This window comes from Lissotriton vulgaris, chromosome 10 (assembly GCF_964263255.1).
Source record: "Lissotriton vulgaris chromosome 10, aLisVul1.2, whole genome shotgun sequence".
Classification (NCBI taxonomy): Eukaryota; Metazoa; Chordata; class Amphibia; order Caudata; family Salamandridae; genus Lissotriton; species Lissotriton vulgaris.
The window spans coordinates 791,332,496-791,476,674 of NC_141698.1; the positions used below are offsets into that span (position 1 = coordinate 791,332,496).

At 42.3% G+C, this 144,179-nt stretch overlaps 1 long non-coding RNA gene across 1 annotated transcript; it reads left to right on the forward strand.

Moving 5' to 3' along the window:
* Positions 1–56,791: 56,791 nt before the first annotated feature.
* LOC147688805 (uncharacterized) lies at positions 56,792–57,627 on the forward strand. The gene is made up of 3 exons (XR_015300561.1): positions 56,792–56,866; positions 56,953–57,016; positions 57,123–57,627. It is a non-coding gene; the product is annotated as an uncharacterized LOC147688805 (long non-coding RNA).
* Positions 57,628–144,179: the final 86,552 nt, after the last annotated feature.

Sequence of the window (144,179 nt, forward strand, 5' to 3'; positions counted from 1 at the left end):
TATTTTTTGGGATCAGGGTCAGTTTTCAGTTTGTGGGTAAAGGGGTATTTTTGGGGCTCTGGGTCAATTTTCAGTTCTTGGGTAAAGGGGTATTTTTGGGGTTGAGGGTCAGTTTTCAGTTTCTGAGTAAAGGGGTATTTGTAGGGTTCAGGGTCAGTTTTAAGTTTGTGGATAAAGGGGTATTTGTAGGGTTCTGGGTCAGTTTTGGGCTTTGGGGTGAAGGGGTATTTTTAGTGTTTAGGGACAGTTTTGGGTATTTTGGAGTGCTGGTGTATAGTGTAACATAAAACACTTATACATTAAAGCTATTACAGGAAAATACAAAATAATATAACTTTACATTATTAAGTTTTACTTTTATCTAAAAAATATATGTATTAGCATGTTTCCAGACAGTAGCTAGAGAGGAGTTGGAATTCTAATTATTAATTGGTTAGTGTCCAGCACCATCACTGATATTACCTACACTGGAGTTGGATTAATAAATAAACATTGGTCAGTCTCCACCACATTTTATGATATTAGCTTGAGTGGAGTAGGAATAGTAAATAATTTTTAGCTAGTGTCCTGCAGCTTCTATGATATTAGCTTGACTGGAGTAGCAATTGGACATATTAAATTGGTCAGTGTGCAGCACATTTGCATACATTTGTTCATTACTGTCTTTTAATATTAAAAAACAATGCAACATGGATGTTTTCAAAAAACTTTATTAAACAATTTTTTAAATTTTTATTGTGTACTACAATACAATCACAAACAAATATAACATCACATTATTTTGACTTTTAGTATTCACAGAATAACATATTTACATTTATATACATGTTGTCAATAATAAAAATAAAATTGTTTACAACATTATTTCAGTAAATTTAACATATTCCCATCAGTCACTTACAGTTACAAGTATTTATATCGAAATACATAAAACAATGATTTGTTATACATTTCTTACATTAATATTTAATAATGTTAATATTAAATATTAATATCATTAAATATATATAAAACATTTTTTATTTTAACAAGTAACATGACTATTATTACATTTGTTAGAAGAAATTGAAATACAAAATAAAATATTTGTTGGTATATATTTCAGAAAATGTTGTTTTTAAATTAAACATAGAAATCTATTCGGTTGTAAACTTTATAATTGTATAGGGAAACAATATGTTTAATTATAATATCTGGTATTGCCAAAATATTAGTTAAGCTATTATATACTTTTGTTATAGTTAGAAATTATTATAAAACATTTTGTAATAATTAATAAAAATAATAACTATTTTATTAATTATTATTATTATTATTATTATTAATTAATAAACATAAACATTCCTTTATTATTTCCAAAAATATATACATTCACAGATAAAATAAATACTTTTCTTCTGGCCATTGTTTATATAGTAAATGGTTCAAATTGTTATATTAATAACAATAAATAAGTTATATTATTTATTATTATTAATTATTACCATAAGCATTTATAATGTTTACTTAAAAATAAACACAAACTTATTCATATAAATGTACACAATAACCAAATATTTACATCTTTTATTCAAAGTCTTACATATTTATTTAATATTATTAATATATAATAATTATTATATATTAATTTATATTAAATATATTTATTTTTCTTAAATAAGGAAAATTGTAATGAGCATAGTGTATTAATTTGTTAAATTATACATGTGTATGTATTATATTTTTTAAATATTACATTGCATTGTCTATTATACTTTTACACAAATGGGTTAAGGGGACTACTTTTTTACTGCGTAAGGTTATTGCGCTCCATTCTGGACTGGAGAAGCTCGCGGTTGGGAGTTGCTTCGCGTGGAGAGAGGTAAGGTTATTTTTACCTACAAATTATAAGTAAGTGGTCATGTTTGAGGGTATAATCGAACTTTGTAGTGTTTTTTGGTGTATGTATTAATTGTTTAAGTTGCGTTTGGGTGAAAAAAGTCTCCGTTATAGATGTGTCGTGCTTTTTTTGCTTCAAGTGTTATTTTAAGTGTTCGGAAATGTCTTCTTACATGGTTAATGTTAATTGTTAGTATATTTACAAATGTGAAGGGGGTATTTGTGGGTGGGTTTCGTTATGTATGTTATTTTACAGGTTCCGGTTCCTCGCATGAAAACTACATGGAAGGAAGCGTGTTTTTTTATGGAGAAACAAATGTTTGACTTATTATGCTTATATTTTGACATTTGTCTCCTATTTTTCGTGTTTGCCAGGAGCGGTTTTAACACTTTTTCAACCTTTTTCGGGTTTTTTGAGGGTTTCGAATCGGATTGATACATTGATATGCGTGACCGTTTTTTAAAAGTTGTGTGTATATCACTTTAAATACTAAAGTGTCCACACTACTGTTTTCGGGATTTCCTGGAGCGTTTTTTTTAAGTTTTACACTTTATTTTCGGGTTTTTGAGGGTTTCCCATATTGGAATAGTAAGATATTGGATTGGATTGTATGGATTGCTTTTTGCTTGATTGCGTCTCTCATCTCCAAAAATTGTAAGTATTTAATTTACAATTTTCATTGGGTGGGAAATGTCAAATTTTAATGTTATGTGTATGTGTGATTAAATTATAAACATTGCATATTTGTTACGAAATATTTTTCATAATTTTAATAAGTTTGTCAAACAAATATGTATTATTTATAATTGATTATATATGTTTATGACATGTAAATTTTACTATTATTGTAAGAAGACTTTCGTATATTTAGTTGACATTTTTATAGTAGACTTTTAGCTATTATTGCCAGGTATTCTAATCCTCTAGTTGTAGGGTATAGTGTGACTTGACTTTGAAGTAGTCGGAACATTTGTTTTGTTTGTTTAGTGAGTTTTGGACCTATTTGTGACACTGATTGTTCCATTCTTAGTTCCTGATAGCTTTGTTCTTTTTTCAAAGCTTCTCGAAGGTTATGGAATGTGGGTTTGCCTCTGTTTGTAGTTGCTTGGAAAGCATTATGCCACCCTTCTACACTGTTGTTTGTTTTAGCCTCTTGGTTTAAAGTACTAAGATAGACATTCCACCAAGGGATTTGGAATTTGGGCTGGCGTCGATGTCCAGATCTGTGCAACCTTCCCACCCAAGTGTCTTCAAAATAGTCCAGTAATGGGGTTAGTTTATCCTCATTCCTCTTGTAATATGTGCTGTCAATTAATAAATTGTAATGTTCTGCTACATCTGTAACAGGGACGTAGGCCAGGGCTATTAACTTTTTAACTTGATAGGCAAAGGTGCTATCTGTAGAGTATAGTATACTTAAAGTAGATTTTTGGAGATGCCTCCATATGCTCTGATTAAAATTATAGTAGCAACCCTGGATTGCTGTGTGGGGAAATGTTCTCAAAATGCTATTAATCATAGCTAATTCGAAATCAATAATTATTTTTTCAGGAAAATAATTATTGATTTCCGTTTTGAGAACATTTAATATTTCTGTGTAAGTGGTTTGCTGTTTGTTGGGTAGCAAACAGTAAATGAAAGGTATGTTAGAATTATGGTATAAACCGTGGATGGAATACAGTTGATAAAAAGGTTTTGGGCATGGTTTAAATGTTCCATCCATCATCCATTGGGGACACTGTTGGATTTTTCGTAAATTACTTGCAGTTGCAAACATAATTATTCTGTTTGTACTGCTTTCATTATCAAAAAGAATAACTTTATCTTTATTGTGTGTGATGGCCATTTCTGGTGAAATAATAATTTCCTCAAAAGTTGTTGGGTTGGGTTGGGTTGTGCTAGTGAGTCGTTTAGTGCGTGCAATTGTGCGTTTCAGGGAGTCAATAGAGGGTAGTTGACCTGAAGCATGGGCTGGGACTTTTACCAGTTCTTCTTTAAGGATTTGTGTTGTTGGTTTATCACTTTGTGTGCTAGCACTTTTAATACTTTCTAAAGCATCTCTAATTTCAATTTCTGTGACATTTGGGGGATGATTGTGTTCCCTAGAAAATAGCACATTAGTTTCCTCAGTAGTGGCCCTCCCATAACATTTGTTGGAGTAATATTTGGTACACTTCCAAAAAACTTTTCTACCACTTTGTCTTTCCTGATTATACACATAACCCATGTAGCATAATAGTAATTTATTTTTCTGAGACATGACAAATTCTGCACCTTCAGTCATTTTGATTTACTTGTTCTAGGAAAGAGTAGAAAGAAACAAAATCAGAACACATTTTTTTCCTTTTGTGGTGCTAACATCATTATTGATGTATTTATACTTACAGTTAATCAAAGTAGTAGTCACAGAGGCAGAAATGTCTTTTGAAGGATTTTCTTGTTTGTATGTCTTTATTTGCTGTTGGTATGAAAATATAGAAAAGCAACGTTAATGTTTACACATAACAAACGTATTTCCTACTAAAAAGCAGTTGTCATTTTTGCTTACTTGTACATTTGATGTAAACATTACATATACTTACTTGTTTAAATAGTAGAGTTGTAGTAATTGCTGGAGTACATCAAGTTAGTACAGGTCTGATCTGTAGAGTAGATAGAAGAAATAAATGCAAAATATTATAATTTTTATATTGAACCATTTGGAAATGGAAAATATTTAAAAGTATACTAACTTCTAAATAAGTCGTTTTCTTTGTTGTAGGTAGAATAGCTGTATGATGTATTCAGAATATCTGTAGAGGAAATATAAAATAGATAACATGTTGTTAAGAACATAGTGTGTGTTATTTTCGGCAGTTTTTGCGAAATGACAAGTATACTTACATTTTTTACAAGGGTATTCTTGTATATTGGTATAGTTTGTGTTGGATGTTTTCATAGGATATGTAGAATAGATGTATGATGTTTTCAGAATATCTGTAGAGGCAATTCAAAATATATAACATGGTGTTAAGAATATAGTTAGCGTTTTTTGTGCCCAGTTTTAGACAAATTACAATTATACTTACATTTTTCAGAAGGGTACTCTTGTCTTTTGGTATAGTTGATGTTGGATCTTTCAAATGATCTATAGGGAAGATGTAAAAAGCAAGATATGTTGCTTCGAAATGTGCAATAATAAAATTGGCTGTTTCATAACAAACACATCTATACTTACATGTGTAATTAGTGTAGTTTTATCCTTTTTGGTGTAGAAATAGGACAATCTCAGTATATCTGTAAATATAATGTTTTTAAAAATTAAATACTCTTGTAAATTAGTGTTTAAAAACAGCAGTTGGTGTATAACAGAGCATTATTATATACTTACTATCTGATTTTGCACGTGAAGAAATATGACCATGTAATAGGAATTGTGTTGGAGTAGTTTCTATCTGAAATGTAGGAAGAGATGAAAATAAAATAAGTGTAAGAGTTAGGAGATGTAAGGAAAATAGTGCACTTCTAATTTAGATTTCTAAAAAATGCAGTGTTACTTACTTGATTAATTAGCTAGTGAGCTGGATCTTTAAAGATGTTAATTCTGCAAAAAAATCTTCAGAGTGTTGGCATCTACTTTCCAGAGAGGTAGCAGCAACAAATGGTAGAATGCATGTATCCCTTTTATAGTATATGTGTTATGTGTGCTTTGATTTGATTGGTTGTAGGATGTAAGGAAGCATTGTATAGGCTAGTTTGAATTTTTTTAAGTTAATTGGAGTGTTTGTTGATGTGAGAATGGTGGTATGTGGTGATTCCCGCATTAAAGCAGGTTCGTTTTTAAATGAAATATATTTTTATGTGAAAATAAGTAATGAAAATGTTTGTTAAATGCAAAGAATATGTAGAAAGTGATAAAATGCATGTAATAGTATGTATAGCAAATGTTGATTAATAGTAATTTTATGTAAGTAACAGGTATTATATGTGAAATGTATTTTGTATAGAGAAATGACTTTTATTGATGATTAAGATGGTATTTTAGAAATGAAAGTGTACAAACATGACCTCGATATTTTTTTTTTTACGATATTTTAGTAGTCTATATTTTTGTAGTCGATATTTTTGTAGTGTTAGGGCTAATTTCATGTCCAACGATATATTTGTAGTCGATATTTATTGAAGCGATATTTATGTATTCGATATAGTTAGTACTCAATATTTTTTACTCGATATTTTTGTAATTTGTGTAATAAGTATAGAAAGTCGATATTTTTGTCGTCGATAATTTTTCAACGATATTTTGGTAAGTCGATAATGTGACCGTCGATAATATTTCAGTGATCCTATTTCACTATCAGGACTTGTCACACACACCAGTACATGTCCTACCTTCAAAATAAACTGCACCTTGCCCATGAGGGCACCATAGGTCTACCATAGGAGTGCTGTGCATGTAGGAAAAGGGAGGGTTAGAGCCTGGGTAATGAGAGCACTTGCCAGGTCTGCATGGCAGATTAATACTGTGCGTGCAAACACTACAGTGGTAGGTCTGAGACACATTTACAGGGCTACTTTTGTGGGTGGCATGACTGGTGCTGCAAGCCCACTAGTAGCATTTGATTTACAGGCTCTAGCACACACACTGCCCTTTACTAGGGACTTAGCAGTAAATCAGATATGCCAATCATGGATAACAAATCATATTCAAAGTTTACACAAAGAGCATAGCACTTTAGCACTGATCTGCAGTGGTAAAGTGCCCAGAATCTTATAACCAACAAAAACAGGGTCAGAAAAATATGAGACAAAAGGTAAAGAGTTTGGGGATAAACCTGTCTCTACCTCCTCGCTCATTCTCCCAGCAGTTGATAACCTTGTGATCAACCTGGGCACGAAAGAAGGCGCTGTCACGCTTGTGGTGCTATACCGCCCCCCTTATCCTATGCCTCTCTTTCCCTCTTCTTTTGTTGAACAAATAGCCAATCTTACCACTTCTTCCCCCCGTGTGGCCATTTTTGGGGACTTTAACTATTGGTACCAACATAAGGATGCTGGTCCTCAGGCCATTGAGCTTTTCGAGGCCCTATCGTCCCTTACCCTAAAACAACACATAGACGTGCCCACACACACTGGAGGTCACATTCTCGATCACATCTGGACCCATGGGGTCATGCTTTCCCACCCGGTGATCACTCCCTGCATTTGGTCCGACCATTTTCTGGTCGACGCCACCCTTACCATCACTGGCCACATCAGAGCCCCTCCCTCAGAGGGCGGCATGGCACGAAAATGGAGGGCTGTAGACACTCAGGTTTTTCTTGACCTCCTCTCGAAATCCCGCCCTTCCTTTACGTCTGACCTTAGTACTGACAAGCTAGCCCATGACATCTCTCATTGGCTTGTCTCGGCCAGCGATATCTCAGCCCCCCTCACTAAATTCCCTCGGTCCCGGCACAATCACTCTCATAAGTGGTACAACTCCGATCTTAAACAGCAACACCTTGAACTTCGCCAATTGGAGCGCAGGTGGAGAAGGGATTATTGCACCTCAAGCAGGGAGACTTACTTGGTCGCGCGCAACAAGTATAAGAAAGCCATCATCGCGGCCAAATCTGCATATATTGCTGAAAGAATTCTCTCTGCACCCATCCAATCCAAAGAAATCTTTAAAGTAATTGGGGAACTTACCACCGACACCAGGACTCTTCCCACCCAGGCCCCTACCCAGGAATCCTGCAATGCCCTTAGCTCCTTCTTTGTGGATAAAATTGTTATGATTAAGGACTCCATTACCGCCTCCTTTCCTGACGCTGTTACTACTCCGGTTCCCCATAACCCTTCCTCACTTTTGCACTTCCCTACTCTTGACTCAGCCACCTTAGCAAAACTAGTCACCCGGGTCAAGTCTGGTTCCCCGGATGACTGTTGCCCCCCGTCTATACTGCGAGACATCTGCCTCTCCCTTCCCGAATGCATTCTTCCTCTGCTGAACTCGTCTCTCTCCTCGGGCACGGTGCCTGGCTCTTTTAAGGAGGCCGTTTTAGTCCCTCTCTTGAAGAAGCCGGGGGCTGACCCATCGGTCCCAGCCAATTACCGACCCATCTCCCTCCTTCCCTACCTTTCCAAAATCCTGGAAGCCCATGTTACGGCTAGCCTCTCACAGTTTGTCGAAAATTCGAACTTCCTGGAGTCCAACCAGGCCGGATTCCGACCCGGCCACTCTACGGAGGCAGTCATCTTGGCCGTGCTCGACACTCTGAGAGGCAATGCCGACAAGGGCATCCCCCAGGCCCTGGTCTTGTTAGATCTGTCGGCCGCGTTCGACACGGTGGATCATGACATTCTTATCCGCCGTGTCGAACAAGCCGGCCTCCAGGGCCCGGCGTTGGCCTGGATTCACTCCTTTCTATCTGGCAGGTCCCAGACGGTCAGTCTGGGTACCTTTCGTGGACCCAAAGTATCCTCCACTTGTGGTGTCCCCCAGGGTTCTTCTCTGTCTCCCCTCCTTTTCAATCTCTATCTTCGCCCCCTTCTTCTTTCTCTGAGGCAGTGGGACGTCACCGTCTTTAACTACGCTGACGACATACAACTCATCTTTCCTCTTTCCACCCCTTCTGCTGTCTCCAATTTCCACTCTGTCATGTCTCATATTCTCCTCTGGATGAGCCAAAATCAGCTTAAGCTGAACCCTGGAAAGACGGAGCTCCTTCTTCCTGGCAGGAGCTCCACCTACTGGGGTCCCCACTTCTGGCCCACTGGACTCGGCCCTCCCCCTGTCCCTGTGACATCCGTGAAGAGCTTGGGTGTCATTATTGACTCCGAACTCTCCCTTAAGGCCCAGGTGGGGGCAGTGGTCTCCTCCTGCATGTACCAGCTCCGCAGGATCAGGAAGGTTGCTTACCTTCTGTCCCCCGCAGTCCTACTCCAAGTCACTCTGGCCTTAGTCCTTTCCCGCTTGGACTTCTCGAATTCTCTATACCATGGCCTGCCTAAAACCTTGCTCTACAGGCTGCAGGTCGTTCAGAACCAAGCGGCGCGACTTGTATTTAGGACTCCCAAATGGCAGTCGGCCAAGCCTCTTCTTGCCAAATTGCACTGGCTCCCAATCAATCTCAGGGCAGCCTTTAAGATCGGCTGCCTAGTGTTCAAGTCCCTCACTGGCCCCTCCCCTAGTTTTCTGAAATCTCTTATCACTCCGTACTGCCCCCCTCGCACTCTCAGATCCTCTCACCTTCACCTCCTGGTCATCCCATCCTTCAAACTTGCGAGGATTGGAGGTCGAAGTTTCTCATATCTTGCCCCCACATTTTGGAACTCTCTTCCTCTTCCCCTCAAATCCGTTAAATCACTTATCCTCTTCCGTAAGTCTCTTAAAACCTGGCTTTTCCCTCAATCTGGATAAACTCTAATCTGACATTTTCAGAATCCCAATCAGCGCCAGGAAACCTACGGTGATAGTGCGCTCTAAAAGAACCTCCTAACATAACATAACATAACATAACCTGCAAAAAGGGCTGGGTCTAACAATGCGTCTTCTAAACGAATCTGAAAGACAGCCATAAAAAATTCTGAACAAACACGATGAGGACGGAATGTTGCACAATGACAAAACATTCACCCCCAGTCACAGATCTGGGTTTAATCCATTGTTATCTTGCTCACCAAGCCACCCCAGTTCAGACATGGCTATATGCAAATCAGTCTTGAGCCTGTGCCTCATGGGAACTGGTCCCAGGATGCTTGTTTCCGGTCCAGGGAAGACATGGTTTGGCAGTTCGGGCTGGACTGTTCCCATGAGGCACAGGGTCAGACTGATTTGCATGTGGCCATGTCTGAACTGGGGTGGTGGAGTGAGCTAAAGAATGGTGATGGGTTAAACCCAGATCAGTTGACTGGGGGTGAGTGTTTGATTTGCTCAAGCGCTCCATCAATCATTCCCTTTTGTATCGCTTTGTTCGCCCTAAGTTGGCGGGGTATGCTCAGACGTGAGTCCCTTGCTCACTTTGCCACTGGATTCAAGATAGCCTGGCTGATGAGGGTTATGAACTCGAAACCGGTCCCAGGATGCTTGTTTCCGGTCCAGGGAAGACATGTTTGCCAGTTCGTGCTGGATTGTTCCCATGAGGCACAGGGTCAGACTGATTGCATATGGCCATGTCTGAACTGGAGTGGCGGAGTGAGCTAAAGAATGGTGATGGATTAAACCCAGATCAGTTGACTGGGGTGAATGTTTGATTTGCTCAAGGGCTCCGTCCATCATCCCCTTTTGTATCACTTTGTTCGCCCTAAGTTGGCAGGGTATGCTCAGATGTGAGTCCCTTGCTCACTTTGCCACTGGATTCAAGATAGCCTGGCTGATGAGGGTTATGAACCCGAAACCGGTCCCAGGATGCTTGTTTCCGGTCCAGGGAAGACATGGCTTGGCAGTTCGGACTTGACTGTTCCCCTGAGGCACAGGGTCAGACTGATTTGCATATGACCATGTCTGAACAAGCATCCTGGGACCAGTTTCAGGGTCATAACCCTCATCAGCCAGGCTATCTTGAATCCAGTGAGCTAAAGAATGGTGATGGATTAAACCCAGATCAGTTGACTGGGGGTGAGTGTTTGGTTTGCTCAAGAGCTCCGTCCATCATCCCCTTTCGTATCAATAATTCTGAGGTGTATGGCTACTTCATTATTAAATTTGCTAAACTTGCAGTGTTTGAGAAGCACATCAAGCCTCTCAACAAACTCATCCATAATTTCACTAGCTTCCTTTTTCACTTGATTTAAAATGTACCTTTCATAGTCAACATTTGTCATTGGATTGAACTTGGTTCCTAATGCATCTTTGATCTGACGGTACAATATTGCATCAGTCTGCACTATTTTCTTCTGCACTTCTTGCACTTAGTCACTGGCAAAGTTATTTAAATGTTTAATTATTTTCTTGTCATCTACTTCTTATAGGGCATCTGTGAAGTCATCGAACTTCTCAATCCATGCAGTCTACCTGGCGACAATTTTCTGCTTTTTGACGGTGTTGAATGACATTGGTGGTTTCAGAAACACAGCTGCATCATCCTTTGCACTCTTTTCCACTGCAGTTAAGAGCATTTCCTCGTCAGACAGCTTTTGCTGTGCACCTGAATCTGCACCTTCGGTAAGCACTGGACTTGTGCTTGAACTTGGGTCGCCATGCCCGCTCAGAGTTCATATGGCACTTCCTTCCTCCTTGACGGTGATTGAGTTTTCTGTTTCTCGCACCTGGTTGTCTTTGATGTCGCCTTCCTTCTTGATAATGAGTGATGGTTCTGTCTCACTTGATCATGGTTGCGTTTAGGTTGAGTTTAGCTTTTTGCATCGCACCTGGTTATGACTGCCTTTAACTTTGTATTGATGATGGCTCTGTGTTATGATTTGGTGAACTATATCTTCTTTTGGCCTTCCTAGTGGAATTCTGGTGGGGTATTCAAATGTACTCCTCTGCAAATCCTTCAACTTCTTCGAGGGCTGAGTATGGGGTGGAGCACGGCTGTGATAACACACACACCAACTTTTAACTACTTCTCATTAATTTGGGCGCATGTGGCATGGACAAGCAGTTTGCTGTAGCATTGCAGACTCTCAGGAAAAGTAGTCTAATTTCTTCGGGGCACAGATCCCATCCTCTTTGCCAGTTGTAGCGTCCTCCCAAACCCTAGTGGCATGCAAAATGAATATGCCACACACATAGCTCTGTAGTAGATATCTTTATTTCAAAGCATATGATCACACACTACCCACTCATTATGCCATAACCATTAATAAATACACATTAACAAATTCCTGCAAGTTACGTAATTCCCTGTTAAGTCTGCCCATAACCACAAGGGTCCTAGTGCGCATAGTCTCACAACACTACAGTTTTTGTATTTTAAACTGCGCTAAGCGCAAAATTTCTCGATTTCTCATGGAAGGGCTTCAGTGCGCTCTAGACAGCAGAATTTCAACAAAAGCACTTTTATAACCAGATAGCAGGAACTCAATAGTGCACAGATCTCACACACAGGCATCACTTAAACAAGTAATGACTGAGGATCCTGTCTGCTCACTTGCACTATGTGTTGTTACATGTGGACCTGCTAAGGTGTTTGTGCGATGTACAGGAGACATGTGCCTTGCCACAGGCATATACTGATCTCACAAACAGTGCATTGCTGTATGTAATAATGACTCTTCATGCAGGGCCTATAATGCAGGAATTCAACTGAGGGGCTGGTGTGTGTCAGAACATCCTGAACGCTTCGGTGGAGTGGCTTTTTAACCGGAAGTCCGGTTCAACAGACCAGGTTTAGGAGTTATTATCCTGCCAGTCATCAGGTTAAATGGCAGATTTGGCAGCATCACTCAGGGTGGATCACATCATATTGTGACAACAGATTTTATCAGCTTTTATTGTGACAACAGATGTTATCGGCTTCCAAATGTATTAATACATAGACATGGGTACAACAGCTTTCTTTATGTGATAGGATTTTTTGCCATGTGTTATATTTTTTTCTACGCATGGGGAAGATTAACTGATTTGCTCAGAATCAGAGGGGTGTTGTGCCAAAACATAACAACCATTGGCAATGCCAATCGGTCTTGCCTTTAAGAATATTGGCTCTGATATTTCCTTTTGTTCATGCAGTAAAGCAGTGATTCTTAAACCTTTGCCTTCTGTGAACCCCATGTAATCATTACTGGAACCAGGAGCATTATTGGAATCTGGGGACCCCACTGAGTCAATACTGGAGGACTGGGACCCCAACCAAAGCCTTTTGATGATTTGAATTGCAAAACAATAGACACAAAATAAAAAAGAAACAAGCATTCATCTAAAACATGCATAAATTATGAACTATTTAATTTAATTTAATTCACAATCAAATATATAAAAATCTAAATTTTGATTTTGATGGGAAGGTTAGAGCATTTTGAAATTAATTCCATCGAAGCCACTCATAATCCATACTATTGTCCACGAATCAATCTGAGTATACTATCATACATTTTTGTCTCCAATTTCAAATTCCTTCACAGTTGCAGAACGTTTTAAAATTTTCATTTTGACACTTTTTATTTTTTTATTTTTGTACCCCGAGGGGTCCCTGGACCCGAGAGTTAAGAACGATTGCTGTAAAGCATGAGCATAGCCGACTTTGGCAATGAGTTTTAGCCATGCTTAATAGCAGTGTGGCCGCGGTGCAGGGCTGCTAAAAATAATAATATCTATCTAGCGCTAATGCACTTTATAATATAATACTAATGCACTAACACTAATGCACTTGATAATATAATATCTATCCAGCTTTATCAGTGCATTGGCCCTGGCCAAATCATAGTCCTCTTTTTAAATTAGTTTAAGCCACACTGCAAACCATATGCGCTGCTGTACAACATGGCGACAAACATCACCAAAGCCAATAGCTCTCAGAGGCGATACCTATTGGCTTTGACAATGCTTGTTGATATTAGTGAGATGACCAATGGCAAGCTACGAAAGCAATCCCATGTCATTTCTAAACTGCTCTAAAAGTGTTCAGTTTTTCCGAAGATTGAAAACAGAAACACAGTCTACCCTGACATCTAGTGGCTAGAGCACACAATTGCAAGCTCGCTTTACACAGTCTCATGATAAAATAGGCGAAGCGATACAGTTGTTCAAAACATGCAAGTAAGGTCTTCCGCATACGAGCAAACGTGGTTGTGCCATTACAGAATGCACTTTAACACTATGAATTAAAATTCCGAACTTTCACTGGCTTTTTTGTATATAGTTTAATATATTTTTTTTAAATATTCTTGTATGGCTTTAATTGAGAAATGTAACACACCTGCATATTGCAATAATGCGGAATCAGCATAGAACCGTGGGTATGAATGCTGGCCTTCTTAAAAGCAATTCCATGAGTGAATTTATAAAAGTCATAACACAGTGGATTTTTTTTGGGTTTGTGTAGCACTGCAGCATTAGCAATAAGTAGAAGAGACAATCTTATTGTATGTATGTTGCCTCAGTCCTAAATATCATTTAAATGTCCCAGCAGCCTGAAAAACATTCAAGTTGTTTTGAATTTGCTGCTAATCTCTCATAAGCAAAGGGCCTATTCTGGCAAGGAGGACAGATGCTTTGGTATTCTGCAAGTGTTCAGCATGTTTATATGTATGTTTGTATTTACTTATTTAATAGGTATTTACATGTCAAGTCAAGTCAAGTCAGAGAATTTATATAGCGCACTACATACCCAGAGGGTCTCAAGGCGCTTAGAAAGGGGAGGCGGATTACTTGTCAAATATCCACGTTTTAAGTTGCTTTCTGAATGCTAGGTGGTTCTGGGTAAGGCGAAGGTAAGCGGGGAGTGAGTTCCATGTTTTAGCAGCCAGGTATGAGAAGGATCTGCCTCCCATGGTGGTCTTGTTGATGCGAGGTACAGTGGCGAGGGCTTGGCTGGAAGAACGTAGTTGGCGGGAGGGGGTGTAGAAGGACAGTCGAGAGTTGAGGCATTCTGGTCCGATGTCGTAGAGTGATTTGTGTGCGTGGGTTAGCAGTCGGAAGGTGATCCTCTTATTGACGGGTAGCCAGTGGAGGTCTTTAAGGTGACCAGAGATGTGTTTGTTGCGTGGGATGTCTAATATGATCCTGGCTGAGGCGTTTTGGATTCGTTGGAGTTTCTTCTGGAGTTTAGCGGTAGTGCCTGCGTAGAGGGTGTTTCCGTAGTCCAGTCGGCTCGTGACCAGAGCATGGGTGACTGTTTTCCTTGTTTCGGTGGGGATCCAGCGAAATGTTTTTCTGAGCATGCGAAGAATGTTGAAGCAGGAAGAGGATACGGCGCTGACTTGTCTGTTCATTGAGAGTGAAGAATCCAGGATGACGCCTAGGTTTCGTGCGTGGTCTGTCGGGATGGGTGCTTTTCCAAGGGCTTCCGGCCACCAGGAGTCGTCCCATGCAGAGGGGGATGTGCCTAAGATGAGGACTTCTGTTTTGTCTGAGTTCAGTTTCAGACGGCTTTGTTTCATCCATTCGGCAACTTCTTTCATTCCTTCGTGTAGGTTAGTTTTGGCGGTGCTGGGGTCATTGGTGAGAGAAAGGATTAGTTGAGTGTCATCCGCGTAAGAGATGATGTTGAGGTTGTGTTGGCGGGCAATGGCCGCGAGGGGGCTCATGTATACGTTGAAGAGGGTGGGGCTGAGTGAGGAACCTTGTGGTACGCCACAGATGACTTCAGTGGCCTCGGACTTGAATGGTGGGAGGCGGACTCTCTGGGTTCTTCCGGTGAGGAACGAGGTGATCCATTCAAGTGCTTTTCCTTGGATTCTGATGTTATTGAGGCGTTGTAAAAGGGTGCTGTGGCAGACTGTGTCGAATGCTGCAGAGAGGTCGAGGAGGATGAGGGCGACTGTGTCTCCATTGTCCAGTAGAGTTCGAATGTCGTCTGTTGCTGTGATGAGGGCGGTCTCAGTGCTGTGTTTTGCTCGGAAACCAGATTGTGAGGAGTCGAGGGATTTGTTGGCTTCGAGGAAGGCGGCGAGCTGGTTGTTGACAGCTTTCTCGATGACTTTGGCCGGGAATGGAAGGAGCGAGATGGGGCGGTAATTTTTGAGTTCGGTGGGGTCCGCTGTGGGTTTTTTCAGAAGGGCGGTGAGTTCAGCGTGTTTCCAGTCTTCCGGGAAGGTGGCGGAGTTGAAGGAGCAGTTGATGACGTCTCGGAGGTGCGGTGCTATGACGGAGTCGGCTTTGTTGAAGATGTGGTGAGGACAGGGGTCTGTGGGGGATCCTGAGTGGATGGAATTCATCAGGCGGATTGTGTCCTCAGTGGAGATTGGGTTCCAGTCGTTAAGGGTGTTCATGGGGGGAGAATGTTCAGCAAATGGTAGGGTGGGTTGGTTTCCGGGTTGGTTGTCGAAGCTGTTGTGGATGTCTGCAATCTTGTTGTGGAAGAATGAGGCTAGGGAGTCGCAGAGGGCTTGAGAGGGGGTTATGTCGTTGGAGTTGGCCGAGGGATTGGAAAATTCCTTGACGATGTTGAAAAGTTCCTTGCTGTTGTGGGCGTTGTTGTCAAGTCGATCCTTGAATGCTGTTTTCTTGGCCTTACGGATTAGTTGGTGGTGAGTGCGGGTGGCGTTTTTGAAGGCGTCCTTGGTGCTAATGTTTGGGTCTTTTTTCCAGGCCTTTTCAAGGGAGCGGCAGAGTTTCTTGGACTTCTTAAGATCATCGTTGAACCATGAGGCCTTTTTGCTGCCAGGTTTGCTTTGACGTTTTTTCAGTGGTGCTAAGGTGTCGGCGGTGTTGGATAACCATAGGGTGAGGTTGGCGGCGGCTTCGTTTGCGTTAGAAGAGTGGGCTGGGGTGTTTAGAAGGAGCGATGCGGAGATCTGGTCCATGGTGATTTTGTTCCAGTTTCTTTGCAGAGTTGGTTGGAGGTGGTTGGTGGGTTTTGGTTTGTTGTAGGTGAAGTGAACGCAGCTGTGGTCAGTCCAGAGGAGATCCGTAGTGTGGCTGAAGGAGACATGATTGCTGGAGGTGAAGATGGGGTCGAGTGTGTGACCTGCGATGTGGGTGGAAACAGTAGTATGTGTAGATGTAGCAAGCATGCAATCAGACACTTTAAAACTTAAGCCAGAAATAATAAACATGCAATTGGTCGATTCGGCATTTTTAGACGAGGTCAGCAATATCTGTATCTTTGGAGAAGGTATTTTAATACTTTTTTGAAGATGCGAAATGATGGAGTATGGTGGATCTGAATGAGTAGTGCATTCCAGAAGTTCGGTGGGTTCCCAGAGAAGAATTTGCTGAGTTGACTTATTCTTTAAAGGGTGTACTTAACGGCATTGCCATGTTTTGCTTCTGAGACCCCAATGGGCACCGAGATTTTGAGTTCTGCAAGATATTTTGATGAGAAGGGATGGAATGCTTTAAAGGTCATCTTCACAGTCTTGTATGTGACTCTACATTCCAAGAGGAGCCAATTTAGAGAAGTAACACGCTGGGTGCCCTGGTCCAGTCTTTTAGAACCGGGTAGAAGGATAACTGATAAACGTGATAGGGACTTCAAGGATGCAAAACACATATTAGGCATGAACGTCATTTAGGGGTCTCCCAGGATCGCTGCTACGACCCCTGACGTCCCTTATGACCCATAGCATCAGCAGTGGCAAAATCAGTGGCAGGAACAACTGTGTGACAGAATATTGACGGACAGAAAATCGACCTACAAAAATATCGACACAGAAATATAGAAGTCAAAAATATTGAAGACCAATCTACATAAAGGTAAGTACAAAAATATCGAAAAAAATATATAGTTGTCAAAAATATCGAAGTTAAAAATTTCGTTTTTTAAAATGTTTTAATAATAATGTATAATTAAGTAAATATTACATATAAATAAAAGAAATATAGTTAAAATATTAAAATATATTTAAAAAATAATAACAAATACATATAGGGGTTGATTCGTATTCTGGAAACAAATCTACGATGATTCGTATTCGTATCCGTTTCCATATGAATCGTACAAATCCGTCCGAATCGCGTAGTACGATCCGTAGGAAAAGAATACGTACGAATATGTGCAAACTGTACAAAAAGCAAGTGAAAATCCATACGATATAGGATCCTCACGGTGAACCGTACGAATCGTAAACATGCTGTACGACCCGACAAGTACGATCCGGACCAGGAAACAAGAACGCGATTCGTACGGAAAACGTCATATGAGCAATTCGTAGGGAGAAGCACACATTCACATACGCACCGTACCCCTGCAAACATGGGGGTACACACCATACCGCTATGCTCTGTACCTCTACGCACCGTATCCCGATGCATCGTACACCCATACAACATACCCCGATGCTCCGTACCGCTACGCACCGTACCCCAATGCACCGCACCCCTGCAATCATGGGGTGCACTTGCGTACCCGGGGGGTCCGTTTCACACGTGGTTCGAGTCGAAATATGCTTTTACGGATGTTTTAAACTCCCGTAGAAAAAGAGTCGTACGGAGTGTTGTCGTAACTAATCGTACTTGCTGGTTCGTGAATAGCTGCTTTGATCCATACGGACGTCGCGTACTGCGTGTTCCGAATGCGATTTGTACATATTTTTACGTCGCATGGTCTTTTGTACTTCATCGTACGGAGATCTGCTTTGGGTTCGGATCGTACTTCATCGTACGTACGGGGACGTTGAAGGTGTACGATTCGTACGGAAAAATGCTCCGTACAGCGATTCATAGGGGATTTTACCGAATCGGAATCGACCCCATAATGTTAAAATAAATTAAACATATCCATATAAATTAATATATATACGTACTCCACATAGTGCAACAGTAAGGAAAGTGTTGGATCGTGTAGGGGTGAAAAGTACTATTCCCACTCCAAAGAGTGCAACAGTAGGAAAAGTGTTGGATAGCGTAGGGGTAAAAATTACTATTCCCACTCCAGTTGGTGCAACGGTACGGAAAGAGCTGGATAGTGTAGGGGTAAAAATTACTATTCCCACTCCAGAGAGTGCAACATTAGGGAAAGCCCTGGATAGTGTAGGGGTAAAAATGACAATTCCCACTCCAGTGAGTGCAACAGTAGGGAAAGCGTTGGATAGCGTAGGGGTAAAAATTAGTATTCCCACTCCAGTAAGTGCAACAGTAAGGAAAGCGCTGGATAGCGGAGGGGTAAAAATTACTATTCCCACTTCAGGGAGTGCAACAGTAGGGCAAGCATTGGATAGTTTAGGGGTAAAAATTCTATACCCACTCAAGAGAGTGAACAGTAGGGAAAGCGTTGGATCGCGTAGGCGTAAATATTACTAATCCCACTCCAGTGAGTGCAACAGTAGGGAAAGCGTTGGATAGAGTAAAGGTACAAATTAGTATTCCCGCTCCAGTGAGTGCAACAGTAGGGAAAGCGTTGGAGAACATAGAAGTTAAAAAAAAATACTTATACATGAAATACATTTTGCAATTAAATAATGATTTATTAATACATTTAGGGAAAAAAATACTTTAATATTATTAAATACTTTCCACCCTATTCCCCAATAAACACACAACACACTCCACACAATGAAATTAATTTTCAATTAATCAATTGATAAGAATTAATTTGCTATTCATAATTAAATAATTTCTAATTAAAATTAAAAAACGAATTAATAAATAATTAACAACATAATTAATTTTCAATACCAATAATTAATATTTAATAACAATGAATAGCAAATTACTAATGAATTACCAAACAAAAATATCAATACCAATAAATAATATTTAATAAAAATGAATAACTAATTACTAATTAATTAACAAAACAATTAATTATCAATACTCAATTTTTCTTAATTAATTACTTAATTACAAATAACTTACTTCCCACCCTAGTCCCCTATGAACCCAAAGCCTACTCCAATGATAAATGAATACACATGAAATATTTATCAATTATTAATACCTAATTACAAATTAATAATTAACTAACAATAAATTAATTATTAATAACACAAATTAATAATTCCTTAATGAAAATTAAATAACTTCACACCCTGTTCCCCTATAAACCCACAACCTACTACGGTATTAAAAGCGCAAAATTTACTTTAAAAGAATTACTAATTTCTAAACATGTATACCTATGTATTTAAAAAAACAGTACAATACTTAACACAAATTAAAGAACACATACATATTAAATACATACTAAAATACATAACACTCATATAAATATCGATATTATTAACATCGACTATTTAACTATCGATATCACTAGCATCGATATTTACAACATCGATATTTCTTACTTTAACGTTGATATTCTGGTTGTAGATATTCTTGGTTTCGATATTTTGTCCCTACGATATTTAAAACTCGATATAACTGTGCTTCAATATTTAAAAAACAATATTTTGACTGTCCACCGGTAGGAACAGAAGAAGCTTGTCCTTATGGACGTCGGTGGGGGCTTCACTCATCTCTTTTTCTCAATTTTTAATTAAACTAATAGTGAATAATATTACATTAATTGCTGTTAGTTTAATAAAAAATGGAATACAAATAGCTGGAATATGACTTTCTGGGGCAGCTGAGGGAAGTAATAAAAATGCTTTTAAATGTATGTTGTTTGTGTTTGCAGTTTCGAGTGTGTTTATGTAGAGAGAGTGTTTGTATGTGTGAATGTGTGTGCATGTGTAGACAGTGTGTGTGTATGTGTGAATGAGTGTGCATGTATACGTATAATATGTGAGTGTGTGTGAAAGTGAAGGTCAAGGGGCATGTCAAGTCACTTCTGCTACCTCTGGCATTTTGCTGAGTTGACATCCATGGTTTTAGAAATAGCTGATACCGGTGCATTTCCTTATTTGATATTTGAAATACTTACTAATTGGTTCAGGAGCAGCTAAGGGTACCGACGGACAGCTGTATTTATTGGGGGTGCCGCTCGAGAGAGGTTTGCACAGCAGAATCCTGTTACCTGCTACTGGAGTAGCTCACAGAGGTCTCTACTTGCCCTTGGATTATTGAGAAGGGTTGTGACACTTCTTCGTGGCCGCAGAGGAGGTGAGAGGCGCCGCGAGTGGGACTGCGAGGACCAGCATTCCTGAATACATCCGCAGCTGGTTCCTCTTCCCGCCTGAGCCGCGCCCCCTCCCAGTGCCACGCCTCCTTGTCAACTAACAGTGGGCCTGCTAACGCGCATCACGGAACGCGCGCGGGGCGGAGTTCGGGGCGAAGACCGGGCAAAGAGCGGGCCGTTTGAGGCCCTTCAAGAGCGTTAGAGACCGGACGGGGCCACCCCTTTTATATCTTGACTGTTCCACCTATTTTGATCACTTGGCCTCTTCTTTCATTTTCAAGACATACTGCTCAATATGAGTAAAATGGAGACGAGGAGCAAAGCTAATCTAGCAGTCGCTGGTCCTACGACAACTACTCCTACCCAAGGTAAAATAGATACCTACTTTGTTAAGGCGGGATCTCTGCTAATCGATGACATCACCCTCCTAGAAAGACGCATTTCGCAAGAAATAGAGTGGGTCCGGAGGTCTTCGATGGGAATTATAGCGATGGCAAAAACTCCAGAGGACAGGCGGAATATAGACAACTCCCAGCTTGGAGCCTGTGGAGGGGCTCACCCGCCTACTAGCATAGATCTCTCAGAGGAAACCTTAAGTGACCTTGAAGACATGAGTCTTCTCTCATTGCCGTTGACACAAATCACACAACCTGCAAACATATCAATCATGGGAGAAGACACGGTAGTAGCTATACAAACCCCCATTCCACTGAGGGAAGAAGCGCCGCTTACAACTAACACCCCAAATCTCACAGGGCCACCAAACACAGATCGGGGTCTAAGGGAGGGCGCAATCCAAAAAAGAAAAATAGGGAAACAGAGCAGCAAGGAAAGGAAGGCTAAAAAACCAAAGACAGGGGCAACACACAATGCACCCAGCACCGGCAATACTACACAGGATAGACCGCCAACTGCGACATCAGATGGCCCTCCCTTAGAACCAGCCAGTAACATTACCAATGATTTGCCAGTCCCTCCATCAGAACACAATACTGAGTCAGCTGAAGAGGATATAACATTAGCAGACATAGGAAACCTCCTTAAGTCAATTCTGAGTCCCCTAGAAGCCCGCCTGATAAAAATGGAAGCGAGATTAATTAAAATCGAGAAAACTGCATCACAGTTCATGGATTCTTGTAAATCTGGGGTTCTCTGTCCTACAGCTCCTAATATTGATCCGAAACCCAAAAATAATATTGACCCTCCGAAATCTGCTAAAAGCAACGAGGCCGTAATAACATCAACCGGCACCAAAAACTCCAAACCACTCAGCCACCAACCACCGAGCGCAAGAGCCAAACCATCTATGCCACCGACCCCAGCAGGATACCCTAATAAGCAACCTCTTAGTACACAACAAACATCTTCAGTCACTGATACCACGCACTCTCACTTACAACATAAAAGTCCACCTAATTCTTCATTAACTACAAACCAAAATTCACAGGACTTCAATAACGTAGCGCAAAAAACAGTTACGGTTAATCTCCCACCAGAGGTGGCCCCATATACTGCCATTCTAGCTGGGGTACCCGAACTAAAATCGGCTACATTCGAGACAAGGGCATCTCTTAAAAACAAAGTAATTAACTGGCTATCTACACATAGACCACTTCCTAGATGCATGAACAGTGAAATCCGCATGGTAAGAAGAGTCTTGTGGGTAGGAAAGAGACCTAAAACAATTAGTGGTGACTGTATACTGGTGAGCTTTAAAGAACCAGGAACAGTCTCATACATTTGAGGCTCCTTTCTAGAGGACGAGGGAAATAGCATCCACCCACTCCCTCTTTCGTTCTTCTACCCAGTAAACACCCATATAACCAATAACCAGAGACGAGGGTACCATCAGAACTCACAGGGAAACTGGGGGGGGTAATCAGGGAGGGAGGAGAATCCCCTACAATCAAACGCGAACACCTCTTGACTACCCGCCAACCCATGATGATCTCCAAGGGTGGGAGACTGTAAACAGAAGAGGAATGGGCATGGGTGGATTTGAAAGAGAAGTACCTTGGCCCCCGAGATACTATCAGCCAACGCCTCTACCACTTTTCAACCGATATGACTGCCTCGAAACGGTAGACTGACAATTGGTCCCTGAAGAAAAGGTATATGGGCGATTATCATGGCAGGATGAAGGCACTCATAAACCCCCAACTCCACCCATGGGGAGGTGAACTCTCCCGCTAGAAATTTAGGTCCTTTCCATCAGAGAGAAGAAAGGGGAACCAACTTGGAGGTCCACTTAGGAGCCAAGAGCATACACAGAGGCTAGCCCGACCAGTCCATACATCACAAATGCCCAACCAAACCACGTTGCGGACTGGGCACCATGAATCTCAACCACTAAAATTGCTTTCATGGAATTTGGCAGGCCTGGCCAATAAAATAGACTCGGTCTCTTGGGGCAAACTAATAAATTCAAAAAGCATCTGCCTCTTTCAAGAGACTTGGGCAAGGGAGGAGACTATGCATAGGGGCTTTCAGACATTCTCAATACAAGCTAGCTGGGGAAGGAGAGGCCGACCGTCTGGCGGTTTGGCAATTTGGGTGGCTTCTGATTCAGGCTGCTCAGCTTCACGATATACTGTGGAGTCGGAGGACATACTGGCTGTTCTACTCGAATGGCCGGCACTTTACAAATTACTTGTAATAAATATTTACTCCAGGCCAGTCCCAATAGCTGCCTCCTCCAAAACCATCGAGGCATTGTCCTGACTCCTAGAAACCATCTCAGAGGGTATACCATACCTAATAGGGGGGGACTTTAATTCACATTTCGAACCGTTACCTGGATTACTTGATGGACCCTCCCTAGAGGAGGATTCAAGTTGGCAGGTACCCCCAACAGAGCCCCCCCCCCCTAGAGCATGGACACCGCTGGCCGTTCAAATAAACACAGTTAATCTCACCTATGGTTTGAGAGCTTGTAACAGCCGCACTAGTTTTGATATTCCGAGCAAATGTACGTTCAATAGGGCTGGGAGGGAATCAAGACTAGATTATTTCCTGGTACAGTTGCATGCGTGGAAAAGGGTTCTGGACTTCAGAGTAATGCCTAGACAGGATAGCGATGATAATGTTTTAGAACTAGACTTTGCCATTCCATGTTTGGAGGAGAGTGCGCCAAGCGAGCAAAATCTTAGAGAGGGACATCTCCTGGAAAACAACATGAAGAGGATTAAATGGGAAAATCTTGCCTCCAGCGAAGATAAGATAGCCTCCCTATACGCTGGAATCATTCCAACCTTAGAGGAGGTCTTCAATTTATGGAACCTAGGCTCCACAAAGGAAATTAGTGAGGATCTTGCACAGGCACATGAACATCTAATCAGGAAGCTTGAAGCTGACCTCTTCAGCACCAGAGCACCTAGATCCCAGGGACCGAATAAATGCACTTGGTTCAATAGAGCTTGCCGAGATGCAAAACGTGACCTCCTATCTAGCATAAAAGCAGGAGGCCCGAGGGAAGAGATCTCCTCCCGAAGGAAGGCCTATAAAACACATATAGCTAATGCTAAGATAGAGTGGGATGTACAGCACTGGGAGAATCTATCGGAGTCTTTAGCAATAAGAGACTCCCGTAGATTCTGGAGAATAATTAATCATGGATATGGGGATCTTCCTACCGCAATTGAACCCAACATTGCTGCAAATGTCTGGCAGAAACATTTCCAGCAGCTATACTCCCTAGAGAATAAGGGGACAGAAGTAGCACTGCCAATCATTCCTGTTGGACAGACCTCTGATCCCTTTACCATAAAAGATATTAGGAATGCAATAGCAGGGCTCTCCTCTGGGAAGGCACCGGGCCTGGACGGGGTGCCGGGCGACCTATTTAAACACGAACCTGGAATCTGGGCACCCTACCTTATGGTTTTATTCAATGCAGTGCTGGGGGGAATGAAAATACCAGATACTTGGCTGGGAGCGGAGGTGGTCCCGATATTCAAAAAGGGGTCGCCTCTGCTCCCAGCCAACTATCGCCCAATCAGCCTCATTGATGTATCCCAAAAGTTGTTTGGCAGACTAGTTCTCAATAGGCTGTTAAGCTGGATGGAGGAGACCGATATCTTAAGCCCTCTCCAGGCGGGTTTTAGAAAAGGAGTTTCAACAGTCGACCAAATACTAAGATTGAAAATTATATATTGGAAGACGGTGCTTTTAGAAGGTGGGACATTGTATGCGGTCTTTGTGGACCTCTGCGCCGCCTTCAATTTAGTTCCCAGGGCTAAATTGTGGGCGGTGCTGGCTGATCTGGGCATCCCGGGAGACATTCTCCACATCTTAATCAGGCTGCACACTGACAACTACGCCCGAGTGAGATTTGGGAAGGGAGGCAGATTGACAGACAGATTTCCCGTTTACAGAGGGGTAAGGCAGGGCTGCGTATTGGCGCTGACCCTGTTTTGCTTATTTGTAAACGGGGTGATAGAGCACTTGAATAGGATCCCTAATATTGATGCCCCCCAACTGAACAGCAGCAGGGTGCCAGCGATTATGTTCGTGGATGACACCCTGCTGCTCTCAAAAACGCCAATGGGGCTCCAGAGGGTTCTGAATGGGTTTCTGGGGTTCTGCAATGAAAGGGGCCTAGAAATAAACCCCTCCAAGACTAAATTTATGATCCTCAATCCCAGACCCAAAAGCTGCCCAAATCCCCGCCTAGGATCCACAATCCTAGAGAGAGTATATGTAATAGAATATCTCGGCATAACCCTCAACCAGAACCTGACTTGGTTGCCACACAAAATAAAAGCAGCCACAAAACTAGTCCAGAGGGCAGGTGCCATTACAAGAATTGCTAAAAAATCACCACTCCGTCCACTGGCACCCGCCATCCACATTTACAAAGCCCAAGCCCGTGGGGGCATAATCTATGGGGGTGAGTTATGGGGACACATGCCGCTACACACTGTACAGGTTGCAGAAAATAATTTCATAAGACAACTAGCCGCACTCCCCCCGAGTACTCCTCTACTCCCCCTAAGAATGGACCTGGCATTACGACCAATCACTGAGGAATTGGGCCTTAAACCCCTGACTTATTGGAGGCGCTTATGGAGCAGTCAGGAGCTGGTACACTACAGAAATGAACTGCAGGAACTCCTTAGATCAACCCACGCCAATAAAATCCCGTGGATAAAGTACATTAGGGACATGTGCACGTTCCTCGGAGTCCCAGAGTTATGGTCCAACCCGGAAGCAGTGGCCGTAAGGCTTCCCAGAAAGGAACTCTCAAATTTATTTTATAGCGCTATGCTTCCAAAAACTATCAATTCTATACGGGATGGATCCCTAACGGACACATTTATTAAGACAAAAGACTCCTATAGTCCCGAATATGTATTAGACGCTATGTCGCCTGTGTTTGCACGGAAGATCTTCATGCAATGGAGATACGGTTCTCTCCCCCTGAGGTCCCTTACTAAATCCTGGGAAGGTAATCTGGACTTAGGGGTGTGTCCTGCATGCAACTATAAATTGGAAAGGGATCTTCATGTGGTCCTGTTCTGCAGAGCATACAGCAGAATCAGGAGATATTGGTTGATCCCTCATTTGAGGAATCTGGGCTTCCGAACTTATGCTCCGGCCTACAGAGTCCTCAAAACAGACTTATCGGCTCCAACAGTGTTCGTAATGGCAAAATTCCTGACGGCAATGTGGAGATTACGTGCAATAATTATCAGGGACACTAAAGCTGCATGAATATCTGCTTCTCTCTTTTAAAACCAAATTGTATTTTCCAGTAATCAGATTGTAATCATGTCTCTGGGGAACTTTTTAAAACTTACAACATATTTTTATAATGTTTTAATGACGAAAATTATTTGTACATCTTTTATGATTTTTTATGATCGAAATAAAGATTATTTGAATTGAATTGAAGTGGACAGCAAGTTTTAAATCAATATTTGCCAACTTGTTTATGTGTGGCTTTTGTTTCAGCCTGAAGTCTAATATGAAGCCTTGAGATTAAACTGTTGTAACTGGTTTAGGAAACAATCCTACAGATTGTACATTATTTCCCTATGCATTTGGAAGCTCAGTATCTTGTTTACGTGATAGAAGTTGGAATTCAGTTTTTTTAGGGTATTGAATTTCATCAATGGGTATGGTATAAGTTATATATCTATATATCTAGCTATATATCTACACATCTATATCTATATTGTTCCTTTTTCGCTATTATTTTTTTCATTAACATGATTGCGAAGACCGTTTTTGAAATTATCGAGTCTGCCTAATTTAGGCACACTGGCGCAGAATTGTTACTTACTTTTTTTCGCATTGATTTTTCCATTAACCCTATTACGAATGTCCCCCATAAAACCACAGGTATCCCGTAGAATAATGGGACCAGCTATTGTTTATTGTTTCTGCCGTGGTATTATTGCCTTGATGGTTGTAATTGAAGTGACACAAAACCTATGACTGGCGCCGTGTTCTACATTTAGGTGGCTTAGTATACGAAAGCTGCCTTTATGAGGGGGAACAATAACGTTTATTAAATGTGTTTTTACAGCTTAGAGACGCTGTTGGAAGTAAGCGAATGTTCACCGATTACCATATGTTAAAAACGCTGCGGAAACACTAGTAAATTACGGCTATATTTTTTTCTGTATATTCAGGATTTAATATGTGTCAACAAGTGATGAAACTACGAACGAAATACACTAATGAAATTGTTTTGGATGTGCTGGCATAGGTCTGTCTTCACTGTTTACTGTTTACTGTTCATCAGTCACATGTTTGTTTATTTAAATAGCACCATTGACATATTGCCCGTACTCGTGAGCAAGGAAACGTGGTTTTCGAAACGCGTAGAGGGTTTGCCATCTGAATAAACTTTTGTGAAAGCAGTTGTGGTGCCGTGGACCGTTGTTTTTGTGCATTGAAACAGGATCCGAACGGAGTTTGTGGATTATTGGGCGTCGCTGACCCTCCACGGCCCGCCGTCAAAAATATATATATCCAAGAAGTGACTCAAACTGATAGATTCACCAAAGAACAAAAATATATTTCCACTACAACGTTTTAGCTTCTGCCTTCCTCAGGTAGTAAAAGATGGTTTGCTCAGTGGCTACACAGATGACACAGCTGAATTTTCATAAAACATCATGAGTGAAGATTCCATTTGGAATGTGGAATCAATGCAGTCTTGAGAGCTCTAGAGATATGTAGTAATCAGGTTGTGTTGTCAGTAATGTTCAGTCCACCTGGATGCAGTGATTTTAAACGGTACATCCAGAAGGTTTCCCTGGAGTCCAGTAGTTCTTCCTTTGAAACATGTTCCACAGGGAAAATCTTTCAATCTGATAGTGAATGATACACAAGGTTAAAATGATTGGCTACAGGCTGGTCAATTTTTTTATTAATTATTGCTGATTTGCGGTTCCTCAATCGTGTATGGAGGTCATTCTCTGTTTGGCCTGTATATTGTTTTTTACAGCTTTGTCGTTGGCACTGAATCACATAAAAAATGCATGGTGAGTGACATGTAAGATGCTGCCTTATTGCATAGGTCCTTCTCGTAACAGAACTAGTTACTAATGATGTTTGTAAAAGATATTCACACATGATGCACCTTTTAGAGTCACAGCAATGAACCCCTGCATTTGTTACAGCTTGCTTGAATACGGCTCTCACAATCAGAGATCGTAAATTTGGAGCTCTGCGGTAAGCAAAGACTGGCGGTTTTGGAAAATCCTTTTGCAATTTTTCACAAGTGGACAGTAAGGGAAATGTTTTTTGCATTATATTTCTGTAGTTGGGAGCTGATGGATGTTAGTCAACTACAAATGGAGTTCTGTCACTTTTGTTCCTGCAGTTGGTATTCCAAATAAGTGCTTCTCTGGGTAACTGCAAAGACTAGTCAATTTGTTGCTGTATGATATGCAGAGAATAGCCTTGCCTTTTAAATAATGTAGCAAGCCCCTGTAGATGGCCTTTACAGGTTTCCTCATTGCTGCAGATGCTTGTTATTCTGAGTGCTTGGCTGCAGATGATGCTCAGTTTAGTGTGGTGTGGGTGACATTAATTCCAGTTTAGATACAAATGAGCATCTGTAGGCTATTGGTACAGATCAGTTGTAATTTTGCGTTCATGAAAGGTGAGTAGCAAATCCTGAAAAGGGAGATGATGCCTCTGTTTAGTATTGCTGCTGGTAAATTTGATGGTAGGATGGATATTGTTGATATAAGCTGTAAATTGTTCCAATGCTTTACTTCCTGCGTTCCATATTATAAATATGTCATCAATGTATCGTAGCCATACCAGTGGTTTGATGCTAGAGGTAGCAAGTATACAGCTCTCTAGTTTGCCCATGAAGATATTTCCATAGGATGGAGCCATCCGAGTGCCCATGGAAGTCCCTTGTATCTGTAGATAGTGTTTACCATTGAATGTAAAATTGTTGGATTTAAGGATAACTCTTGCAAAGTTGGTAAGCACATTTGTTGATGGCTTTTTCACAGTTCTTTTATTAAGAGCTTCAGATATTGCCATAAGCCCATCCTCATGTGGTATATTGGTGTATAATGATGTGACATCAAATGTAGCCAGAAGAGTATCATCATCAAATGTGTAGGTTTGGTTTAATTTTTCAATAATCTGAAGGAAGTGACTGGTATCTTTAACAAGTGATAGAAGTTCCTGTACAATGGGCTGGAGGTGCAGGTCAACAAATAAAGATAGTCTCTCAGTGGCTGTGTCATTGCCAGAGATGATGGGATGGCCAGCATTGTTCATTTTGTGAATTTTCGGAAGCATATAAAATCTCGAAGGTCTTGGTTTGGGATGAAAAAGTATATCTGCTGTTTTTTCATCAATGAGGTTTAAGCTCCTGTACCTTACAACCATGTTCATCATTTCTTTATTCAAGTCTTCTGTGTGATCAGTTCCTAAAGGTTTGTAAGTGTTGGTATCCATTAGTTGTCTCATTCCGTCCTCAATCTAATGACTTACTATCATGGCAACCACTGCACCACCTTTGTCTGCCGATTTTAAAATGACATGCATTCTCTGTTGAAGGAGGTGGAGAGCTTTTCTTTCTTCTCGGGTAATGTGATCAAAAATCCTTTTAGATGTTGATTCCTTGATGAGTTTGTTGATGGATAAAATGTATGTATCAAGAACAGGATTTCTACCACATTGAGGAGTCCATGATTTGGGATGGTGGAACTTCTTAAATGGATCTGGAAGGTAGCTGCCCAATCCACAGAAACAAAGAGGTACTTAGTTCCCACACTCCCAAAAGATAGTACCCAAAATGAAGATTGAATAACTTTCACATGAGGTAACTCTCTCAAGGAGATGTGGAGAATAAAGTCTGGAAGGCGACCACTTCACTATTCCCCCAGCAGGTTCACCAGGTTGGTTTCAAAATGAAATGCAGGAAATGTAGGAGCCTACAGAAAAAATAAAAATGTCAGTCAAAAACCTCCTATTCCTCCTCTAGGGTATATATTAAGACACTTAGGGGCCCATTCCGATTCGGGAAAAAAAGCGTCCGTCCGAATCGTATCCGGAGCCCTCTCCGTACGAATCGTACACGTCGGTCCAAATCGCGTAGTACGATCCGTATCTCATCAATTCATCCGAATCGGCGCGAACCGTACAAATTGCAAGGGTGAAACTGTACGACACGGACCCTCACAGTGAACCGTACGATTCGTAAACATGCTGTACGACCCGACGAGTACGATCCGGACCGGGGTATGAGGACGCGATTCGTATGGACCACGTCAGGTAAGGGCGATTTGTACGGACAACCACACAATCACATGCATACCCCTGTGATCATGGGTGTATGCACCGTACCCCATGATCGCAGGGTGTAGGCACCGTACACCCTGCGATCATGGGGTATGGTGCGTTCACCCCATAATCGCAGGGGTACGCACCGTACCCCTGCAGACATGGGGTGTACGCACCGTACCCGGGGGGGGGGCGCTCTGTACCTGTTTTGAGGCAAACACTGCTTCTCTGGGCGTTTTAGGCTCCCATAAAAAAAGCATTGTACGGTGCGTACCCGACACGAATCGTACTCGCTGGGTCGGGGAAACCTGCCTCGAACCGTACGGATGTTGCGTACAGCGGGTTCCGAGGGAGAATCGTGCTGAGATTAGAGTCGTATGGTCTTTGTATGATTCGTACGGAGTCCTGATCCTGGTACGAATTGTACTTCATCGTACATACGGGGACGTTGCAGGGTACGATTCGTATGGGAAAAACGCTCCGTACGGCTATTCGGAGTGGTTTTTCCCGAATCGGCCCCTTAGTGTGTGCTCTGCACAAACGAAAACATCCACTTACCAGCTGTATTTCTCCATGGAGGTTTTACCAGAAAAAGATTACTTGTAATATATAGGCAGATAAATGCTTCTTTAGCCACAGGGTGAAGTAATCACAAGTTTGTTCAAAAGAAAATTTTTGAGACAAAACAAAAGAGGACTTGAAGCCCAGTTTGAGCCTTCCTTAAATGAGTAAAGCAAAAGTATTGAGCTTCTTTCAATTCAGCATAGTATTGAAGCCAAAATAAAAAGCAAATGGAGAACACAAATTCAAGAATGTGAGGTTAAGAGAATTAGAACCTCAAAGGAAAATTCTAAGGCTTCTTCAAAATAGAAGATTAAGTTTGTGACTCGCGTTTCATTCAACACATCGGCCACGAATACATCTTTAAAAGGTACTTCGATGGAGAGAAGGGTATCCGACTCTCTTCTTGCAACAAAATAACTGTTAGTTAATTGCTGGGAAAGAATACAGCTGTGAGTTAGTTTCACATAGGAACGCGGTCCCGAGTCAGTAACAGACAAAGAACACGCCGCAAGTCAGTTTTACTAATAAATGCGGCTACGAGTAAGTTTCAATTCCACGCGTGGCCGTGTGTCAATTACAGCTTCCAGTACGGTCGTGAGTCAATTTCAATTTCCAAAGTGGTCGTGAATCAAATTTCAAAAAACAATATAATATTCTCTGAGCTCGGTAAAAAAGAAACAAGCAAGGTTTCTTCAGGAGGCAGGAAGAAATACACAAACAAAAAGGGGGACGTGGTGAAGGTCGGGAACCGTAAGCCATGCGACAGCTCAGACAAGGCAGAGGGGGAGTTTAGAAAGGCTTCTCCCGTTCATAGCAGCAGTGGGCAAGGGAATCTCTGTAAAGAGCCTTTCGTTTGTACAGAGCAGGCACTTTGGGCACCTCACGTCTGTTCCAATCCATGTGACAGGAGGCCGGAGCTCTAACAGTTCTCCCACCCAAAGGTCTATTCATGCGACTGGGTTTTGAAGGGTGTAGGGCATGGAACCTATGTACTAGAATAGGCACATGGACATGGTATGCAGGTTTCCAAGATCTATCTTCAGGACAGTAACCCTCCCCATCTCTTAGATACTGTAGCTTACCTCTGTATCTATGGGGAATAAAGTATTCGTTTAACTGCGTATTCCTTTTCTCCTTCTAGCCAGGACTGGAGGAGGTGGTACTTTGGGCTCAGGGTAGGTATTATACATCTTGAGCAAGGAAGTATGGAACAAAGGGTGAATACGTATCTCTACTGGCAAGTCTAGTTTTAGGGTGACAGGAAAGATTTCCATGATTACTGACTAGGGACCTATGTATTGGGGTGGTAACTTTTTTGGACCCTCTAGTCTCAAGTAGTTTGTGGACATCCAAACCTTGTCTCCTACGTTATAAATAGGAGCAGGATGATGATGTTTATCTGCTTGTTGTTTCATGGTCTCTTTAGCCAGGTGTAAATCCTGTTTAGCTTTTTCCCATATGTCTAAGAGGACTGCATGATGCGTTTTAATTACAGGAATCTCCACTAAGGGGGATGGCAAGGGGAAAGGGAGAAATCTTGGATGATGTGTATGGGAGAAGTAAAAGGGAGAGAGTCCGGTGGAGGAATTTGTAGTATTATTGTATGCAAACTCTGCCAAGGGAAGATCCTGCACCCAGTCAGTTGTGATGGTTGAAAGTAGGCAACATAAGTATTGTTCTAGGGTCTGGTTGGTTGTTTCAATTTGGCCGTCTGTCTGGGGATGATATGCTGTGGACAGTCTAGGATCTATAACAAGAGTTGTGCACATTCCCTGCCAGAAACGAGACACAAATTGTGCTCGTCTGTCCATTATAATGACTGAGGGAAGCCCATGTAATCGGACTATCTGTTCTAGGAATACATGTACCAAATATTTAGACAAGGGACCTTTTTTAAAGGTATATAGTGTGCCATCTTTGTGAACATATCTACAACCACATAAATAGTATTTTAACCTTGTACATGTGGTAGACCAGTAATAAAGTCTATGCTAATGGAGCACCAGGGTATTGAGGGAATTGAGGTGGGTTGTAGGAGTCCTGTAGGGGCAGAGTGAGAGGATTTTTGTCTCGCACAAATAGAACAGGATTTAACATAAGTCAGGATCAGACCAGAACCACCGCTGACAGGTCAGTAACGTCTTCTTTCCTCTTGGATGTCCTGCTAAGGAAGCATTGTGGCACCATTGGATTATCTGATGTTGCAGCTCAACAGTGGGTATGAACAGTTTGTTCTCATGGTAATACAGGCCCTCAGATACACGATTCTCGGGGTTCTTTAACCAATCGGATGTAGATAGGAGGAACAAGCAGTTAACAACTGGTCTAGAAACAAAGAAGTATTCTTATCTCTCTGGTCTCCTACTCCTATGATCTTGTGACTGGGTATGATAGGAGTTTTTCAAAACACGGGGACTGATTCAGTTAAGGAACCTAGAGGCTAAAATCTAATAAATATTGAAATTGAATATTGCCTCTATGACCATAAATTCACACAAAAAATTCTAACATAGGTCAAGGCTCTTTCCTACATTGCTGTTCAGCTAATGAACTAGATTTCTCGTTTCCACTGAATTTCGTGAGTCAACAAGCAAATCAAGACATAAACAATTCATAGAATAGTCAATATTCAGTTTAAGCATTTCATTGATGAAAGTTTACTTCAAAATTACTTCATATTTCTTTGTTTTTATATCTGGGTTGGAATACATATGATTTCCCTTCTAACAATACTTTACAAATTCATACATGATTGTAGTACAATAAATATTCTATATTCATTGCACTACAATCATGTATGAATCATGTATGAAAAACGTAACACTTATTCTCGAACAATGTAATAAAACCTACGGGTCCTACTGCATTGGGATATTGAGCTCCACTTATCCTCGATATTAAATCAATACACGGTCCAGAGAGGGTAAAGGTCAGAGAGCGCCTTTGTATAGTTTATGTTAGTTTACACCACAGTCTTTTGGCTAAACTAAAGAGTTTGTGATCTCTTCTTCAATTGCATATGGCGATGCTCTTGGCCTTGTGAAGTGAAGGGGTAAGTGAAAGGTGTGCAGATGTGTTTCGACCTTCGTGTGGGGACAGGAGGATTCACAGAAGGTCTTCCTCAGGGCTGGGATTTTTTTCTGTGTAGGACACTATGGGTTAAAGGATGTGAAGAGAAAATTAAACTATCATTCTAACTTTATTGTGAAAATAAATTAAACTGTTTTTCCAACAGCCATACATTAGGATTGTACCTACTGTCATTTAGGGCATGATATTTCCAAATGGACTCAGCATTTTTTGTTTTCGGGCAGGTACAGATATCGCTTCTATGTGCACTTGCTCCCTGTGGGCATATAAAGGGGGGTAATGTCAGGTTTCTATCCTAAACATGTTAAGAGAAGTGTAAAGCACGCTTTGGCTGCTGTTCACCATGCATTTGCAGTGCTCATTCAAATGGAGGTTAGACCAAAGGGATAGCACTAACATGTTTAGAATAAAGCTATCAGTTTACGTGCCAGGACGCAAAATTATCGTGAATTGTTAGGCATGCACCATACTCTGACAAGGCTTTGCAGTGCTAAAGTTTCGGTATTTACTGCATATTTTAGTTCTGGATTAGAGTGAAGCATGTGTTTTTAGGGGGACGGTTGTGAGGCATATAATTCAATAACAGTGTTGGCCATGTGTCTCTAAATCTTCAGCGCGCACCTCAGCGAAGCGGAACAGGTCGGTGCCTTGATACAGAAACCTCATGCAGCCCAAAATCCTGTGTCTCAAGGCTTGGGATAAAAGTCCTTTACCTTTAGCAGGCACTTAGAACCCGATCTCCAGATCTGAATTCTCGCGCTACACGCTTGTATCCAACTTCTTCGGTGTTCACATCTCAGCATCCAACTTCCGTATTGATCACATGACAAACAAATAGAAAATGATCGATGGTATCGTTGTAATCTGAGCAAAAGACACATTTGTCGCTGCCATCAGGATTCCATCTAATGGTTAACCATCGTAGAGGTAATGAGCCTATTCTGAACTGGTGATACAGTTTACGATCTAATGGTTTTGTAATAAGGTCCCAATACTCTTCCAGGTGGGGGTCATCCTTTATATCAAGGAAGGTAGCTGTCAAAGAACTGGCAAGCTAAGACGAAAACATCATGGTGTTGATCATATCCCAGTACACAATAATAAAGTTATTTTTGGAGGGGAACACTGCTGTTTCAGGATTAGCCCAAAGCTCCCCCATCCCCATGGTTGTCAATAATAATTTAATTTCAGCCAGCCAGGAGATCTTATGAGAACCACCCAACCTTTTAACTTCCAACAGTGCTTGAGCATATAAGGAAAGTTCTGGTGTGGTCCACAGACGTCGCCAAAATGCCAGAGGTCTGAACCGAGCCACATCCTCTACTGCCTTGAAGCCAAGATCCAGAAGCAGGGGAATACGCGGCGAGGATTGGGGTAAACCCACAGCCGACCTCAAAAATGTATTCTGTGCAACAGTGATAGGGGATAAGTTGCTAAAACCCCACAGTTCGGCACCATACAGAATTGCAGGCAGAATCTTAGAGCCATAGATTTTGATAAGAGGGGCAATTGGTTTGGTAAGGGACTGCCTATGCTCTTTGATCAATGCACCTCCTAATTGAGTGTGTTTTAAGGCTAGCAAATCAATTTGGGGCTTCCAACTCAGTTTGTCACTGTAAGTGACACCCAAGTACGTAAATACCGATGTCTGCTCCAAAGGGTCACCACCCATATAGACCCTTGCTCTAACCGGCCTGGACCTATGGAGCACCATAAACTTGGTTTTACCCACATTAATCTCCAGCTCATGTTCGAGGCAAAACACCTCAAAATGAGACAGTGCTAGTTGTAATCCCTGTCTCTTCTTGTATATAAGCAGGGTGTCACTTCTTTACACTCATCAAACCTATCAGTTACCTCCCCAAGTTTGCCCCAGCGAACCTGAGCATAAGTATGCTCATGGTGTTTAACTAGTATTGCTACCAGCTCCTTGGGCATTTCCTGCCCCAAGAGTACTTCCCATAATTTAGCCCTTGGGACAAGATCAAATGCAGATCTTAGATCCACAAAGGCCGCAAAAAGCATGCCTCCCTAAAAATACCCGGAAGCTTGTTTCCTTTCCAGTAAAAGAATTGGCTTGGTAGTTTGGTCTGCCCTGTTCCCATGATGCACTGGGCCAGGGACAGACTAATTTGCATGCAGCCAGGTTCTGAGCTGGGATGGTGCAGTGAGCTAAAAAACGGTGATGGATCAAGCCCTGATCTTTGGACTGGGTAGGAGTGGTCTGCTTAATTCAGATACTCTGTCCATCACCACCCCCTTTTCTGAATCGTGTTGTCCACCATAAGCGTGGAAGGGTATGCTCAGACATGAGTCCCTTGCTCACTGCACCATCAGGATTCAAGCAAGCCGGGCCGAAGACGGCTGTAATGCCAGAAACCGGTCCCCGGAAGCTTGTTTCCTTTCCAGTAAAAGAATTGGCTTGGTAGTTTGGTCTGCCCTGTTCCCATGATGCACTGGGCCAGGGACAGACTAATTTGCATGTAGCCAGGTTCTGAGCTGGGATGGTGCAGTGAGCTAAAAAACGGTGATGGATCAAGCCCTGATCTTTGGACTGGGTAGGAGTGGTCTGCTTAATTCAGATACTCTGTCCATCACCACCCCCTTTTCTGAATCGTTTTGTCCACCATAAGCGTGGAAGGGTATGCTCAGACATGAGTCCCTTGCTCACTGCACCATCAGGATTCAAGCAAGCCGGGCCGAAGACGGCTGTAATGCCAGAAACCGGTCCCCGGAAGCTTGTTTCCTTTCCAGTAAAAGAATTGGCTTGGTAGTTTGGTCTGCCCTGTTCCCATGATGCACTGGGCCAGGGACAGACTAATTTGCATGTAGCCAGGTTCTGAGCTGGGATGGTGCAGTGAGCTAAAAAACGGCGATGGATCAAGCCCTGATCTTTGGACTGGGTAGGAGTGGTCTGCTTAATTCAGATACTCTGTCCATCACCACCCCCTTTTCTGAATCTTTCCAATACAAAAGCATGAATCGAAAGGCCTGATCCAGGGTCCCTATATGAGACCGAAACCCAGCCTGAAGGGGTGTTAAAATATCTGCTTCGGTCATCCAACACTGTATTCTTCCAAGTACTAGGCGTGCAATTTTTTTCTGAAACGCATCTACTAGGCTAATCGGCCGATAAATGGCCGGAGCGGAGCAATCGGCTTTCTTGTAAATCGGAAGGATCTCCGCTCCGTACCAGAAATCTGGAACCGATGCGCCACTAGCTAGGGCATTAGCTAATACAGTAATATAGGGGACCCATACAGCAGGCTTGTGCTTAAATAAGTCTGCCGGGAAACAATGAGGCCCGGGGTCTTTGCCACTTGGGATCGTTGTCAACACAGACTCGACCTCACTTTGTGCAAAAACCAACGGAGCATCATAGCTAGGGAGCAGGACATCCCTGGCGCTCCCATCCAAGATCTTAAATATTTTTTTAAAATAGCTTACCGATTGCTGGCGATCAACATGATTAACAGGTTTCTATAAGTGCAGGCAATTCCCCCATTTACGTAGGTGCCAAAATTGGGTCATATTACGACCATCACAAGCCTGAAGCAGCTCCCTCCAATGATCTTCGTCCCACAGTTTCTTGGCATCAAACTGCTCAGCTTTATAGCTTGCCCTACAACATTTAATGGTATCAGGAGATCTAGATTTAATAGCTGCCACTAGGGGTTGTTGGGTCTCCCTACAGTTGTTGTTAAACCATGAACTCGACCTCAACACTTTGTCTTTATTACTTGTAAGGCATTTAATAAAATACTTTTTGAGGCCCAAAAAAATCTCATTATGGATACCCAGCATTTTATCGTTGAGATCCTCTTGCGTTGCACATCCGTTAAATTTCACCATGGAACCCAAGACCATATTCCGAATATCACACTGAATCCTTTCATTAGTGACTATCTTGGGCCACCTCACCCTTCTTTGATCATTCTGAATAATCACCCTTTCCTGGACTATTGTACCTTCACTTGGGGGGAGACCACTAAAACTACTATCATTAATTGACAGGATCAGGGGGTTATGGTCACTTTCTGGCCTATTCACTACCACCATATCGGAAATAACCGGCCACATCTCCACATTGACTATAATGTAGTCAATACGGTTACCAAATCTGCCGTTGTTAAACGTTAATTCTCCCTGCTTATCGGAGTGTGTCCTACCATTGAGTTCCCTCATGCTCTTCTCCAGGCACAACCCCTTCACTTGCAGGGCTGCCATGGACCATTTCCTTATGGGCTTTAGATCCAACTGTGGAATACCCCATGCTGCATCCTCAGCCTCTGTGAGCTTACCATCATCCAAATCCAGGGGCTCAAAACAGGTGTTAAGATCTGATGGCTAGCTTCCTCCTCCCCGTTAAGTTGGCCTTCCAGGATAGAGACTGTTTGCGAGCTCCTACCTCCCGGGAGACCCCTTGCATAGATGTTAAATATAAGCACATTAAGGCCTTTCTGGGATAGGACCCTTATAGCCAAAATATCAGGGCAATTGATTGGGACCACATCCACCCTTAGCCCTTCACATTGGCGAACCCAGATAGTCAGGCCACCAACTGGTCTTCCCCTTGGGCCCTTAACTGCTGGCTTAAAAAAATTTACATATCCCAGGTGAAAAATGCCTTCCACTGCCCAAATATCCGTTTTCTCTATAAAAGATGCCCAGTCTGATAGGGGTAACTTGGATTCCAACCCTGCAATGTTCCATGAAGATAAGGTTGTAAGGGAGCTTATAGGATAGAGGCCTACAACCGGGCTAGCCCCATGGTCAACCGGGATCACTGGGGGATCCATGTTCTCACAAGTAGAACCTACTGTACCACTGGTGGAAGCCTGGTGCGAACTGCTGCCACCACCCAACTCGTTCCCTCCCAACACATTTCCAGCAGGCCGAAAATAAGACACATTAACACTCAGTCAGTCATTGTCCTCCAATGTGGACAATGGCTCAAAACGATTAATAAACTGGATGGGGTAGTCAAACACGCTCGGTGCCCTATGGGGACCCTTGTCTCCTTAAATCTCGGGGTCCTGCCAGGCTTATAGAAAAAGCCTAAGGGAAGAATCCTTATCTCTTCATCAAAGGGGGGGTGGTAAACAGCCAGCTCTAAGATATGTTGGGCAAAAGCCGGTGTCCTAAAGTTTAAAACTGCACAATCACCCAACATGGTCTTAAGTGAATCACCATTCTAAATTCATTATACAGCTCCTTACTATTGCTCCCTAGATAATGCAGTGCTTTATTTTTTGAGGTTAGACCAATGTTCGCGAGAACCTTCTGGAAGAGGGGGTACATTAGCTAAAATAATGGTGTACGGGGTACACTCTGGTGGGAGATGGAGGATAGGTAGCAGGTCCGCACTACCTTCTAACCCCTCATTAACCCTCTTCAGATTACCCTCTACCTCTTTCAGCTGCGGTGAATGGTCCCTGCTATCATTGGTTGGATGCGTTCTAACTGGCTTAGCCATATCTACGGCCTTAGGGACCCTAACAGTACCTGCTTGTGCAGAGGGGGTGTCAGCTGAGTGCACATTAACATCCACCACTGCATGGTTGCATGAGACACCCCTACGAACCTGCGGACTAGATGTAGTAAGGGAACATGGCTTACTGCTAGATACACATTTCTCACTTCGAATGAGCCTCTCATCAACCATATCAAGCCTTCTAAAAAGTGGTTCTATGAGGGCCGCTAGGTGATCCTTAAGTATTAGACACAGATTATCTAGATTAGGCTGGACATTATTATTCACAAAAGATTTCCCCGAGGTGGCACTAGCGTCTGAGTTCCCAAAGACATAAACCCCTTTAGTACCAGTTGCGGCCACAGCAACAGCTTCCTTATTGTTGCCACGACCATTCCTTTTTTTACAGGGCATTGCAGACTCTGCGCCCTTTAGAGTTTTCCGCCCCCTGGTTGTAACCATGGCCGGACTCTGAGTGCTACTCTGGAGCTGTGATGTTTCAGAAGTCTGGGACTTAGACTGCTCCCCCTGTGAGTCGTGGGTAATACAATCACCTGAGTGATTCACATCAGTGCTTGTATAGAGGACAGGTGGCTGGGCGCAAGGTAATGAGCCACCTCTGTTGTAAGCTGGCACCAGTGACAGCCTGCGTTCCGTAGCCTGGATCTCATGGATCATCACTGATTCAGCACGTTTAGAAAAGCATAAAGGGTGCCCACCACCCTATCCCCAGCCTTCCTTTTACTCATTGCCACAACTAGTGAGTAAAATTACCCTCAGGGATCAAAAATATAGACCAACACAACAAAACAACTCTAAAAATCCAATAATAGAACAATCTTACAGTCTTGGCATCAGTCGTAGGGGTTAGAGACTTGGCCCAGCCCGGCCTCTTCTGGTCACTGACGGGCGCGGACGGGCCCACCCGCGCGTGTCCCACGCTGCGGGAGAGTGCGGCTGGTCTTATGGGCCATGGCCGCCCTTGAGGCGCGTCACCGGCTGTGCATACTGCAAGGCCCCCTGGGAGTTGCAGTCGTGGCCTCCCAGAAACCGGCAGGACGTCACCCTTTCCGTGCCCCTTCCGCAAACAGGGCAGGACAGAAGATCCCAGCAAGACCTCTCTGTGTTTCCTGAGGTGAGTTGAGTAGAAGTCCGTTATGAGCAAGGGCAGCAATAAGCAAGAGCTGGGTTCCTCCTCCCAGAAGGAAAACCTAGTCCTGCTGAGGGCAACAACTACCTCACTGTGAGGGAGGAGCTCAGGGATGTTTTTCAAAAGATGTTCCCTAGTGTAACTAGGATGTTAGAAACCCATATGTGAAAGTGTAGTGTAGTGAGGTTGCAGCGCAAAAAAAAATAATAGAGGGGAACTAATATTGAACTTAAAACTACCTAAGAAGTTGCAGAATTCTTTCTTTGTTAAGTTGCTCTTTCTGGCAGGGTTAAAAATGCAGTGCATGGAACAGTATGGATTTAAAACTGCTCACTAAGTGCGGTCGACATGTTTCAGCCAGATGATCAAATGTTATGTATCGGTGGCTTTCTTCAGGACCTAAAAATATATTAATATTCGCTGCTGCTAATAATGACAAAGTGTTCCAAAAATTTAAATAGATATTAAATAGATAGATACAACACCAGTAAAACCCTGAGGCTACTGATTTCAAAGAAACAGCATGTACAAAATAGTTAAGGAATGGACTAGAAAGGGGTTTTCAGCTACACCATGACCACGGAGTCAGAGTGCCATGCGGTACTTCTAAAACTGGTTTAGTCTCCCTCTAAGAGGAGCATTTATATTTTTATTGTATATCATGTCACTTCTGTCAAAAGATAACTAGACCTTTTAGTAGTATATATCTAGGGTGAGTATGGTGATTACCCTTGTTCTAAAACAAGACAAGGAAATGTTATCAGATTAATCTAGTGATTAAAGGTGCCAACGCACTAAATTGCTAGAGCTAAATGGACCCCGGATTGCCAGTATCGCCTTACCTGTCCGTCGGTAGCTCGACTCAGTCCAGAGTTGCTCCCTGAATTACCGAACGTGCAGGAAGGCTCAGTCTTTATAGTAAGTTAATAACAAAGTCGTGTTAGGTGTAAGCGTTAGCTGCCCCTTAACGCTGCCTGAAAGTCCTATTGTCAAAAATCCAATGCGCATGCCCTAGTTGTAAATACTAGACTCTCCTCATTTGCGCATGCGCTGCTACACCGCCACTGTGTGCGATATAATGTAAATTCATAATCATAGCCATTATGTCTCTTAGACGATGTCACCCTCTCTATTGTAAATGCTACCCTGATAGCATAAAAAGTGAATCTCTATTGTTAGTGATACGAGGATTGTATCACTTTATAGCGCGTGAATAAAAATACAGTGTATGTGTCAAAAAGGAAACACTATTCTCTAAGAGGCGAGGTGTGTTCTCGTCTCCTGTGGGATTCGGGATGGATTTATAGCCATCTAATTATCTGATTCCCACTTATATTGTAAATGCTACCCTAATAACATAAAAAGTAAGGCTATCGTGTTTAAAACGAAAACTTTGTAGCGCTTGAATAAACTACCGCGCATGTGTCAAAACCGAGACATAATTCTCTATGGGGCAAAGTGTGTTCTAGTCTCCTGTGTAAAGCGTGATGGAATTATGGACATCTGATTATCCTAATCCCACTTATATGAACCAAAAAACAGAACTCTTCATTCTCTTATCATTTGTTTGAAGGGGTGGACCCTCATTATTTGCTAAAAAGGAAAAATGCCAGGCCTCTTATAGCGAGGTGTATTAATGCCAAGAGCTTTTAATTTCTAACTTTGGGCAAAATTTGTTTAATTATCCTCTCCCAGATGTTACTTCATGCTAAGCGTTTCTTCTCAATATGCGAAGTAAATCGTATTATGGAGACTGAAAGTTAATGTTGTACAACAATTTTGATACTAATGGAGTTAACGTACAGATAACCAAGGTATCTCATTGTTTAACCCAATGATGTCACTTTTGAGTTTGAACACCCAGCGCTGTTCACGATTAAATAAGAAATTAGAAATGTCTGTAATGTGTGATGGTATCCATGGTTGTTCTAATACCACCCATTTTAAAACTGTCTCAGACTGTCAGTCATTTCTAATAGCCTTCCCTCCATTCTTGACATACTAAATGCCTCTCTCTCCACAGGCATAGTCCCGCCTCCCTGGAAGCGGGCCATGGTTAAAGCTCTTCTTAACTCAGATCAGGACAACTCTAGCAACTATCGACCGATCTCCCTGCTACCCTGGCTGAGCAAAATCCTGGAGAAACATGTCAACACAGTGCTGACAGAGTTTCCCAAAATCAATTATCTACTTGATCCCTCCCAGACAGGATTCCGTCCCATGCATGGAACCAAAACTGCCATGGTTGCAGTGATGAAAGAAGCCAGGAAGATCCTAGATCAGGGAGCATCAGCAGCAATCATCCTACTTGATCTCAGTGCCGCTTTCGACACTGTAAACCACAAAATTCTTTTACACAGACTCAGTATGGCAGGAGTCTCAAAGACAGCACTTGCCTGGCTCGAATCCTTCCTCACCGACCGCTCGTTCCAGGTGTTTAAAAGTGACACCACTTCCCCCAGCAAACTTCTTGACTGTGGGTGCAGCAGGGCTCTTCCTTGAGCCCTACGTTATTTAATATTTACATGAGCCCACTAGCGGAGGTAGTCCGCCCGTTTGTGATAAACATTATCACCTATGCTGACAACACTCAGTGGTGGCCCTTAATCACTCAGACCCACTTACATCACATAACAACCTGAGAGACTGCCTAGAAGAAGTAACCAAATGGATGACCTCCTCATGCCTTGAATTAAATGGAGACGAAACAAAGCTAATGCTCCTAGGCCACCCCCCATCACACCATCAACTCCCTTTGGCCCTCCTGCCTTGTTCTCCTCCTACACCAAAATACATCATAAAGAGCCTTGGCATCTGGTTGGACAAATCTCTGACCTTTAACCAGCAAGCAGCAAAACTGTCAGCCACCTACTTCGGACTACTCAGGCTTCTTCGGAAGATCCTATCCCTCCTGCCTTTTCGGGCAAGACAGATCATGGTCCAAGGTCTAACTTTGTCCCGGATTGACTTTGGAAATGCCCTCTACCTAGGAGCCCCACAGACCACAATAAATACACTCCAGATTATACAAAACTGTTCTACCCGAACACTGCTCCAGATTCACCGCCGCCTACCAGTTACACCCGGCCTTAAAACCCTTCACTGGCTTCCAGTCAGGGAAAGGATAAAATTCAAGACCCTCTGCATCACCATCACCAACAGAGCGTTCTGGAAAACAGGGGCAGCCATAAATCACTCCCTGACCCCCCCCCCCCTTACCACCCGAAGAAACAACTCCGCTCAGCATCCTCCTTCTTGGCCACAGTCCCCAGGATCAGGAGATCCAGAAGTGGTGGCCGGTTATTCTCCTACAACCCGGCCAAACTCAGGAATTCCCTCCCCCTTCATCTTCGATCAGAACCCAACCTGCTCCCGATTCGAAAACATTTAAAAACTTTCCTCTTTAATAAAACTGAATACATCTTTAATGGTCTCTTATTATCAAGTGTCGTCTGCAGCGCTGGGACGCCAGAGGGCAGCTATCGCGCTTTATAAATGAGCTTTTCCTTTCATTTCATTCAATTTAGTGCGTTAGCACCTATATTCACTAGATTAACCTGAGAAAGTTTCCTTGTCTTGTTTTAGAACAAGGGTAATCACCATACTTACCCATGATATATACTACTAAAAGGTCTAGTTATCTTTTGACAGAAGTGACATGATCTACAATATAAATATAAATGCTCCTCTTAGAGGGAGACTAAACCAGCTTTAGAAGCACTGCATGGCACTCTGACTCCGTGGTCATGTGGTAGCTGAAAACCTCTCTCTACTCCATTCCTTAACTATTTTGTACGTGCTGTCTCTTTGAAATCAGTAGCCTCGGGGTTGACGCCACGTCGCCTCTTTGCTTTGAATACATCTCGAGCAATTGCTTTTAAATACATAGCAATCCCATTTTTAGGAGTGATTAAGCTATTTCTATTTCCCCACAGAGCGGGGCCTCATCCCCTGAGCAGTAGCCAGGTGGAGGTGAGGTGACTTATCCTACATTGGAGGGTAAATGGATCTCCACTCAATATCAAATGCAGGGTTATTGATGATAGAACATATCACAATATGTCATTTACTCAAGCACGTTATAGTGACTGTGTGTGCTATTTTTGTTTTCTTTCTTCACAGATTGTCCTAGTAAATCCTGACACAGCTACGCAGGATTACTGGTGTTATATTTATCTATTTATTATATATATAAATGTTTTGAACACTTTGTCATTATTAGTAGCAGCGAATATTAATATATTTTTTGGTCCTGAAGAAAGCCACTGATACATAACATTTGATCAACTGGCTGAAACATGTCGACCGCACTTAGTGAGCAGTTTTAAATCCATACTGTTCCACGCACTGCATTTTTAACCCTGCCAGTGAGAGCAACTTAATAAACAAAGAATTCTGCATCTTCCTCTGCAGTTTTAAGTTCACTATTAGCTCCCCTCTATTTTTTTTGCGCTGCGACCTCACTACACTACACTTTCACAAATGGGATTCTATCATCCTAGTTACACTAGGGAAAATCTTTTGAAAAACATCCCTGAGCTCCTCCCTCACAGTGAGGGAATTGTAGACCTCAGCAGGACTAGGTTTTCGTGCTGGGAGGAGGAACTCATATGATGAAGCATGTCACATCCGGGTGAGTGAGGGTTCTTGTCCTTTAGGGATAATCCCCCTTATTGTTCACATCTATTCTATATTATTATTTGAGGGTACTTACACTTATACCACACACAACTCATGTGCAATATATAGACCCTAGGTAGCATAGTGTTTATTTATAAGGTACCCCCTTATAGAAATGAGTTTTTATATGCATGGGTAAAGTGAAATTTCACATTTCACTTCGCAAACTATGTTCTTCAAAGAGAAGAATAGAGGCTAGTGTCATTTACAGCTCTGATCTTCCCACCTTAGGCAGATGGTAGGATTAAGGAAGATATGAGCATATGCAGGGGGAGAGTCTAAGTAAATTAGCCATCCTAGGGGTGTGTTTAGCCAGCTTTTCCCTCCTTGCTGAATTTGAAAGATTTGATGCACTCTGGGACAAAATAATGCCACACTCTACAGGTTATGGTCATATCTTGGAGGAGATACCTTGCTCCCATTGGTCAGAAGTGACCTCCAGCTTGACCCAGAGAACTTGGAATACGTATTTGAGAGGGGGTGGTGATGGACTGAGCATCTGAACCAATCAAACACTCGCACCCGGTCAACAGATCTGGGTTTAATCCATCACCGTTATTTAGCCCACTCTGCCACCCCAGTTCAGACATGGCCATATGCAAATCAGTCTGACCCTGTGCCTCATGGGAACAGTCCAGCCCGAACTGCCAAGTCATGCCTTCCCTGGACCAGAAACAAGCTTCCTAGGACTGGTTTCTGGCATTACAGCCGTCTTCAGCCAGGCTTGCTTGAATCCAGTGGCAAAGTGAGCAAGGGACCCACGTCTGAGCATACCCTGCCAACTTATGGCGCACAAAGCGGTACAAAAGGGGGTAGTGATGTACGGAGCATCTGAACCAATCAAACACTCACACCCAGTCAACAGATCTGGGTTTAATCCATCACCGTTCTTTAGCCCACTCTGCCACCCCAGTTCAGACATTGCCATATGCAAATCAGTCTGACCCTGTGCCTCATGGGAACAGTCCAGCCCGACCTGCCAAGCCATTCCTTCCCTTGACCAGAAACAAGCTTACTAGGACCGGTTTCTGGCATTACAGCCGTATTCAGCCAGGCTTGCTTGAATCCAGTGGCAAAGTGAGCAAGGGCCTAGCGTCTGAGCATACCCTGCCGCCAACTTATGGCGAAAAAAGCGGTACAAAAGGGGGTGGTGATGGACGGAGCATCTGAACCAATCAAACACCCACACCCAGTCAACAGATCTGGGTTTAATCCATCACCGTTATTTAGCCCACTCTGCCACCCCAGTTCAGACATGGCCATATGCAAATCAGTCTGACCCTGTGCCTCATGGGAACAGTCCAGCCCAACTGCCAAGCCATGCCTTCCCTTGACCAGAAACAAGCTTACTAGGACCGGTTTCTGGCACTACAGCCGTCTTCAGCCAGGCTTGCTTGAATCCAGTGGCAAAGTGAGAAAGGGCCTAGCGTCTGAGCATACCCTGCCGCCAACTTATGGCGAACAAAGCGGTACAAAAGGGGGTGGTGATGGACGGAGCATCTGAACCAATCAAATACTCATGCCCAGTCAACAGATCTGGGTTTAATCCATCACTGTTCTTTAGCTCACTCTGCCACCCCAGTTCAGACATGGCCATATGCAAATCAGTCTGACCCTGTGCCTCATCAGGACAGTCCAGCCCGAACTGCCAAGCCATGCCTTCCCTGGGCCGGAAACAAGATTCCTAGGACCGGTTTCTGGCATTACAGCCGTCTTCAGCCAGGCTTGCTTGAATCCAGTGGCATAGTGAGCAAGGGACTCACGTCTGAGCATACCCTGCCTACTGGGGTGTATTGTGATGCATTGGTGCCGAGAATAAACTGCATCGCACTGAGCCGGTGTTAGAGGATAGATTCCTTGCGTTGCATTGAGATGTGACGAGTTGGGTTGACGGCGAAGAAGCCTATAATGTCCCTGTGGATGTGAACAAGGGGTCAGACATCTGACACTTGGAGATTTACTGGAGCTCTGAATCCACATAGGAAGGCTGAATTCAGCAGGGCAGCTCATAGCAGCAGAAGAGTACTGGTGCCGCATTAGCACACCTTTAGAAGCAAATCAGTACCTGATCTGATAAAAGAGGCGGCAGGGGAGCAACGAAGACTTCACAGCTGGGTAGTCCTCCTTCCTGGCAGAGTGCAGAGGTTCACAAGTGATGTGATGACTTGTACCTGTTGGTAATTAGGCAGGGTGGAACCTCAGTCCTCTCTCTGTGCGTATGCTATTGGTCACACCCCTATCCCTCCCTCCCCCATGTGACGGTAAATACAGGAGCCAGGCTGGGTATTCCTTGCTTGGTTTCTAAACGGTCACGTTGTTTTTCATGTTTTGAGCCCTTCCTGATCTTGGCTTTTGGATTTCCCACCGAGTGCGTGTGTTCTATTTGGACCTTTCTGGAGGGCAGAGCGAGGCTTCGCTGTGCGTTATGAAGATGGACTACTTCTTTTGATCCTTACACAGACTTCGGGAAGCTGGGTTAAGCAAGTCGATTTTGGACTTGTTTTCGGATTCATTGGGGTCTGTGCGCGGCTGCGTGCAGACTGAAGAAACGCCGGAGTATTCACCTCCGGGTGTTATAGTGCTATCGGCATCTTGTGAGTTTCTTTGGGTGCTATCACGGACCGGCTGTTAGCCGGTAATTGTTTTTTGTTTTTGGTGGCCACTGTTTTTCGGGTTTTTACGGGAAGTGGGGAGTTATACTTTATCACGCAGCAACCATTAAGGGGTTTTTTTTAGTCTCAGGACTTATTTCCCCTTCTGCTCGTCATTGATCCGACTTGAAGGACGAGTTACGGTTCCTGCGGAGGGAGGCTCAAGTCCAGTTACAAACTACGAAATCTCCGACAAAGGACTACTGAATCCCTCATCGGGTAAGAAAGAAGAAGGGGTTGTTTTTGCAAATGATATGGTATGCGCAGAGAAAGAGGTCATTTGGGTAAAGCTAAAAATCGTCTTTTCTCTTCTTTCTCCTCTGCAGGGTGGAAGGTCAGTCCTTTCTTCCCCTCGAGTCTACAGGGAATTTGAGATGTACTGGGTCCATTGAAGCCTTCTTCCTTCCCTTGTTCTTTTTACCCTTCCCTCTCCCCTGGCTCAGACTGTAGTTGGTTGTGTATAATATTCGGCAGGCTGCAGTCTGTGCGGGGTAGAGAGTCGGGACTATCGTCGCTCCTGCAGTGTGGTTCCAAGTGGGTGACAACTGACAGAAAACCAAGCCCACGAAGAGTTGCGCTGCCTGAGCGAGGATGGATGTAGATAAGACAGATAGTGGCCAGGAGGAAAGGGTCCCCTCTATGCAGGAATAAATGGGAGCCATTACAGCGTTGCAGACGCAGTTGCAGGATTTAAAGCAGGAGAATCAGGGGTTACGACAGGAGTTAAGTGCGGCTAGGTCAAGAGATTAGGGTGGTTGGGGAATGGGAAAGCCTGTGCTACAACCTGCCACATTCCAGTACGATAGGGGAGCTGGAAGTAGTGCCGCTCCTATGACTGTTAATGTCACCACTCCTTCTCCTGTTCCTTTAGCCGTTCCAAAACGCTTCATGGGGGACTCGAATAAATATGCGGTCTTTATGAATCAGTGCCATCTTCATTTCTTGTGTAGACCTATGGCCTTCCCCAATGATTCCGCAAAGGTGGCATCTGTGATTTCCTATTTAGCAGGGACGGCAGCTACATGGGCTGTGCCTTTAGTGGAAAATGACGACCCTGTGCTGAATGACTACGATTTGTTTAAGGATTTAATGCATGGTCTATTTGCTAAACATGCATTCATGCAAGCTAGCGATGCTGAGTTACTAAAACTAAGACAGGGCAAACAGGATTTATTGACCTATGTGTCTACCTTCAATAGATTGGTGTCAGAGACGCATTGGCCAGTGGCCAAGAGAACCTCTTTATTCTATCAGGGGTTATGTGAAGAGTTAAAAGATGTGGTTCCCAGGTGGTTAACCCTCCTTCTGATTGTACTGAGTTCATCGACCTGGTAGTTAAACTGAATCACAGGTTGTTGGAAAGACGGGGAGAAAGAAATAGAAATTTCGTATCTAGACCTATGCCTGTGCGGAGTGAGTCACGAGGAACTGGGGAACAGAGACAGGCACCTGAACCGATGGAAATAGGTGGAGTAAGGGGTCCCCTAAGCCAGGTAGAGAAGGAAAGGCGTCGCGCAAACAACTTGTGTTTGTATTGCGGACACGGAGGACATTATGCGAGCGATTGTCCTGTGAAACCTTCTTCAGTACCTTCTCGTAAAGCTGTGGCTTGTGTAAATAAGGAGGCAGTGGGAACGGAATCTGAGAATATTATCACTCCCTATCAGATATCTGGGATAGTGAAGAGGGTTCCGAGACATTTCACCATCACGGTGTGCTTGGTTATTTCTAATAACCATAGGGCTCCAGTTTCTGCATTATTGGATTCTGGCGCCACTGGGAATTTTATGGATATCCAGTTAGCTGAAAGGATGGGCGTTCCCTGGGTTTATAAAGAACAGCCGGAGCCTGTGCGAGCCATAGATGGTACTGAATTGTCCTCTGGTACAATTACACGGCAGACTGAACCCTTGTGTATGATCTGTGACAATGGTCATTCAGAGGAAATAGGTTTTGATTTAATCGATGCTCCTTCCTTTGGTGTAGTATTGGGTGTACCGTGGCTACAGACACATAATCCTAAAATAGACTGGATTAGGAGAACTGTGCCTCTGGACACCATTCACTGTTTACAATGTTGTTATAAGGTTGCCACGGATTGGATAACACCATTGACTTGTGCTGTGGGAACAAGTGGATGTAGCGAAGAAGAGCTCAGGGTACCTGAACCCTATTTGGAATACAGTGATGTGTTTGATAAAGGGAAGGCTAGAGATCTCCCCCCTCACCGCCCCTTTGATTGTCGAATTGATTTGATGCCAGGCGTTTCTTTACCATGCTGTCGTATTTATGCTCTGTCGGGCCCGGAAGAACAGCATCTGAAGGACTATATTGAAGAGATGTTAGCGAAAGCGTTTATTCGTCCCTTCTCATCGCCTGTTTCACCGGCCATTTTCTTCATTCCGAAGAAGAAGGGCGGTCTTCGGGCATGTGTAGACTATAGAGCGCTCAATAAGGGTACAATTAAGAACAAGTACCCTCTTCCCTTAATACCTGTGTTACTTGATCAACTAAAGCATGCGACGGTATTTACTAAACTTGATCTCAGAGGCGCGTACCATCTTATTCGTGTCCGTGAAGGCGACGAATGGAAAACTGCCTTCCGGACCAAATTCGGCCTTTATGAGTATTGCGTTATGCCTTTTGGGCTATGTAACGCTCCGGCAGCTTTTCAGTTCTTTATTAACGAGGTGTTAAGGGAATATTTGGATTTGAGCGTCATAGTGTACATTGACGACATCCTGGTTTTCTCTAACTCTGTTGAGGAACATGAAGTGTATGTCGCGCAGGTTCTGCAGCGCTTGAAAGAACATCAGTTGTATGTACGACTTGAGAATTGTAGTTTTCACACATCTAAGGTGGAGTTTCTGGGGTTCATAGTCTCAGCTGAGGGGATCATGATGGATCCAAAGAAAATCGAGGCTATTACATCTTGGCCGCCCCCGACCTGTGTAAGAGATATCCAAGTACTGCTCGGTTTCGCCAATTTCTATCGGCGGTTCATATCTCACTTTTCAGAGATAATAGCCCCCATGACGGTGTTGTTGAGAAAAGGAGTACCTTTTGTTTGGTCTGAACATGCTCAGTCAGCTTTGAATTTGTTGATTGAACGGTTTACTTCGGCTCCTGTCTTGGTTCATCCTGAACCGACGTTGCCTTTTTTTGTTGAGGCTGATGCCTCTTTGTGTGCTGTGGGAGGGGTATTGTCACAGAGAGATGTGGAGAATGGATTTATGCATCCTATTGCTTTCTTTTCCAAGACTTTGTTGCCTGCGTAACGGAATTACACTGTGGCAGAGCGTGAGTTGTTGGCCATTAAGCTATCCTTCGAAGAGTGGCGGCATCATTTGTGGGGAGCTCGGCATCCAATAACGATATTCACTGACCACAAGAACTTGGAGTTCTTTCGTTCTGCGCGGGCTTTGACCCCTCGCCAAATGCGTTGGGTTTCTTTTTTTAATGAGTATCATTTTATCATTACCTACAGGCCTGCAGCTCAGCAACTAAAGTCAGATGCTTTATCCCGTATTCACGTGAATCAAGCTGACCTTGTTGTAGAGAAGGAGAGGGGTTCTTTCATTGCTCCGGACAGGATAGTGGGCAGCGTTTCTACTGCTGAGGACTTCAAGACGTTGGTGCAACAAAAGATGGAAAAGATAGATCTTACATCTTGGCTGTCCCAACCGTTGTTTACCTTGAGGGATGGGTTGCTGTACCACGAGGATAAATTGTTCATTCCCCCTACGCTTCGGGATATGGTTTTGGAGTGGTGTCATTCTTCCTCTTTAGTAGGTCATCCTGGTATGAATAAAACCAAGGAGTTTTGTTTGCGGTGGTTTTGGTGGGAGTCAGTGACACGAGATGTGCAGTCTTTTGTTGCGGCCTGTCCTGTGTGTGCAATAAACAAACCGACCCATTCCAAACCTTCTGGGTTATTGCATCCTCTGCCAGTGCCCACTGTGCCCAGGCAAACAATAAGTATGGACTTTGTGACCGATTTTCCATCTGAATCAGGATTCACAGTCATATTTGTTGTAGTAGATTCGTTCACAAAGATGGCGCACTTCGTTCCTCTACCTAAGTTACCTACAGCCAGGGAATTGGCTCTGATATTTGTGCCATCTGTGGTGAGGTTGCATGGATTACCTTCTGCTATCGTGTCTGATCGGGGGGTTCAGTTCATTTCCCATTTCTGGAAAGAGTTGTGTACTGCGTTACGGATGAAACTGTGTTTGTCATCTGTATACCATCCACAATCGGATGGTCAACCTGAGCGCACCAATCAGACCATGGAACAGTACCTGAGGTGTCTTGTAACATCATTGTCATGTAGTTGGGTTATGGCTCTTCCCTTAGCAGAATTCGCATATAACAACAGTGTGCATTCAGCAGTAGAAATTACCCCTTTTTTCTGTTCAATGGGGTTTCATCCCAGAGCCATCCCCATTCAACCCTCGGGCCAGGTGCCAGCTGTGACTGCTTTGGGGCTTTCGTTAGTTCAGATCTGGAATAGGGCGCAAGAACATCTAGCACAGGCTAAGGATGATATGAAGAAACAGGCAGACAGACACAGGGTACCAGCTCCTTGCTACCAGGTGGGTGATCGGGTGTGGCTTTCCACAAAAAACTTAAGGATAGGTGGTTCCCGTAAATTACAACCTAGGTATGTGGGCCCTTTTCCTATCGTTAAAGTGGTGAATCCAGTGGCCATGAAAGTGGGGTTGCCAGATGAGTATGGAGTCCATCCTGTTTTTCATACCTCCCTTTTGAAACCGTATACGGATACCACCCAGGTTTTGCCCCCCCCCTCCCCCTGTTGTGGTAGGTGAGGATGAGGAGTTTGAGGTTAATGCTATTCTGGATTCCAGAAGAAGGGGTGGGAGACTAATGTACTTGATTGACTGGAAGGGCTATCCTCCTGAGGAACGCTCATGGGAAGCAGTGAGTGGGGTTCATGCCCCAAGGTTGGTGAGGCTGTTTCACTTGCGTCACCCTTCTAAGCCTCGTCCGGTGGGGAGACCTTTGCGGGGAGGTACTGTTGGGAATTAGGCAGGGTGGAACCTCAGTCCTCTCTCTGTGCGTATGCTATTGGTCACACCCCTATCCCTCCCTCCCCCATGTGACGGTATATACAGGAGCCAGGCTGGGTATTCCTTGCTTGGTTTCTAAACGGTCACGTTGTTTTTCATGTTTTGAGCCCTTCGTGATCTTGACTTTTGGATTTCCCACCGAGTGCGTGCGTTCTATTTGGACCTTTCTGGAGGGCAGAGCGAGGCTTTGCTGTGCGTTATGAAGATGGGCTACTTCTTTTTATACTTACCCGGACTTTGGGAAGCTGGGTTAAGCGAGTCGATTTTGAACTTGTTTTCGGATTCATTGGGGTCTGTGCGCGGCTGCGTGCAGACTGAAGAACCGCTGGAGAATTCACTTCCGGGTGTTATAGTGCTATCGGCATCCTTGTGAGTTTCTTTGGGTGCTATCACGGACCGGCCGTTAGTCGGTAATTGTTTTTTGTGTTTGGTGGCCACTGTTTTTCGGGTTTTTACAGGAAGTGGGGAGTTATACTTTATCACGCAGCAACCATTAATGGTTTTTTTTTAGTCTCAGGACCTTTTTCCTCTTCTGCTCGTCATTGATCCGACTTGAAGGTTCCTGCGGAGGGAGGCTCAAGTCCAGTTACAAACTACGAAATCTCCGACAAAGGACTACTGAATCCCTCATCGGGTAAGAAAGAAGAAGGGGTTGTTGTTGCAAATGATATGGTATGCGCAGAGAGAGAGGGCATTTGGGTGAAGCTAAAAATTGTCTTATCTCTTCTTTCTCCTCTGCAGGGTGGGAGGTCAGTCCTTTCTTCCCCTCGAGTCTACAGGGAATTGGAGATATACTGGGTCCATTGAAGCCTTCTTCCTTCCCTTGTCCTTTTTACCCTTCCCTATTCCCGGGCTCAGACTGTAGTTGGTTGTGTATAATATTCGGCAGGCTGCAGTCTGTGCGGGGTAGAGAGTCGGGACTATTGTCGCTCCTGCAGCATGGTTCCAAGTGGGTGACAACTGACAGTACCCACTTTGAAGTGGATGAAATATCTAGATTTCTCCCCTACAAAGGTGTCTGGAATTTCCTCTCTCTCTGTCCTGGTCCCAGCTTGATTGTGGTCACAAAAGACTAGTGTGAAACCCATTGTGAATGTGTTGAGGCACGTCTTCGTAATGTGCAAGAGTGGTAGGTAACCGCTCCTCCACTTCATCCTGACAGAGATGGCCCACCCTGACATCACCTATTCCCCTTTTTACTTACAGTCTGGGAATAATACACAAATACCAACTGTCAGTTATACCTTGTCATGTAGCCCAGGATACAGATTACAGGTACCAGGAGGATAGAACAAGAAAATGACAACTTTGTAAAAGTTAGACCAACAATGGTGGTTGGGCCCAATGGGAGGGAGGGTAGGCAGGGCCACACTAACATGAATACAAAAGATTTGCCTATGCCTCCAAGTGTACGAATTAAACACTAAATGATTACGGATAAACAATACTTTTATTAGTTTACTCAGACAATACTTTTTGTCGTTGAGTCAATACTTAGTTGAACAATTCTTCATTGTACAAAAAACAGACATTGAATCACCATCAACTTCATTTCTGGCCATATGTGATTCAGAAAACGATTTATACATATATACAGTGCAAGGGTTTAAGTGCAAAACATTTCAAGAAAAAACATTTCAGTCGTACAAATACAGTTTGTGCATGGACATAATGCAACAAAAACGAAGTGAAGAAATCAAATCAACAATTCACAATAGACAATCACAAATGTAAGGAGGAGAGGGATGAAATATTTTTCAAAGATCAACTCCCTACTCATGAACTGAATTCGTTTTTCTAATTGTCTAGTATTCAGAAAGAAAAGCCCATTTTAAACATAACTGACATGAACCACTAATGTCAAGTCAAATGCCGACGCGTTTCGAATCCTGTTACTTTGTTTGCAGGATTCTCATCAGGGCGGTGTGATTCTAGTCCATGGGAACTGTTTGTGAAAAGAAATAAGGAAATAATAAATATGTTTGTTTAACAAACATAGTCCTCTAGCCAATTCTATTATTAAGCTGCACACGCATCATGGTGCGGCATACCTTTTAGTTAATTGCCCCAAGTGGCTTCTGTTTGGAAATGTCGTCTATAGCAGGCGGGTCTGGGCTGCAACAGAGCAAGATTGGTATCAGTAATCCATTGTGCTTGGATTAATACTGCCAGATAGCGATGAACAAGGAATTAAAAGTTACCTTTAGTCTTCACAACCCTAAGGCTGGTGTGCCGGTAACGGAAATTAATTTTCAATGCTAGCGCATTATTTTCTCCTAGGAGAAAAATTGGGAAAGATAGGGTTGGAATCGATCTCAATTACAATTGGCTTGCACAGAGGCACAGGCGCCTCACATGGGGAACTTACATTTGAATGAATCAACACGGGCGGGAAAATCCTCACCGGTATTGGGAACAGCACGGTGTCCGTTCTGTAAAGCAAGGAGAAAAGGGAGTGTCACTGGTTTTACTTCGTTACGCTTGCCGTGAAAAACAGCAAGACAGACGCGGGTCATAGTGTGCAGGGGTCATGTTTCTTACCATAAATCAATGCGGAGGGCTCCGCTGGTACAACCTGCTTCCAACCGGCACACTCTGAATTTGGTTGTCCGAGGCAGCGCCGGTACTCACAAAAATAAAGACATGTGATCCGCTCTCGTCCAATCAGAGCTATAGTGGTTTCTGGTGCCTTATGGGAATTGAAGTCCAAGATCTGGGTTTATGCCCGATTGATCTCACTAAGAGAGTTGAGACCCTTGTTCACACTATCAAATCTTAGTATTAGATATGCCTCCTTGCGAAGTAACATATTTTCGACATCTGGATAACGTTTGGGGTCTAACCAAACCAGTGGTGTCCATTTGAGATCATTTTCAGTGTGGTTATTGTTTAGAAAATGTTCCACCATGGGTGCAGTCATCACTTTTTTCTTAATGCGAGAACGGTGTTGTGTTATTCTGGCATTGATGGCTTGATTTGTTTTACCAATGTATACTCTGTCGCATGGACAGACCACTGCATAGACGATGTTACGAGTCCTGCAATTTGTGAAAGCATCGTGTTTCCACTTGATGCCGCGGTTGGTGAAGGTGTCTCCTTCTATTGTTGTAGGACATGATACACAGTTACCACATTTATGGTGCCCACTCACAGGTTTCAAGTTCCACTGAGCGATAAGGTCACTTTTGGGTAGAGGAATGTGACTGTCTGCTTTGATAAGGTGTTGACCGATGCTCGTGTTTTTTCGCATTGCAAAGATGGAACATTTTCTAAACAATAACCACACTGAAAATGATCTCAAATGGACACCACTGGTTTGGTTAGACCCCAAACGTTATCCAGATGTCGAAAATATGTTACTTCGCAAGGAGGCATATCTAATACTAAGATTTGATAGTGTGAACAAGGGTCTCAACTCTCTTAGTGAGATCAATCGGGCATAAACCCAGATCTTGGACTTCAATTCCCATAAGGCACCAGAAACCACTATAGCTCTGATTGGACGAGAGCGGATCACATGTCTTTATTTTTGTGAGTACCGGCGCTGCCTCGGACAACCAAATTCAGAGTGTGCCGGTTGGAAGCAGGTTGTACCAGCGGAGCCCTCCACGTTGATTTATGGTAAGAAACATGACCCCTGCACACTATGACCCGCGTCTGTCTTGCTGTTTTTCACGGCAAGCGTAACGAAGTAAAACCAGTGACACTCCCTTTTCTCCTAGCTTTACAGAACGGACACCGTGCTGTTCCCAATACCGGTGAGGATTTTCCCGCCCGTGTTGATTCATTCAAAAGTAAGTTCCCCATGTGAGGCGCCTGTGGCTCTGTGCAAGCCAATTGTAATTGAGATCGATTCCAACCCTATCTTTCCCAATTTTTCTCCTAGGAGAAAATAATGCGCCAGCATTGAAAATTAATTTCCGTTACCGGCACACCAGCCTTAGGGTTGTGAAGACTAAAGGTAACTTTTAATTCCTTGTTCATCGCTATCTGGCAGTATTAATCCAAGCACAATGGATTACTGATACCAATCTTGCTCTGTTGCAGCCCAGACCCGCCTGCTATAGACGACATTTCCAAACAGAAGCCACTTGGGGCAATTAACTAAAAGGTATGCCGCACCATGATGCGTGTGCAGCTTAATAATAGAATTGGCTAGAGGACTATGTTTGTTAAACAAACATATTTATTATTTCCTTATTTCTTTTCACAAACAGTTCCCATGGACTAGAATCACACCGCCCTGATGAGAATCCTGCAAACAAAGTAACAGGATTCGAAACGCGTCGGCATTTGACTTGACATTAGTGGTTCATGTCAGTTATGTTTAAAATGGGCTTTTCTTTCTGAATACTAGACAATTAGAAAAACGAATTCAGTTCATGAGTAGGGAGTTGATCTTTGAAAAATATTTCATCCCTCTCCTCCTTACATTTGTGATTGTCTATTGTGAATTGTTGATTTGATTTCTTCACTTCGTTTTTGTTGCATTATGTCCATGCACAAACTGTATTTGTACGACTGAAATGTTTTTTCTTGAAATGTTTTGCACTTAAACCCTTGCACTGTATATATGTATAAATCGTTTTCTGAATCACATATGGCCAGAAATGAAGTTGATGGTGATTCAATGTCTGTTTTTTGTACAATGAAGAATTGTTCAACTAAGTATTGACTCAACGACAAAAAGTATTGTCTGGGTAAACTAATAAAAGTATTGTTTATCCGTAATCATTTAGTGTTTAATTCGTACACTTGGAGGCATAGGCAAATCTTTTGTATTCATGTTAGTGTGGCCCTGCCTACCCTCCCTCCCATTGGGCCCAACCACCATTGTTGGTCTAATTTTCTTAGCGGGCACTGCCCGAGTGGTTTGGGAGTGACGTACACAACGTCATTTACAAAATCTTAGTCAGCATTAAGGCTGTCGCAAGGGTCTCCACTCTTGCATAGCATTGCAGACAACGATACACTGTCCTTCACGGAAAGCCACATTCAAAACCTTATTGAGTCCTCGCCATTTTCATCTATTACCCTCAGCACCTCAGCCAAACAACAAAATGAGGCAGATAAACTGACACGGCTTCAAAAGAAGCACATTAGAACCGAACTTCACGGTTGCTTTTTACTAAAACACCTTAAAGCAGGCACTATCCCTTGGGGCCTTCAGGTCAAGAACATTCCCGCAATCTTTACGGAGGACGCAGATTACAAGAAGGGCTTCAGCCAAATTAACACCAAATGCAGTAGAGATTTAATGGTACATACCATCGAGACAGCTCAACGCATCTGCAGTCAGGAAGAGAAGGAAATTGAAGAGTTAATCAAAAACATCAATGACACCCAAACCACTAGTGATGCAAAGATACTCCTAGACAAAATAGAAAAAGAAATTGCATCATTCAAAGATTATTCCCTGAATATCAAATCAGCTCAATTTGATAAAGATTCAAAATCCTTCCGATTGGAACAAGTGTATCCCTTCCTCAGAGAAGACTTTTACACCTCAGGTGAGTCAAGAGGGGCCTGAAATACATTCCAAGGAAGATCTAGAAATAAATTCATAACTTTCTCAGACACTACTTCATCCGACTCCTCTGACTCCAGACAGTCAAATTCCAAAACACGAGATGCAGGAAGAGGATCAACTCCTTTTTTAGCCAGGGGCGGTCAAACACGACCGCGCTTCAAGCAACCATGGCAAATGCGCACTCGCAACAAAAATTACAACAACTAGATTCGTCCACCATTGTAAATCTCTCTGATAAAGTTCTGACTAGGGATGAGGAAATGCTTCTTGACCTGGGCCTCAAATTTGTCCCAACTAAAAGAACAGATTTTACAAAATTGAAACTGGAGGCACTTGACTTCTGTCGCAAAGTTAGGCTGAAAGCCTATTTTGCAGGGGCCGAAATGATGTCAACACAGGAAATTACTGGCTTGAGGGTTAAATCCAGGTTCACTCCGACTACAAACATTCCCAAACAAATAATTGCTTTCGAACAAGCGGTCTTGTCCTCCCTCACCAAACTTGAGAGAAAAAGCAGTTTTGTCAAAAACAACATCAGTAAAGGAATCCAAAAGGCAATTGGTGATCTAAAATCTGACACATCAATTGTAATAAAGCAGGGGACAAGGGTGGTGCGGTGGTCTTATGGCCCCGTCCCATGTATCTTACTGAAGGACAACTGCATGTGAACAATAGGGATTGGTACAGACCGTCTAAAGAAGATCCTGTCTTTGCCATTCAGGACAAAATAACCAAAATCACACAGAGAGAGCCTTAGACGAAGGCTATTTAGGACCTAAGGAACATGAATTTCTAAATAAAAAGTCACCAAGAACACCAATACTTTATTTCTTACCCAAGATTCATAAGAACGACAGGGTGCCACCAGGGAGACCCATAGTGTGTCCGGATGCGACTCGGTGTTAGAACCGGTATCCAAATACATTGATTTCTTTTTAAAACTATGTATAGAACAAGTGAAATCGCACTTGAGGGACACTACTGACTTCATCACTAAGGTTGAGGGACACACATTCAATGAATCAACGGAGTTGATGGTGACATTAGATGTCGCTTCGTTATACAAGCAAATACCGCAGGACGAGGCTCTTGAGATCATTGAATTCTATCTAGAACAACGAGAAAGACCCCACCGGGTACCCTCTGCATTCATTGTAGCATTGGCTGAAATAACTCTTCGGAGCAATTACTTCAGGTTCGAGAGTGATTTTTTCATACAAATCAAGGGGACAGCCATGGGCTGTCCCTATGCGCCGGAGTTGGCGGTGCTCTATATGGCACAATATGAAGAAAGATTCATCTACAAGGACAACCCCTACTCACACCACATTATTCAATGGTTGAGATATATAGACGACGTCTGGCTCCTGTGGCAGGGGAGCCAGATGGAATTAGATCAATTCTATACATGGCTTAATTTCAGACATCCTGATATTAAATTCACGCTGAACTCCAGTTCTAAAGAAATGAATTTCCTTGACGTCTCAGTAGGCACCAGCAATTCTAGGTTGACAGCCTCTTTGCACAAGAAGAAAACAGACAGGAATACAATCCTCAATTATACCAGCTCACATCCACAAAGCCTTAAGGATAATTTACCTTACGGCCAATTGCTCAGAATTAGACGCAATTGCACAAGTCAGCAAGACTTTGACTCACACGCAACAAGATTCTGCAATGAGTTGGCTGACAGAGGTTACCCGAAAAAATTGTTGAAATATGCTAAAAATAGGGCAAAATTTACCCCGAGAGACACACTCCTCCAGGTAAAAGAGAAAAAGGTATCAGACAAATTGGTCTGTGTGACAACCTTTGGTGAACACACAAACCAATTCAAAAACATCATAAGAATCAATTGGCATCTATTGGAAACATTAGAGTACCCCCTGTCCAAACCCATCTTTGCAATGCGAAAAAACACGAGCATCGGACAACACCTTATCAAAGCAGACAGTCACATTCCTCCACCCAAAAGTGACCTTATCGCTCAGTGGAACTTGAAACCTGTGAGTGGGCACCATAAATGTGGTAACTGTGTATCATGTTCTACAACAATAGAAGGAGACACCTTCACCAACCGCGGCATCAAGTGGAAACACGATGCTTTCACAAATTGCAGGACTCGTAACATCGTCTATGCAGTGGTCTGTCCATGCGACAGAGTATACATTGGTAAAACAAATCAAGCCATCAATGCCAGAATAACACAACACCGTTCTCGCATTAAGAAAAAAGTGATGACTGCACCCATGGTGGAACATTTTCTAAACAATAACCACACTGAAAATGATCTCAAATGGACACCACTGGTTTGGTTAGACCCCAAACGTTATCCAGATGTCGAAAATATGTTACTTCGCAAGGAGGCATATCTAATACTAAGATTTGATAGTGTGAACAAGGGTCTCAACTCTCTTAGTGAGATCAATCGGGCATAAACCCAGATCTTGGACTTCAATTCCCATAAGGCACCAGAAACCACTATAGCTCTGATTGGACGAGAGCGGATCACATGTCTTTATTTTTGTGAGTACCGGCGCTGCCTCGGACAACCAAATTCAGAGTGTGCCGGTTGGAATCAGGTTGTACCAGCGGAGCCCTCCGCGTTGATTTATGGTAAGAAACATGACCCCTGCACACTATGACCCGCGTCTGTCTTGCTGTTTTTCACGGCAAGCGTAACGAAGTAAAACCAGTGACACTCCCTTTTCTCCTTGCTTTACAGAACGGACACCGTGCTGTTCCCAATACCGGTGAGGATTTTCCCGCCCGTGTTGATTCATTCAAAAGTAAGTTCCCCATGTGAGGCGCCTGTGCCTCTGTGCAAGCCAATTGTAATTGAGATCGATTCCAACCCTATCTTTCCCAATTTTTCTCCTAGGAGAAAATAATGCGCCAGCATTGAAAATTAATTTCCGTTACCGGCACACCAGCCTTAGGGTTGTGAAGACTAAAGGTAACTTTTAATTCCTTGTTCATCGCTATCTGGCAGTATTAATCCAAGCACAATGGATTACTGATACCAATCTTGCTCTGTTGCAGCCCAGACCCGCCTGCTATAGACGACATTTCCAAACAGAAGCCACTTGGGGCAATTAACTAAAAGGTATGCCGCACCATGATGCGTGTGCAGCTTAATAATAGAATTGGCTAGAGGACTATGTTTGTTAAACAAACATATTTATTATTTCCTTATTTCTTTTCCCAAACAGTTCCCATGGACTAGAATCACACCGCCCTGATGAGAATCCTGCAAACAAAGTAACAGGATTCGAAACGCGTCGGCATTTGACTTGACATTAGTGGTTCATGTCAGTTATGTTTAAAATGGGCTTTTCTTTCTGAATACTAGACAATTAGAAAAATGAATTCAGTTCGTGAGTAGGGAGGTGATCTTTGAAAAATATTTCATCCCTCTCCTCCTTACATTTGTGATTGTCTATTGTGAATTGTTGATTTGATTTCTTCACTTCGTTTTTGTTGCATTATGTCCAAGCACAAACTGTATTTGTACGACTGAAATGTTTTTTCTTGAAATGTTTTGCACTTAAACCCTTGCACTGTATATATGTATAAATCGTTTTCTGAATCACATATGGCCAGAAATGAAGTTGATGGTGATTCAATGTCTGTTTTTTGTACAATGAAGAATTGTTCAACTAAGTATTGACTCAACGACAAAAAGTATTGTCTGGGTAAACTAATAAAAGTATTGTTTATCCGTAATAATTTAGTGTTTAATTCGTACACTTGGAGGCATAGGCAAATCTTTTGTATTCAACTTTGTAAAAGTGGCATTTTCAGAGTTGTGACTTAAAATGCAACTTCACCATTAAAGAGGTTTTAAATTATAATGCTTTAGAGACCAAACTTGACCCTCCTACCTCCTCCCAGTTTAAAGTTATCCCTTATTAAATGTAGTAAGGTAACCAAGTGTTTTTCCATGGGAGAGGCGGGCCTTTTAGCAGTGAAAAATGAATTGAAGAGTTAAAGGTAAATGTCCAGCTTTTTAAATACACTGCACCCTTCCCTATGGACTGTTTAGGACCTTACTTTGCGGAGACATATATATTAAAGAGGAAGGTTTAGGCCTGGCAAAAGATTTTTTTTGCCGGGTTGAAATGGCAGTTTAAAACTGCACATACAGGCAGCAACTGCAGGCTTGCAAACCATTTTAAGTGGCTACCTAAGTGATAACACAATTGGTACTGCAGGCCCATTGTACCATTCAGTCCACAGGCCCTGGGTACATGTAGTACAACTTTTCTAAACACTTACAAGTAAACTAATTGTGCCAATTGGCATACGCCAATTTCATCATGTTGAAAGGAGAAAGCACAATAACTTTAGTACTGGTTAGCAGTGCCTTTTCTTTGCTGCGTGTGTGATGCTCTATGTATAACATTTGTTACATTGGCATATTAGAATTTAAACCATGTAATCAGAATTGCATGCAATGTATAAAGGGCCAGATGTGCGACCTCTAAAAAGGGTTGTAGCATGCACAAACCCTCTATTGCAGTTTGGCAATCTATTACCTACTTGCAAAACAGAGTTTGATAAGTCACTATTAGAAAGGGGAATGCCAAAGGCGTCCCATCAAACTAGCAAGTCGCAAGGCCATGTACAAATGTTTTGCGACCTCAAATGCGGTCACAAAACAATCACAATTTACAAGTAGGCAGTAAGCCAGTCAAAAACGGGAAGGGGGCCCAGGGACCTCTTCTCCTTTGTGACAGTCAGTGAAAATGATTTTATGAGCAGGCAGTGGTCCTTTGAAACACTGCCTGCTCCTAAAAAATGAAGCGGAAATGCTTAATTTTTCTTTTTTAAATGCATTCCGTTTTCCTTTAAGGAAAACAAGCTGCATTTGAAAAAAATGCTTCTTTATTTAAAAGCAGTCACAGACATGAGGGTATCTTCACCCCAGCAGGCCACTGTCCCTGTGAGTTGCAAAAAATCGCAACTTGCGTCCCGCAAAATTGAATGGTTGTACATTTGGCCCTTAGTGATTGGTTTTTCTCCCTGTCCAGAAGGTGTATTATATGATAATTTGTTTTTGTTGTTCTTACAAGCTTTACAGTTGAAGCAGGTAAAAACATATTTCAATGTCCTAGCCAGTTACAATCTATTCTTCTAGTTAGGCCAAGATGGGATTCACAACGTTTTATTCTGCGAAGTGCCGGAAAACTAAGCCGTGCTCCCTGGAGTTTTTCCAGCAGCAGAGTCTGTTAAGTTGCACTGATTGCACAGATTTTTAGTGCCAGGAGTTTGTCACACACTGTAATATCAGAGCAAACAGCACAACACCTCATGCCACAGGGCGCTGCAGCACAAGCAGACATTCTACTCGAGCAGCTAATTCCTCAACGTGAGTGGTAGATTTCCTGCCATCACCACCCGCATTGAGAAGTCTCGCCCGAAGGAGGTCTAGCACGTGATTATTTCTTGTGCGCAATCGCCAACTTAACATTGGCTTGCCACTTGAGAAAATGAACTTCACTCCGCGTCACTTTGCAGAGTAGTTTTGGAACTCCCCGTGGAGTTGGTAAAACTCAGCGAACTCCGCCGGCAGAGCAGAATTCTTCGCCCTACCCTGCTTTTAGGTTGGTGACTTTGTAAAAGATGATCCCTTAAAGATGATGCTCTCCTATATGTCATTTGGGGATATTCTTGTAAATCCTGCCTATTATGTTGTTATTCTTCAAAATATGACAATGCTTTCTTAGTGCCCCCTATACTAGTGTTGCATCTGTATTATAAGATGTTAAAAATCAAATTGCACTATACTTTTTGCCAGGGGTTGTTTTTCTATTTTTTAACAGATCTTCCTGTGTCAAATTAGCTCCCAGCCTTTACCTTTTCTTGGAAAATGTTCAATGTTGCCTTTTATGAAATATATTAATCATGTCACCTCCCAGGTAGCCATGTTATCCTCCTCTGTGCTCCCATTCATTATGGCATTGATTAACTCTCCAAAGGAGATATTCCATTTTAGATTATTGTGGTGATGACTTAAACTATGTAGAATGTTTGAAGAGTTTTGTCTGTAATGGATTTTGAACTTCTATTACTGTGAGTTTTACCTATTTTACTTACTCATGGCAGCAGTAAGTCTCAAACTTAACTCATTGCAGTTAAGTAGATCTGCATGTTTCCAGGATATATATTTTTTCTCTCTCCCTAGATCGACCCAATTAAAATAATGGTGAAAGATTTTATCCAAATACACCCCAATACAGAATGAGTCCAGACGTAAAAGCAGGAGTTGCCCCAGTATTTGATCAAATGATTGAACAAGGTATTCTAAAAGAAATATTGAGTAGTCCTTGTAAAGCGCCAATCATGGGGCTCAAAAAGCCTAGTGGCAAGTATAGAATAGTGCAAGATTTAAGGAAAATAAATAAAATAGTAGTACCTTGTTGTGCAGTAGTACCAAATCCAGCAGTGATTTTGTATCAGATACCTTGGGATGTACATTGGTACACAGTGATGATTGATTTGTGCCAAGCATTCTTTTCAATTCCTTTACATCCGGATAGCCAATATCATTTTGCATTCCGGGTCCGGAGACCGTGTTTCGGCATGGTGCCGAGTTCCTCAAGAGTACACAGAGAGCCCCTCGATTTTCAACCAGATTTTAAAAAAGTGTTTTGAAACATTGGTTATGCCAGGAAATTCGGTTTTGGTTCAGTACATTGATGACCTATTGGTGGCATCAAAGACAAGAGAAGCTTGTGTCACTGACACAATTGCTCTACTGAACCATCTAGCAGAAGTAGGACACAAGGTGTAGTCAGAAAAATTGCAGTTTGTCAACAAGATGTTCAATATTTGGGATACAAAATAGAAAGAGGAGTCAGGAAGGTGATGCCAGAAAGGATAAAAGTGATTCGACAAATGGGCCTGCCTAAAACCAAGAAAGAAGTGCAAATGTTTTTAGGAGTGGTTGGATATTGTCGTCAGTGAATCAGTGGATTCTCACTGCTTCCAAAACCTTTAATCAGGTGAACACGAAAGGATGTGATAGATCCAATTGAATGGGAAGTTGAAAATGAGTGATTGTTTGTGTCAAGTACCAGCATTGTGAATGCCATACTATATGAAAGAATTTGCTTTGTTCTGTTGTGAAAGGGAAGGATGTGCACTTTCCGTGTTAACCCAGAGACATGGATTGTCACAACGGCCAGTGGCATATATTCTGCTAATCTGGATTTAGTGGATGTGGCATTGCCTGACTGCTTAAAAGCAGTAGTTGCTACTTGAGTGAGTCTGGAACAGAGTGAATCAATTGTGATGGGATATCCCCTAAAGGTATATGTGCCACATTCAGTTTAGATCCTTTTAACAAGGACTCATACTTAGCATTTGACCCCTAGTCGACTGACTAAGTATGAACGAGTAATACTGGGTGCTGAAAATGTAAGTGTGATAAGATGCACCACGGTTAACCCAGAAACCCTGTTGCCTAATTTGTATTGTGAGGAAGTGAAGGAGAAAGTTGATCATGATTGTTGGATCTATCAGGAATGTGTACAAAGCCCAGACCAGACATTCTTGATGTTCCATTAGAAGAATCAGACAATGTAATGTTTGCTGATGATCATGTTTGAGGAAAGTAAGCGGAGAATTATGTTCTGCCTATGCTGTATGTACTGTATCAGCAATCCGAGAAGCATCCTGTTTAAAAGGAGTCAAGTCTGCACAAATAGCTGAATTGTTCGCTTTAACAAAAACATGCAAAATTGGAAAGAAATTGAGAGTAACCGTATTTACCGATAGTCAAATTGTTTTGGGGTTGTGCACGACTTTCGCTGATTATGGATGCAAAGGGGAATTCTGACTTCGTCAGGTTCTCCTATTAGAAATAGTAAAAATGACAATGAACTATTGGAAGCACTACAATTGCCAAAAGAAATTCCAGTGGTCAAGTGTGCCACACATAAGTCAGGAAAATACTATATGGCACTGGGCAACAGATATGCTGACCAAGTTGCACAATTTTGTGCTCGAACTACAATGTCTTTGAAGCCAGGGTTGGAAAAAGAAGTTCCCAATTGCAAACTAATGTTCTTTTCTGCTTTTGAAACATGGGATGAAGTTAGGCATTTGCAAGATGAGGCAGACGTAAATGAAAAGGAACTCTGGAATAAATCAGGTTGCATAAGAAGAGCAGACGATGAAGTGTGGATGTGTCCAGATGGTAGGCCAATAATGCCAGATAGTTTGTTATCACAAATGGCTAGGGTATATCATGGAGCTACACACATTAGAAGGAATGCCATGATTAGACATTTCAGACAGAAATGGTACAATCCCAAATTTAGGGTAATTACATGGAGTGTTTGCCAGAGGTGTTTGACCAGTCAGCAGCAAAACCCAGGTAGGAAAACAGTAGTCAGTTGGGGAAAAATTGGAAAGGCAGAGGGACCATTTACAAGACTGCAACTTGATTTTACAGAGTTGCCACTGCGCATTGGTCTGAAGTATGTCCTTGTCATCGAATGTCTGTTTTCTCAATGGCTGGAGCCTATCCCACAAGAAGGAATGACAGTCTCACAGATGCCAAGCTACTGTTGACAGAGCTCATTCCCAGGTTCGGATTTCCAGTGACTTTGGAATCAAATAGAAGACCTCATTTTAATAATGAGGTAATTAAATTAATTTGTACAGCTTTCAAAACTAAGCAGGAATTACATTGTGCCTATCAACCAGAAGCCTATGGAGTAGTGGAGCAGCTCAATGGCACAATAAAATCCAGGTTAGGGAAAGTGTGTGCATCCACTTCACTGAAATGGCCTGATGCTTTGCCCTTTGTATTGATGAGTCTTAGAAGCATTTCTGACAGAAGGATGGGATTGAGTCCACATGAAATCGTCATGGGAAGAGCAATGAGACAAGCAGTTGTACCTGGAAACAAACTGATGAATATAACTGATGATTTAGTGTTGGACTATTGTAAAAGACTAGCTGATCTGGTACGTTCTGTGTCTCACCAGGTTGGAGAAGATGCAACCACAGCACAGCCGAATCAAGCTCATGATTTGTGTCCAGGAGACTGGGTCATGATAACGAAGCAAATGAGAAAACCATGCTTAGAACCCAGGTGGAAAGAACCACATCAAGTTATATTGGTCACGACAACAGCAGCGAAGTGTGCTGGCTTACCAAACTGGATCCATGCTAGTCATACACAAAAGGTCTCAAGTCCACCCGAATGACAAGAGCAGCAACTGGTAGAACAAACAGAAGAACCAGAAGCTGAAAGTTATGAAGTTGAAGAGATCAGAGAACCAGACTGTGAAGAATGCATTGATGATGAGCAACCAAGCACATGTCAAGTAGGATGGGCACCAGTTACTGGGTCTCAAGAGACTGCTATAGAGACTGAGGAAGAACAAGAACTTGAAAGACCAGAATCAATTGATCAAATTACAGAACAATCCAGTGCTGAACATCAACATCAAGCTCAATCAGAAAAAGAAGAAGAACAACTGAAAGGTCCGGGTAAAACACTGTCAGAAGATGGAGAGGAAAGGCTGAAAAGTCCAGTACAAATTCAGTCAACAGAAAGGGAAAGATCAAGAAGTCCAGAACAAGTTCAAATAAAAGAAACAGAAAATAAAGGACACTAGAAATAGACGAAGAAGGTAAAAAGGCAGTACAAACCAAAAGGGTCAGAAAAGGCGATCACTGGCCAAGCGGAGTGAAGAGACTGAGATATTTTCTAAGAAGGTAACCAGGAAAAGAAATAGAACAAGTAAATGAGGTATCAAGTCAAGTTGAGCAAGAGCAATCAAGAAGAAGATCTTTACAGAGATCAAGAAGAGTGAAAACTCCGACCAGAAAATATGAGGCACATGAATGGACGTATGTCATTCTCGAGGACTTTAAAAATCTTGATATGAATAAAGAACAAGAAATGGTGAAACTGATGAAAGCAAATTGAGACCACCTTAAAAGAAAAAGCCTTTGACAAAAGGGTGGAAATTGACAAACAAATAAAACGAGAATTATAGAAACTACAGAAGAAAAGAAAATAAAGAAAAAGGGGCAAGAAAGCAAAGCTTTTGAAGTGTGGGTTCACATGGAAAAAATGTTTATATTCTATTTTTCTGCATGATTTTTTTACATTTAGAATAAATAATTTTAAAATGGCAGAAACTGAAGTAACTGAACATCCAAAATGTAGTCTAAAACGAAGATGTGTTAACCGTGGCGGTGGTTTAGCATAGTGGACGGGCCGCGTCAGCCAACGGACGTGCCCAGCACTACAAAGGTAGTGCGTGCGACGGCCCTTGGCCGCCACAAGTAGCGAAGGGGTTAAATGTTGTTTATATAGTATTACAATACTAATACTGATGTGGTTATTGTTAACTGTTGTGATACCTGTTGGAATGGTAACTAATAATCAAAATATTACAAGTACTAGTGAACAAATAAAAGCATTTACTAAGAGAACTACTGCTGCAAGTTTAGAGCAAATAGATGAGACCAGGTATCATCATGATAGATCAAATAGTGATTCATCATTAAATGTGTTTACTAAACTCAATTATCAATATGTTGATACGATGGATGTGAGTGACTGTTATTTTTGCATGAAATTATCTACGACTGTCTCAGAGGGGGTGACATATCACTATCTTCTATTAACATATGGTGTGTCATGTAGTGTTGTGTCCAGTCTGATTTATGTAACAGGCAAGCTGCAGTATTCTTACTCAAATATGGATTTAGTCTTTTCAGAAATCCCTATTCGAAGAAATATGAACCCAGTGCTTAGTAGTAAAGAGGCAGAGTTTATGGGTGAGTTCTTTTTAAGAACAAACCCAATAGATATGACATATGCCCAGTAGAATAATTTAACTTGTATTCTGCGGGATGAAGAGAAAGATTTTCTAAATTTAGTAGAGGAGAGAAGGCAGGATTTCCAAAAGAAGGCTGTTGAGCAGAAGTCACATGCACCCCTATGGGCTAATCAAGAAGGGGACTATAAGAAAGGCGAGACTCATGCTACAATGTCCCATGACTTGTCAAAATTGGGGAAATTCTGTCTATACAGACTAAAAACAGATTATAAAAATATCTTCATTGGTTCCAGAGAATGTGAACATACCTTCCTAATCATGGGGGGACGGGAACTAAAAGGGGGAAGTGATCCAGTTTTTACAAGGATTTATTATGTGTGTGGTAAAAATGCCTATTATAGGTTACCTGCACAATGGTATGGTAGTTGTTACTTTAGAATAGTTTTTCCAAAGGTTTATCACATAGATAAGAGCAATGGAATTAATGAAGTAAGTCAGGGACTAAAAAGAACAAGTTTTTCAGAAATAGTAGGTGACATATTTGGTGCACTGATACAGTCAGTAGGAGGCGTACTGAATTCACATAAAATACGTCAATTGTCTACAGTAGTTGATCGTCTATAAACAGATACTGCTGTAGGATTCTTGATGATTAATAGCGAAATTGTTGCAATTAGATCTATGGTCTTACAAAATCGACTTGCTCTTGATAGTTTATTGGCAAAAGAGGATGGAGTCTGTGGCCTGTTGAAAATTCAACACTGTTGTACATATATCCCAGACAAAAGTAAAGGTATTGAGGGATATATTAAAAATATTACAAAGATTCATGAAGGTTTGGCCCAACAGGAGGTTGACGGTGTTTTGGAAAGACTCAGTAAAAGTATTTCCACTATAGGTAAATGGTTTTCTACCTTTAGGAGTAGTCTATTAGGAAAAATATTAATCTCTATAATCTAAATAGCAACAGTAACCCTAACGATTGTGATGACATATGAGTGTTGCAGGGGTAAAACCAGAATGATGGCTGAATAAAGAACAAAAAATGGGAAGAAAGATAAAAAGGGAAGAGATTGAGATAGAGGAAATGAAAGAAAACCTATATGATAAAACGAAAGAACTATATATGAAAGAGAAAATCGCCGAACATACAGAGAGCAACTTAGATACCAAGAATAGATAATAAAGTTGGCACTTGGTAATGATGGGTATTTTATTGTGAAGAAAAACCTAAGGTGGTGATTAACGGAGCGTTGACAATAGAAACACTCACCCCCAGTCAATTGATCAGGGTTTAATCCATCACCGTTCTTTAGCTCACTTCGCCACCCCAGTTCAGACATGGCCATATGCAAATCAGTCTGACCCTGTGCCTCATGGGAACAGTTCAGCCCGAACTGCCAAGCCATGTCTTCCCTGGACCGGAATCAAGCTTCCCAGGACCGGAGGAACATTGAGGAGGGAGAGAGTGTAAGAGAGAGAAGCGCCCCGGTGCGTCAGGTAAGGTTTATAGAGAAGTCTAGTAAGTATCTGTCCTGTCCTGATCCTGTTCTATAGTCTTTGTCACCTGATCCTAATTCAGGGGACCCCCACCAGTTCTTTGGCCAGAGGGGTGGTTTTCAGTATTTCTTTAGGTAATTATCAATTGTCACAATTTGCATATTTCTTTGCAAATGTATTTTATCCATATGCCTTTTGTCTCTACATCTATACATTCATTTGCATTTTGATTTGTTGAATGGATTCTGTATTAATTTTATGAATTTCTCTCCCATGATAAGAATGATGTGTTTGCGCTGTGAATCTGCAAATGAGCGTTCAATTTTATGACTGAATTCTGAGATTGGTTATTTTGCTGAGATCTGTGAATTAGTTAAACATTTGTTAATATCACTATCAACATACTCAACTAATGGTCTATCGACCAGAGGAAGAGTGTTGATTCTGAAGATCAGAAGCCTATCTTATGGCACCGCAAAACTGTGGAATACACTGCTGATCGAGCTCACGGGGGCTACCTCCCTCCTTACTTTTAGAAAGAAGTTAAAAACATGATTATTCCAGAATTGATCTCCAGGTGATGATTACTGCATCCATAGTGCCAAGACACCTTCGGGTATTTGCGCACTCTTCAAGTCTCCCTAACATAACATAACATAACAAGATTAGTTGGGCATTGAGTTTCAGTTCGAAAGTAATATGTTTTCTCAAGAGGCTAACTGATCGAAACTTAAGTGAAATATAAAACTTGACACCCAGCGGATTGGCCAGTGAGTTTGAATGAAACTTTCGTGTAAATGAATATGGGCCAATAGAAATCTTTGGTTTAGTGAATTTTACAACCTTGGCTCTCCACTGGATCAGTACCAGGTAGATGTTAAAAAGCAAGGGACTTAATGTCGAGCCCTGAGGGATCCCACACCTCAAAGGCATAGATGATGATTGGTGTGGATGGAGAAATACACTTTGAGTGCGGTTGTAAAGATACAACTAGATTCACACCAGGGCAGTGCCCTGGACACCAAACTGTTCAAGTGTATTTAGCAGTATGGGGTGAGCGACCATGTTGAAGGTCGAGCATAATTCCAGTATGATCAGCATAGTCAATGCTATCGATTCCATTGAGATTCTTATGGATTCAGCCACCTCCACCGAGGCAGTTTCAGTGCTGTATCCAGTTCAGAAGTCTAATTGAGTGTCGTGCAAGATGTCATGGGAGTCAACATACGTGTAGAGATGGCGTTGTGCTAATTTTTCCAACATTTTTGCCGACCCTGGTAGCAAAGAAATAGTACTGTAGTTCCCATGCTCCTTGGGGTCAGCAATGGATTTTTTCAAGTGTGGTAATAGGAGAGCCTGCTTCCAGATATCAGGAACGATGTCTGTCGACGAAGACACATTCCAGATATAATTCGATACCGGATTAATCCAGTGAGCAAGTGATTTGAAAAGCTTAGTGGGATAAGGGTCAGCGGGAGAGCCTGACTTGCACCTCAAGATTTCAGCCAAAGATTCTTGCAAAGTTATTTGGGCATACTCTATAAAGGTGCCCTCAGTTTTACACGTTATTGAAGCCTGAGGAGCCACTAATGGCACTTCATATGTGAAAGAGGAGTATATGATCTGAATCTTCTTCTCAAAGATGTTGGATTGATTTGTCCTTCGGCCACAAAAGGATTGGTGAAGGATCTAACAATCCTAAAAATGTCTTTGCTCGAGTGCTCTGCACCCTCAATCTGTTGAGCAAAGTACTCTTTCCAGGCCATTCCCATCAGCTTTTTTAAAGCTCCCTTATACTCCCAAGGGGGGTCCCCTTGTTGGTGGGTGTATGTGAGCCAGGCTCTCTTAATTGGCCCCTACGCGGTGAACCTGACCATCAGTAGTGCACTTGTCATTCCACTTAAGTCCCGGCTGAAGGCAGCTATCTCTCGCTGTTCCCATTTAAGAAATTTGCACCCAATGGGACTACTATGGTAACTAATAAAGCGACAAAAAGGAGAGATGGACAGTCTGATACAGAGGAGATTATGAAAGGTGCCCATCTATCAATGTGAGTGGCCGGGGATTTGGACAATGGGATAGCAAGTTAGCAGCAGCACCACACTACGGTACAAACCAGAGAGCAACACAGTGTCACTCAATCAAATGCAGCACCAGGGGCAACCACTGAGACAGATCTACTGCAACAGCAAGCCAACCTGCAACCGCAATGCATCTGTGCACTGAAAATAAAACTTAAGGGGTGGCTGAGAAATACTCCGCAAGCTCACTCAACTCTACGGAATTTGGCAGTGTTTTTTGGTAACTCCGTGGATTTCCATGGAGTGAAACTCTGCGATCCCTGCCCAAACGTGATGTACCGGCAGAGCAAGGGGCTTGTAAATAAGCCCCTAAGTGCCCAATTCCTGTAATGGTTGCCAGCAAAAATGTTCTCAGATTTACTCCATGAAAATCAACACGCTCTTTAGCACAAGCAGCCTTTGGGACGTTGAGGCAGCGGAAACAAATTTCATTTTACTCAGCCTCAGCTACCAAACACTACTTATCACTGAGTTTGTCCTTTTGATTGAGCTAACGGGGACTAGGATAATCAGATATGGATGACCACTCCTTCATGAGGACCTGGAATAAAGAAGTGCCTTCCTAATGAATATAATACACATAAATATGTAATGACTAAACAATAAGAAATTACAGTCTCTTGAATAGTTATAACAAGCAAACCTTAATCTAGGCTTCAAGTTGAAGGGTCAAGGCACAAAAAATCATTAGTTTCATTTGATATAGTTATCAATTGCATACAGGTAAAATCACAATATATCACAGTTCAGAGCCATATACATCTCAAATAATACCTGATGAGAGAGAGAGAGAGAGAGAGAGAGAGAGAGAGAGAGAGAGAGAGAGAGAGCATAATGCAATAGCAGAAGGCAATCAAGAATCATACACACAATTGAATCGGTTGAAGATTATCAGGAACGGGGGACTCTATGTGAGCCCAGAAAAATGCTAGAGCACAGCATGCAATAGCCAAAGTCAATCAACCCTTCAGTCATAAGGTTTGGCCTGCTCGACTTAACCAGCTGGCAAAGTGCAAGAGAAAACAGGAGAGTTCAGTTCAAGGAAATCAGAGATTAGACCGACCTATAGTAAATTTTCCAAGATAGTCATCCACATTCAGAAAAAAATCTCTTGAAGGGAAACATCCGAAATGTAAGAACCAAAGCTTGCATTAGCAGGGTTACACCATCAGAGTATATGAGCAGAAGAATGCAACATCCTCCGAAAGGACATAATTATCGTTGGAAGAAAAAAGGGATGCCATCCAATTCAGCAAGCTGTTCCTCATAGTCAGGTGCCTCCATGAGCATTGTCGCATAACTGCTTGATATTTGAAGAAAGAGATTCTGTGTAGCCTCACAGACTGGGCGCTTCCAGAAAATTATCGTTTAATAACACTACAGGATACTGATGCAAAACTGTTTGCAAGCTATCTGCTAACAATCTTATCCGACCTGGTGAAAAAGAATAACATTCTTCCGCCAAATCGAACCGACTTCGTTAAAGGTCTTTGGACGTCCTCCAATATCCTGGCACTATCTATTTTAATGGAAAAGGCAATCTTAAAGGGCGAATCACTGTTTCTGTGTTTTGTTGATTTTAAATCAGCTTTTGACTGTGTCAACAGGGATCTTTTATGGAAAAAGTTACAAGCACAAGGGATTCCTCAGCCTTTAATATACCTGATCAGTCTCCTGTACACTAAAACCTGGACCAAAGTTCGAATTGGGAATGGCAGATCGTTAACTGAGGAAATACCAATACTTGGCGGTGTGAAGCAAGGCTGCGTATTGGCACCTTTATTATTTAATCTGTTTTTAAGTGATCTAACCGAAGAATTTAACAAGATAAATGCCCATCCACCGAAACTTGCAGATAAGCACATATCAAATTTGCTATATGCAGATGATGTTATTCTTTTAAGCAGAACAAATATTGGCTTGTAAAGGTTAATTACACGTATACAGGAGTACTCAATAAAAAACAAAATGGTAATAAATGAATCCAAATCTAAAGTTATGGTTGTCTCAAAAAATCCAAGAAGGAAATACAATATGAAATGGTTCTTAGGTAAAGAAAAACTGGAACAAACTAAAACCTATAGATACCTAGGATTGGTTTTTGATGACAATGGTAGCTTTAAACCCCAGAAATTGGATATTACCCGGAAGGCAAGCTCCCTAACAGGTGCATTTGGTATGATAAAAAAATCCACCAGCAACTTAACCTACCAGCCACTACTTAAAGTCATATCTGCAAAACTGTTACCTTCTCTAACCTATGGCAGTGAAGCATTGAACGGAAAGGATGCTATAACAATAAATAAAGAAATTTTGAAAACTTTTCGATCCCTTTTCTGTTTACCTAAAAATGCCTCACAGTCCCAAATAAGACTAGAATTTGGCCTGAACAATCAGCAACATGCTGGGATGGGTAACACAATTAAAGTATGGTATAGGGTAAAAAATGACAAGGACAACTTAATCTCAGAGCTTTTATGGAAAGAAGTAGAGGGCAATAATAAACTATCTGTTTGGAAGTATCTCGAGAAGGCTTTGGATGAATTTGGGCTTAAGGAGATTTGGATGACCACTATTCCTCAGGAATCTTTAAAAAAAATTGTAAATAAGACGACAGATATCCTATCTGTGATTAGTGACAAAGAGTCCTTGGTCAAAAGGAAACATGCTTGGTCTATAATAAACAGTTACAGAAAAAAGAGTCCGCAACAATATTTGAATACAGCATGGACTTGGAAATATAAAAATATATTCATGAAGGCCCGGTTCGGAATCCTGCCCGGAGAGTCTCATGCACTGCCATGGAAAAAGCTTGAAGATAATATATCATGTCAGCTGTGTAACACAGGAGAGGAAAATATTATACATCTATTGTGCCTTTGCCCAGAACAAAAAAATGAAAGAATAACACTTTTAAAAAGGCACTTCAATAAAAGATCAATAAGGACATGTAGACAAGCGCTAATCCAGTGTCTTTGCCTGGAAGATATACATATTAACTTGGCTCTCTCAAAATTGTTATCAAGTGCATGGAAAAAACGGGAATTTTTAAAACATTAGTTATTATATTGTTTGTGTTTCTAAATTTTTCTTTAAAAAAAATTTACTAAATTACCACTTACATTTTAAAGTCATCACCCTTTTACTGTACTATCATAATTTTACTGTATTACTGTAATCGAAATGTCATATTGTGCATTCTTTTTTGGTAAAGATTTTAAATAATCAATCAATAAACAATTAAACATAAACACAGATATCCCATTGAACCAAGACTCACGCACGCACCAGAACAGTCCTGCTCATGAGTCACTAAGGGACCCATTAGCTGGTCAAAATCCGGGTCTGAACATGACGTATGGGAGAGGCATAAATCCAATGCCCAGTTGAATGGATATCTCAAGCACAAAAATACTAGTTGCACACATGTGAAGTACTCAAAGCCGAAGGACTACCCATAAGTAACATTGAAAGTTGCCAGTGGAAATTTACAGAAGCATCCATGCATACGGTCATGGAACAATTGCAGCCAGCCCTGTCCGTGCAGCACTATAAGAGGAGCAGCCATTGCACAGCAGGAACAGTAGAAGCAGGATTCCAGCAGCTAATGCCAGTATTAAAGGGAATCCACCAAAGACGCTGGAAAATATAGAATTAATGAATGCAGGAATTACTCCAAATATTGTCTGAAAAGAAGTCACAAGTCCAGAGCGGACAGCTTTAAAAAAATGTGCAAGGACTTGAGTATCAGATGCATCAAATATGTGGTGTATTAGCTCCCCAAAATGTAGTGGGAGTTTATGTTCAAAAGCGTTTGAATTTTGCTCGCGGTGCTCGCTGCCTGCAGATTAAAGGTCATGCACGCAGTTGTAAGGGGGACTTCTTGTTGGAATAAAAGCACTTTTAGTCTGCTCAACTTGTTGAAATCTGTTTTCAAAGTTGAGCTATTGATCTTCCCACGTGAGGGAGGAAAAAGCTAATTTTTACAGCAAATAACAAGCTGAGAAACCGTTACAATGTACAGTATTCCAGCAAGCAAACCACAGCATTTTTGGTTATTTAAAATAAGATAACTACGTTAGTAAGCAGAGTGACTGTGGGTGTTATTGCAGGAACAGGATTACCTTTTAAAACACAAGCAAGTTTTGGAGCGGGTACATTAGAAGCTCTGTGCAACTTTATGTTTTTACAAAAAAGGAAATGACCTACTGTTGAATCACAGTCCTCCCCCGTAAGGTATACTTCCTTCTCATCCTGCAAGCATCTGTATGTGAAAGGCAAATACCACAATTCATGCAGAAAGACACTACCCAGGGGTTCAAAGCAGCCCAGTGGGTAGTGTTTCATACAGGAGCTGAATTGAAACAAAGAGAAAGGTAAAAATATAACTCCATGGATGAGCCAGACAGCAGAGTCAGTCTCCGCCACAGATAAAGGCAAAGGGTCTATTTTTTTCTATGCGTATAAGAGTGTAGATTGCATCTTTCATGCATTTAAATTGCTGTTTGTCAGTTAAATTTGCAAAGTCTGTGCAAATGGCATCACAGAACGCAATTGATTTTGACCATGATATTACAAAGACACATCTTCTTGTACAATATCAATAACAGAAGAAACAATATCATCCAATGTGTAAATGCGGGAAGATAGTGTGTTAAGACTATTCTCAACAACAGCTAGAACATTTTCTTAGTTCGTTTGGTCAATTTCCCTTAGACTGGACACCTCTTCAATTTGTGAAAGTGTCCATATTTCATTGTAAGCTGCCTAAATGAATCACTTTGTTCTAGGAACCCTGGGTCCCAAGACAAAGTCGTCCAAATTAATATTATTTGACAACAACGATAAGTGTTGTTTAATGGATGATCGTGTAGAGTGCTGCAACCACTGTTGACATAATTTTCCAACCGAATAGGTTGTTACCGAATGTTTATCTGAAAATCTAAGGTCGGGTCTATCTTGTGTCTAACCTGAACTAGTGTTATGAAAACCGAGTTAGCAGGCTTACGAAGTCATCTGCCATACTAGCCAACCTAAAGGATCCAATTCAGATACATTATATGAGTTTTTTTGCAACAAAAATTGTAAGGCATCAATGGTATAATTTGTATATATGTGCCAATTATTATATTCAGCTAAGGAGGGAATGGCAGGGGCATTTAATTTTTTTGCAGTTTCCGAATCAAAGCAAGTCGTCTGGTACACTGTTTTATTTAAAAACAACATTTGTGCTGGGATGAGGCAGGCACAATGTAAGGCATCAGTTCCTTGCACCTGCCAGTTCTTGGAACCCCATATCGATTTCAAATCAACTGTGGCCTTCCAGTGATCATAACCCCTGACTGATAGATCATGTCTGAAAGAATTTGAATACATTAATTTCTTATGGGTCAGCATGACCTTGGGAGTTGAAGGAACATTAAATTTAAAATAATAGGACTCAGGTGATGACCTATCAAAGTCAGTGAAGTATGTACATTTATTCCTAAGTGTCTTCGAATTACCTTTTAATGGTGTTGGGGAAATGTTCCCACTGTGTATAATTAACAACAGGTCAGAGTGTATTAGTCTTATGGATGGAATGTTGGCCATAATGTTGATAACAAAACCAGGAGAATTTAAATACAAATCTTCAGTATTAAAAGCAGCATAATACTTCGAATCTGAAAACAATGATTGTATTGCATGCACATCCCAGTCGTCTGAACGTATGTCCTGTGTTATCACATTACCCATGGAGACACGAAAGACACGAAAGACGTTAATAATTTCAGTCGAGCCATGGAACTAGAAATCCACTTTATCCCAAACAATGCTATCTGAAACTGGAAAAGCTGAAATGTCTGGTCACACTTCATGAGTAGTGACCAGTGATTAGTAGGAAAAACACTGTCACAAATCCATTTGACATAAAGAGGAAAATCAGGATGAGGACCAGCCAGATGTATGTCCAAGGAGGGACCAAGTTAGTCTGTTTAAACCAAGAGGCAAAAATAGTCAATTTGGTAGGGCCAATTGAGCTGGTGGACGGACGAGTCATAAGAAAAGCTGCCATGGTGTAAAGGACTTTCCGGCAACCCATGTAAATATTCACTCGTGGGATAAGTATACTCAACTTCCTCATTGCTGGAGGAAGCAGGAGAGACAGGCAAATGGTCAACAATAGGGTTCATCTTGATGACAGTGTTGGTAGTTGAATTGAAAGATGCGTCAACCCCAGTATTCCTTGAAATTGTGGGGCATGAAGCATCAGGCATCACACTATTCAGAATCGACAAGATGTTGCAGCTTGACATTGTCTATTGAGAAGTACCTGTAGTCCTTGCGACCAGGTAGTGGTGGTAAAATGACTGCACGAGTACTATTCAAGCCAAGCACTGGAACCGGTGTATGATAAGAGGGACCAAATAATTTTATGTTCTACAACTTTCAGCAGCCAGACGGCCACCGGAATCAGCATTGCAGCATCTGTGGCAGAGGGCAAATGTTCAGTTACAAGACTGTCACAGGTATCTTGTAGGTCCTGTAACATAGTAGAATGATTATCTACGTCAAAGGTTGCGGCTACCACCCCAATGTCTAGAACATCACGGTCTGGCACATACATTTTGATGCCAAAGAGCATCTTGTATGGGGTCCGCCCACCCAGAGGTCTTCTAGGGAGATTATTAAGTGCACGTTGGACTCCATACACATGGGCTAGCCAGTTCCTGCCAGTACCTAAGACTCTAGCTGCCAAGGATTGCTTTAAGTCATGGTTCATCCGCTCCACAACCAAATTGCCCTCAGGCCTGTATGGAGACGAAAACTGTAGCAGAACCCCCAAAGACTTCATCGCATCCTTGTATGCATTAGAGGCGAACGCCGGACCTTGGTATGAATAAAAGGTACCACAGGCAAAAATCCCTACAAAGACACGCAAATCCCTGATGACATTTCAAGCATCAGCATTGCATTATGGCTATACCCAAAGGAATCTAGTGCACAAATCAACCACAACAAAAATTTATTTATATGCAGTATCTGAAGAAAATGGACCGCAGTGATCAAGCTAGACACAACCAGAAGGCCCATTAGAAATGCATAGCTGTGTTTGTGGTGGGTGTGTTACCTTAGAAGGCTTAATTTGCTGACAGATGTCACAAGAAAGTACATAATTATAGGTCTGTTTATATCAACCACAACCCCAATAATGTTGCTGCAAGATAGAAACTGTCGCAGACACGCTGGCATGGGCTAAAGCCAAGCCCTTGTGTGCGGCTTTGATCAAAGAGTACCTGCGGTCTGCATTAAGAATCAGCCGATCACCAACATTGGGTATTCTTGCAAAGGGAACTTGTTCGGGAGTTAACTGATAAGAATACTTTGAAGGGAAACCATGTGGGTAATTAGTGCCCTTCGTTATAGCAGCTATAGCTGCCAAAATCTCTTTATTAATCTTACTCATGGACCTTGTAACTGCTGCTAGGGAACACTTGGCTACTGCAGATTTGGCCACTTCATCAGCCAAAGAATTACCGAAAGCATGTGCATGCACATGCTGATGGCCAAGAGTATGTATAACATGTGTGAGGGGCAGACATTGTTTAAGATCTGCCACTCAAACTCAAAGCGTTTTATGCTTAATTGTGCTGCCTTTAGAATCTCAATATTCATTTTGAGACCAAAAGTTGTCATTGAAAGACTGAACACAGTAATAAGAATCACACACAATGAGAGTAGCTACATTCGGATCTGCAAACTCGAGAGCAAGAACAAGAGCGAGCAGCTCAGCCTATTGGGTGGTACAGTCACCTAGCACCTGTGTATGCACTATATTAGACTTGAACTCTCCTTTCACCATTGTACCAGTCATAATAGCACAAGCCGCTGAATAAGCATGTTTAGAAGTATTGGCCGGCTGCGCCGAGCCATCGGTGTAGATAATACATGTGTACTCCTCCAAAGGGAGCAAAGGAGGTGGATGAACGTGTTCATACTGCAAGAACTCCTGTGTCTGAAGAGAGGTGTCAAAGATAAACCTGACATCAGGTGACATCAAAGAAGTAGCCCATTGTATCCAATAGGGATGTAATGCTTTAGGGTTCGGTGCACTCGCCTTTGTCACTGCTTCCAAGGCAGGGTAAGGAGTAACCACCAAAATGTGTTTCCCCTGCACCAGTGCGCGTTTCTTCAGGACGGCATCTGCACAGCTGTCAAACCTTTTCAACAGTGGAAAATCGCATTTCGGCTGAAGTGTACAGATGCGATTTTTACGCAATAGGAACTGTGTCGCCTTCATTGTACGCCAAGTAAGTAAAACCCACTGCACCTGGCATGATTCGTATCACCAGGTTTATGTGGTTGTCACGTGTCAACAAGTACTTATATTCAAGTACATCAGACTGCAAAGATTGCAGAAAAGCATAATGTTCCACAAGCTAGCTGGCTTTTGAAAATGTAGGTTGTATCAAGGCATAAAGATGATTGATAGGCTAGGCATAGTCAGGAATGTAAGTCTGTCCGATATTCAAAAATCCCAGCAAAGAAAGAAGTTTTTTCAGGGTGGTAGGTGAGCGCCGGCTTGCGCACTTCTCCAAAAAGTGGGGTGCCAAGCCCCTACCTTCAATATTGAGCTCATAACCAAAAAAGAGCACCGCATAGCAAGCGGTGGGAGATTTGGCGAAATTAAATTTGTACCTGTAGTCCGCAAACATGAGAATGATGCGGTCAAGACAGCAAAGATGCGGCCAAAGTTCATTGTCGATCAGACAGATATCATCAATGTACGAGTATGCATCAGGGTCAATGCTGTCTAACAACAGACAACACGGGCGGCGAAAACCCCGGGGTTATTCTTATACCCCATAGGTAAACGCCAACATTCTTTTCTGTTTTCCACTGAGCGTGAATGCGGTCTATTGACTGCACTCAGGGGACAGGTTATGGTTATAGAAGCCATTGGAAATGTCAAGGGTAATTTTTATATTTTTTACGAACAAGACTTTCTAAAAGAGCAGAGCTATGGGTATTCTGTACCGCAAAAGTACGACAATGAGAGTTCAAATGTCGGTAATCCAAAACTTTTGGTTTCGGCCGATCAGGTTTGGATACAGTAAACAGAGGATTTCTTAAATTGCGAAAAAAGCAAAAAAGCAAAAACCTTAATGCATCCCAAAAAAGGGATTTGCATTCGCAAATGGCCGAATTTTGCAATTCGCACCATTTGCGAATGCAAAAACCCTTGATGCATGTGCCCCCAAGTCTTTTCGACCAGGTAGTGGTGGTAAAATGACTGCACGAGTACTATTCAAGCCAAGCACTGGAACCGGTGTATGATAAGAGGGACCAAATAATTTTATGTTCTACAACTTTCAGCAGCCAGACGGCCACCGGAATCAGCATTGCAGCATCTGTGGCAGAGGGCAAATGTTCAGTTACAAGACTGTCACAGGTATCTTGTAGGTCCTGTAACATAGTAGAATGATTATCTACGTCAAAGGTTGCGGCTACCACCCCAATGTCTAGAACATCACGGTCTGGCACATACATTTTGATGCCAAAGAGCATCTTGTATGGGGTCCGCCCACCCAGAGGTCTTCTAGGGAGATTATTAAGTGCACGTTGGACTCCATACACATGGGCTAGCCAGTTCCTGCCAGTACCTAAGACTCTAGCTGCCAAGGATTGCTTTAAGTCATGGTTCATCCGCTCCACAACCAAATTGCCCTCAGGCCTGTATGGAGACGAAAACTGTAGCAGAACCCCCAAAGACTTCATCGCATCCTTGTATGCATTAGAGGCGAACGCCGGACCTTGGTATGAATAAAAGGTACCACAGGCAAAAATCCCTACAAAGACACGCAAATCCCTGATGACATTTCAAGCATCAGCATTGCATTATGGCTATACCCAAAAGGAATCTAGTGCACGAATCAACCACAACAAAAATTTATTTATATGCAGTATCTGAAGAAAATGGACCGCAGTGATCAAGCTAGACACAACCAGAAGGCCCATTAGAAATGCATAGCTGTGTTTGTGGTGGGTGTGTTACCTTAGAAGGCTTAATTTGCTGACAGATGTCACAAGAAAGTACATAATTATAGGTCTGTTTATATCAACCACAACCCCAATAATGTTGCTGCAAGATAGAAACTGTCGCAGACACGCTGGCATGGGCTAAAGCCAAGCCTTTGTGTGCGGCTTTGATCAAAGAGTACCTGCGGTCTGCATTAAGAATCAGCCGATCACCAACATTGGGTATTCTTGCAAAGGGAACTTGTTCGGGAGTTAACTGATAAGAATACTTTGAAGGGAAACCATGTGGGTAATCAGTGCCCTTCGTTATAGCAGCTATAGCTGCCAAAATCTCTTTATTAATCTTACTCATGGACCTTGTAACTGCTGCTAGGGAACACTTGGCTACTGCAGATTTGGCCACTTCATCAGCCAAAGAATTACCGAAAGCATGTGCATGCACATGCTGATGGCCAAGAGTATGTATAACATGTGTGAGGGGCAGACATTGTTTAAGATCTGCCACTCAAACTCAAAGCGTTTTATGCTTAATTGTGCTGCCTTTAGAATCTCAATATTCATTTTGAGACCAAAAGTTGTCATTGAAAGACTGAACACAGTAATAAGAATCACACACAATGAGAGTAGCTACATTCGGATCTGCAAACTCGAGAGCAAGAACAAGAGCGAGCAGCTCAGCCTATTGGGTGGTACAGTCACCTAGCACCTGTGTATGCACTATATTAGACTTGAACTCTCCTTTCACCATTGTACCAGTCATAATAGCACAAGCCGCTGAATAAGCATGTTTAGAAGTATTGGCCGGCTGCGCCGAGCCATCGGTGTAGATAATACATGTGTACTCCTCCAAAGGGAGCAAAGGAGGTGGATGAACGTGTTCATACTGCAAGAACTCCTGTGTCTGAAGAGAGGTGTCAAAGATAAACCTGACATCAGGTGACATCAAAGAAGTAGCCCATTGTATCCAATAGGGATGTAATGCTCTAGGGTTCGGTGCACTCGCCTTTGTCACTGCTTCCAAGGCAGGGTAAGGAGTAACCACCAAAATGTGTTTCCCCTGCACCAGTGCGCGTTTCTTCAGGACGGCATCTGCACAGCTGTCAAACCTTTTCAACAGTGGAAAATCGCATTTCGGCTGAAGTGTACAGATGCGATTTTTACGCAATAGGAACTGTGTCGCCTTCATTGTACGCCAAGTAAGTAAAACCCACTGCACCTGGCATGATTCGTATCACCAGGTTTATGTGGTTGTCACGTGTCAACAAGTACTTATATTCAAGTACATCAGACTGCAAAGATTGCAGAAAAGCATAATGTTCCACAAGCTAGCTGGCTTTTGAAAATGTAGGTTGTATCAAGGCATAAAGATGATTGATAGGCTAGGCATAGTCAGGAATGTAAGTCTGTCCGATATTCAAAAATCCCAGCAAAGAAAGAAGTTTTTTCAGGGTGGTAGGTGAGCGCCGGCTTGCGCACTTCTCCAAAAAGTGGGGTGCCAAGCCCCTACCTTCAATATTGAGCTCATAACCAAAAAAGAGCACCGCATAGCAAGCGGTGGGAGATTTGGCGAAATTAAATTTGTACCTGTAGTCCGCAAACATGAGAATGATGCGGTCAAGACAGCAAAGATGCGGCCAAAGTTCATTGTCGATCAGACAGATATCATCAATGTACGAGTATGCATCAGGGTCAATGCTGTCTAACAACAGACAACACGGGCGGCGAAAACCCCGGGGTTATTCTTATACCCCATAGGTAAACGCCAACATTCTTTTCTGTTTTCCACTGAGCGTGAATGCGGTCTATTGACTGCACTCAGGGGACAGGTTATGGTTATAGAAGCCATTGGAAATGTCAAGGGTAATTTTTATATTTTTTACGAACAAGACTTTCTAAAAGAGCAGAGCTATGGGTATTCTGTACCGCAAAAGTACGACAATGAGAGTTCAAATGTCGGTAATCCAAAACTTTTGGTTTCGGCCGATCAGGTTTGGATACAGTAAACAGAGGATTTCTTAAATTGCGAAAAAAGCAAAAAAGCAAAAACCTTAATGCATCCCAAAAAAGGGATTTGCATTCGCAAATGGCCGAATTTTGCAATTCGCACCATTTGCGAATGCAAAAACCCTTGATGCATGTGCCCCCAAGTCTTTTCCCCTCCACTATTACCTTCGCCCATCTACTAATCCTTTCGGGTGTATAGTACAACATACCAATTGTGCGAAATTGCTGTAGTTGCAAATTCACTGAGTGGATTGAATCACCAATATTGCCCATAGCTTGTGTGATCATACCAGATGTTATAGCCCAATTCAGCGTTTGACTCCATTGTGATGCTCGCTTTTCACACCCATCAGTTTTAAAACTGGTCAGCAGCTTGTACATATTACCTATAAGAGATTTAGTTTTCTCCTCATACAAAAGATCCCAAATAAAAGATGTAATGAAATTTAGATCAACATTTTTCTGGAGGTAATCCCTTATCTGTACATATTTAAATAGATGATTAGTAGGCAATTTATATTGGAGTTGTAAAGCTTCAAATGATTTAATGCCTCTAACATCATACATATCACCCAGATATAAGATCCCATACTTAGACCACGATTTGCCTCTATAATCCTGGAAGATTTCTGGCAACATGGATTCCCCCAAAGTGGGAGCTTAGTCTGAATTACAGTCAAAGTACATTTGACGCCCTTAGCCCGCCATATAAATACACAGTCTCTAATGGTCTTAAATTTAAAACGTTTAAGGTAGTTTGGATCATTAATATGATATAGAAAAAACAAGCTGTCATCCCCCAGGATCAGTCTATATGTAGAATCCCTCTGATTAATCCCCAAAAGTATATGAAAACGTCCGGCAAACAATGACCAAAAATAAAATCTAAAATCTGATAACCCGAGACCACCTTGTTTGTAAGGTAATTTGAGCAAGTCGATAGCCCGGAGAGCCTTTTTAAAGCCCCAAATGAAACTGCTCAGGATTCCATCCAATTAAAAATATATATATATTAGAAAGACATAAAGGAATGGACCTGAACAGATACAGAAATTTGGGGAGTATTTTCATCTTTATTAAATTGCATCTCCCCAGAAGCCTGGACCTGAACAGATATAGAAATTTGGGGAGTATTTTCATCTTTATTAAATTGCATCTCCCCAGAAGCCTTATAGGAAGTTTATGCCACGTCTTTACAATTTTAGCAGTTTCAGTTAATAAAGGAGTATAATTTAAAGATATTATTTGACCTATTTTAGCAGAAATGTTGACCCCTAAGTACATAGCAGAAGCACAGCTCCCAAAAATTGGAGGGCTAGATTCAAAATTCAAAAGCACCTGTGTCTTATTGATATTTAATTTATATCCTGAAACTAATCCAAATGTAGTTGCTTGACTCTCAATAGCTGGTACAGCTTCTCCAGGATTTGTAGAAAACATTGCCAAATCATCCGAATATGCAGTTATTTTTAAACTATTAAAAGTGGTCTTTAATGCCTTAATGTTCTTATCAGCTTGTAGAGTACGTATAAATGGCTCTATGTAAAGGGCGAACAACAACGGGGACAGAGGGCAGCCCTGTCTTGTACCGCATAAAATATCGAATGGTATAGAGTATGCCTCAGAATATGAGAGCTTAGCTCTTGGTTTGCGATACAAGGCATGGACCCATTGCCTAAACTGTCTCCCAAGGCCCAATGCACTTAATGTAGCCCATAGAAATTCCCACCGACCTTGTCAAAAGCCTTTTCGGCATCTAAAAGGATCATACCGAGACTCACCCCCTCTTTTTTCTGCATATTCGAATGCCCCAATCGCCATATTAACATGAGATGTAGTATCTCTGCCTGGTATAAAACCATGTTGAATATCGGATACCAGACCTGCCATCATTGGGGCAAGACGATTAGCAAGAATCTTTGAAAAAATCTTGGCATCTGTTTTTATGAGGGAGATGGGTCGGTATGATCCACAGTTAGTAGGGATTCTACCTTTTATAAGAAAAAAAACAATCTTGGTCATGTTCCACGACTCCGGTGTCTTATTATCTATGCCAATATGTTGAATAACTACGCTAAATTGTACTAGCAAAATATTTTTAAACACCTTGTAAAATTCAATTGGCAGAGAATCTACCCCTGTGGCTTTGCCTGAAGGTAATGAGGAAATAGCTACTGCTATTTCATCCAGCGAAATAGAATTATCTAACAGAGTTGCCTCATCTTCACTTAGAGTCGAGAGATTACTCTCAGTAATATATTGTATAACATTTCCTGCATCAACAGTAACTAAGGATGAGTAAAGGTTCTGATAGAAAAGTGAAAACTGTTCCAGAATCGCTGTAGTATGACTATGAACAGTACCATCTGCACTTCAATTTTAGTTTAGACCCTAGCTTCAGCAGATTGAAAAAATTAAAACTTTCCCAATATGTTACCCATATTCGTATTGCTCCTGGCGATCTTTGTTATACTTCTCAGCAATTTTCTCTCTAAATATCTTTTTCATTTCTATTCTAGCATCAAGTAAAAGAAGTAATAGTTGATCCTGATCTGATTGACCTCTTATTATTGCCTCAGCATGTTGTACTTCCCTGCTTTGTAAGGTTGAAATTAGTTTATCTATATTGCTTTTCCTCTGCTTGTTTTGACGCCAAATGTACTGTTGGTTCACTCCCCAAGCGAAGGCTTTAATGGCATCCCATACAATCAAAGTAGAAGCGGTCCCTACGTTCAATTCAAAGAAATTCTCCAACTGATGCTTCATATGTATAACATATTTCTCATCAGTTAGTAAGTATCTGGGAAAGGAGAATGGCCTTGCATTCTTATTTTCAAAATTGACAACAAAAGATAACAAAATGGGATTATGGTCTGAAGTCACTCGAGGGCATATTGCAATATCTGATCCTGTTATCAAATTTTCAGAGGCCCAAGCCATGTCACTTCTTGAATAAGATTTATGAGGAGCTGAATAATAAGTATAGCCTGGGATAAGTGGGTATAGCTCCAGCCAAACATCGTGCAGTGACTGTAATCGGGCCCTTTCAAGTAAAGCTGTCCTAACTTTTTGCATTCTACTAATGTCCCCTCTTTTAGTAGAATCAATACTGTAATCAATAACACAATTAAAGTCGCCCATTATCAGACGTTCCCCATCCCAGTTTAACAGTTCTAGATTAAGAAAATCAAATATTGCAGGATCATCTACATTAGATCCGTATATTGACACAAGAACATACTTTTTACCAAAAACTTCAATATGAGCCATTGCCCAGCAGCCTTTTGGATCAGCCATTACCTTAATTATTTTAGAAGAGAACCTCTTATCTCTTGGTATAGCCTTCCCTTTCATAGAGATAGTTTGAGAGGAACAAACAATGATTTCCTATCCAAGATGCTTAAACAGATGGCAATCTTTAAAGGCCAAATGAGTTTCGGTCATAAAAACCAAGTTTGGTTGATATATTTTTAGCCCTTCCTGCACCAATTGTCGTTTGCCAGCATACATTTTATCTTAGCCATATCGATTTACATTTTATTTTCAAACCTCTTCACTGAAAAAGAATGCCCTAAAAACAAACAAGAAGAAGACCAATACCTGATGATTAACTAGTAAGCTCTTGTCATAGCTACATTTCCCCTTAGTGATGTCCTTTTTTAATTATTGCACCCCTCCTCATCCCCAAACCACCTCCATCCCTCCCTCTGACCTGAGAGGGCCTGGAGGGCCCACCCCCTTCCCTGTTCCTTGAAGGAGGAATCCTCCCTTTCACTAACTGCCGCTTACTTGGCAGTCCTCTAGAGCCAACACCGCAGAAGTTTGCCCTCCCACACCTGAGCATATCGGAAAAAAAGGGAAAAAGAAGAAGAAAAAAAAAAAACAACAGAGAAGAGCATGGAATGTACATTGTCATCACCCAAACCCATTCCTATTCCCAACCTAGGTGCCAAATCTTTATAAGAAATTTCAATCATCATTTTTTCCGAGAAGCTTCCATCTGCCACTTCGAGATAGCTGACTTGACATCATGATCATCATTAACAAAATAAGACCGTCCATCTTTGAGAACCTTAAGGCGAGCCGGTTCCTGAAGATATACCTGAACCCCCGAGGCTTTGAGCGGATCAATTGACTGTCGGAGCTGCCAGCGTCTATCCATAGTAACTTTACAGAGATCTGACCTAGCAAAGAATGTAACAGACTCCACAGTGACTGGTGTGTTAGGTCTGGCTTTAAAGGAAACAGCTTGTCTCAATAAAAAAATTCTAAAAAACACTATGAATGGACGAAAGTAACTACTTTCCTGATTGCGTTTGACCATTGGAAGCTTATGTGCTCTTTGCAGTTGAGAGTCCCAATCCCAGTCAGACAAGCCTGGGAATGCCCTCCGAAATTACTGTACCAAATAACCTTGAGGATCCGCTCCTTCCACTCTTTCAGGAATACCAAATATGCGCAGGTTGTGGCGCCGTTGATGGTTTTCCAAATCTTCTAGCTTGAGCTGGAGAGTGGAAATTTGAGTCGCCTGCTTCTGTACCATAGACTTACAGTATGTGCAGTCTCTCCTACTCTTTGCTGCAGATCTGATATATCATTAGCTAGGCCACCCACTTTTACTGTACCCTCCTGTAATAATTGCGACATCTTGTCTGTGTCTGATTTCGCCTGTGCAAAGTGACCTTGAGTTTCCATTTGTTGATCTCTCAGAAACTGCCTTATTGAAGCAAGAGTCGGATCAGAGTCTGCCAAAGAGTCTGAGTGCTGAGTTGTTTCCGTTGGGAGCGAGGCAGTGTCAGGATTTGTCAGGTTCCATGACCTTTCCTCGTACCTTTTCTTTGGCCTTAGTGTACCTTGCTGATCTAATGTGTACCTTATTTGGCCTTATTATGCTTGCTTATGCCATGTTGTCTTATTTACAGATGCACCTTGTTGTCTTATTTACAGATGCACCTTTCGTTTACTGGTATCAATGCTTGTTTGTTATTTGGGTCAATGCTTGTTTGAATCTAGATACTGCTAAGGACTTTTTGTTCCTTCGCAGCCACCATAGTTTGCTCTTGGGACTATAAATAGGACCACGCCCTTGGAACCATGCGGATTGTACCGGTGAGTTCTGCAGAGGTGACGTCTCTCCGCTCCGTTTCCTGAGGCTCCGGTCATCTTCCAAAGACTTCATTTGCAGTTTCCAGTTATTTGGTGGCTTCCTACCACAGAGTTTTGCACTAAGACGCCGCAGGTAGGATCCATCCTTTTTTCTTCTGTCCGCATCGAGGAAGAAACCTTTGCCCTGCGTGTCTCGGTGCAATCTTGATTGAAGACCATCATTTGGCGTGTTTTGGTGCAATCATTTGGCGCTTTACTTGAATGGAAGTCTTTCGGATGAAAGCTTTGAGTTTTTAACTATTTAGTGTTCTGACACTCAAAGAATCACTAAGCAGATCTTTTATCACAGAAGCCTTTGATGTTAATCTTTGTTTAGGAAATATTGAGTGCAATACAGTTGTGATGTACTTTAGATAACAATGTTCTTTGGCAAAACGAGTCCTTTGCTGATCGATATTTACTCTTTGAAATAATCTTTGCAGACATTGTTTTGGCAGAGGTTAAATTACATGTGAAATACCTTTTTTATGACAAAAGAATCTAATTAAGAACAAGTAATCTTTTTGGGTTCATTCAGTTAAAGTTGGAAATACAAACGGATGTTTGTTAACAGATGCCATTTAGTTGCATAAATCAATATTGTAGATTTGTATTGCAGAAGATTCTACGCTAAATACTTTTCCCTGTTTATTTTGGATTTAAGAATATCAGTTTAAGAGAAGAACTTAATATGTTTATTTGTAACCAATAGCTTTTCTTTCAGGTTTCAGGGATTTAGTGTCAAGAATCCAAAGTTGGTCTCTACTGTGGATCAGCACTCTCGTGTTCCAGTTGTTTGTGTTTATCTCGTTCCAGATCTCCCTCCACGCAGTACCCTCCCTTACCTCCCCTCGTCTAGCCACTTCGATCCTCTGCGGAACTCATAGTGCAGAGCCGAAGCTGCTGGAAGGTGGGCTTTTGGGTACTGCTCCTGAGGAACAGAAACTGCGAACTAACATACTAGGTTCCTGACAGGCAGTTGTAGTAGATATTAGTTGAGAGCCCATCTCCCTTTGCGTTCCAATGGGGCCTTTTACCTTTTCCACTTGTTTTGAAACCGGGCCATTGACCGTTGTTTTACTATTTGTATTGTCCTCATTAGGACTGTTGCCAGTAATCCGGGAGACCATACTCTTTACTCCTCCCTTTGCTTGGACCCACTTCCGTAAGGAACTATTTTCTGAGTTGCACTTTTCCTACATATTACTTTTAGGTAGGCTCTGCAGTGATGTATCCTGTCTCTGAGGTGTCTTCTTATTCTTCCCCGGAGGAGTCTTAGTAGATCTGCCACCAGCTATTGAGACCAGCGGGCGGTTATGCTTACCGATGTCTCATCGCTGTGGGATGCCACCTCTTCCCACTCATCTAAAGCATGATCATGGTTTTCTTTCTCATCCTTATCAATAGTATCTCCAGTAGCCATTCCCAAATCATTGCTGTCGAGATTACCACATCTTAACTCTATTAGGGATTGACTCATCACATCCCCCATATCTGGTGAACTCATTATTGTAGGAGTAACCTGGCTGCCCTCAATAAATATATCAGCCTCAGCTTCTGCTTCCATATGTATCCCTACAGTACTTTTAGACACATTATCGGCACTGGTCTCCAGAATACTATGCGCCCCTGATTGTGATACATTTTTAGTCCCACTGATTAGCTGGTATAGCCTCAAGTAAAGTCTCTGATAATTTATTGCTACTATCAGTATGACTCATAGAGCCAGTTGCAAGTAGCTCAGAAGCTTTCCCTGTCTGAAATAGTCGTAATATGGGCTTACCAACAGTGGAGACTCCAGTCTTGTTCCCAGCAGCCGTAGTGACAGTAACAGAAGCTTCGCTCGCCTCCCCTGTTTCAGTGTTAGCAAAGGCGTGACCAGCTCGAGTTCCCCGTGGAAGATTTTTTGGAGGCGCCATATCTCGTTGCAAAATTGCTGGCGTTGTCAAAGCTGTCAAAGAGCCATATGCCAACCCAACCCAATTGTGTACTGAACGATGACGATGACCAGACAGCCAACGTAATTGACTGGACACCAACAGCCCACGTCTACCACCAGCAATGCCAGTCACCAACATAGGCTCCAAGTCCTGAACCCCCGCTGCTCCCAGGTCAATTGTCCTCTCCAGTACCTATGTGTCTCCTGACACTTGAAGCCTCGTCAAGGGCCAGAATGCTGCTCTGGATGCTAAAAAATAATCTCTAATCACCAGCAAAGCTTGTGGCAATACAGGGAAAAGTAGATTCTCCAGGACCCCCCCTGCTTCTTCATATAGAATCCAAGTAGTTGGAAGAGATGGCGGATATCTAAGTTAGCTCCAGTTCTTTCTTTAACCAGAGGTGGCAACTGTATGCGTGTCTTTTCTTCAACCCTTCAGCCCCTCTATCTCTTGCCTCACACACTAAAGCATGGTGCTGTGCAGCTGGAAGGACCGCAAAGCTGCCCAATAGCTGGGGCAGATCAAATGAGTCAGATAACGGCCAGTATTGTATGCTGACGATGCCCCCAGAACCAGCAGGTCTCTCAAACCCCCGGTGGAGTTGCCATTCCCGGTGGAATTGTCAAGTAGCCAAGTAGTTGAGGACTTGTGTTGCACTTCTCAGACTCCCTTTAATTAACTCTGCGGGTTGCACTCTGCCGGGACACCCTCTCACCTGAGGTCACAGCGCAAGCAACCCGGGTTGTAGTATGGCAGCCCCCGCTCGACAGCGTTCACGAAAAAGCTCTCGATGCCGCTTAAGCCCCCTTCAGTGGTCCGGTCCGCAGATTCCGCTGGGCTACTGCGGGGGATCTCATCAGTGCTATCTGGACGCATGCAGTGTTCCACAATCAAGATCAGAATCAGCAAAAGGTCAGTTCCTTTTTACTTTTTTTCCAGTCGGTGGGTGATAGACAGATTCACTCCATCATGCTGCTACTTTCCCTCAAAGCAAAAACCTCAGTAAGCAGCCGGGGCAGGCACTCTCTCCTACGGTGTGCTCCGTGACGGCGTCAGCCCGCCATCTTGCTCTTCCTGCCAGTTTGCATGATTTCCATTGGTCAGAGTGTAAGGTCTATCCATGGAATGATTGTTACCTTATCAAAATGATCCGGAAATTATACATAATGCCATTGTCCAATGTTCAATATTTGACAAAAAGTTCAATTTCATTCCTCCTAGGAATTAGGGAGCTCATTTGTATCTCATCAAGTCCGTTCCCAAGTGCTCTCTTCTGAGCTTGTAACAAAGTTGACACAATTTTGTACCAGCAGAGAGGGTGTCCTTTATTCAAAAACTAGAGAAAGAAACTTCAACAAAGTTGTCACAGCGCGCAATAGGGTCAGGTCAGCATATTCTAGCCTTACTTAAAGGGAATGATAAAAAATGCATTTCAAGGCCTACATGAATGCTTGCTAAAACATTACTATTTACTGAAAGATAACAAATATTTAAATGAATTAAGATGATTCTATTTCTCTTGTGATTATACTGTTCATTGAAACTAACATTCAAACACCATGTTATCTTCAAATAAGCATTTACTCATTTGCAAATCTTTTGTATGACTTTTTTCTCAACATTTGGAATAGAAGGTTTTCATAAAGTGCTGCTACATGAGCAGAAATCTTTTTATTCATCTTTAATTTAAGTTAATCCATTTTATCTACTAAATGAACACTTATTTTAGCATTTTCACAATCATATTTGTAAAAGGCTGCATCATTACATCATATAATATGCATTTATAGGTTTTCATAGCACATTATTGATTGTGAATTTCATTAGCATTATCAGTTTCTCTCTCTCTCTCGATCTGGTTTGCAACCGTAGTGCATGCTTTTACGATGCAGGTTGAACTTTCAATTTTTTTTACGAGTCACACTGTTAGTCATGTTTCTTGAGTATCTATTAGTATCACACTATCCAATGAGCAGGAATTGATTGAGGCAAATCATACTAAGATAATTACGCTCCTTCAATGTGTTCCAAGCTCATAGTTTCCTTCAGCATTTATTGCCGAAAGGAATCTGACAGACATCAATCAATTACTGTGAGGTGGGCAGCTTCATCAGCATTAAATTAATTGAATTTACAATGCTTCACCAGATGATCCAGTCTCTCAACAAACTCTTTGATGGTATTACCTGGTATATGGAGTTCTTGATTGCATATATATCTTTCATAACCCGCATTTGGCACTGGATTAAACTTGACATTTAAGGCTGTTTTGATTTGATCGTACATCACTTCACCTTTGTGTGGTATCTTTGTCATGGCTTGTTTCACTCCTTCATTAGCTAAGTTCCTCAGATACTTTATAACCTCTATGAAACCTTCCTAAGTCTCTATCCATGCTGTCCATCTATTGCCAATATTGTGTTTTTGGCAGTATCAAATGCTGTTGGCGGTTTTACGAATGAAGCAGCCTTATAGACATTGGTGGACAGTGATGGTCTCTCAGGCGCTTCTTGAGGAACTTGTTCACACAACGCTTCTCTAGCACCTTGTGATGTACTGGCTTCAGGATCAGCCTTAATAACTCTTGGAGCTTGGACCTCACCCTTGCTCTCCTTTGGAGCTCTTTATTTGATGCCAGTCTAGGGAGTTGTTCTGGGCCCTTGGCCGCAGCTTTGGTGTTGGCTGCACAGTTGTTAAACACAACACCAGGCCATCCTTCTGGGCCATTTCACAGCACTTCATTGCACAATGAGTCATTAGTGGTTTTGGTAAGTAGACAACCCTTGTATACAACTAGTCAATGTAATCAGATAACATTATGATATTTGGACATCTTTGTGCTTAAATGTTTCTTCACATACCTAGTTAATCTCTGTTTCACAAAACATGAATTTCAATTGAATCTGTACTGAACTATTGCTGTGTGCTGCTTTCGTAACCTGGTTGCAGCCGCCTTTAGAGTGCTTCTTACGTATAACATATGGCATTAATTTACATAATGGTGCAGTACCTTTTATTTGTGGCCGATTCATTCAGTTCCTGGCCAGCGATGTGTAGACTTTTAAAGTTGTTTTCTTTATCTTCAAGCATTTCACATAGGCTGGCGTTGCACTGAGAGTCCACCGGTGCCAGAGTCTAGTCTTCACTTAAACTGTGGCACACGCGGCACAAATGAGCAGTTTGCTGGACCATGGCACATTCTCTGGAAGAGCACTTCCAGTATACAGGCTTCATATCCTCTATCTCGTCGCCAGTTGTAGCATCCTACTCACCAATAACCACGTCAGACACACAGAGTAGTTTTGCATGTCTTAATTTCGCTGCATGTAAGCCAGTACTCAACATTTTAAGCCTGCCTTCAACTCATCCCTCTAACGCTTACATCACAGTCCTACGGTGCACAGTGGGAACCAAACAAGTTCCATCTCTCTTTAAATTTTAAGACACTACAGTGCTCACAAACCTCCCCTTTGAAACATATTTGCTGCAATTCCAATACCACAATGATCTGTATGTGACTTGGGTGCTAAGCATTTGAGAGAACCTAATACCCAAAATATGTATTACATTTACAATGCAAAATTAGTCCATAGAATGCCTTTCTTGCACAGGGACCTCATATTTCTATTTAATTGTTGTCTCATCCATTGTTCCTTCTGTCTCGGAATCTTAATTAGCAAATCACTACTTCTAAAGTATAAAACTTTTAATTCAAAGTAGAGATTCCTAGTGGGTTACAAATTGATCTAGCTCATGCATATTATTGAGGTAGGTCTCAATTTGCGACCCACTACGAATTGCCACCATCAGAGGGATGGTGGCCTGCTTGGATAAGCAGACCCTCATCTCTGTGATTGCTTTTTAATACAGGAAACCTTTTTTTATGCAGTCCATTTCCCTTAATGGAAAACTAAAGAAAAATGTTTTTTTTTGTTTAAGAAGATGCAGTGCTCCTGTGGACCACTGCCTCCTCTTAAACAAACTTATTTTTACATTCACTAGGGGAAAAGGTTCCCAAAGGAACCCCCTCCCATTTAGGAATGGGTTTCCATCACAGGTTTGTAGTTGGTAAAAGATTAATGTTTTGCGACTGGAATTCAGTCACCATACATACCATTCTGATTTTGTATTTGGAAGACGGTGGGACATATTTACAATCCCCTTGCGCTGCCGGTATGTCACTAGCGCCAGCAGCAGGAAGGGGCTTTTAAATAAGCCACTTGTTCGGAATTCGGTCGCAAACACAAAGTGCATTTGGGGCCAAATGTATCAAGGCTTTTGCGACTCGCAAAGGCCGAAATTCGCAGAATTTCGGCCTTTGCGACTCGCAAACGGCCTTTTTGCATTTTTTCATATGTATGAAAAAATCGCAATTTAAGGAAACGCAATAATTTGCGATTCCTTATTTTGCCATAGCATTTAAGGAATCGCAAATTTTGCGATTCCTTAAATGATATGTATGAAAAATTTGGAAATTGCGATTTTGTGTTAAGAAATCGCAAATTACCACCAACTTGTAGTTGGTGGTAATTTGCGATTTCTTTTAAAAATGCCCTATTTGGCATTTGTAAGGTGGCATGTGAGGCACATACATGCCCATAGGGCATGTATGTGCGCAACATGCACAGACATGTAAATTTCAGGGGTGCAGCAGGGTGTCTTTGAGACACCCCTGCATCCTTGAAATAATTCTCAAATTGTGATTAGCTAATTGCGAATTCGCAATTTGAGAATTATTGCGCTATCATTCCTATGGGCCTCCTGGCCCATAGGAATGCATTGAAAATTATTCTTTATTTGCGAATTCGCAAAATGCGAATTCGCAAATAAAGAATAATAAGGAATCGCTAAAAAATTGAGATTTTGTACATACATTCCATTTTGCGCTATCTAAATAGCGATTCGCAAAAAATCGCTATTTAGGAATTGCAAATCGGAATCTTGATACATCTGGCCCTTAGTAACGTGTTACCAAACCGCAATTTGATATTTGTACATAAAGAAAAACTGTTTTGAGGCTGTTTGAACCTCAAAAAAACTTCATATATCTGTCTCTAAATGCGCAGTTAAACCGAGATCAACAATACAGAGGACCACAAAGTCAGGGGTTTCTGTTTGCAATAATACCCACTCTAAGACGCATTTCTCCTTGAGTTGGCGCAAGGAATCAAGGTCATACCTGAAATTTGCCTGTCGGAGAGTTTTAATGTTGATTTGCTTCTTGGTCACCTAATTTATCGCATTCATTTGAACTATTTTGGTTTGTTTGAAAGAAACCTTCTTGGCACCTGAAACATGCTCCTATTTGTGATAATATTTTTCCTGTTTTATTGTTTTTATATCTATTTTATTTTCTGTCCCCTTCTATCGTACACAAATTAAGCATCTGAAAACGTACACAATTCAACCAGTAATTGCTCCATGTTTGCTTATCTGCCTTTGCCTTCACACGCAGATTTCTTGAAAATTATATGTTTGCTAACCACACTAAACAGACAACATCTTTCTGCTTTGACAACAATCAAGTATAGATTGGAATGCCTGACACTAATTAAACCTATTTTAGATAAGTGAAGTGATTTGGTGACTAAGAATACTCAGAAACAATCATTCTAAATGCTAACAGATGGTTCCTATGCATTGCCAATTAAACATGAGAAAGCAACAGCAAAATACAACCTCGTACCGTCGAAAAGGACAAAGCAAACCTCTGAACAATGAAGCAGGCCACAAAAGTCCATCGAGGTAAAATGCTTCATTAGTAACACATGCATACCCTTAGCTGGGACCTAAACACGAGGCTGTTCCTGGGTTTGGAAGCTTTGAGGATCCTTCTTCCTCTCTAGACTCCTTTAGAGCTGCTAGATTCTTTCTTGTCCCATTTACTTGTGAAATAATCTAAAGGCACAATCTCAAGTCTAAACTTCACATGAAGGTTTTCTGCTTGCAGGGGGCAGATCCTGTCCAAGTATGGCTCAAAACTTAAAGAACATTCATGAGCTAAGAAATTTTCAATGATGCTCCCCATTTTTTGCTCATTCCAAATTTGCTCCAAAGTAAAATCCCAGAATTCTTGCTTCAGCTAAGTAAGAAAAAATGTCTTTAGTGTAGTGGGGGAGTTCCACTCTTACACCATCTTGATGTCTTAAATGTTTTATTATCCTCAACCATGGAGTGCATGCACTTTTATCAATATTAATTGGCTCCTCTAGAGCTTCCCTGTATGGGGACAGTACTGCTGTGGACCACGGGTGCACCCAGTATGTCAGAGGTTTCAGGAGTACAATGTGGTTAATTCTTTTCTGGGAAAGATCAATGCGAAGTGGTATAAGGGTGTGCTTTGGGGGAGGTTAAACAGTGATCTAATACATTTATTTTCAGTTTGTGTGAGCTAAGACACGTCAACACAGCCCCAGGGCTCTACCCCATATAAAGCCCCTGCAATAGCAGTGGCCCTATAAACTTTAAGGGTGGGTGTTACTTCACCACTGGAAGTGGCCTTGTATTTCTTGCCAATGACAGATGCCCTTTGAAGGAAAATCATCCTGCTTTTGCCTACCTTGGGCCTAAGACAGATTATCAGTCAGTCTGATGCCCAGGTGGTCAAAGCATTTGACTTGTTCAAGGTGCACCCCATCATGCCTGATCCTGCCTCTGAAGGAACGTGTGATTCAGCGCTATAGATTTGGATTTAGAGGGGTTTCCCTCTAATCCCCTCAGTGAGCAGAACTTTGAGAAGCTTTTCAACAGAGACTGTAGACATGAGAGCATTCTCGATATAAGGAGCGTATCGGAGGCAAATATGAGGAGTGGTAGACAAATGCCTGCAGATTTAGGAGCATCATTTCTGTACCGGGCCAGGCACTCTACAATTCCATGTATATACAAACTGAACAGCATGGGGGCTAGCACCCGTCCTTGCCTAATCCCGTGGTTTATTGGTATCCTTGGAATAAGGTTCACACCAGAGTTCCACCTAACCTGCACATGTGTATCAGTGTGTAAGGTCTTTCAAATTCTTAAGAGACCAGCAGGAATGCCATATGAATCAAGATCCTTCCAAAGATTTTCCCTTGAGACCAAATCAAATGCCGCCCTCATATTTATGTAGGTGACATTGACATGGTCCCGCCTAATGGCAGCATAATTCCAACAAATCAACCCAAGAGGAAGACTTGGTCGAGGGTACTAACCTTTGCCCTAAACCCAGCCTGACAGTCTGAGAGAATTCTGTTGTCTAACTTCCATGCTTGAAGCCTTGCTAGGACCTGCCTGGAAAAACATTTCTGACTTTTGTCAGTCAAGCTGATAGTCTACAGTTGGATGGGACATCCCTCCTCCCCTTTTTATATATTGGGATGATAGTAGGTCCATTCCAGCAAGGGGGGGGGATCTCCTCCCTTCTCTCAATGGCATTTCCCAGAGCACTCAGGCTGGGGATCAGATATCAGGTTGTAACAGACACAGATCACCAGAAATGCCATTGGGGCCAGGCCCTTTCTCCCTTTTCATTTGCTATAAGGCCTGCGCTGTTTTTGCTAACTCTTAGGCCCATGGGTCTCCGGTTATGTGCCCTGCCGTGTGTGCATTATATGAGCGGGTGGAGAAGCATTTTTCATCTGAATTGTGTCATTGGGGCCTCCCTCAGTGATCCTGCCCTTTTGTACCAATTGATCAGATGGCGAGTCAGACTTCCTCTGGGTTATGTCATGAGAGCACTCCCCGTATATGTCTCCAAAATGAGCTACCCAAGCCTCTGATTGAATCACTGCTTCTAGGTGATTATCTATAATATGGGATCCTGCAGCTGTCAGCATCCAGAAATCATTTATCTTTCTATTCTGTAGGGCAATCTGCCAGCTCTTCCAGCTGCTCTTTCTCCCAGTGTCTTTTTGCTTGGGGCATGGTGGCCCTATACTCTTTTCTTCGGCGACACAAATCATTCTTTACTTACCTTTTTTACTGCTTCTCAAAGTTTAGCTTTAGCATGCCTGCGTTCTCGTATGCACCATCCCGGGAGACATACTACATACTGTCCCCTTCAGCCCACTTTTGTAAAAAGAGTTTTTTAAAGATCCCATAAATCCACAGTCAGTACCAAAAACGTTTTGCAGTCTTATCCGTGCCTTTGAACTGGGCTAGTTCTTCCACTAATAAGTTGTAAATTTGAGTTTGAACTTTGGGGTTGGCTGCTGACGGTGTCCATTTTACATTTTTCTGTTGCTGCTGGTCTCTATTATGCTTATGCAGTTGTTGCATTGGAGTGTTGTACTCCGAAACGGTTTTGCTTGAAGAGGTTACTCAATGCATCGTGATCACTATCTGATCTGGGTACTACACATAGGGGGCCACAGTGTACTGTCTAAAAAGATATAATCAATGTTGCTTGTGCACAGGCTTCTTTTAAGGATTGGACATGGGGGACACTCAGAGGGAGCGGAGCTGTTCATAACCTTTAGCCCATGGGATTCTAGTAGATCTGCAAGATGTACAGCGACCTTGGGCTGACTGTTTTCAAAGTCAGTAAAGACTTAAGATGATACCCTGGAGTCACTTATTTGGGCTAACTGAGCAGAGTTTTGAAGCCTGGAAGAATATATGTGTTGTAGTCTCCTGTCATAATTTTAAGATGGCTATGGTGTAGCTGCTTGGTCATGGTCTAAAGACGATCTACAGTTAAAAGACTGTGCCTTTGGGGGAACAGAACATAAATTGATGTTTAGAATGGCAATATGCCTAGCCCCAGGGTTGTACCTGTTTTCCTGACTATACCCAGTAGGTCTCTTTATTTGGCAGGAATTCTCTTATTTGTGGCAAAGAAGTCCACCTTAGCCAAATCAACAGCCCTCCAGACACCCTTCTTGTGGGAGAAGTTAACGCATTAATAAAGGAGAATGAGATGTATCCTGATCTGAAGACTGGCTCTGTCGCCCATGTCTCCTGTAATAAAAGGAGGTGGTGTTGGTCATTGAATGTTCCCGATTCAGGGTCCCCGAGCTTTACCTAACCCCTGCAACATTTCAGGACAGCAGTTTTATACTAGTATTTTTGCACAGGTTTATGGCAACTTCATGTACTGATGGGTTGGTCATTTGACTCATTTGCATCACTGGAGTTCTAAATGTGCTCTTGTTGTCCACCTGACTATACAAATCTTTTGATGTCACACCCATTATAGTACTTGGTGAAGGTTGACTTTATGACCTTGAGGATATAGTTTCCCTGCACTGGCTTATCGTTAGTCAGTCAATATCAAATAAATTAGCTGCATTGGCCTCAGTAAGAGTAGTGGATTGTGGGAGAATTTGGTAAGTTTGTGGAACAGTTAGTTTTTGGGACTAATGGAGAGTATGGGGCGTTGACCTTAAGCCTTATTTGTGAGTCTATTGGGGGCTAAATCTATGCTCTAATGTTATCAGACCTTCAACAGTCTCATACTTCGCAAGATTCAAGCCCATATGATTAAATGTTGAATGCTCATTAATAAATTGTGTGGGCATTATAATATCCTCTCTAATAACTGATCTGCACCCTCTCACTTTTCTGAAGCCAATGAATGGCTTTGTTGGTTAGCAAGTTGTACGATTCTCTGGCACTCAGCCTTAGTTTCAGTATGTTGATCATAAGTATATCATGCTCCTTTTTTGGGGTCACTGCTTGCCTAACTTGAGTACTTGTTGGTTTTGGGGTTCCAACTGGCTCCAGGGTGTTTTGTTGGAACACTTCAACATCTTTCTAGTATAAGGGCATGCTGGTAGGAACCGTGGGGGAATCAAATTTACGTCCTAGGTGCAAAGAAGGTTTAGCCATCCCCCTGTTACTCTAACAGCATTGGATGTGGTTGCCTTGCAAGAGTGAGTTGCTCTGCTTGCTGATGTACTGTTCTCTATGGTACTCCCCAGATGTTTAGGATGGCTAGTGCATATAAAATAGGCCTTTGCCCTAGGTGTCTGAGAATTTATATTAATGTTCATTACCAAAGTCAGTAATTTATACATTTTGTCACCAATGTGATTTCTCAGGTCTGTTATCTTTTTTCTAAATGTGGCTAACTGCAAATGTGCTCGTCTGGAGTCCCTGGTGCTTCAAACCATTAGTACATTCAACATCTATTGTGTGTGTGAGCTTTAGTGGCCAGGACCAAGGGCTAAAATCCAGATGATGGTACGGGCTAATGCCAGGAGGTGGCTGCAGGTTGGTAGATGTATAATTGCTAGCTTGAGCTACTAAGTGTTTACTCCTAAGGTTGGTAAAGAATGATTTAATGTCCCCCGCCGAACCTTCCCTAGCTCATCCCCTTAGCCTTTGGACTTAGCAACTTTTCCACCTCCTCAATTAGTCTATTTCATCAAGAGTACAATTTTCCCGCTGAATGTCTCGGTTGTTTTTTGCTTTGCCTACTCAGACATGTTGTCATTGGCCTTGAGTTTTAGCATTGTGGCCAAGGAGGTGGAGCTTCTGCAACTCTTAGAATGTTATTAGCTTCAGCTAAGAGAAGAAACAGAAAAAGCAGCAGTGTTTTTGAGACTTTTACCCCTTGATCTCAGTTATTGCCCAAATATAATCATTGTATAAGATGCAACAACTAACAAGTTCTTGTTATTAGTACTTGCTATGAGTCCAAGCTAAGCTGTACCACAGAGCGGGATACAATTACAATGAAGCTGTTTGTGCTGCGCGTTGCATGTGCTGTTGAGTACTTTCACAGGGCCCTTTGCATTTTGCAATCTGGCAGACTAGGCAACTTAGCAGAATCATTACATGAAGCCCCTCTGTGCTATATTGCACTTGCTTTTTGCACCTTCTTCAGGCTGATAGTGCAGATGTGCCTCCAGTTAGTGCCTTAGGCCAACAGTTATCAAAGTTGTCTTAGGGGGAAGGCAGCAGTTCCCAGCAGGCTCCATATGTAGCAGTCAGGGAAAATACCAATAGAGCCCCGGGCATCACACACTGGAATGCAATATTCGAGGCCCAGAGTCAGGCAGTGGCCTTTGTGCCGCGGTCCAAGATAGTTGAGCCCTCTCCCTGAACTAAAGAAAGTGGGATGAAGCAACGGACAATGATAGTCTGGTGGGCTACTCAAGTGGACGAGAAGTGCTTCCTCCCCACAGGCACATCAATTTCTCCATGTACTCAGGCCAGGTGCAACAGTCAAAGGTGAGCGTAAGGAATGCTGCAGGACCCGCTCTCAAATTACAATTAGACTCTTACCAGACTAGCTGTGCCCTGAGATAGAGCCAAGGGGGGTGGCCATGTCCTGCCCTGCCTCTTCCTGGTGCGGATGGGCACAGGACAGGCCAGTACTTCGCCCGGGCTTTACCTGGGCACATCCCATGCTGCCGGATTGTCAAATCACTTTTGAGTTTGGCGATAGGACGTACGCCTCATGGAGCAAAGGACTGCACCACGCCTCTTGTCACGTTGGTATATGGGGGAATGAGTTCCCTGGTGCCTTGGGGGTCCGTTAGGGCAGTGCACCCCCACAGAAACGTGTAATGTGTTCCAATATTCATATAAGTGCAATTTCAAACATGGCAGCAGATTTCATAAAAATACAGTACAATATAATTGAGTTCATGCTTAGACAGGTAAATCAGAATGGACAGATAAATCATTATTCAAAGTTCATTGTGCTACGTGACCGCACAGGGGCCCTCAAGAAGCAGCCAACATAAAACCAAGACTCATTATTAGTCAGATGCTGCAAGAAATAAAAGGCTGGGCTACACTGCATGAGATTTAGAGATTTCATAAAAGTGAATAAAAATTGTTTAGTATATTTTTTATATAACCGCACAAAAAAGGTGAAATGCAACATTGTTTGCCTAGATCTACCATCACACGGGTATAGACTAGTTCCAAAATTCTTTTGAAAACCCAATGAAAAGCAAAGTAAATACTTGAGTGAGTCTCTGTGTGTGTGTGTGTGTGTCACAAGCAGCCAATTTGCCTATTTTTGCCCCATGCTTCCTTACTTGCTTGCCATGTGGGTGACCACCATTTTGTGGGGCCAGTGTGTGTGTTTGTGTGCGTTTGTGAGAGGGTTCATGAGTTGTGTCAAAGGCTGTGGTTTTGTCTTTGCTGTTTTTGCCCCCTTTAATTGTCACATGGGTGACCACCATTTTGTGATACCAGTGTGTGTGTGTGTGTCATAAGTGCCCATTTTGCCAGTGTTTTTTATGTCTCCTTCTTTGCTTTCCATATAGGTGTCCATCAATTTGTGGAGCTAGTAAGTGTGTGCATATGTGTGTGCTGTAGGCCGGCCTTTTGTCTTTTTTTCTCCATGCCTCCATCTTTGCTTCCAAAGTGGGTTTTCTCCAATTTGTGAAGCCACCGTGTGTTTCAAATTGTTACTCATTTTATGCCACTTTTGGATGCCTTTTGCTTGGAGCATTGATTGCTATGTTTCTTTAGGAGCCCATGTTATTTTTGTTTACTATCTTTTTTTATATATTCTTCCTGTTTTATTTATACCTAATTAAGGCTGACTGAAGTATTCTGTAGCGCATGTTTGTTGTGACTGCTGGGGGGACACCAGGTATGTTTTTATTAATGTAATCACTTTTTGTATGCCTCCTATAGGAGCCCTGTGGTCCCTTGAGCAACACCAGGTATGTTCCCATCAATTTAACTGATTTGTATAACACTGTTAAAATGATGGTTGCTATGACTTGTATTACATTGATTAGAATTGCCAAGTCTCGCTCTTTTTCCTCATTATATATTGCCTGCAGTTGCACAAGAAGACCCTAAGATGGAGAGAAGTCTATGAATTAGATCAAAGCAGAGTCCAGAGACCTCTTAGATAAGTGATTCTGTTTTTCTTGCCCACCAACAAAAGATGAAATAAAGAAGATAACCCAATGAAGCAGAAAAAGTCCTTTGCCACCACTAGCATCAAGCCCTCTTCCTACATCTGTCAACTAGTCTGGATACCTGATACTCCCATATTCCCAGGAAACTCAAGAGCAGCTACAATTTGCTACACATGGTCTTCCAGTGGCAGGAGCAGAGCAGGAAGTTGAGCTTGCTGCAGAGCAGGATCACTGGTCTTCCAGAGGACACATTGTCTTTACTATCTCCTCTGAGAAGAACAAACAGCACTTTCCCATTTTCTCCAAGCTCCCTCATCAGATGATCGTGACACGGATTGGACCCCAGAGCACCACCACTGTAGACAAGGGAACACGAAGGTTGCCGAAAGACGTGGAAGTGAGGAAAATGAACTAGTGATTGTTCGTTTGGTGAAGGGCACAGATGAAGTGCAGCCCAATTCTATTCAACCTTCCATCTTTCAAAATCCAAATACCTAAACTAAACCCCATCCCTACAGTACACACAGACCACTCTAGGGAAATGCAAATGCAACCATCTATCTCCACTACAAGTCGTTCTGGCTTTGACTCTATTAAGAAGCTCTCCTCCTTGGTTCGGGACTTATGTACAATTAGACTGCAAGAGAATCACATTGCAAAGTATTACATTTTCAGCAAACAAGTGTATTGTGGCAAGCCAGGTGGACATTATGATGGTATAGAGTCATAATATCGATGTTTAAATATCGATATGCCATAGTATCGATGTATAAATATCAATATGACACAATATAGACCTGCAAGAAAATCGTCTACCAGACTATCAACAAGCAGGTATGAAATATTGTTTTTGTTTATATCGAAGTTAGTAATATCGTTAGTTAAAATATCGTTGTTAATAATATCAACATTTAGTTTAGTGTTTTGTATTTTAGTATATGTGTTATAAGCATATTTTATTTTTCTAATGTATGTAATTAATTTTATGTTAAGTAATTTTTGCGTATTTTAGTTCTGTAGCGGGTTGTGGGTTAATACGGGAATAGGGTGGGAAGTAAATTAATTATAATATAGGGGTTGATTATGATTGCGGTGAATCCGCATCCTCCGGGCCGGTGAAAGCCACCGCCGGCCCAGAGGTTGCGGATTCACCCTGAAAACACCTCCGCCAGATCATGATGGCGGTGGGATCAGCGGCGGACGGACTCCACGGGGTGTTGACTGCAATTTAGTGGCGGTGTCTGCAAGACACCGCCAGCCAAATTACCATGTGTGTGCAAACATGCTTTTCCACTGCAGATTTTCTGCAGTGGAAAAGCATGTGGAGAATTGTTTCTGGGGGGCCCTTGCGGGTCCCCTGGGTGTCGGGGGTGGGGGGTGCACATGGGGGGTACCTATGGTACCCTCCTGCATTTACATGCACAAAGCAGCAGGCACCGAGCGGTGCCTGCCGCTTTGTGAATGTAAATGCAAAGCATGCATTTTGAACCTTGCGGCGGGTGCTGCTTCAAGCAGCACCCGCCTCAAGGTTAAAGATACGGGATGTGACCGCCAGGGTGGCGGTCACTTTCTAATTGGTCTGGAGGGACCGCCGCTGCCCCTGCGGACGGTCCCTCCACCTCGGGGTGGCGGACAGACGCAGGTCCGTCCGCCATCCTAATAGGCCTCATATTTATTAATAATTTTTAGAAGGTATATATTTTATAAAAAATAAATATTGCGTTTTAGTTCCATAGCAGGTTGTGGGTTTATAGGGAAATAGGGTGGTAAGTAATTGAATTATAATGAATAAATACATTAATTAATAATTGTAATTAATTAATATGTTCATATTTAATAATTAATATTGTTAATTAATTTGTTATTGATTGTTTTTTATTTATTAATTGGTAAATAGCATAATTTTGTGTCTTTGTTTTCAGGAGTGGCTTGTGGGTTTATAGGGGAGCAGGGTGGGAAGTAATTTAATTATACTTAATTAAGTAATAATTGCATTAATTAATATTTATAAATTTACTAATGTATATTGCTAATTGTGTGAAATTAATGTGTTATTATTAGTTATTACTGGTTATTAATTATTAAGTATTAACTGGTAAATGTGTTAACTGTAATTTGTTTAGGAGCGGGTTGTGGTTTTATAGGGGAGTAGGGTAGGAAGGAATTTAATTATAATTAATTAATTGCTAATTGTATTAATTAATATTGATGTAGAAAATATTTTATATTGTTAATTGTGTTTAAAAAATGTTATAAATTAGTTATTAATTGTATATTAATTATTAATTGGTAAATATGTTCATTATGTGATTTGTTTAGGAGTGGATTGTGGGTTGATAGGGGAGTTGGGTGGGATGTGGTTTCATTTTAATAAAATGTTTATAATTTTTTTATATAATCGTAATTTAAAGTTATTTTATTGTGTTAATTGTGTGATATAATTTATTTTTGATGGTTTTTAAATTGCTTGTTAATTGTAATTAATTAATTAATTAATCGTTAATTAATTGTGTTAATTGTGTATTATTTTACAATATTGGTGGTGTTTATAATAGAATATGGTGGGAGGTAAATTATCTTTCACTAATTAATTATTTCTTAATTAATGTTAATTATTTTGCAGGATTAGAAATACTAAATTATTCCCCTCCGCTATCCAACACTTTTCCTACTGTTGCATTTGCTGGAGTGGGAATAGTAAATTATTTCCTCCTGCTATCCAACACTTTTCCTACTAATGCACTCACTGGAGTGGGAATAGTAATTTTTACATACCCGCTATCCAACACTTTCCCTACTGTTGCATTTGGTGGAGTGTGAATAGTAATTTTTACTCATCCGCTAGCCAACACTTTCCCTACTGTTGCACTCACGGGAGTAGGAATAGTAAATTTTATGCCTCCACTATCCAACACTTTCCCTACTGTAACACTTGTTGGAGTAGGAATATTAATTCATACCTCTCTGCTCTCCAACAATTTCCCTACTATTGCACTCACTGGAGTGGGAATAGTAATTTTTACCCACCCTCTATCCAACACTTTCCCTACTGTTTCACTCACTGGTGTGGGAATAGTCATTTGTACCCACCCGCTCTCCAACACTTTACCTACTGTTGCATTTGCTGGAGTGGGAATAGTAATTTTTACCCACCCGCTATCCAACACTTTCCCTACTGGTGCAGTCACTGGAGTGGGAATAGTCATTTTTACCCTCCCGCTATCCAACACTTTCCCTACTGTTGCAATTACTTGAGTGAGAATAGTAATTTTAACTCCTCGGCTATCCAACACTTTCCCTACTGTTACACTCCATGGAGTGGGAATAGTAAATTATTTCCCTCCGCTATCCAACACTTTCCCTACTGTTGAACTTGCTGGAGTGGGAATAGTAGATTGTACCCACCCTCTATCCAACACTTTTCCTACTGTTGCACGTACTGGAGTGGGAATAGTAATTTTTAACCACCCGCTACACAACACTTTCCCTACTATTGCACTCACTGAAGTGGGAATAGTAATTTTTACCCACCCGCTATCCAACACTTTTCCTACTGTTGCACTCACTGGAGTGGGAATAGTCATTTATACCCACCCGCTATCCAACACTTTACCTACTGTTGCATTTTCTGGAGTGGGAATAGTAATTTTTATCCACCCGCTATCCAACACTTTCCCTACTGGTGCAGTCACTGGAGTGGGAATAGTCATTTTTACCCTCCCGCTATCCAACACTTTCCCTACTGTTGCAATTACTTGAGTGGGAATAGTAATTTTAACTCCTCGGCTATCCAACACTTTCCCTACTGTTACACTCCGTAGAGTGGGAATAGTAAATTATTCCCCTCCGCTATCCAATACTTTCCCTACTGTGGAACTTGCTGGAGTGGGAATAGTACATTTTGCCCACACTCTATCCAACACTTTTTCTACTGTTGCACGTACTGGAGTGGGAATAGTAATTTTTACCCACCCGCTACACAACACTTTCCCTACTATTGCATTTGCTGGAGTGGGAATAGTAATTTTTACCGAACCTCTGTCCAACACTTTCCGTACTGGTGCACTCACTGGAGTGGGGATAGTAATTTTTACCCTCCCGCTATCGAACACTTTACCTACTGTTGCAATTACTGGAGTGGGAATAGTAATTTTGACCCCTCTGCTACTGTTACACTCTGTGGAGTGGGAATAGTAAATGATTCCACTCCGCTATCCAACGCTTTCCCTACTGTTGCACTTGCTGGAGTGGGAATAGTTAATTATTTCCCTCCGCTGTCCAACACTTTCCCTACTCTTGCACTCTCTGGAGTTGGAATAGTAATTTTATCCCCTACGCTATCCAACTTTTTCCCTACTGTTATAGTTAATGTAATGTAAAACATTTTTTTACAATCAAATAATAATTTTAATAATTTTATGTATCTTTTTATATTTAAATTTCAGGTTTATGGATATATATATATGTGTATTTATAATTTTTAAATATTTTCTAACATTTTATAACAATAAAATAATTATTTATTCTTATTAATAAGTTAATATATATATTTTTAATATGTATGTTTAATTTTTTTATATTACATTTATTATTTATCATTGTTTACTTTTTGAAATAATTCTAACTATGTTTCTATTAATTATATTCATTATTTAATTAATTTTATATTATTGTTAAGACATTTAAAAAAACAATATTTTAAACAACCATATTTTTGTTTCGATATTTTTGTACTTACCTTTCTAGAGATAGGATGTTGATATTCTTTCAGTGATCCCATTATGATTCCAGGAGCCTACTTGCCCGTCTGAAAAACTAACTTGTGATTTTGTGGGAAGACAGCCTTAGAAGGAAAACTTCTGCAGAGAGAGGAGAAATTGTTAAAGAGATAGACAAGGAGTAGTGATGAGGAAGAAGAGGTCACCATCATGCGAAGAAGCCTTGTCACTCTTAGTATGAAAATATCACCTGCAGCAACCTCTGCATTGCAGAAGGAAAAGAGGGATATGAGTTCCCAAAAGCATCCAAACAGCTTACCTGAACTCCATAGGTTACTTGAGGTGTGATTGTCACAAACAAAACAACAGACACAACAATCCACTATCACATTTGTGTTTAGCCAGGAGTCACCATACAACCAGATTCATGATCCATTCCATTTATGAAATGGGAAGCTGGCCAAAATGTAAATACTTGACTTGACTTTCTCCCTTTTTCTTTGATTTAAATTGAGTTACCTTTTTATATGTGGTGCAAATAAATACGCGGACATGTTTTGGCACTGAAGTAATAAGGTAGCGAGAGAAGAAAGTGGTAAATAATTCCTAAAAAGCCATGTTTTTAGAGACTTACGAAAACCCAAAAGGGAGGGAACAGTTTTTATTTCCAGGGAAAGCATATTCCAGTTCCTTGTAGTACAGACCAAAAAGCTCCTGCCTCCCCAAGAAGAAAGTTTATAAGGAGGCACCACAAGATTTCTGGCCGAGCTGGAACAAAGAGTCCTCTCTGGGCAAATTACTTCTGAGTTTGGCCTTTAAACATTATTCTCGTTTGAACAGGTAGCCAGTGTAAGCTCAGCAGAGATTTAGTAGTAGATTGATATCTGGGAATTCTCCTCAGCAACCTAGCCACTGAATTTTGAAGCATCCCACATTTTTTCAGAGCCCCTTTTGGCAGATTCTGACACAGACTGGTGCAATAGTCCACTCTAGACATTACAAGGGCAAGAGCAACTGTCTTCAACAAATTAGTTAAGCGAAACTGAGCTATTTTCCTATTAACATAAAACAGATAGAAGGTGGAGGAAATAACCATGTTTACTTGATCTTTGTAGGCGAGCCTATTGCCAATCAATGTTTCCAGATTTTTCAACCTGGGAGCAGACCTAAATAATCTGCCCATGATGACGGGATCCAAAAAGAAGTGTTGTTTCCAAGAAGAATAACTTCAGTTTTTGAAAAGTTAATCTTAAGGCAATTGTTGTCCATCCATACGCTCACAGCCTCCATACAAGTGTAGAAAGTGTTAATCAAATCTGGTCCTTTACTGGACAAAGAAACAGCAATCTAAGTGTTGTCTGCATATGACACTACCCACAACCCAAAAGATTTCACCAGAGACTCTAGTGGTGTTATACAAATGGTGAAGAGGGTTGGGCTTAATGATGACCCCTGGGGAATACTGCAAGGAAAGGTAAAAGCTTGAGAAGTATATTTCTCCAGGGTCACCGTTGGTACTCACTCTGTCAAAAAAGATTTAAATAGTGACAGTGGCATATCACCTAACCGGTCGATCAGAATATCATTGTTGACTGTATCGAAGGCCACTGTCAAGTAGGATGAGGATAGAATTACCCCCTTTATCTACTAAGGTCCTGATCATCTCAGTGGCTAAAATGCGGGCTAATTCCATGGAATGTCCATCGTGGAACCCAAATTGGAAATCGTCCAACAGATGATTATTGTCCAAGAATTAAGATAACTGAGACTTTATTTCCTTCTCAACCAGCGTGGCTGGAAAGGGGAGCCTACAAATGGGTCTATAACTGTTAGGGTCTAAGGTATTCAAAATGGATTTCTACAGCAACTGAAGAATTGATTCAGATTTTGATGCCTTGTGAAATACACTGGTCATAAAACAATGTTAAAGATGTACCTGAGTTGAGAAGCAATCATGCCAGGAATTGGCTGCAGGATTTTAGGAGGACATGGATCAAAAGGGGAACCAGACTTGATGGTGAGAACTATCGGCTTAACTTGGTCCTCTGAAAGCGATTTAAAGTCTGAAAAAAAGAGTCTTACTTCCATCCCTAAGGTGGATATCATTGATGGTATGAGGCATGGATATTTTGGGGGAACATATATTAAATATAGTCTCTATTTGTTTTGGAAGAACAGAGCTAGAGAAGTACAAAAGTCCTGGTTATAACCTTCAGTTTTTCTAAAGGCAGGAGAGAAAAGTTTAGTGACAGCTTAGAGAAGGGCTTTTTGTAATTTCAAAATGGAAGCTTCAAGCTGGATCACTTTCAGAAGTTGCTGTACCACGGCTGCATTAACTACTGATGGAAATGGGCAAATCAGTGTTTTAGAGCACTGTTCAGTCTATCCACCTCACAATAGACATGTGTACCAGTTGTCAAGCCAAAAACTACATGTGCATCACTTTACACTAGACTTCTTTCAAGGGGGGTAAGCAAAGGCTGCCCACTGGTTTCACAGTTGCTAATGTTTTTCAAGGCATTCATCATCAAGCAACAGCTGCAATGTTCTCCATTGAGAAATTACCTACAGCTGCCAAAATCCTGCAAGAATTTAATACCAAAGTATATGAATGGCTTCAACCCAGAGGCCCCAATTTTGGATTTGTTGCAAGGGACAATGGCAGTCATATTGTCAAAGCCACGACTGGCGTAGCATACTTTAGATTCCTTTGTTTAGCTCATTGCACTAACCTAATTGTTCAGGAATTCCCCTATAAAGAAGAAGTATTCAACAACACCCAGGTCAACTGTTGCAGCATTTAGAATAATTTCAGTTGCTTCTTCAAATCCTGGAAGCAGCTGAGGATTATTCAACTCACTAGTCCCTGTAAAAGTCCTCCATTGCAGCTCTATCAATGATTACATACAACAAAGGAAAGGAAATGCAGCTACCATAGCTATGAAAATGGAAGTTGAAAACTGGGGATAGTAGAGTGGCTGATCTAAAGGATATTGTCTTTCGAGATTTTGACACGGGAAGTCAGCAAGCAGGATTGTACCATGGACCAAAACATTCCATTGTTGCACATACTACAGGAACATTTGTAAAAGGTAGAACAAACATAATCAAATGTCAGTGAAGTAGCAGTTGGTTTGGTCAACAACATAATCTATTATATGAATCAAATCAATGGCTACAAAATGTTAATGTATCCTGCAAAGAGTATATCTGTGTCACAATACTAGATCTACAGTACAAAAAGGGCTGCAAACTTTCATTCCTTTTTCATCACTGGAGGTCTGCAGTACAAGAATTGGATTGTAAGGAAAGTGAGTGACTTAGAATATTATTGGAGTTTTGAGGGAATAGCAGTGCTGACGTCAACCTTCGGAGAACATTGTGGAGGCTCCAAGTCCAGAAGCAAGTTGAAACTGCAACAGCAGCACCCACCAGCGGTAACTCATTCACGTGCTGCTAAACTTAAAAAACCGGCAGGATCACTTTCACTTTCGGCATCTGCTTTGGGTTAGCTTATGAATATTCCAGTGCTTAAATTCAGCACATAGGTGCAAGCAACTCAAAACAACCAATGTCTACAACTATATGGTTGTGAGTACTTTTTTTTACAAGCAAATGTGGCACAAATTAACTTTGTTAATAACAAACATTCAAGTTGTTGGATTACTTGTCTGTATGAGTTGGCATGCTTCTCATGTTTTTAATGTTTCAATTCTTTTTGCCCTAGAGCAGCAGTGATTAAAGGGCACCCCCTATTCTCTTAAAAAGTCCCCAACTATGACAATGGAGAAGCTGGTGCAAGACTTCTTGGATGACCAAACCGTCGATTACTAGGATGAAGAGCCATTGCCCATTGGCACTGGAAAAGAAACAGTGGCCAGAACTCAGCAGGCTGTCAATACGTTTTCCTGCATGTCCTGTAGCCAGTGTATATTTAGAGAGGGTGTTCACTGCAGCTAGTGCAATTGTAATGGTCAGAATGAACAGTCTCCCTCTTCAAAAGATAAGGACACACCATGAGTAAAATGAATAAACATTGCATGCACAAAATTTCAAAGATCCACAATGCAAAACCCCTGAAGAGATCAGACAACCTTCCTAAATTTGAGGTTAAGCTCTACCTTCTGGATTAAATAAAAAATAAGCAAAAAAAACACACAACAGAAATGTTAGTTGTAGGTAGTTACAGTTAGGACCGTGTTTACATAGGAAAAGCGGTTTTTGACTTGTCTATATCTTTGGCACCAGTTGACAAATCTTCATAAAATGTTGCCCAAAAAAGTGCCCTGGTTGCACATGGGAAGTTTCAGGGTGATCTGTCAAGGGGGGACCGAGAAAAAGGGGGGGTCAACAAAAGTGCTTTTTCCATGTTTATTCCCATAGAGATTTTAGTCGCAACTGCAGCCCGAACCACTGGATGAAATTACATCAAATTTGGCAGAAAGGTAGCTCTTGGTCCAGAAAGAACCCTTTTTGTTATTTACATTTTTTTTTAAACTATATATAGGAACGCGTATCTTCCGAGAATCCGACAGTCCCAGTGCACAAATGTGATTGGCTGCCAACACTTCAACCAGGCAGTGTTGGCAGCCATTTTGGGACTTGGCTTCAACCGAGTCCCAAAAAAAGAACATAACAAAAGAGATTGGGGCACGGTTGGAATAAGCTGACCATCTGGGCCTCTTGGGGGGTCCCAAAGGGGATAAAATGCTTTTTTTTTACAGGATTCACGCTGGATCCATGTTTCCCTCTGAATTTTTTAAAAAAAGTAAGTGCAGGGTCCTCCTCTTTTCTAATCTTTACCCCCCTCCCCCCCCCCCCGGGTGGGCCACATCCCAGGGGAAATGTGAACTTTTTAAAAAAAGGAGGAGGACACACAGGGTACCATTCCTGAGGCTCTTTTGAGCATGTGTGAGTGGCTCTATGAATCAGTGAGTGGGTGTGTGAGTACTTGTATGGGTCTGTGAATGGCTTTGTGAGTGGTTGTGTGGTAGTGGGTGTATGTGAAGGCATATAGGTATGTGAGTGGTGCGGTGGATAATATCATCAGTGATGTCATTTGAGATATCATCAGTGATGTCATGAGTGATGTCACTGACCATGTCATGAGTGATGTAATATGTAAAGTCATAAGCAGTGCATTGCGGGCCTCAGTTATAGTTAGCTCAGGTAACTCTAACTGCTGAATTTCACTGGTTTTGTATGAGTGAAATCTGAGACTAACTATAATGTCCATGTAACCTTTGTTTTTTTCAGTACATTTCTAAGATTTTTTTTAATTGTATTTCCTAAGTATAACAAACCTGTACCTCTGTTTTATTTTTGTATTTGGTGTATGTAACACATGTAAATACATGTAAATATGCCAATGAATACAGTACAGACTGACAATCATGAAGACTGAGAGACTGATGACTGAGAGATAAGAGGAGGGTAAAACATGTTTAAAAACGAATTCAATCCTAGTGTCAATTGTAAAAATTCCAATGAGCATCTATGTTAAGGGTGGGCGTAGATTTCGGAGTACTACTATGGGAACTTCTCTGGAATTGATAAAAAACTCAATGAACTCCTCTCCGCAACTCAGTTCGGTCTCAACCCAATTAATAAAGCAGAAACCTCACATACCCTTGATAAAACAACAAGTAACTCTATCATTTCATGCAAAAATGCATATAGTCATCTCACAAAAGTGAAATTGATACAGCAAGCAGTGAGAGAGGTGATGATTTTGGTGTCCTCAATAACCTAGGGAGAGAACCAAGAGGATGTTACCCGCCCACCAGTCTTGGTGGTGGGGGTAGAATTCCACCCTTTTAGAGGGAGAGACATGTACACATAGTCTAACCGGTAATAGTTTCAAAGAGCCCTGGCATCACAAATTGGAAACTGCAGCCACAGACAAGAGTCTGGCCTCCTGCTGCTGACCGAAACTCCATCAGGGGAGGCCTGAACAATAGGATTCCTGTCACAGGGAGGTGTAACCACGTCCAAGACAGGCTTTAGTGTATTGGGGCTGGGTGGGTACAATCCATGAGTGCTTAAAAATCTCTCCTGGGGGCACACTTGGTGTCCCTGTGCCTAGCCAAGTTCAAACCGGTTGCAGGGGCTACCAGCCCCTGCTGTGGCACAAAACTGGACAAAGGAAATGGGTGTAACCACCCCTCTTTCCAGACTCTCCCATAGGTGGGTCCCCAGAGTATGTCCAACCCCTTTCTTTAGTATAAGTAAGGGACCCCTGGAAACAGGATTACACCTGGCCAAAACTCTGAAACTGAATCCTGGAACTTTGACGCTCTATTAAAGACTAGACAATGGAAGAATATTCTAGGGGTCAAGGAGTGACTCCCCTGCTCAAGCAGGAACTAATGAAGCATCTTGCCGGTCTGCATTTCTGGAGCTCCTGATGGACTCTAAAGTATTTGCAACACAAGAAGAGGATTTCCAGACTTCTGAGAGGCGGACACGATTCGCCAGCAAAGCTGAGACCCACAGCCCTCACGAGTGACGTGGACCCAGAACCACTGTATACGTGCCCATTTTCTAGTGCATTATCTTCCAGACGGTTCCGAAAGTTGTGTTTTGAGTTACTTGTAGCCCAAGCCCCGAGCACCATCTGTTCTGAAGATAGGGGGCCTACACTCCACAAGTGTTCCATGTTCCCGCTTCTTACATTTCAGCTTGAGGCTCCTTTGCGATCATCGACTGGTGGGTCCCCATAAAGGCAACTCTGATTTTCCTTGAGCTTCTCTGTTTGCTCCAGATGTGCCCTGACTTTCCACCATGTGGTGAGTCCCTTGGACCTTGCTGGTCCACACCGAAGCAATTCTTTGATTCCTGCATGGGCTGCTGTTGCCAAGGCGTGTTGTGTCCAATCCGGGCACCGACACTGCAGCACTCGACATACTATGTGGGACGATACAAAAGGGAATGATGGACGGAGCGTTGGCGCAAATCAAACGCTCACCCCAAGTCAACTGATCTGGGTTTAATCCATCACCATTCTTTAGCTCACTCCACCACCCCAGTTCAGACATGGCCATATGCAAATCTGTCTGACCCTGTGCCTCATGGGAACAGTCCAGCCCGAGCTGCCAAAGCCATGTCTTCCCTGGACCGGGTACAAGGATCCTGGGACCAGTTTCTGGCATTACAGCTATCATCAGCCAAGCTACCTTGAATCCAGTGGCAAAGTGAGCAAGGGACTCACGTCTGAGCATACCCTACCAACTTAGGGCGAACAAAGCGATACAAAAGGGGATGATGGACGGAGCGTGTGAGCAAATCAAACACTCACCCCCAGTCAACTGATCTGGGTCTAATCCATCACCATTCTTTAGCTCACTCTGCCACCCCAGTTCAGACATGGCCTTATGCAAATCAGTCTGACCCTGTGCCTCATGGGAACAGCCCAGCCCGAACTGCCAAAGCCATGTCTTCCCTGGACCGGAAACAAGCATCCTGGGACCGGTTTCTGGCATTACAGCCGTCATCAGCCAGGCTAGCTTAAATCCAGTGGCAAAGTGAGCAAGGGACTCCCGTCTGAGCATACCCTGCCAACTTAGGGCAAACAAAGCGATACAAAATGGGATGATGGATGGAGCGTGTGAGCAAATCAAACACACCCCCAGTCAACTGACCTGGATTTAATCCATCACCATTCTTTAGCTCACTTCGCCACCCCAGTTCAGACATGGCAATATGCACATCGGTCTGACCCTGTGCCTCATGGGAACAGTCCAGCCCAAACTGCCAAAACCATGTCTTCCCTGGACTGGAAACAAGCTTCCTGGGACCGGTTTCTGGCATTACAGCCGTCATCAGCCAGGCTAGCTTGAATCTAGTGGCAAAGTGAGCAAGGGACTCATGTCTGAGCATACCCTGCCAACTTAGGGCGAACAAAGCCATACAAAAGGGGATGATGGACGGAGCGTGTGAGCAAATCAAACACTCACCCCAGTCAACTGATCTGGGTTTAATCCATCACTATTCTTTAGCTCACTCCGCCACTCCAGTTCAGACATGGCCATATGCAAGTCAGTCTGACCCTGTGCCTCATGGGAACAGTCCAGCCCAAACTGCCAAAGCCATGTCTTCCCTGGACCGGAAACAAGCATCCTGGGACCAGGTTCTGGCATTACAGCCATCATCAGCCAGGCTAGCTTGAATCCAGTGGCAAAGTGAGCAAGGGACTCACGTCTGAACATACCCTGCCAACTTAGGGCGAACAAAGCGATACGAAATGGGATGATGGACAGAGCGTGTGAGCAAATCAAACACACCCCCAGTCAACTGATCTGGGTTTAATCCATCACCATTCTTTAGCTCACTCTGCCACCCCAGTTCACGCATGGCCATATGCAAATCAGTCTGACCCTGTGCCTCATGGGAACAGTCCAGCCCGAGCTGCCAAAGCCATGTCTTCCCTGGACTGGAAACAAGGATCCTGGGACCGGCTTCTGGCATTACAGTCATCATCAGCCAGGCTAGCTTGAATCCAGTGGCAAAGTGAGCAAGGGACTCACGTCTGAGCATACCCTGCCAACTTAGGGCGAACAAAGCGATACAAAAGGGAATGATGGACGGAGCATGTGAGCAAATCAAACACTCACCCCCCAGTCAACTGATCTGGGTTTAATCCATCACCATTCTTTAGCTCACTCCGCCACCCTAGTTCAGACATGGCCATATGCAAATAAGTCTGACCCTGCTCCTCAAGGGAACAGTCCAGCTTGAACTGCCAAAGCCATGTTTTCCCTGGACCGGAAACAAGCATCCTGGGACCGGTTTCTGGCATTACAGTCATCATCAGCCAGGCTAGCTTGAATCCAGTGGCAAAGTGAGCAAGGGACTCACGTCTGAGCATACCCTGCCAACTTAGGGCGAACAAAGCGATACAAAAGGGGATGATGGACGGAGCATGTGAGCAAATCAAACACTCACCCCCCAGTCAACTGATCTGGGTTTAATCCATCACCATTCTTTAGCTCACTCCGCCACCCCAGTTCTGACATGGCCATATGCAAATCAGTCTAACCTTGTGCCTCATGGAAACAGTCCAGCTTGAACTGCCAAAGCCATGTCTTCCCTGGACCGGAAACACACATCCTTGGACCTGTTTCTGGCATTACAGCCGTCATCAGCCAGGCTAGCTTGAATCCAGTGGCAAAGTGAGCAAGGGACTCACGTCTGAGCATACCCTGCCAACTTAGGGCGAACACAGCAATACGAAATGGGATGATGGATGGAGCGTGTGAGCAAATCAAACACTCACCCCAGTCAACTGATCTGGGTTTAATCCATCACTATTCTTTAGCTCACTCCGCCACTCCAGTTCAGACATGGCCATCTGCAAGTCAGTCTGACCCTGTGCCTCATGGGAACAGTCCAGCCCGAACTGCCAAAGTCATGTCTTCCCTGGACCGGAAACAAGCATCCTGGGACCGGTTTCTGGCATTACAGACGTCATCAGCCAGGCTAGCTTGAATCCAGTGTCAAAGTGAGCAAGGGACTCACGTCTGAGCATACCCTGCCAACTTAGGGCGAACAAAGCGATACAAAAGGGGATGACGGACAGAGAGTGTGAGCAAATCAAACACTCACCCTCAGTCAACTGATCTGGGTTTAATCCTTCACCATTCTTTAGCTCACTCCGCCACCCCAGTTCAGACATGCCCATATGCAAATCAGTCTGACCCTGTGCCTCATGGGAACAGTCCAGCCCGAAATGCCAAAGCCATGTCTTCCCTGGACCGGAAACAAGCTTCCTGGGACCGGTTTCTGGCATTACAGCCATCATCAGCCAGGCTAGCTTGAATCCAGTGGCAAAGTGAGCAAGGGACTCACGTCTGAGCATACCCTGCCAACTTAGGGCGAACAAAGCGGTACAAAAGGGGATGATGGACGGAGAGCATGAAGGAAAATTTAGACAAAATATGCAATTTCATTAGAACGGGGGAGGGACCCGAGAGTATAGAAGAGGCCATGGAACAAAGAAAAGTAGAGGTTAAAAATATAATTTTACGTTTTTTGATTAACTGTCTGATCAGGGAACAAGACCAGCCAGACAAAGGAGTAACTAGAGGTATGACTGATTGGAGTGACAACATAGCTGCCGGTAAACATGATACAGTGGGAAAGACAGAATGTATGTACAGGAAAATACGAAAAGAAATTCTAAACTTACACAGGAAAGAGTCTTACGAGAATGAGGATTCAGCATCAGACGATGCTGAGCATGAAACTGAAGAAATGGGTAAGATAAATTATGTAGGCAGAGCACGACAGTTTGACAGGCCCAAGTGCCTCGACTACCGCAAACAGGGACCCCCTATAAAAGAAAGATATTCCCTCGAAAATCTATTCCAAGCTACTGAGAACGCACTGAAAAGACGAGTAGAGTACGATAGACCCCACACCGTACACGAACAGCAATTAGCACGGTCAGCCGTTCAATGGGTGTCTAATTCTAACATATATAACAGTGACGTAGTGGCTCAGACCTTTTTGAGCCTTCCACAGAACGAACAGCGGTTGGCTGGTATTTATATGGTTCAACATCTGATCACGTTGTACGAGAGTCAATGTGCTGATCCCGGTCCCTTGTATAAATTACTGGATGATATATTACTAGACAGATGGATAGGCCTAGGTACCAAATTAATTAATGTCATTCTAGACCAACGACATAGGTACTTTACTTTTTGGACCACGTGTATGATTCCTGCCCCACACCACGACAGAAAGGGTTTCCACATAGACAGACAGAACCCCCTACGAGAGGTACATCCTGTCAAAAATGCAAACAATGAGCTTCAACGAGTATACGTTTATACACCCTTGACGAAAATAGAAATATTGGAAATGAAAAGGATGCTGCCCTGCCACCGTGAATTAAAAGACATTCTCCGCATAGGGGATTACACATACGCTGACATTATTAAATTATTGAAAGTACTGTTACCTGCTGGCATTTATGAAAAACTTTAAGAAAAAGACTGGGAGGTGGGAGAGAAAAAGATAAATTGGACAGAATTGGAAACAGAGGATAAAGGACGGCTCCCTGGTGTTGGTCTTGGGGAAAAACCTAAAGCACTACCTGAACTCTTGATACAGGTCCTGCCGAGATTATTAGTTACTAAAAAGGAAGATTGGGATGCTATTTCAGCCTGTAAACAGAAACAAGACGAAGACACTAGTGATTTTTATTCTAGATTCGAGAAATGTTTTACTATTAATAGTGGCCTTAAGCCAAGTAGTGAATCGTATCCACATCTTTTTGTGAGCAAACTAGTGGAAAACTCCTTACCCCCGATCAAGAATAGAGTATTGAAGGTTGAGAGTACCTGGCAAGCAAATAGCCCTTCCCAAATGTTGCAAATGTTACAATACCACCAGAACAGAATTAGAGAAGAACAGGATCATGAAAAGAGACGTATGAAAGATACGAAAATGAAAGTGTTAGTTGCACAGTCGGTACCAGCTGATGGGCATAAAAAGGGCACGGCACCTGTTAAAGGAAACTGTAATTATTGCAAGCAACCAGGTCACTATGTAAACGAATGTGCTGTCCTGAAACACAATATAGCTACAGGCAAGACAAAAGAAAGGCCGCATCCTCCTAGACAGAATAGCACCCCACAGAACACGCAACCCCCGCAGAACACGCAACAGACAGTAGCTCTACCCCAACCAGTAGCTGCCACACAACATGTCACGCAACAAATGTACCAGTACGCACAGTCAGACTATCCAGAATATCAACAGTACTCATGAAACAGCCTGGAGAGGGAGGTTGGCTTGCCTCTTATTGAAGTTCCTGTAGATCAAGAAGGTCCCTATGTACATAGTCGTGTATTGGGAAAAGACAGAACATTTTTGATTGACACAGGGGCGAGCAGAACTACCATTAGTCATGACGAGGTTCCAGGGGCACCCCTCTCAGGCTCACAGAATATTTCCCTGGGATTTTCAGGAAAGCCTATTGTTAATGAAGTGTCAAAGCCAGTTTCCCTAGGAGTCGGTCCATTGTCCCGTACCACAGACTTGTTACTTACTAAGTCATGTCCAGAAAATTTGCTTGGTATAAAGACATTGAAAGAACTAGGAGCAGTTATTTGCTGTTCTCCGGAAGGAGTGCGATTGTTTTTACGTGATTTTAAAGGACATTATGTGTTGAAAGATTTTGACCCAGACTCCAGAATGTACCACAGCATTTATGGGCACAAGGTCCGACTGACGTAGGTTACATGCACATTACGCCACACCGTGTCACTCTCAAACCAGGAGTAGTACTGCCACGAATCCGACAATACAAGTTACCACCTGATGCCGTAGTAGCATTACTGAAAATTGTTGACGAACTCATTACACAAGGAGTGGTAGTAGAAACTGACTCGGATGTATGTAATTCACCTGTCATCCCTATTCTTAAACGAACAGACCCTAATGCACCACCAGTCTACAGACTAGTGATTGACCTTCGAGAACTGAACAAATGCATAATCCCCCAATACCCAGTGGTCCCAGACATTTCTTCATTACTGACTGCAATTGATTCCGAAGCGACGTTCTTTACTGTTATTGATCTTAAGAACGCCTTCTTCAGTGTCCCAATCCATCCAGAGAGCCAATACCTCTTCGGATTCTGTTTAAATGGACGCAGCTTTAAATTTACGAGAGCTCCTCAAGGTTTCACAGAAAGTCCTAGTATTTACAGCCAAGCATTGAAAAGACAACTAGACAGTATTCACATGCCTGCCAACACTGCACTGCTCCAATATGTAGACGATATCCTGATCACAGCACGAACAGAACTGGACTGCGAACATGCATCACTGACAGTCTTATACTTTCTGGCAGACAAGGGGCACAAAGTGCCCCCTTCGAAGTTGCAATTCTGTGCACAGCAAGTGGTGTACCTTGGACACTTGCTGTCCAAGAGGGGTAGACAGCTGACACAAGACCGTATTCAGTTAATTGCCAATCTTTCACAGCCCAAGACACAAAAGAAAGTACGGGCCTTCATTGGCCTCACTTATTACTGCAGACAATGGATTCCCCAGTATGCATATCTAGCCAAACCACTCATACAGCTAACAACACAGGAGGCAGCGTCTTCGACTGTCCTCCCTTGGACACAGGAACATACACTTGCATTTGAAGAATTGAAAAAAGCTCTATGTCAAGCACCAGTTTTAGCGACTCCTTGTTACAGCAAGCCTTTTACGCTTTTTGTCACTGAACGAGATGGAACAGCATTGTCTGTCCTTACACAAGATCAAGCAGGAAAACACAAGCCTTGTGCTTATTTTTCTAGTACATTGGATCCAGTGGCCCCGGCTTTGCCTGCGTGCCTGAAATCAGTTGCAGCAACAGCCCTAGCAATAAGACAAAGTGATTCCATAGTGTTAGGACACCCCCTGACAGTACAGGTTCCACATTCGTGGAAGTTCTCTTGAACAGGACACAGACACAACATCTGACCGTAGTAAGACTGACAGGATATGAACTGACATTATTCCAGCCACACATTGAGATCAGACGATGCAACATTCTGAACCCTGCTACACTCTTGCCCTCAAGCACAGTAGACACTGCACCACATGACTGTGTGGAAGTAATTAATACAGTGACGAAACCAAGACAAGACTTAACAGACATTGCATTGCCAGACCCTGACCTGACACTTTATGTAGATGGTTCATGCATGAGAACAAGCACAGGAGAGTTGGTGGCCGCATATACCGTGACCACTGATACTGAAGTCATAGAGACACAACGAATAGATACATTGTCAGCACAAGCAGCAGAGCTCATTGCTCTGACACAAGCCTGCATACGAGCCAAGAACTTGAAAGTAAACATATATACAGATTCACAGTACGCTTTCGGGGTCGTTCATGACTTCGTAGTGTTATGGCAGGAGAGAGGTTTCCTGACCTCTCATGGGGCCAAAATTCAGCATGGTCCCCTTATTCAGGCTCTGTTAGAAGCTATATACTTGCCTACAGCCATAGCCATCATGAAATGCAAAGCACATACAAAAGCCACTGACACCATTTCCCAGGGTAACGACCTGGCAGATCGAACAGCTAAACGTACAGCCCAGACTCCAACAGAGACTCCAAAAGACTAGACAAAGACAAAAGTACCATCACTGACAAACAGCATGGCAGTCAGGGATCCCTCACAAGATGTACTCGACATACAGACACATGCCACTCCAGACGAAATAAAGAAATGGACTGAACAAGGAGGGGTCCAGACTGACCAGGGTTGGATGACAAAAGGCAAAGCTACATGGTTTCTTCCTGACTCCATGGTACAAGTCATCATAAACACAGCACATAGTCCAGCACACTTAGGAGAAAAGGCTATGCTAGACAGTTTACAGAATATTTGGTTCAACAAGCACCTGCACGCAGCAGCAAAACAGAAAGTACGTACCTGCATGATCTGTTGCCAGTTCAATCCAGGCAAAGGCATTCCAGTGGAACAAGGTGGATTTCATCCTCCTGACCACCCTTTTGAAGTCCTCCAGATGGATTATATCCAGATGGACAGATGTCGAGGATACAAATATGTCCTAGTAGTTGTATGTGCACTATCTAGATGGACAGAAGCGTACCCAGTCCCAGATTACACTGCTGTAACCACTGCTAGGCAGTTGGTTCGAGAGTTCTTTCCACGTTATGGATTGCCCTGTGTCGTGTACTCAGATAATGGTCAGCCATTCTCCTCTGAATTAATGAAACAAGTATCTCTTCTGTTAGGGTACCAGTGGAAGTTCCATTGTGTACGACACCCAGAGGCAGCCGGACTTGTAGAGAGGCACAACCAAACACTTAAGACAAAGTTAGAGAAAGTCTGTGCAGAAAAAGGCGTGGATTGGATGGTAGCCTTGCCGGTTGCCCTCTTTTACATGCGTATGGTAGCTCATTCCAGAACAGGACTGTCCCCTTACGAGGTGGTTTTTGGTAGACCACCGAATATGTGGGGTACGCCTATGCCAAAGAAAATTACCAATGTTGACAGTAATATGCTGACAGATTACCTGGCTTCCTTGATGTCTGCACTCCTCTCTTGTCGTTCACAGGTTGCAGCCGCTTTCCCCGACAACACCCAAGTTAAAGAACACACCATCGTTCCTGGAGACACAGTGTTGGTGCGGAATTTTGATCGTTCAAGCCCTCTCGAGCCCCGCTGGCGAACACCGAAGTTAGTAGTGCTCACCACGAGAACTGCCGTCAAGGTCGAGGGAAGAAAGGGCTGGATTCATGCCCAACACATCAAGAAATTCCATGGACATACCGGAACTGTGATCGAAACTAAAGACTGCCCCGAAACCAGTGACTCAAAGCCCCCTTTGCTAGAAAAGACTCCGCAACAGGAGTATAGGTCAAAGTTACGGTCTAGTAAGTCAGACAGCGTTTAATTGTTTAAGTCCACCCTGTGGTGAATCGGTTAGACAGGTTCCTGACATGTATAAGATCGTAGACCAGAATAGTAGACAGAGAGATAAGAAAGAGAAATACTGCAAGACCTTATGCAGCAGATGTATAGTAACTCTGATTATTATGTTTCTTCTAAGTATATCGATTATATGTATCAGCTTGACGCTACATGTTTTCTTTCCTCCTATTGCTTCACATATACATTCTTCCTTCAATGACACTATAGAGCACACATTCAGTGATCTGCCACCCCATGAACTGTCATATAGACTAGCACTGCGCAACAATACTTTTATTCGAATGTTGCACCATTCTCATCAGACCAGCAATGTAACGAATTGCTGGATATGTGGCCGACTCCCACCTTATAAGAAAACGAAGGGAGTTCTGCCCCTCTTTCCTTTTCCGTTCTCGCACAATGGTTCGTGCGGAGCATGGTTTGCTTTAATGTCATCACAAGACAGAAAGTTCACAGATTCCCAGAGTGAATGGATCTGGGGAGACTTGAATATAGTAATGAATAAGCCATGTTTCCCAGACAAAGATGGTTTTCCCCAAAGGAAAGGGACCGATCTAGAAAATGAAGTGTACGAACAAGGAAATGCTTCCCTTAACCTTATGATTCTGAATGTCCAGTCTGAGAAAATTACAGGTCCACAGTTCATATCAGTCTTACCAGTAAAAGGTGAATTATGCGTTAGAAAGAAAGGATCCGTGCATTTAGGACACAGTGATTGTAATACTGTAGTCGAGTTCAATGATAAAGGAAAGTCTACTTTCAAAGCTTCCCGCCATTCCTATTTCATTTGCGGTCAGACAGCCTATGTACGTCTGCCCTTAGACTGGGGTGGAACGTGTTATTTAGCGTTCCTACTGCCACCCGTCTTTCTAGCCCCATCCCATTATCATAGAGATTCACGACTAGTACATGTTAGACACAAGAGGGAGACCGATTCCCCAGTAGTTGATCAGACTGAGACAGTTTGGGAGCAATATAAAGATTTCATTAAAGGATACTTCTGGTTCATAGGTCCCGTCCAAAACAGTAAACTCATACGCGGGTTAACAAGAACTTTGGAAGCAGTAGTGAATGAGACTACTTCTGCTCTAGCTAACTTGACCGAGGAGCAGTCAGCTATGAGACTTGTTGTTCTTCAGAACCGCCTTGTTCTTGACGTCATCCTGGCAGATAGGGGCGGGGCTTGTAGAGTGATCGGCTCCAATTGTTGCGTGTTTATTCCTAATAACGCGCCATCCGTGTATGCAGCAATAACAAGACTCCATAAGATAGCTCACGAGATACACCAAAACCCAGGCACATGGACTTGGTCCGGTTGGCTCTAGAGTGTAATATCAGCATGGGGATGGAAAGTGTTGTCATTCCTAGGGATGACACTGCTTATTATATTCAGTTGCTGTCTCTGTCTGCAATGTGGCCCAGCGATTTGCGGCTTGTGTGCCACTGCCTGTATTCCCCATCCACGTATACAAAAGAAAAAAGACGAGCAAATGATGCTGTATGATCAGATATATGGTATCATGAATATCGATGTGTCCTGAAGGGCCTGAAGGGCACAGTAGGGGACAAGGAGGGAATGAGGAAATAGAAATTTTATGTGGCCAGTGTGTTCCCCACATGCACCCTATGTATGTACATATACCCCATGTATGTCCATGTCACCATGCAATTCCCTTCTCATGCCTTTAATAATAATGCCTCTGCATTTCCGTCCAATTTTAACATGTCAGTTACCAGGCCCTCCATGAAAGAAACGTTAATTCTGCACTGAGGCCTATGTTGCCAATGCATTTACATGGTGCACGTTTAAAAGTCGAGATGAACTCGTTTTTGTGGCTCAGCCGAGCCAGGACCCGAATTCAGGCTCCATGCCTCCTGACACTCTGAAAGCTTCAGTTTAGCTATGTATCCCTGACCTCTCACATACTTCCTGCTCAGCCGAGAGGTGCCCAGCCTGGCCTGCCAAGACAGTATTTTGCCTACAGTTATCTGTTCTGCTCCACAGAAACACATTCCTGCTTAATGAAAAGGGTAAACATATTCCGCCTGCAGAAGATAGGGCCTAGCCTTTCTGTCTCCATTCAAGTGATTTACAGAACCCGCATCCATAGAAGGCCCATGGCCCCCGCAATACACGAAGAAATATATGCACACACTAGCATTTAGTGATGAGCAGCCTTTGCTCGAGCGACCTTTACTTCAGACAATACATCCTCCAAACTCAAGATATCAGATAATACCAGAAGTGCAGGTCGTCCTGACATCCAAGACTCCTCTACTAGCACGAAAGTCAGCTCCCCCCAGCTTCCCCAAGTTACACGTCAATTCCACGTCAAGACCAAATTGCGCGCACAAGTAGGGTAAAGGTTCCTGCTGACCATGCAGACCCCCTCCATGTATCCACCCACCTATGACACATCTATGACTCATCAAGTGAACACCCACGTGTAAGCCTTCTTACACGCCCTTTTTCACGCCCATGTGCTCTTATCTCTCTCTTTCACTTGCTCCGCCTGGAGCGCTCCGCCTTCTCTATGCAAGTTAATGTATGTTTTAAGTATAAATAATGAACTCTGTGAATAAAGTTCAGATGACGATCCTTCCTGATCCCTAGTGGTGATGGAACCCGATTCTCCCTTAACTCGAGTTACTGAATTAAAGCCCTTCTGAATCGGACACCACGGACTCTGCCTCTCATTATATGCATGATCCTTGTTAATGTATAGAAATTCCGACAGGGTAATTAATTTATTTACCACAGGGGATGTCAAGGATGAGGTGCACGGAGGTGTTATGTATGTGTTGGAATCTTTTCAGGAGCTTGGCCATGATTCCCGCGTAGAGGGCATTGCCGTAGTCCAGCCTGTTGCTGACGGGGGCATGGGTGACCGTCTTTCTGGTTCCGGTGGGGATCCATCTGTAGATCTTGGGAAGCATGTGGAGGGTGTTAAAGCAGGAGGAGGAGACGTTGTTGACTTGCTGGGTCATAGATAGCAATGAGTCCAGGACAAACCCTAGGTTGCCTGTGTGGTGGGTCGAAGTGGGTGCATCTCCTAGTGTGGCCGGCTACTAGGAGTCATCCCAAGCAGAGGGGGTGGAGCCAAGGATGAGGACCTCCGTCTTGTCAGAGTCAGCACGGACGGTCTATGGACTACGGCTGCATCCACTGTGGCAGGTGGGAGCATGGGGTTGCGGCTGCCGGCAGCACGGTCGATCTTCAGGTCTCCAGCTCAGGTATCCAGTGTGCCAGCTTTCTGCTCTCCACTCTGGGAGTAACCCCAAAGCAATAGCTGAGTCCTCTCATGAAGGAAGAAGCAATTGTAATGGAAACAATTGGAGCGAAGAAGGTGGAACGTAAACTGCAAGGACCAGCATTTTAGACTTGTTTGCAACCCTAAAAATTGATTCATGATTTACCTTAAAATCTATTACCTCCTTCACACCTATAAATACACCTGACTCCAAACAGACACTGAGAATTGAAGCCCAAATACACTTGGGCAATCGCAGACAAAGGTAATTACCTGGAGGATCTAAAAAACACATGGTTAAAGGTCCTAAGACCCATATTGAGCAAGGAGTTATTACAAGATCAAAGAAAAATAGAGACACCGAGGACAATAAAACCTCAAAGCAAAATGCAGGAAAGCAGACCGACTTGGGAAAAAATCGGGAAAATGACGGAATAGCAATGATACCTGCTCAGAATACTGACCAAACAGAATCCAGCAATCGCTTGCCTAAACTAGAACAGCATATGGGTATTAATCAAATACTGCTGCAAGAGAAAGTACCCAGCATCTCTACAATCCACCCAGAATTTCTCAAGTCTATAACAGAAACACTTCAATTATCAGCAAAAGCATTGCATTGGCAATTGTACAAACTCAACACCCAAATAGACCTAATAAACATTATAGTGCTCCATATAGCAGGGATAGACACTAAACTGGACAAACTTAACAAACTAATACCAACAGCACAATCAATATACACGCTAGAACCAAGTCCCTGTGCCTGTTGTCCAATCATTGACAAGCTGAGCCTCCTCCCATCCCTCTTAGAACAAATACTAGCACTTAGACAGCTAAGTATATCAAGTTCTAAGTCCAAAGGAGCCAAAAGTAAAACACAATCAGCTTCCTTTAAACAGGTGGACAAGAAAGAAGTGGTCAAGGAAAAACAGAAAACGTCAGCTGAGAAAAACGCAGGCGCCCTGTTAAATTCACCTAATCCACTTAAATTAACAAGAAGACAAAAGAAAAGTGAAAGGAAAGCAAGAAACAGACTACTAGCAGGCAATACGGAGCTAAAAACCAAAATGTTTCCAATATTCAGTATAACTATAGAAATAGACTACACATTAAACACAACAAGTTCTTCAGAGGGAAAAAGGGACATATCAACTGAGGCTCCAAAAGTATGGTCTCTAGAACATTGGTAAGGGAAGAACAAGACCAAAGGAAACTAAGAAATACCAACACTAGTAGTACAGTGGAGCCCGCCAATAGTGAAAAGGAAAAAACAGGCAGGACCGGGAAGTGTACAGAACTTGTATCATGGAAAAAGCCAATAACAAGCCCACAAAGCAGCATCCAAATAGAGAGTGATGACTAATTAAGTCCAACAAGATGGAACACAAGAATTCACCAAAGAAGTGAACACCACGACGGATTGCAGCCGGCGGGAAACAGGCAACATAACAAAAATGACGGGCAGGTAATAAAATCCACACTGCATATGCCCAAAAACTGCACCAAAAAGGTGAAGCAGAAAGAAGGGACAAAGGAATGGTACTGGGAAAGTAAGGATTAAACTCGCAAAAAAAAGTAAGGAACCAGGAAACAATGCCTTCAGCCTTTTGGGACAAATTGGGAACAGGCAAGTTGAAAATACAAACAACAAACAAGGGTTTAATGACCTTGTGTAAAGGTCAGTAAGACCTTCTCAATTGAGAACATTAAGAGAACATCTCCTAGCCCAGCTAAAAAGACCATCCCACAACACGGAAGCCTTAGAACTAGGGTAAATAACAAGGTGGAAGCAGCCCCTGTTGAAAGTGCACATGTGAACCGGCCAAGGTTAGCTACCTTCGGAAAGGAACAGGTCCCCCAGAGAAATGACCTTAACGTAACTGGGAAAAAGAACAACCAGACTAGGAGGCCACCACTATTAATTACAATACATGACATCGAAAAGAGTAACAAGTCCAATGGTATCAACCGGAGAATACAAACATCTACATTGGTGGGAACAGATCAAGAAGTCAGCAATACAAGTTCCACAGGGAAGCATGGACAACAAGCACACCAATTATTATTACCACCAGAGTACAAGTCCCTGGGGCAGTACGATACCCTAAACAGGGGTAACATACTCAAATTGATAGCATGTATACCAGGGCTAAATCATTTAAACTGAGACCATATACTCTCTGTGGAATGATGCCACGCAGGACACGGTAACTCTAATGAGCAAACACTCGCAACCTGCCAAACGGAGGAAGTAGCCCAGCAAATTATGACCTTTAAACAACAAGTTGACACATGGGGCATAAAGTTTTCAAATCCGGCCAAACCACGCTACACAAGCCCATTAAGGGTAAATTCTGCAGAGAAGGGAAACGTAGGGCATAACATGACAAAAAAGGAACAGGTTTATTCAGTCCTATGGAATGCATGGGGGGCACAAGCCACCAACAAAAAGCTGCAACGTGGACCAGCCTAAGGAAAAGGCTACGGGCCACTGTAGTTAGATTGCAGGTACGCTGAACAAAGTGAAACCTAATTAAGCCCTACATAAACACAAACAAACAATATCCAAGACACTCTTCACCTTATCTCAAGGAACATAGCTGGAGCCAAGAAATGGCTAGAAGATGGCCGGCCCCTTCAAAGCTGGGTCTCAAGCAACATAATCGCCCTAAAGGAGACTAGAGCATTAGAGGAGTTGCCGCTCATCGGATTTACACATTTCAGTACTTCAGCAGAGAAAAATAGGAGGCACGGTCACCAAAAAGATGGGTTAGCAGTCTATGTTTCGACTGAAATTAACCTCAAATCGGAGCAAATAGCACCTTATGAACCAAATGTTCAACTAATAAAACTGTCTCTACCACACAAAGTGGCATCTATACTATTAGTTAACACATACGTACCACCATCGGCAAAAGAGAAGAAAGCCCAGATTCACTTGCTAACGTCTATAATCAATGACGTACGAAACAGCAATCCCTTCTGGGAAATTATTATAACAGGTGATTTCAACTCCAACTTCATTCATACACCGGAAGAGGACGAGATACAAGCAGCGGATAACAAGTTCTCGGACGTGCAACTTCAATACCAGCTTAAGACGGATCGTCCCGACCTAGTAGGACAACAACTGGTGACAACTTTGGAATATCTGAGGTTGAGAATAATAAATGGGAGAACACCAAAAGAGTACCCGCAAATGAATACTTACTTGGGAGGGAAATCGCAATCAAGGCTTGATTACACAGCAATATCACTACCATTATTGCCCTTCCTCACCCGGTTTTCAATTGAATTCACTACTAAAAGTGACCATTCATACCAACACCAAAAGAGGGGGGTTTCCTTTCTGTGGTTATTTTATAATAATTATACAGTAAATCAGACCAATAGAGTAAGACCTCTGTTGTGAGACAGATTTTGATTTGAATTGAATTACAGTATCCTCAAAAACACAAATACCTTTAGACCAAAAGTTGTATCAAGAATTGTCACATTTATTAAAAAAAGAAGAAACAAGCATTTATATTCAGGAATTCAAACAATTTCATATAAACATCAAAATACATACATATACTTTTTCTTCCTAGTGTTACAGTGTAAATATATATACAGACAAATAAAAACAAAGTTGTCGAAGCGTTTCGGTGCTTGTTCGGATCGAACACCTTCTTCAGGACTTATGTTTAAAAACTTCATAAATCTAAAAGAAACATATGTGGCATAAAATTAATACAAGGTACTTGAGGATTTTTTCAAAAACACTTTTGTCTCAATTGAAACAGGGTCATAACTAATAGTGGTCAAAAAATCTTACTCTTAGAGCATTTTCAATTTGCTATACCAGTCTTGATCCTGGAGTAGAATATTCCTTTAGTTTATATGTTCACCTCAGCTTGACCATCTAGAGGATCTAAAGTAACAATGATACTTAGTTTTACACAAAGTTCTCTATTTGATACATGTATTATTTCCTTGCATGCACCAATGCTTACTTGATAATGGTGTGCAGACTTTTGGTCTAAAGGTATATGTGTTTTTGAGGATACTGTAATTCAATTCAAATCAAAATCTGTCTCACAACAGAGGTCTTACTCTATTGGTCTGATTTACTGTATAATTATTATAAAATAACCACAGAAAGGAACCCCCCCTCTTTTGATGTCATTATTTCCCAGTCCTTTCTGGGTTGATTTGGGAAAACTCTCTCCTGTTTTTCGTACCCTTCATACCAACACATTCACTTTAATTTAAATCCCCCAAAGTATCAAAATAATTGCAGAAAGCACGCTATCAATCGACCAGAAACGACTGAAATGGTCGACAGAGAATATAGATGAACTACAGGTAAAAGTACAGAGAATTGAATCAGAAAGTAAAACAAGTGAATGCAATAAGATACAAAATGGGTAAGTTTCACTGACAAACTGACAACAACTATGGATGCTAAATCCAAACAAGCCTCAGAGCAGAAAAACAACATTTTAACATCAACTGAACTAGTTAAACTTAAGCGAGAAATGAGGAAAAATGTAAGGAGCCAAAAAAGAACTGAGATGTTCTGCCAGGACTGGGAATTAATATGAAAGCTGAAGAAAGTATACAAACAGAAAATGTGGGAACATAAAAGACATCAGGAGGACAACTTCTGAGCTAAACTACTATACACCACAAAGAAAATAAACTCATGCGCATTCTAGGGAATAATAAATGTTTTAAAGCAGCCCGATAATCCAACCGCCCCTAGTGTACAAGAAAACAATTGGGTCTCATTAATAATAAAGAGGTTCACAGACATTGAACTGTCGAATCACCCGCTATGGAGAGATAAGGTGCAAGAAATGACTGAGGAACAAGAGGGACAAATTAACTATGACAGGATTGTTCCACAAAACGGAAATAGCACCCCAACTTGCCATCAATCAGAATTGCAAAACACAGATGCCGCACAATGGAAAGAAGCTTGTCGTTCAGGGTCCACACTTGGAATTCAGGGCTTCCGTGATGAAGACGTTAAAAAAGTAATCTTGATGGGTCCTGGAAATGGGAGCCCAGGTCCGTATGGTATACCCCCAATAATCTTCAAATCAGCCTTTGACTTTTGGAGCGGAAGACTAAAAAACCTATTCAAAGAAGTGGAGATAGAAAAGCAAATTTCTTTAAGCTGGCAAGACTCAGTAATCACACTGATCTTCAAAGGAGGCAATAGAACGTCCGCGTCAACTATAGGCGAATAGCACTTTTGGATGTGGACGCAAAGTATTGCGCCTCACTACTACTGGAAGGTCTGACTATCTGGTATGATACTTTAAAACTGATACCCCTCAATCAAACAGGGTTTAGAAAAGGGTGTGGGACAATTACAATATCTTGTCGCTCTCGTTGATTGCTGACAAATATATTCGGAGAAAACAACAGCTTCACCTCTGTTTTGTCAACTTAAAGGCGGCATTTGACAGCGTGGACCATCACATCTTTTGGGGAAAACTGCCTAAGTGGAACATCCCGGAAAAAATGCTCTGAGAAATACTGCTTCCATATTCTAACACATGGATGAGAGTAAAGCTAGGAGACGGCTCAAGGCTATCAAGAAAGGTTATGACCACCAAAGGGCAGAAACAAGGGTTTGTTCTGGCCCTGCATCTCTGTAAACTTTTCATGGCAGACCTGGCACCAAAACTTGATATGATCATATCTGATCCACCCAAATTAAGTACCCTATCATTATCACACTTATCATACGCAAAGGACGTCGCTCTGATGAGCCTAACTAGGATCAGCCTTCAAAAATCACTTGTAGGAATGCTGGAATATATAGCCCAGAACAGACTAGAGATAAACACCGCAAAAAGCAACACACTGTTGAGCAGTAAACATCTGACAGCCAAACATCAATTTCAACTAGAGGGCAAAAAACTAGAAACAATATCTAATTACAAGCACCTGAGTTTCTACATCGATAACAGGCATAATGACCGGGATCAAAAAGCATGCATGACCAAGAGGACAGACGCCTTTTTATTTGCCTTTAGGTCTCTAGCAAAAAAACTGAGGGGGCCATATTGTAAACCCTTATTAGTAGTAATAAAAGTCAAAAGCTACCTACTTTATCATATGGCAGCACGGCATTACCGAGAAAAGATGCCGACCTGCTAAACTAATCTCAAGTTTCAATTTATAAAAGAGTTTTTCAAATTCATCAGGCTGCATCTCCAGTGCAGGTAACACTAGAATTTGGGGTAACTAACGAAATGCTGGGGAGAATGTATGCAACCATTAAACAATGGTATAGCCTGAAGCAAAACGCAGCAGGATTGGAACTGAATAAGGTGCTGCGGGAGAAATTAGAGAAAGATGAAAAGTCTCCATACAACCTTTACCTAAACAAAAGCATTATCAGAAACTGGTACACGTGAGCTCTGGGAAACCAACCTGTCTTATTCATCCCTTAAGCAAACTATAAGTAAATCAGCAAAATTTCATTCTTTGCTAGTCAACAAAAACATCCTCAGTAGGAGAAAATACGCCTGGATGGTAATTAACAATTATAAGACACTTACCCCAGCGCCGTACCTAAAGATCACATTTTCGGCCTATCGAAAGTTACAACTAATGGCCCTGCGCCTAGGCAAACTTCCGTCCATCGCAGATCAGCCAACATGGGCCTACAAAGGGCCGAAAGAATGCAGACTATGCGGGAGTAGCAAAGAGGACTCCGTTTACCTAGTCTGCATTTGTCCTAAACTATCACAAGCCAGAGCCACTTTTTTAAAACATGCTCTGAACATCAGAGGTACAAGGAACTGTCAACTAATTAAGTTCCTCTCTGTAAATGTGAATGTATGAAAAAATTAATCTTGAGTATTTTATCTTAACATTAAATAAGGCTGATTTCTCCTGTGCCAGAATTTTGTATTTTAAAACAATGGAGACCTGGGCAAGAACGTCTGGAGAAAGACTCTTCCTCGTACAGCTGATTATGTGTTACATAATGCTTTGGTCTAATTAGCCGTTAATTATGAACTTTTGAAAACTTTAGTACATTATGAAGAGATTAATTAATTGATTTATGATCTCTTATATAGAGTTGAGAGCTGATAACAGTCAAACATGAGATTGTGTGATTGTTTTAGGATTTATATAAAATATTTTTTATTGCAGTTCTCTAATTTATTAGAAAATCTATTATTGTGGTTTTAATTAACTTAAACAATAAACATTCTTCTTCTTCTACTTACTGTAGGATGAAGGGGAGGTGCTGTTCATTGGGCTCGTGTTCATTTTGTATTATTGTGAGATAGTCACAGTTGGCGCATTTTGTTACTATTTTCACTGAAATCTTTAAAATTGCATATCTCTGGTTCTACTGATTGTATTTTTGGTGTTCTGGTCTTGTTATATTTATTAACAATCACTCTATTTTTTTAACTTGTTCTGCGATACTTTTTGCGTGGTATTTTGCACGTTGTTACTGTTTGAAATGTTGCACAAATACATTTTACAAATTGCCGCTCAGTTAAGCCTGGCTGCTCAGTGCCAAGCTATCAAAGGGTGAGAACAGGTTAATTTGGGGTTGGAGTTTGCCTGACCCTGGCAAGGGTTATGGTTATTGTTTGACCAGGGCTTACAACCCAGTCAACCAACTACCCGATTTCTTACAGGAATTATCATAAAGCCCAATCAAATGCAGTCGCAGCATAATTCAAAGTCCTAAGCTTGAGACAGGCTGACATGGATATGCTCAGACAAGTGACTAATCAGATAGCAGGTGTAGCCAAATAAGAGAAGCTTCCAACCTTTAGGTAAGAAAGTCAGTCTCACCTCCAGAAAGAGCCCTTTTATAAGAAAATACATAGTGAAAATGACAATTTGCATTAGGTGAGGAAAACGTTACATAAGAGCAGCGAAACTCAATATAGACTTTAATGCAGCACATTTAACACCATCCCCTAAGTGAATAATAACAAGCCCTCTTTTGACCTAATGTCAATGGATGTGACAGTGCAAATCTAGGTACGCTCAAAACAATGACTTTCTTATTAAATGAATGGATATACTAAAATATAGGCAGAAAGCCCTTGAACAGTTACATTTTTGATCGAAGGCTTCCTCTGAGTTCACCAAGAACAACGCATTATCACGAAGCATTTCATTTGAGCACATTTTTCTACGTGCAGAGATAGTGAGAAATGAAAACATCGCTCTAAAGAAATACAAGATGGAGTCTGGCCTAGTTTGGGCTTTTGAATTTGAATTTGAATTCTTTGGGATCTGCATGTGTGAAGCTGAAATGCTCTAGGCAATCTTCCAGCTGCTCTGAGAACTCCCCAATTGTCATGCCACATAGTCCTAACGCATGATGAACTCAATAAAGCCCTAACATGTTGTCATTGCAGCCTGATGCATACAACACTTTCCATGGGTGGTACAGTGTCATTTCAAAGCATTTACTATACAGCTATGTCACCTTAGACCCCAAGACCACTACCCTGTAAAAAAGCCTTTTTCGGGTGGCTGCCACAGTTTTTAGTCACATACATCATCAGCTGCCTGTGACTATGAACTGGGGCAACCGGCCTTAGACACATGGGGCCTCATTTATGAGGCTGTGCGTCACTTTTACGCCACCGGTGTGTCACTTTTTGTGACGCACCAGTGGCGTAAAAAATGCGCCTTGTTGCGCCATATTTAGAAAGTGATGCATCTAGGTAGATGCGTCACTTTGTAAACTCCTGCGCCACGTTATATACCTGCGCCAGGTATAATGTATGCAAGGGGGGCGTTTTGACGTAAGAAAGGGTCATGAAAGTGACGCAGTGAAATCTATAAGATTTCACTGCGCCACTTCTAGGACACAAATGCGTCAATTTCTTACACCTGCCTCACAGCAGGCATAAGACTGACGCAGGCCCTTTCACATGGGGCGTGCCCCATGTGAAAGGACACATTGCTGAAGTTGCGTCACTTTTCTGACACACCCCAGCAATGTGTCCCTTTTGCACCTTACAGATACATCAGAAATACTGACGTATCTGTAACTCCTTGCGACATGATGCGTCATACATTAAATATGACACATCAGGTATGTCGCAATGAGTGCACACTGAGAAGTGACGCATCGCTGCTTTCACGCAGCGGTGCGTCATTTCTCATAAATGAGGCCCATGGCATCTAGGGAAGACGGTCTTGATATTTTATCAAAGCTCGAATTCCACACAAATGGTGGTGGACTAAATCAGCTTCAATATTTACTATTTAATTACCTAATACTGATATAATTGGTATGCAGAATAAGCCCAGTATAGTCGTTTTTAGGTCAAGCTTAGCGGCTGTGTGCATGCGCTGCTCGCTCTGCGAGCCATGCAGTAGTTGAGTATGCTGTGTAAGCCTCGCCCACTCTCTGCCCATACTTTTCATTGACTGGGGTCATAGTCCTTGGTAAATACTGGCTTCCGATTCATTGTGAGGCTTGCTAGTCTTGCCGTGTTACCCCCCCTGTCTCCATTTGGTACCGCCCATGAGGACTGGATCTTTTACTTAGCCTGTTACACACATGCTTTATCTACTGGGGAGCACTATTTGTTTTATTGGCAAACCCACAAGCTCAACTACCTGCTTTCAGAGGCACTCAAAGCTGCTTCCACTGCAGGACTCGGATGTGTTGAGGGTCACACACACTTCAGCTGCCTTTTTCCTCCGCCAGCATGTGTCCGTGGGGGCAGGGGGGGGACATCGCATTATCTAACTGGCTTGGTCTTATAAAACAATTACCATTTTGAAACACCCAGTAAAGAGATTTACTTCCATGTAGTGTGCGACCAAGGGGCGGGGCGCGGATGTTACGTGATGGGAATATTCTGGGACTGGAAGTTTGTCCCCACTAAGCTTGCATGTTTGTGGGTGTTCGCTCAATCCGCTCCCTCCTGTGACACGGTCCAAAATGTAATATTGTCCAGGCAGGAGTACGTCTTTAAGGAGGGTAGAAACGGAGAACAGACTCACCCAAAATTGTTTGCGATGAAGGAGAATGGGTTTCTGTAATTGAAAGGGATTTGCGCATTCGTAAATATACCTTACGTATATTTATGTTTCCAAAAATACCCATGTTCGCATGTGAGAATGTTGAAATTTACAAAGATTTCCACAACTCACCTCAGGAAAGTGTGGTTGTCATCATGGTTTCCTGTCAATTCCAAAATGTCAGTAAACTATTCCTGGGCAACTTTTCTTCAGAATCGACCCTATATCTGTTGCATCATAAGATGGTCCCTCGAAGGGGTGCAGTGAACATTAATACCTGTTGATCATGAGTGCACCGTCGCGCGGGTACACTTTCTCATTCATTAACACGTCATCAAAATAATTTTTGAGGTGTTTTAGGTGGGGCTAAAATAAATGGTTTTACACCTCGGGTGAGATTTCAAATACCAGGGACCTGATGCCCAGAGCGGATAAAAAGGACCTAAAAACACAGCACAGGGAATCACCCATATTGCTGGGTTTGATTTTTCAGGGATGTTTGTTGTATTGACACATTATTCTACATTCTGCAGGTTAAAAACGGGAAGCACTTTAGCGGCCATAGGAGACAGAAGGGAGCAACTCAGTAATGCCTTCAAGCATTTAGAAGGCACTAGGTCTCGCATTTGCAAGAGTTTAAGCTATTGGGATTGCAAATGACAATGCCTTTTATTTAAATTTTAAAAACCAAGACATAGATAAAACGCATTGTCATTTACAATGCCAATAGCTCAAACGGGCGTAAATGCGAGACTTTTTGCATTGCAGATGTTTGTTTTGTATGTACTTGGGAGGCACCCAGAGTTCTTTAACTGATATGTCCGTCGGAGGGGGGGGGGGGGGCATCAATTTTGGCTCCCTCTTTCCTCTCTTCTTCGACGTCGCTAGCTTCCGGATATCAACATCTGTCTCACCAGCGGCAAATTTCTTCTTGTGCTGTCCTTCGGAGGAAAACAAGATGGAGCTCTTAGACGCTGGGTTGTTTCAAGGACTGCTCGTTCCCATAGTCCCGCTTCGACTGCGCTCCTTGTAGGCCTTCATTTCTTTTCAGTCATGTTGTCAGAAACCTTCCAATTCAGGTGCCCCAGGGGAGTTTGCACACCCAGAAATTGGAATTGGTCTCCATGGTGCTCCCAAAGGATAGGGAGTGGGCAGGGCCGAGCGCTAAACTAGCGCGTGCCATCATTATGGCAGTCGCACTGGTCCCCGGGGGCAAGGAGGAGGTGGGAGCACTCCTACCTCCCCTGAGGATCGAATAGGCGGTGTACAGAGGGGCACCCAACTATGGGGGGTTGACCGGTTTAGACCGGCCTGGCCCGTGCCTTCCCTTAAAAGGGGGTGCAGGGAGCAGAACATTCTCTTGTTCCTTTGCTTCCCGCAGGCACAGCATCCGGGCCACCAGCGTCCCGTAATTTGTTTTTTCAACCCACCATACTGTAAGGCAGTCATTTTAAATATGTTTCTCAGTGATGTATTTGCTTTGTTCTTTTAACTTTCATTGCAGGTATCTCAGAGACAATATTGAATGTAAATATGATGATTTGGTGAATTTGTAATAAAAGTGTTGATATTTATAATTGTGTCCATACAGGATTTTTAATGCAGAGTTATGTAGTTGAAATGTGTAACATTTATTAAAATCTCAGTACATGAAATTTGGTTTCAGGCAATAATGTCGTATTTAGTTGTGTGTGTCTCCAGTCAGGCGGTAAGGTCATGATTGGTAAGCATAATCTTCGGTCCTTAGCGGTCATAACCATGTAACACCAGGGGCAGTGACAGCCGTAGGTAGGCTGTCAATGTTCGGTGGCCGGGGGAGACACTCTTCCCAGTGGGCCTGTGGCCACCCTCACACGCGCATGCGCATCAGGGCGCAAGTATGCAGAATTTTGCAGCCCCTGTTTATGGAGTTTAAGGCACAGCGCGTGGGGGGGCCAGGGGGAGAATGTCCGTCCGATAAGCTGTACCACCTGCGCAAGCCTAATCCGGCAAAGTAATTTGTAGTTTGCTGGGATCTAGAGGCTGCCAGTCATTGACCTTGCTGTAGGCTCTAGAGGGGACATGCAGAAAGTGAATATATCCGTTGTTAGATTTATTGTAGGAGTGTTGTGTGTATTAGAGTTTAAGGTTAGCCACGTTACATCATCTGTCTAACAATATATCCGGACTTTCTGCATAATTGTAAATAATGTGAATAAATAATGTTTTTTTATTTTTGTAATAAATATCGCAGGGGGGTTACACCCTCTAATCCAAAAGTTGTTGTGGTCTTATTAATTGCCTTGAAGGAGGGAAGGAGACCCCATCCGTACAAGGGCTGCAGGTACGAAAGGTAAATAGGGGACTCAGGGAGTACCAGGCCAAATGGGCTTAGGCTGAGTTCTTTTGCGATATGAGGAGGCGATGTGAGCGTTGCCAAGCATATGGTAAAATTGAAGCTGTATATAAGACAGGTTTATCTTAGTGCCATTTAGCGGCCACTGGCCCTTATTACATAAACTCGCAGGAGTGTAGAACGTAAGTATTGACTAATACGTCAGAGTTATTGGGCAGATGTAAGAGCAGTAGCCTGTCTCAACTCAAAATTTTCCCTCTATATTTCAAACACCAATCAAGGAAACGCATCTCCGAAGAAGAAGTTAATATCTAGGGGGCATTATCGCCGCCTTAGCTGGACTTTTTCCTGCTAAATCGGCAATACTTTTATCGCCCTATTACCTAGCTGTTGCTAACACCAGTTAGCGACAGCTAGTAGGAGATAGCGATCATCTTGGGGCCCACTTTGCATGTCAGCGATATTTATCGCTAATGACATGCAAAGTGGGCGTGCCAAGATGTTAGCGACTGGAAACAGTCGCTAATCTCGCTATCTCCAATTATCAACAAAGCCTTACTTTTGGAAATATTCATGCTAAGCGCGAATATCTCCAAAAGCTAACGCCTGCCCAGAGCAGTTCTTAGTCATGTTATCCAATGGAAAGTGGATACAATGGCTAAGAGCATTGTCACGATAATGCATGAATATCGCAGATTTTTCAGCAATATTCATGCATTTCGCAGGATTTTTACCGCTTTTGAGATAAATCTTGATAATATCAAGGTATCTCAGCTGTAAAAATCGTTGGAGCGCGGCGATATAATTTTAGCCGCTAACCATGCATAGCGATAATTATCGCTATTGCTTGGTAATATGCCCCTCGCTTATATCACGGGAAAATGGAAATATCACAGCATTTCCCACAGAAGCCCTCTATTGGCGTGACAATGGTTTAAGTTTATAGAATGCTCAGGAAGTTCGGGTTGATAACTATTCATAATGTTTGACTGTAATAATATTGCATGGCAACATTTCGGCACAGCATTTTGAAATGTTCCTGGCAACAATTGCATTTGAACATATTGTTCAAAGTGGTATTTTGCAAATGATTAAATATACTTTCCCCTCAAAGCTCCTGTGGAGCGCACTGCTTGGATCTTTGCCACAGTGATTCAGTGGTTTGATACCAAATAATTTTGGGACTTCAGTTCCCGTTTAAAATAGAATAATGAGGAACTGAGCTCCATGGCAAGAAAAGACGAATTAATCATTTTCTGGGTTGCTGCACCGACTATAAATAGTGTCCTATATCCAACAGCAGCAATGGGTATTTAATTGGTATGCTCATTTTGTGCGTAGGCAGAATATTATGCGTTTTTAAAGAAATGTCGACGTGTCCTGCACCAGGTACTGAATGCCTCTAAAGATACAACATTGTTACCTCATAAACAAGGTCACTGGAGTCATGCAGCAGGGTAGGACCAAATTATGCTGTAGGGTTGACTATATTATTCGGGATGAAGGAAGACAAATTATGCAGGTACTGTGGTACATTTTGAGGCAGTATTACTTCACTATTTTGTCATGTTGACACGTGCTACCACTGTCAGGGCAGAGGTTTCACTTCATTTGTACTAGTGCCACACCCAGATAAAGCCATGAGCAACTCAGAGGTGAGCTCGTTCTTTTCAAAGGGCCTTCCCTTGCCCCAAAGTGTTGCTGCGTTTTTAGTAACTTTTGACCGTTTGATCTAAACACATTTTTGTTGTTGAAATCTGCAGGTTATGCAGCAGATGATGGATTACTTAGCAATTCTGGCAACTCTTTACTAATGTGGAGAACGCTGCACCCGCAAAATGGCAAATGGATCATAAGTGCTTCTCTTAGCAGCTTCCCTAACATCTAAACTTAAAGCTGCAGGCAATCTATATATTTACTGATTTTTTGGTTATACTAAATTTAATAGCCAAGCATTAACTTCGCAATATACTAATTCCAGTACTCGATATCTGGAAAAGCATTTAATGATGGCATTCTATGAGCAGATTTGTTGAACTTTGAATTGTGGAAATAAGGTTCTTCATTTTGACATACATTTAGTATGGGCAAACTAAGTATACTTGCCAGCTTCCTTTTACTTAGTTAACATGTTATTTCAGTTGGTAGTGGGTCACTCCAGTCTCTTAGAGTAGGAGGCACACAAACCTTTCGGGCCACATTTCTTCTGGACTACATCTGGAGGCTAACCTCTCCCAGCTGCGCGAGCATATCATGGGCCCTCCCGCCGTTCCTTCTTTCCCAACAATTATGTACACCAGACCTTTGTGGTGTTAGAACGGCCGCAGTTTATTCACATCATAAGTTGGCACACACTTGTATTTGTTCCTCAACATGCTCATTTCTGACTATCTTGGATTTCTACGTAAGGCATTTCATTACAGGTTATACAGTGTATATCTTATGCTTTAGTGTATATCAGTAACCATAACATGTCTAGTCCTCTGGTCATTCGCTGACCCTTTGTTTGGCACGCTTTGACACCCTGCTGCTGCCATGCCTTGTCTGCCACCCATGAGGGGGGTTAGCTGCCCTCCCCCTAGGGTTGGCTGCGCCTTTGGGTCAGCGGTAAGACTTTTCAGTTCTGTAACAGACCTTTCACAAAGCAGCGCACTCCTCCCGTAAATGCTGGTAATTAATTATCTAAATCAACCGCATTGGTATGGACGAACTGTATGGTTGGATTTGATTTGTCCAGTGTAATTAGAAACCAGGCAAATCCGTATCAAGTTACTTGTCTTGGGCTTTCATTTACAAAAGGAGTGCATTCTGGGAGTTGTAGCCTTGATTCAGGTCAATTGTCCTAATTGACTTACACACCTACATACCATTAGCAAAGAAAGTTGTTCTTGCTTTGCCAATACACTTGCCGCTTTTCTATTTTCCAATGCAGGATGCTTGTGAAATGGCACTGGCAAAGCCAATAGTGGCGACCTGACATCTTTTTTATGTAAAAGTACCGAAAATGTAACTATCTTTACTTTCAAAACGATTTCCACGTTGAATTTATGAACAATGTGGAGCTAAATTTAAAGTCAAGAAAATAAGATATCCTATACTCAAGACGGCTGCCAGGCTGTAAGAAGAGAAGGCAGCTATTTTAAAATTACATAAAATATCTTTGTTTTATACTTTCACACTGAAAGATGGCAGCCCCCCACTATTGGATTTGCCAATTCTGCCACCATTTTAAACGCTTCTTGTACTGGCAAAGCCGATAGCAGCAGATGGCAAGGGAGGAACAGTGGGAGAGGTGCAGGGGAGAAAAAAGGTTGGGGGAGAGATGGAGAAAAGAAGTGATAGACCAACACCAATCTGCATCAGTGCTTACTGTCAGAGGGGGGTGTAAGTGGAACATGCGTAATGGGTGGGCAGACCAAAACTGGGCAAGGATGCGAGCACATGCTCCCCCCACCAAAAAAAGGAAGGAAGAAGAAGAAACTCAGGGTGGAAAGACAGAGGGGCAGGGAGGAGGGAGCAAAAGAAAGAGAGCAAGTATCTGCCTGCTGAAAAAGAAAATAAAGATCTGTCTTTAAAAACGATTATCCTATTTCTCTTTTACCAAAGTCAGACAAAGTCCTGGAAAAA